This window comes from Hyperoodon ampullatus (genome assembly GCF_949752795.1).
Source record: "Hyperoodon ampullatus genome assembly, chromosome: X".
NCBI classification, from domain to species: Eukaryota; Metazoa; Chordata; class Mammalia; order Artiodactyla; family Ziphiidae; genus Hyperoodon; species Hyperoodon ampullatus.
The window spans coordinates 40,262,122-40,406,300 of NC_136913.1; the positions used below are offsets into that span (position 1 = coordinate 40,262,122).

Sequence of the window (144,179 nt, forward strand, 5' to 3'; positions counted from 1 at the left end):
TTCAAGAGGAAGCAGATAGGAGGGAGATGAATGTTGGCAGAGGTAAGACATCTCTGTTAAATACACTCAGTTTCCAGAGAAAAACTAGAGGAAGTGAAGAAGTAGGGGAGATCAGGCCACTGGGGTTCAGCCAAGTCTTCTGATGTCCTGGAACATCGGTCATTGCTGTTGAGATGCATCGATAGGTCAAGTGACACAGCAGCCACTCTACTGTCACTCCCTCAGGATCGGCCATCATTACCCCATTCCTGTGCCTTAGTCTGCCCCCTCCTTGTGTCCACTTCATCTTCACCACTGCCACAGAAAGACTTTGGGCCAGGCCAATCCATGGGCCACTGGCTACTCACAGAGTTCTGTCTTTGACTCAGGAAATCAACCCTAGTCCAATCGGTTGCGGCCAGAGTAGTAGGATCACACAAGCAGGTGCCTGGTGTGCAAAGGTCCACTTCTGACCACTTTTTTTTAAAATTAATTAATTTATTTTTGCTGTGTTGGGTCTTCGCTTCTGTGCGAGGGTTTTCTCTAGTTGTGGCAAGTGGGGGCCACTCTTCATCGCGGTGCGTGGGCCTCTCACTATCGCGGCCTCTCTTGTTGTGGAGCACAGGCTCCAGATGTGTAGGCTCAGTAGTTGTGGCTCACGGGCCTAGTTGCTCCGCGGCATGTGGGATCCTCCCAGACCAGGGCTCGAACCTGTGTCCCCCTGCATTAGCAGGCAGATTCTCAACCACTGCGCCACCAGGGAAGCCCCTGACCACATTTTTAAAAGGAGACCACAGGCATGGAAAACAGTGTTTCGTCGATCTCTTTCTTGCCTGGGACCTGATCAGTAGATGGTCGTGCAGCCTTGAAGATCTCAAATTGGGATGTATTCTTTTAAAACTAAAATATCCATAAGAGTGTCACATAAACAGATGTTTTTTCCCCCCAAGATTCAGAATCTCTCCCTTGGACAAAACCAAAACAAACAAACAAACAAAAACATATTGTGCTTCTTTTAACTTGTCTTTTAAGTTGTATACTGGGCCCTATATATAGGACATCTCCTGGGCATCTCAACATCCCAGCCTATTTTTTCACTCCAGCCATTGCTGCAGCAGCCAGCAACCAGATGTGCAAGTTACTGATAGCACGTTCTTCACTGGCCATTCTGATACATGGACAAAACTGGAAGGGAGTTAACAGTTCAAGGAAAACTTAAGCCAGTGGGAGATAAATACACCCTTCTTTGGTCCCCTCAGGTGATCTCTTCTAAGGTACATTCTGCATAGCTCCTCAGAGGGTCCCTGGCCGCACTGAGCCCCAGTAGCCCACAGCAGTGACCAATTCAATAACTCACCCTTGGACTGGCTTTCCCACCTGCCCGGTTTCACTCTCTTCCTAATCCCACTTCTGCTCCCTGAAATCACTTCCAAAAGTGAACTATCTGCATAAAAGCCCTTGTTTGAGGTTCTACTTTTTGGGGAGGACCCAGCCTAAGACAACCATGCCTTCCAATCAAGATAGCCTTTCTCTGGTCAAGCAGTTTTTGTTTTTTGGTTTTGGCCATGCCACGCGGCTTGTGGGATCTTAGGATCTTAGTTCCCCGACCAGGGATCGAACCCGTGTCCTCAGCAGTGAAAGCTTGGAGTCCTAACCACTGGACCGCCAGGGAATTCCCAGTCAAGCAGTTCTTATGATCCAGGGAACATGTCTCACTCTTTAACATGTCGAATTAATGCTTAACTTTCATAGAGGAACACTGTTTCCTTTTTTTTATTATTTATTTATTTGCTTGTGCTGGGTCTTAGTTGCGGCAGGCAGGCTCCTTAGTTGCGGCAGACGGGCTCCAGGTTGCGGCTTGAGGGCTCCTTAGTTGTGGCATGTGAACTCTTAGTTGCAGCACGCATGTGGGATCTAGTTCTCTGAGCAGGGATCGAACCTGGGCCACCTGCATTGGGAGCACGGAGTCTTAACCATTGCGCCACCAGGGAAGTCCCACTGTTTCCTTTTATTCCAAGTATATTATAAGCATCTTCTTTTCACATTGATGTAACAGAGGACGGAGACAGAGCAGCAGGCCTCTGAGAAAAGCTCAACTCCATATGCCCAAGCCCTATTGTACCTCTGAACTTGTGATTCTTAGCCCTTGGCTAAGACCTTCACAGAGAAGATCTATGAAGACACTTGTCTTCTTCCCAACCTGCTAAATTAAACTCTCCATGTAAAGCTTAGACATGTGGGTCTTTCCAAAGCACCCCAGTAATTCTGATGTGTACCCTCAGCTGAGAATCACTGCTTGAGACTCATCACCTACCCAAGAGAAAACCAGATCCAACCAGTTATTAGAGCTACCTCAACTAAAATACAGTCAAAAAGGCGGTTGAAACTTTGAAAATGAGTATGAAGAAAAATGAAAATTAGCTCTCTGCAAAAGACGGCACAGATACATTGTTTTTAAAAAGAGTAGGTAATGTAGAATTGTCTGGTTAGTCAATTTTGATCTCCATTCAGCTTCTGTTTTCTGGCAGTCTTAGTAGCATTCCCTCACTCTCAAGTCAGAAGCATCTTGAACAGAAGCCAAGGCTTTAGATTCCTCTGGGGTGTCTCAAGCTCTCGAAGGGGTCCCCTTGAAGCCCCTCTCATAAGACTTTGGATGAGAAGGTAAAACCCTGGCCCTCCCTTTTGGGGTGGGTTGGACTCAAAGCATGGCAGCTCTCTCTAAAGAGACTTCTTCACGAGTCATCCCTTCAAAACCCCCTCCCTGTGTTATACAGTAAGTCCTTATTGGTTATCTACTTTATATATACTAGTGTGTATATTTTAATTCCAAACTCCTAATTTATCCCTCCCCTCTTTCCCCTTTAGTAACCATAAGTTTGTGTTCTACGTCTGTGAGTCTATTTCCGTTTTGTAAAATAGTTCATTTGTATCATTTTTTAGATTTGACATACACTCAATATCTTGTAATAACCTATAATGGAAGAGAATGTAAAAAAAGGATATATATATGTGTGTATAACTGAATCACTTTGCTGTATGTCTGAAACTAACACAACACTGTAAATCAACTATATTTAAATAAAAATTTTTTTAAAACCCTCTCCACTCTTTTCATCCACTCAAAACTGGTGAGGGGTTTCATCAGACAAGAAACTGGTTTTTCGGTCTTTCATTTAAAGTTTCCCATTTTTGGGCTTCCCTGGTGGCGCAGTGGTTGAGAGTCCGCCTGCCGATGCAGGGGACACGGGTTCGTGCCCCAGTCTGGGAAGATCCCACATACCTCGGAGCGGCTGGGCCTGTAAGCCATGGCCGCTGAGCTTGTGCGTCCGGAGCCTGTGCTCCGCAACAGGAGAGGCCACAACAGTGAGAGGCCCACATACTGCAAAAAATAAAAAATAAAAAAAATAAAGTTTCCCATTTTTGTCTATCTCAGGATTTACCTTGGTAACTAATATTGAATGTAACTTGGCACCTCAAATCACGTAATTTAACAAGATGGCGCAACTGCAATATCATAGGGTAAGTGCAGGACAAGAGGTCTAGGCATGTAACACTGGGAGAACACTGAGCATTCTCCACTGGCCCAGCTGGAGGATGAGTGGTCCAGGAGATTCCTGGAGAAGGTAATTCCTTATCTGACTCTTTCTTAATGTATGTGCTGGAGTTAGTAGTATGACGACTCTCAGGGTGGGCGGGACTGTTTCCGAGGGGAGCATGCTCAAGAAGACACTCCTAGGCCAAATACATTATATTTCTAGACAGATCCCCAAACCAAAATGGTTACAGAAGTCTTAGTGGGTTCTTTAATCTCATTTAGTCTCTAAAGTTTCTACAAATTCATGAATCTAAATGTCACTGTAAAAATTGGAAACTATACTATTATTGATTAATCCTGGGAGATTTCTTAAATTTCACTTATGCTAAGAAAAACAACCTTCATTTTCTAAAGCAGCATGTGAGAATGGTCATTTATGGATTTAAAATATATCCTGATAAAGAAGATGTGGCACATGTATACAATGGAATATTACTCAGCCATAAAAAGAAACGAAACTGAGTTATTTGTAGCGAGGTGGATGGACCTAGAGACTGTCATATAGACTGAAGTAAGTCAGAAAGAGAAAAACAAATACCGTATGCTAACACATAGTTGTGGAATCTAAAAAAAAAAAAAAGGTTCTGAAGAACCTAAGGTCAGGACAGGAATAAAGACGCAGACATAGAGAATGGGCTTGAGGACACAGGGAGGGGGAAGGGTAAGCTGGGACGAAGTGAGAGAGTGGCATGGACATATATACACTACCAAATGTAAAATAGATAGCTAGTGGGAAGCAGCCACATAGCACAGGGAGATCAGCTCGGTGCTTTGTGACCACCTAGAGGGGTGGGATAGGGAGGGTGGGAGGGAGACGCAAGAGGGAGGAGATATGGGGATATATGTATACATATAGCTGATTCACTTTGTTATAAAGCAGAAACTAACACAACAATGTAAAGCAATTATACTCCAATAAAGATGTTAAAAAATATATATATATCCTGATAAAAACTCATCTTGGGAGTTGACAGGTATGAATACTTTGAAATGATGATCTCATTTAAAAAGTAGTTCAAATAGGATTTAATGGACTATGGAACTATGGTTTTAAATCAATGAGTGTACCTAGTAAAAAGCTTTGCACTGATAAGGAATATGAAAGGTCAACTGAAATATTATAATTGTCTTAATAGTTAAAGCATCTTACTTATTAATATGTCAATTATTTTGACAGCCTTTTTTGGGGGGCAGAGGGGGTGAAAGCAAGGAGCTGTGTCTTTTAGCATCCTTATGATATCATTATAAATCATTTACCAAGTGCTCACATAGACACCACCCATGATGGATCACACAATCCAATTGCACGCATCATCTGAGCTTCAAGAAAATTTTGACTCAATGCTTTTAAGCCACAATTATATACCTAATACTGGATCTTGATTTGATTTGTCAAAACCCTTGAAAGTCATTACCCAAAAAGAAAAGGCAACAGACATCTGGTCAATCAACTTTATTTTTAATTACCCAAACGTGTACTAACCTTCGTATCCAGATACAAGGGAGGATACAAGAGGAAGAAAAGACAAGACTTCTACCCTCAAAAAAATTTAAATGAGCTGAAGACACACTGCAGAAGACAGTAAGACTTAAGGAAATATACTGAGTAGCACAAAACAACTTAGTACAGAGTAAACCCACACAAGGGGCAACATGATTAGCGACCATGGCAGGGAGTAGAGAGGGTGATTGGGAAATTCACCCTGGGAAATGGGATAAAGCAATGCACCTGTGTTCTACTCAACAAACTATCAGTGGCTTACTGTGGGCCTTGGGCAATTAAGTCCCACCTCTCTTGACTTCAGTTTGCTCAACTCTAAAATAGCAAGTAAGGACAAGGTGGTGTCTAAGTTCTTCCAGCTGTAACAATACAGGATTCTAAGGACAAATGCAGACATTGTGGAAGATGTGGACCTTACAGCTAAGAGGAAGGACAAGCACAAAGCCACAGAGGTAGGAAAAAGCTAGTTTTTTGTGCCTGGGCAATGTATACGGTAGGATAGCAAGGACCTTTAACAAGCCTGTTTAACTACTATAAAGATTCTGAGACCAGTGAACTTGGAAATGGGTGAAACAGAGTGCTAAGCTAGGTACTAGACAATACACAGAGATCAAAATGGAGAAAGAGATATTGTGTTTTCCTGTGGTCGAAGTCTGACTTATCGTCATGCTCCCCACTTCACTCTACATTCTTTGTGTCTTCATGGAACTTTGTTACAACTCCTTCCCCAAACCCACACACCAAACAGAAAGCAGAAGAGGGTGTGGTTACAGATGCCCTCTCTTTAGACCCGCACAAGTAGCCCCCTTTTGTGGGCCAGGTAGCCAAGAGCAGTTGCTGACAAGATGGTGGTCAATCCAATCAGCCTCAGCAGGCCGGGCACGGAGGGCAAATGTCTCTCCAAGAAGGTGGTGGTAATGGGCTTCGCAGGGACATCCTGGGTTCAGAGAATATTTGGTGTCAGTACAGAAAGTCTGTATTTCTTCCAGTTCTCCGAACGTGACTCACACTTGCCAACCTCTAGGCCATGAAACGTCACATTCCCTTTGCTCAGAACATTCATTCCCCGTTCCCCACTGGGCCCTTTACTTAACTAATTCTGACCACTAACTTCAAGTCTCAGTTTATATCTCACTTCCTTCAGAGCCTTTCCAGTGTCCCCAAACTAAGATGACCCCCTCTTTTTACATTCTCAGCGTGTCATCTTCATGGTAGGTGGGCTTTTTTGTTCTCATCTGTTCTCCCCACCACATGTTGAGCTCTGAAAGCACTGCTGTATCATTATCCCAGCAGCTGATGCAAAGCAGGTGCACAATAAATATTTGCTGAGTGGATGCATCTGTGGTCCACTCAGTCCTCAATCCCATCTCTGACAGAAGCACTAAGACAATGACTTTGGAGTGGCCAGGCTACTGTTTTTAACCTTACACTTGACAGATGAATAACTTTGACCTTTTAGACCCTTGTCCTCTATGATGTGTATACTTCCTTCCAGTCAGGAAAATTTCCTGGGGTTTTATTACAAAATGATAGGTATATTGAAAATGCATTTTTAACCTAAATCTGCTCCATTTCATTCCACTCCTTTGTCCCCAGACAGGGGATACTGACATATCTTCATTTCCTCCCCCCTATCACCAGGTTAGAGATTTATTCAACAGACATTTATTGAGTTCTTAATAAGTCTAGAACTCTCCGAGTAATGTCTCATCTGACCAAAAAATAATTTATTTTTTCCTAATAATCTGCAAGGCATGTGGCAGCTGCAAATTTATCAAAGTTCTTCTAAATCCCTCACCTCTGCCCTAACCCGTGGCATCTCTTTAAACATTCATGGGTTGAATCACTTAGGGGAAGGTCTGTGAATATATACAAGTGTGTTCTATTCACAAGTAATTGTTTTTAGAGGAAAGAGATTTAAATTCATGACATAAAATATAACCTACCACAGACTCTGGTTCGGGCTGCCAGATTTCATCCTCTGGGATCTTTCCCATGGCATGCAGGATCTGAAAAGAAAGCACATCTTGGTGAATAACAAAAATGACACCATCTTTCTCCTAATCTGCTCTTTAAATAAAGGACTAACAATGTCTTTTGGGATATCCATCAAAGACACCAGGGTAAAAGCCAGTGTAGTCCACTGAACCTTTGAAAAGATCCAAAAGGTCTTCCATCTATAACGTAAGAAGGTCCAACCATTAGACTCACCATAAATTTTAATAGCCGTGAACATGCCTTAATAGGGATGAGATCAGAGGAACTGTGGGAAAATATATAAATGAATCCTGAATCCTAGTGTAAACATGTTTGGTTCTATAATATTAGACCTAGGTTATCTCTCAAGTATAGCCATGGTGATCTTTTGCCCCATGGACTCTTTTTACCTTGGACTCATTGTTACTTTTGGGTTAAGGTGTTCATTTCACCTGTGACTACTGTTAAAAAGGTGTTTCACTGTCCTTCAGATGAGGGTTCATGGGGAATTGGCTTCCAGGATCTCAGACATATTTAACCTGGTTGTCAGGCCCATGAGTTGCATCCTTCCCCACAGCCCATGACCCCAGGCCTTACCTCTCGGGCTGCTCTCTCCCCGGCCTCCACAGCCCCCTCCATGTAGCCACTCCAGTGTGTAGCAGTCTCCGTGCCTGCGAAGTAAATCCTGCCCACTGGCTGGCGTAGAACCCTTGAAAGCAAAGCAAAGAGATAAAAGTGGTCAGTCTCAGAGAGCCAGAGGAGAGCCTTCCCACAAAGACCAAGGCTGATCCGTTTCCTCAGACTCTAAATGTCAGGAAGTCCATTGGCAATTTTGGAATAATGTTCATGAGTTCCCCAGTTCTTACATGATCTTTGTCACAGACAAAATGGAATAAAAGCCAAAGTTCACTCCTGCACCAAGAGCTTACAGGTAAAGGGACGGACATCAATGGAGGTAAAGTAAGTATTTGCTTCACATAGGTAAAGTGAGGGACTGTATAGGCCCAGACATGGATAGCTGGTTCACCAACTTTGAGCGAGGGGACACGTGCCCCCAGTTTCCCGCCTGGTCATTCCACCAATGAACTTGGCAAATCACTTCCTCTCACTGAGCTCTGGCTTCCCCATCTCCTAAGGGGCATGATCCAATAATTTTTAAAACCTTTTCTATTAGTAACATTTAACAAATCTGTGAGTATGACTATGGCTCCAAGACCACCATTCCTTGAGCACTTAGCTCTACCAGTGTGAAGAGTTTTACTGCATTAAATTATAACAGTTAACATTTTGGGGGGCGCCAAACACTCTTCTAAGTGCAGTAACCTTTACCACAACCATATGAGGTCAGTACGATTATAATCCCCATTTTGCAGGTGAGAATATGTAGGTACAGAGGCTGCGGTGGACACTGTGGTGCCCTGCCTAGCCCTCCCTTCAAAAATGAAGGACCTTGCTGTTCTTCCCTGCTCTTGGCCCATTCCAGGCCCCCCTCCCCGGTCAACCACTGATCTGCTTTCTGTCTCTATAGATTAGTCTGCATTTTCTAGTATTTTATATAAGTGGAATCATATAGTAAAAACAAAAACACATGAAGGACTTATTCTCAGGTGCTGGAAGTGCTGCAGGAAGATGGCCTTCTGATGTCAGCCCTCTTTGGCAATTGCCTCCACTAAAGAAAATTGCCTGGTTCAAGGTCATGCCTCCTTCCAGCAGCAATTGCATCCAGTGACTGAGCATCACAGGGCTATAAAAACCTGACCCCTCGCCCCAACTCTGGACATTTCTGAAGGGTCACCTTAGTCCTAGAGCTCCCTGAAGGGTCAGCTGAGGTCTTCACTGGAACTTCACTGGGAGAAACCCAACTTCTCTCTCTGCCCACTCCTGCTTCCTTCCTCTCCCTTCCACAGACGTTGATGCCTAGGCTCTCCCTAGTACATATCCTATATGCTCATCTTTGCTTCAGAGTCTGCTTTGCTGGGGAATCTAACCAGCAACAAAGACAAAGTAATTTACACTAGGTCATAGCTAGTAAGTAGCAGAACCGGTATTTGAATCCAGGTCATCTGACTCCAGAGCCCACAGTCTTAACCACTTGGTTATACATCCTCCCTCTATTGAATTATTTTTTAAATCTTTTTAAAGAACTTCATGGCATAGCTACAATTATCCCATTTTACACATGAGGAAACTGAGGCTTAGAGAAATGTGTGCTGACTTGCCAAGACCCACTTGCTAGAAAATTGCAGAGCTAGGATTTGAACTAGGTCGACCAGATGTCAAAGTCTCTGTCTTTATGTTATATACTTTTCCTAGTGTATCATCATCATCACTAGTTAACAAAGAGTGCCCATATGCTACACAAAAGGACAGAGTGTCACAGCACTTAGTTTCTACAAGGGGCAGTTTGTTGTTACCCTGACAAAAATACCATAAGGGAAGCGCCATCAACATGTCAATTACTTCATCCTATTCCAGGTTTCCATTATATTACAGATAATGGATGTGGATGTCCAGAGCTAACATCCAGGCTCTGTCTTAGTCAGCACTGTATACCACTGGGCCTTTTACAGAAAACCAAATGAGTTGGCTTGAATTGGTGGGTTTTCCTTCACCTACCCTTATTGTCGCCATCAAGCAAAAAAAGGGAAGGAGAATAGAAGATACTATAGAATACTAGAATGCCGATAATAATACATAGCATAATCTGGAATTATTCATAGGCAGCATGGGCTGGAGAGCCTAAGCGTATTCAGGAAGGGTTCTCGGCAAGAGAAGGTAATTTTGCTTTTCCATGTTCATTAAACAGTGCTGCTTTCACCACATGAATCACTGTTTTCAAACAGATGGAACCCAAATTGGAAACCTCTGGGAGGCCTGGCCAAATCCTAGAATTAAATATTAGAAGAGAGAATAAAGGCTTAGAGAATTAATCATGCTGACTACTGGAATGTAAAAATGTAAAAACCAAGAATTTATTTCAAACAGGCGAAGATTATCTTCCCTCCACTTGTCATGTGGAAATCTTCTTTCTTTGGGGAAAAAGAAAGCCCCAAAACTGGGGAAGAAAAATCCCTGCCGTTTCTCGTGCAGGTGAGGGAATAGACACTATAGGCTATTTCCATGTATACTTCTTGTGGCTGGGTGGAGTAAAATATTTCCTTATGTGTTTTACCACTACTTAATCACTCAAGTGTTGGGTTGGCCAAAAAGTTCATTCGGGTTTTCATAACCTCTTACAGAAAAACCCAACCCAATATTTCAGTCTAAGAAATAAACACACATTTCTTAAAGTAAAAAACCTTAAGAAATGTGAGTTTATTTTTTTTTTTACCAGAGTTGTACTGTCAATACTGTCCTCTGTCTTCCATTTGGAAGCAGAACATTTACTGTGTAATGTCTAAGCCATGAAGATAAAATTCCTTGCAGTATCCCAAATGTCATGGACCTGAAAGGTCAAGGGAATCCCTGCGGGCCAGTTGTCCTTGCTTGGATGGAGAGGTATGTCACTAAGATATGCTCTGCTTCAGTTTCTATCCTACAAATTGAAGCTAGTCACATGAAGCCTGAAACATGGCCCTGAGAAGGAATAAAGATGAAGGAGGGTGCTGCCATGTCACCACAAATGCCTGATATGACGGGGTTTATCTTGCTTCTTTCATGTGGTCAGGGTCAGGCTAGTGCAGGTGAGTGTCCTTCCCTCCCCCGCCCCGCCCCCACTGACTCCATCACTCCAAAGGCATTTTCCTGACACTCCTTATGGGATTGAGCATGAAACTAGCTACCCCGTGGTCAGAAATCTAATCACATCACAAAACTGATGGTCTTTCTCTGTTGAGAGGTTCAGTTTTGTATTCCTAAATGTGTTTTATGAAGCAAAGGATCCTATCTGCCTTTCTTACTCTCTATTCTATCCTTAAAATAACCCATAGGGCCCAGCCGTGTAACTTTTCCCCAGACATTCCATGAACTTGTTAGATTCCTGTAGGAAGCGTTTGCTCATATGGTTCTGTCTGCCTAGAATACATTTCCCAATAGCCTTTCTCTGCCTTCTACAATTCTCAGGTGGTATGTGTATTATGAAGCCTTCTCAGCTTTCTCTAGGTAAGGCTAGCCCATCCCTCCCTGGGCCCCCATGGCATTTTTATGCCCCTCTATTCTTAGAGTACTTACCATAGTATGTTTGAGTCAATGTTTGATATTCTCTCCTCTCCCCATCCCTACCCTAGCTCCTAACACCGTCAGCTCCTTTACAGCAGGGAGGGCTTATCTTGGTACAGGCAAACTTTGTTTTGTTGTGCTTTGCTTTATTGCGCTTCGCAAATATTGCATTTTTTCCCACGAATTGAAGGTTTGTGGCAACCCTGCATTGTCAGATGATGCCTAGCATTTCTTAGCAACAAAGTATTTTTTAATTAAGATATGTACATTGTTTTAGACATAATGCTCTTGCACACTCAACAGACTACAGTATAATGTAAACATAACTTTTATACGCACTGGGCAACCAAAAAGAAAATAATTTTGTGTGACTCGCTTTATTGCAGTAGTCTGGAACCGAACTCACAATATTTTCAAGGTCTGCCTATATATTGAAGTTTTCAGCAGAGTGCTTGGCAAAGAGTTGGCACTTAGCCAATAAGTGCTGAATGAAACAATTACTATTGACATATTCTACAATCAGCATATCCAAAAATTAACTTAATGACCAGTAGCTAATCAGGTGGCCCCCCCTGAATGATCTCATAGATGATATTTTGCCATCTTCAGGAAGATGGGGAAAGCGCTCACCAAAGCCATTATGTATCCTCTCACAAGCAGGTTTTAATCCTTCTTTGACTGGTTTTCACTAACAGATTGATTAGCCATTTACATTTACTAACACCCTTTTTTTGTTGCATACTCAGCCTTTTACTCATTACTCTACATTTCCTATTTTGTTTAGATTGAGCTCTTGGCATTAAATGATTGCTTCGTTTAGTATTACTTTGATGGTCATAATAATTACTACTATATTATTAATTCATACCTTGTTGTTGTCATCAAATACAATGAACTAAACACCAATGAGTCATACTTGGCTGCACAACACTGTAAATGCTAAAAGCCATTGAATTATACACTTCGAATGGGTGAACTCTATGGTATGTGAATTATATCTCAATGAAGATGTGAAAACTAACTTATGCTCCTATTAACATACTGATTCTTGTCTACTGTATGCCATCTTGTGCTTTCTCATCCACCTGCTAAGGAAAGTAAGGTCCAGAGAGAAGTGACCTGTCCAGGATGACAAAGTTGGTTATTGGTAGGATCAGGGGTTTGAACCCAAGTCCCTTTACCCCCAGTCTAGAACACAATTTGCTTTTATAATGCTGTACCCGTGTTGGCACTTATACAGTGCCCACTGAGGAAGTTCCACTGAGCCCTAAACTCAGTATAAAGACACTTCTTCTGACAATGTAAGTGAACCCTCTATCTAAATTCCTATTCTTATGCTGCCACCTTCTTTGGTTCTATTGATTGGGATTGCTCCTTCAGAGGGCTTAAGAGTCAAGGGCACCACCATGATGCAGAATTATAATGACTTCATTAGTGAGATTCACAAGATCCAAAGGAAATTGGGGATTTGGGGATTTTTTTTTCAGCATATACAAGGAACAGGGGAGAAGAGCTCCACGAACCTTCTTACAGTTACGGGCTCAGATTCAGGGAGTTTCAGTTAGAACTGAGCCCACTTTTACTCTACCTTCCATATTGAGTCATGATCCCCGGGGGGAAGTAGGTCGTGTAGCAGCCCCCGGAGTACTGCTCCTCACACCAGTTCTTCTCTTCATAGTGCACCGGCTGCAAGGCAGAGGGACAAAAACTCAAAGGAGACTCAAAGGAAGCAATCTAGTCTCGAATAAATCAAACACAGTCCAGTAGGCTTCCTATTGGACAATCAGTATCTGTCTGAAATAGAGCCTTATTATCCTGATGTTTTTAGAGATAGGACTTTGGGCAGGTAAATGTCCTTGGTGATAGACTTCTAAGAAATTCTGACTTAGAAAATTTTCTCACTTGGTTCATTCATGTCCCAGGTACTGTTCATAAGCTGCAATTGTCTGGCTCTATGTTTAAATTGGCCTTATGTATTAAGAAGTTTTTAGTGCCTAATGGTTTCAAGACAAGATTTAAAAGGGATTTATGCTTACTGGAGTAAGGAGGATGAGAAAAGTAGAAAAGCGTGCCTGTTAAGGAAAAAGAATGACCAGATTCATGTTTTTCACGCAAGTCAACTTCGTTAAGAGAAGCTAGAACAGACGGATTAATGTTTTCATGGGATGTAGGCACTTCTGTTGATGGCGATGCCGGAAGCTATCGGTCTGAAAAGTATGTTTTTGCCATGAACAGGCAAAACATTAGCTGAGATTTTGCAAAGTTCAAGCTCTTTATTACAATAACTAAACATAAGTGTTATCATTAGGTATTATTTTGAAAAGATAAAATCAACATGGCAAGTCTTAAGAGAAAAATGTGAGCATAAAAATAGACTTGGAAAAGATGTTTTGTTTTAAAAATTTGCAGTCACACATGGGACTTCGGATAGTCATTTGTAACGAATCCTATTTACAAAAGCACGAGGCCCTGTCTGAGGGGTGTAAGTTGCTCTGATGCCTCAGACCCGGCCCTCTTCCATCTCGTGAGCATCCTTCTCTGGCTGTCTCCAGCCAGCCGATCGGAAGAAAGGTTGGACTTCATCTTTCACCTTTCCTTGCTCCCAGGACACACACCAAACAACAGCACGACCAACTCGTTTTTTTTTTTCTTGGCCACGCCTTGTGGCTTGTGGGATCTTAGTTCCCCTACCAGGGATCGAAGCCGGTCCCTCAGCAGTGAGAGCTCAGAGTCCTAACCACTGGACGGCCAGGAATTCCCAGGACCAACTCATTTTTATCACCAGCAATTAATCATCCACATTCTTCTTAGGAAAAGAGACTTTCCCATATTAAAAATGATCAACTTTTGGGGAACTTGAGCACAACTGCTTTCCCCTCCCACTGGGGTTTTCCCTGAACAACCATCTCACAGGTTGTCGGAGAATCCTCAGTTCTGCACTGCCTCAGCCTGAGGGTGTCTCAGAACATAACTTCAAAAAAGCTTGAGAATCTACCAGGGAGAAGTATCTTGAACCGAATATTTAAACAGAAAGACCAGTCAATTTTAGCAGCTGTGGTAGGATTAATTTTTAATGTGTATCTACTTTGGGTCTTGCTACCTCACTCATATTACACTTGTGCCCAGAGGCTATGCTTATATTTAAACTTGTTAAATGGTATATGAAAGCAAAGAATGAAACAAAACACATTCTTCATTATTATTATGTTTCTCTCCAAACCAATCAATTCATCATTCTTGTTCATTTACTGAGGAGGAATCCCCCAAACCTTCAAGAGCATGTGTTTCACCTATAACAAGTAACTCTTGCTTTAAAAGGATGAACAAAAATGACAAATTCAAAAGCCACAACAACTTGACTAGGAGGAAGCAAGCCACTGCAAAGTTGAGCAAAATAAGTGTTTGAGGGATAAGATGAAGCCATGTAGCTGTTCAACTAGGTCATGGCGTGCCCTGCAGAGATTTGGATTTAAGAGGCTTAACAAGTTAAACATTCTTAGCCCCTTTATTAGATTTGTCTCATGCTTTAACTGCTCATTTGTACATCCTTTTCCATTGTCTTCAAGTGCTGCACGGATAACTGGATTTAATAATAGCTTTCAAAAGGTGATGTAATCCGTGTCAAAACATTAAAAACCCAGCAGTTGTGAATGGAACGAGAATGTCGGTTCATTGTTTTAAATACTGATGAAGAAGGTCGTTATGGCTACTGGTTATGGGCCCTTTGGGCCCTTTGACTATCACCAAATGCCCCTACCGCACTGCCTCCCTACCCATCCCATCCCACCTTTAACCACCCAGTGGGGAGGGGAACGACTTTGAATTTGAACATCACAGCTTCCTCAGGCTACCTGCCAAGATGTCTAGGAAACTCAGCTGACAGGGATCACCTTGAACTCAGGGACAAGGGTAGCACCACCTAAAACACATCAGTGTTGCAGGGTGCCTAAGCTGCCACTAGCACAGCCAGGGCCCATACTCTCTGGGACAACTCATAAGTTTACCAACTCTGGTGCAGACTCCTCCGAGAATAGATCAGGGAAAACTTGAGCTCTAGAGCTCTTCTTGCACAAGCCCATCCCTGCTAGCCCCCTGACAACAAAGCAAGATCTCTCTCCCTTAGGGAAGGGTTGGGAAGCCTTACGTGCAAAGCTTCTTGTGAGCCCAGAACTTTTGCATAGAGGTCACAAAGTTTCTTCAACCTATGGGAAGAGAGGGGGAAAAATAAGTGAAAATGAAAAAGGAAGAGAAAGTCAAAGAGGTACCTATGATTCCCATCATTCAAAAAGATTCTGAGCTATTGCTTCCACTTGACATTTCATTTTAATTTTTCAAAACAAGGCACCTTGGTCTAGTTCCAATATCTTAAATCTGTCAGGTCACAAATAGTTTTTTGTTTGTTTGTTTTTTGCGGTATGCGGGCCTCTCACTGTTGTGGCCTCTCCCTCTGCGGAGCACAGGCTCCGGACGCACAGGCCCAGCGGCCATGGCTCACGGGCCCAGCCGCTCCGAGGCACGTGGGATCCTCCCAGACCGGGGCACGAACCCATGTCCCCTGCATCAGCAGGTGGACTCGCAACCACTGCGCCACCAGGGAAGCCCCCACAAATAGTTTTAAAGAAAAGAAAGTGATGCATTGCCTGCATCACGGGGGGCACACAGCAATTTGTTCATTCATTCAAGAAAACACTGTGTACCTGCTGTCAATTTCCTAAACACTGGAGATTCTGGGAGGACTGAGACATGATTCCTGCTCACCTTCCTTTCTCTCGCCATCCCACGAAGAGGAAATGGGCAAAGCGGAGCAGGAAAAGCTTCGAATTCTGTTTCTGCCTCTTCCATGCTATGAGGTCTTGAGCAGGTTACTTAAACTCTCTGACCTTTAGTTTTATCAACAAACTCACCTGATTTTTTTCACTAATGGTGGTAAAACAATGTGGTCTCAGGATCAGCAACAGCGGCTGCATCACCCAGAAACTTGTTAGAAATGCAGATTCTCAGACCTCATCCCAGACCTTCTAACTCAGAAACAGCAGTGGCAGCAACTGTGTTTTCATAAACCTTCCAGGTGATTATGTTTGAGAACCACTGATACAGAGCATATAAAGTTTCCAGCTCAATAACTGGTACATACGTAATAAATGCTCAATAAATGGTAGCTCTTAAATTTAGTCTTATGGGGGAATTGGATGTAAGCCATAAGTTATAATTAGTCAGTTACGGTATGAGATTAGACTTATTTCCATTCTGATTTTTATAGAATAGTATTGTTAAAGGGGATCTTACAGGTGATTTAGAGTTAGGCCAATGATTTCAAAAGTATTATTATTATTATTATTTTATTTTTAATTTTTTTAAGTGTATTTTTTAATTATTTATTTACTTTTGGCTGCATTGGGTCTTTGTTGCTGTGCGCGGGCTTTCTCTAGTTGCGTTGAGCGGGGGCTACACTTTGTTGCTGTGTGCAGGCTTCTCATTGCGTTGGCTTCTCTTGTTGCGGAGCATGAGCTCTAGGCGCGCGGGCTTCAGTAGTTGCGGCGCGCGGGCTTCAGTAGTTGTGGCTCACGGGCTTAGTCGCTCCGCGGCATGTAGGATCTTCCCGGACCAGGGCTCAAACCCGTGTCCCCTGCTTTGGCAGGCGGATTCTTAACCACTGCACCACCAGGGGAATCCCTATTATTATTTTAAACCCAGGAGCTCTTTCTACAAACAAAAGTATATGAAAATGCCTTATTTCCCCACCCTTCTTCCCTCTCTTCCATCCCTCCTTCCTTCCTTCTTTCTCCCCCTCCACCATCTCTCTCTCTCTCTCTCATTTTTTTCCTTCCTTGTTTCTTTCTAATTTGTTTTTACATAAATGGACTACTTTGGCACAAGCAGAGGAACAGTCAGACAGAGTAAAGAAAATTAAATTCAGGAGTAGAATCAAATACATAAGGGAATTTAGAATCATAAAGGTGGGTATTCTAAACCCATGACAAAAAGACAGATTATTCAATAAAATGGCACTGGGACAAATGGTTACCCATGAAAGAAATAAAGTTGGACTCCTATGCGACTTCTTACACCAAAATATATTTCAGAAGGATCAAAGCTTTACACATAATAGAGGAAACCAGAAAAGTAATGGAAAATGGGTAATTTAAAACATAACCTTGGAATGGGAAAGTCTTTTCTATGCATGATAGACCATTTGGAAGCAATGATTTTAAAAACTGATCAACCTAATTTTATAAAAAGTTAAACTTTTATTATAGTATAAAATGGATAAGCCATAAATATGATCAAAAGACAAATTGGGAAAAGATCTGTCCCAGGCACTGTTCTAGGCACTGGAGATCCAGCAGTGAACCCACCAGACAAAACTTCCTACCTTCGTGGATGTTAATATTCTAGTGGGGACCTTTTTTTTTTTTCAGCTTCTGGGCTATATCCATTTTTGTATCCTCCATAGCTCCTTGCATGGTATCTTACGTACGATAAACTCAATAAATATTATTTCGAATGCTTGGTTCTTCAGTTATCAGCATTGTGCCTTTATACAAGACCCTCATAATGAACATAACAGACATGTTGTGTTGGGAATACACATAGTATTAAGCAGTCTTTAAGTTTAAAAGTTAAGCAAAGTTGAAAGTGGGTAGAAAGAAGAAAAGAAGTAGGAAGGAAAGGGAGATGGAGTACAGAGGTGGGCAGGAAGGAAGAGAGGCGCAGAGGAAATAACGGAGGAGTGAGGGAGGGAGAGAAAGAGGGAGGGAAGAAACAGGAGGTACTTTTTCCCCTACCTTTCCTCTTTGGTAAGACGGGTCAGTTTTCTGGCTTTGTGAGCAAGAATAAATCTAAAACATACAAACAAGAAAAAGGAGGGGAAATCAATGGCTGCTTTCATCCTGGCCTCATTTCTATAGCTACACATATGCCTAGTGTACAAGTTAAAAGTGAACCAGAAGAAACAAATCATACACTATATAATTTTATGTTCCATGTTTTACTATTTCCTGGTTACATTCCTGACACTAAAAGGCACCTTCTAGTTTTAGGGATTCAAGGGACTCAGAACAGATGACTGGCCATAATTTTTGCCTGGGATAATACCATGACTGACCCATCTCCCACTGCATGGCTGGTGCTCAACAGGAATATGCCCTGGGTCTCAAATATCTATCTTAGATGTGTCTGAGACTTTCCATTTTCATCCAGCCCTTTCTCTTTGGTTCTATCTTCAAGATGGTATCTCCCTAGTGCCCAGCCTTTTAGAATCCACCTCCATGTCTAGCCCTACGATTGCCTTCAACTTACCAACTAGCTTTGATCTCCCTGTTTTGACCCTTGGCTCTGTGAAATAAACTCATACAGATCCTGAGACCCATCTCAATTTTGGCTGCTCCAGGTAACCAACGCCCATGACATCCCCATCTGTGCTGCTCTTCCCTGCCAAGCTGAGAACTGGGCTGGTCTTCGCCCCGCTCTAGTGGGACCTGGAAAATCTCAGCATCCCATGTAAATACCATGGATGCCTCCACAGCCTCCACAAGAAGCCCTCTTAGTGAAACACCCTAAGTCAAATCTTCATATCATGTTTTCACAAAAGATAGCTTACCAGAATATATCAACCCCCAGTATTAAACATGAAGCAGAAAACTAGTATAACAAACTTTCAAACGTTATTGGTATTCTAATTCCTTTCTAAATATTAATTTGTTTGAAGACATTGTTTTTTTAAAAAGCAATAAGATTTTTCCTACTGCTGAATTTGGAGAAGAGTGACGTTGGGTAAAAAATTATTGAACAAAGTTTGGGGCACATTTATTAACAGTATAGGAATACGTTGTCAACATGGAAGATCATCACACCACCATAAGCATGCCTTACCCTATTATGGCGGCATAGGTGCCATCAGGTTTGGTATCATCCAACGTGTAGGCAACTGGAGCTTCCTCTCCTTCGATAATCATGCTTCCACAGTAATCTTGGAGAAGAGTAAAATGGAAAAAAGCATCATCACCCTATCAAGCTACCCTTAGCAGTTACAATGAAGCACACATTTTTCAACTTGAGAAGCCCAAAGGCTGAAAATAAGATATTATACCCTAAATATACAAAGTCAAACCAAGCTGATGTCAAAAGTAAGGCTGGGCTTCCCGGGTGGCGCAGTGGTTGAGAGTCCGCCTGCCGATGCAGGAGACACGGGTTCGTGCCCCGGTCTGGGAGGATCCCACATGCCGCAGAGCAGCTGGGCCCTTGAGCCATGGCCGCTGAGCCTGCGCGTCCGGAGCCTGTGCTCCGCAACGCAAGAGGCCACAACGGTGAGAGGCCCGCGTATCGCCAAAAAAAAAAAAAAAGGAAGGCTTTTCATTTGGTGAAAAACTCAAACGGTAAGCCCCTCTCTGCAAAGCAGCAATGTGATATTATGAATTAATCCAGGCCAACATTTAATGAAATCTTGTTTTCCTTGCTGTTAATATGTGTGCCTCTCTTTCCTCTTTCACAGGAAATCAGATAAAACCAAAGATGTGTTCAAGAAACGCTACTCTATTACTGTAAAATAGAAGGGACTGAACATTCACCTTTTATGAGGAACCACTTATTCGATGCTAACTAGTTCGTGATTATCTAGAGACAGGGCAGAGAGGACACAGATGACTAAAATGCACAGGGTCCCTCCACTTTTCCACCCTCCTCCTTAAAAGGGAGGGGATATATGTATACACATAGCTGATTCACTTTGTTGTACAGCAGAAACTAACACACCATTGTAAAGCAACTATACTCCATGCCTCTCTCTCGCTTTGTCACAGCTTACCCTTCCCCCTCCCCATATCCTCAAGTCCATTCTCAAGTAGGTCTGTGTCTTTATTCCTGTTTTTACCCCTAGGTTCCTCATGACATTTTTTTTCTTAAATTCCATATATATGTGTTAGCATACGGTATTTGTCTTTCTGACTTACTTCACTCTGTATGACAGACTCTAGGTCTATCCACCTCATTACAAATAGCTCAATTTCATTTCTTTTTATGGCTGAGTAATATTCCATTGTATATATGTGCCACATCTTCTTTATCCATTCATCCGATGATGGACACTTATATATACACTACCAAGCGTAAGGTAGATAGCTAGTGGGGAGCAGCCGTATAGCACAGGGAGATCAGCTCAGTGCTTTGTGACCGCCTGGAGGGGTGGGATAGGGAGGGTGGGAGGGAGGGAGACGCAAGAGGGAAGGGATATGGGAACAGATGTATATGTATAACTGATTCACTTTGTTATAAAGCAGAAACTACTAGTAAAAAAAAAAGCAACTATACTCCAATAAAAATAAATAAATAAAAAGAAAAAAGATATCTTTGCTGGATATAGAAAAAATAATAATAAAATAAAATGCACAGAGTCCCAAACCCTCATTTCAAACAGGACCTCCAGAACACCTTGGAAAACAATTTCAGCTCATTCTGCACAAAAGAGCTTCTCTCGTTCCCCTCCTGAACAAAATATATGTAATTTCAACAAAAGAATACAACAGAGCAATGGTGAAAATGTCAGGGCAGAATCTGAAATGTTATAATAAGATCCGACTACAGTGTACCACTCCTCCTGCTTCATCATTTACTTGCAAATTGAGGTTGTTCGAACAAAATTATGGTGGAAGACCTGGGAACTAATGTTGTATAGAAAATCCAATGAGTGGGTTTCAAAATGAGGAAGAAAGAGCAGAGAAATAACTTGGAGAGTAGGCACTGTCCCGACCTGTGTGAGAGCAGACACACCTGTAGGCCTTTTTACCTGCACTTGCTTCTCTCTCTCCCCCACCACGACTCTCCCCACTTTGCATCCATGAGAATCAATGTCCTAGTCAGTCACTGGATTGAGGGGTACTTGCATGCCCCTCAGGTGTACTGGGGCTAAGAAAAACATTGCGAAAAACTGAAATAGGGGAAGGAGAAATGCTTAAAGTTTGCTGAAGAATTTAAGAAGATTTAAGAATACAACAGAAATAGTTAAGGAATCACCTTGCTATAAGAAGACAAGAAAGAGGACAGGATGTGATAAGAGAAAAGAGCAAGGGCACACGGGTCACTTGGGGTTCTGCTGGACCGGACAGAGGGATCATGCAGGACACCAGGCTGGCTGGGGTGGAGGCCCTGCTTTCTGGGTGGAGGGGCTCCTTGGACACGTCCTTCACAGCACAAAGTTGGCCTCTGCACCATGCATGTGCACTGGGCAGAAGTGAAGGAACAAGGGGCAGACGGAAGAGTCCTGTTCATGCCAGAACAAACCATGTGGCATCAGCAGCAGTTCTATCATTTGTAGGTAGAAAGCTCAGGAGCTCTGCTCATGCACATGGGACTTCCAGTTAGCTTGGTTCAGCCTCACTCTTTTTTTTTTTTTTTTTTTTTGCGGTACACGGGCCTCTCACTGTTGTGGCCTCTCCCATTGCGGAGCACAGGCTCCGGACGCGCAGGCCCAGCGGCCATGGCTCACGGGCCCAGCCGCTCCGCGGCATGTGGGATCTTCCCGGACCGGGGCACGAACCGGTGTCCCCTGCATAGGCAGGCGGATTATTAACCACTGTGCCACCAGGGAAGCCCCAGCCTCACTCTTAAAAAGGAAGGGCCATTCAAGGACATCTAGACATTGAACAAAATTCTTTAACAAAAGAAGCAAAGACAAAAGCAGAAACAAACTAACAAACAAAAAGGAACTCTCAGGAAAAAAAGACAAAGAGTAGAAGAAATTTCCCCCAAAGTGGCAAGTAACATTCTCAAGGAGAAAAAAGAAGATGTACCTATGGGAGGTAACAAAGAGGACTATTCAGAATAAAATAATTCAGAAGCTTTTTGAGTGTGAAGTGTGGAAGGAGGAGTTCTGAAAAGACGATCACATTCATCTGGAAGAATAACTGACATTTACCAAGGACAAAATTACAGGAAAAATAATGAAGAGAGAATGTCCTACCAGATATCAAAATTATTATAAAGCTACAGGGATTAAAATAGTACAGTGCTGCCAAAGGATTAGAGAATATAAATCTGTGTTCTCCAAAGCGGGGTGTGCACACCTAGATTGTACATCTGGATAGTGGAGAAAGATATTAGAAATTCTTATTTTTCAATTCCAGCTTTTCAAAAATGACTACTCTTGTATATTTTATAAGAAAAACAATACACTTTTTTCCAGTGGTCCATGTACATAATTTAGGAATAAATATATTCAGTGGTAGTTGATGTTTAATTTTTTATATATAGGGCTATAAAAAATATTTGGAGTCCAGTGACAAAAATCAGTGGAAAAGAATTGTTGGTCCAGAAAAGCCGAATGTAGACATATTTCACAGGAGAATGAAACCATCATAAAAAAATTTTTAAAAACTGGTACACTGGGAGAAAATATTTGCAACACATACAGAAAAAAATTAATAAGCACAGGATAAATAGATAATTTACAAAATGATTTCACACAGCCCTGAAGTCTTATTAATGATGAAACTTACAAATTATAGATAAATGGGACATTTTCCCCTACTGATTGGCAGAAAGTTAAAAAAATTATTAGCTGGTCTACCCAAGTCAATTGACTTCGTAATTGCACTTTTACAAATTTATCAAAAGGAAATGCTCCTATTCAAATCTTCAGAGCAATATGAAGGAAGCTGTTTATTGTAGCATAGTGTATAATAGCAAAAACTTGGAAACAATTGAAATGCCTATCATCAGCATACCGATCGGGTACATTTTGATAGAGCCATACCGTGAGATACTGTTTATTCAGTTGTTGAAATGAGGTAGATTTAAATGCACTGATGTGGAGAAATGTCTGTGGCATACCATTAATAGGAAAGAGCAAATTTCAGTATAATGTGTATTATGATTTTTTTAAAAAATGGTTTGGGGAAAGTATATGACATTTATTTAAAATTGTATTTGCATATAAATGTTATGCATATTCTTTAATATACATTTAAAGTATATATACATTTCAATATATATGTACAATATATTGAAAATATTACCTGTGCCTACAATAAATCTCTAAGGATAAACAACTTACATTTTGAACAGTGGTTCCCTAAGGGGAGGGGCAATTGGAGAGGGACATTTTTCATACACTTTTTTTTTTTTTTTTTTTTTGCGGTATGCGGGCCTCTCACTGTTGTGGCCTTTCCCATTGCGGAGCACAGGCTCCGGACGCGCAGGCTCAGCGGCCATGGCTCACGGGCCTAGCCGCTCCGCGGCATGTGGGATCTTCCCAGACCGGGGCACGAACCCGCATCCCCTGCATCGGCAGGCGGACTCTCAACCACTGCGCCACCAGGGAAGCCCTTCATACACTTTTATTTTTTGAAAGTTTTATAGTGAATAAGTTCACTTCTGTAATTTTTTTTTAAAAGCAGGTACTGGGCTTCCCTGGTGGCACAGTGGTTGGGAGTCCGCCTGCCGATGCAGGGGACTCGGGTTCGTGCCCCGGTCCGGGAGGATCCCACATGCCGCAGAGTGGCTGGGCCTGTGAGCCATGGCCGCTGAGCCTGCACGTCCGGAGCCTGTGCTCCGTAACAGGGGAGGCCACGGCAGTGAGAGGCTGGCGTACCGCAAAAAAAAGAAAAAAAAATGCAGGTACTGCTTCTGTTATTTTATTTTATTTTTTTTTTGCGGTACGTGGGCCTCTCACTGTTGTGGCCTCTCCCGTTGCGGAGCACAGGCTCCGGACACGCAGGCTCAGTGGCCACGGCTCACGGGCCCAGCCGCTCCGCGGCATGTGGGATCTTCCCGGACCGGGGCACGAACCCATGTCCCCTGCATCGGCAGGCGGACTCTCAACCACTGCACCACCAGGGAAGCCCTGCTTCTGTTATTTTAAACTTCAGTTGAAATCATTTAGATTTAAGGGAAAATAGAAATGGTGTAGATGAGCAAAAGCGAGGGATACTGCAAGATATAAGGCTTCGGCAAGAGCCTGCTCTCTCCAGGTAAGTGGGGATGGGAGGCAAAGCTAAGGTGGCTGTGATGCACCCCCTGCCCCTGCAGGGACCCCGGGAGGGCAGGGTGTTGATGGTGAGGGTGGCTGAGCTTAGGATGATTTAGTGGGAGACCAGCAAAGAAGAGGGGGCCCCTCCTTGTAAACTCACAAAGATATTACACACTTAAGAAACTGGAAAGCATTTCCTGGGACAATCATTCTACAAGGCAGCAAGAACTGGCTAGGGCTACCTGTATCAAAAGGCAAAAAGTTACCTTCTCTTTAACCAAACCACGCTGCATTTATAAAACAAACAAACAGTAATCTTGACTGATTGATTGCTGAGTGCCTCATATGTGCCAGTCACTGTGCTAGGCTGTTTGGGGCTGCAAAAATCACCCCCTTTGAATCTGGTTGACTCATATTCCCTGTGCTTTTGTATTACTCATTAATCATAGTGCCTTTAGGGATGGCGCTGAAAGTCTGACGCAAAGCAAAGACCTTCTTACAAGAGTTAACTTCCTCAGATTTCATTCCCTTATAGAATCCTTCAAAATATTGTTATTGAATTGCTTATCGATGTAACAGGAATGATATTGGATGCGAGTCTTGGAGCCCTCCCCTGTGTTTCTATAATAGCCTAGGTAACACCAACAGTGTACTCAATACATTGTAATGCAATTATCAGTTTACAAGACTGGCTTCCTCCCAAGTCTGGATTTTTCTGGGCAAGGAAACATGCCTTTGAATTCCCAATGCCTAGCACAGCGCCTGTCATACAGTAGGTGCTCAGTAGAGGTTGGCTGAGGAAACACATTCAATTTCTCAAAAGAAATTGAAAATGCTTTGAAGAGGCTCTCATGTCTACAATCATTTTTTAAAGTGTAACTCAAGGCTCATTACCAATAAGGACCGAGTCAGACCCAGCCTCTTCTTGAGGATGAAGAACTTGGGTTTTGTTTTTTTTAAAATTTATTTTATTGAAGTGTAGTTGATTTACAATGGGTTAATTTCTGCCATACAGCACAGTGATTCAGTTATACATATATATCTATTCTTTTTCATATTCTTTCCCATTATGGTTTGTCACAGAATACTGAATATAGTTCCCTGTGCTATACAGTAGGACCTTGTTGTTTATCCATCCTATATATAATAGTCTGCATCTTGGGTTTTCTTTTTGATACTAGTACCTAACAATGAACTTGCCTGGCACACTGCAGACCTAAGATAAAGGTCTGCGGACATGAATGGAAAGCTAGAGATTCTCTCCATAAATAAAGGCATTCTGAGTCATGAAGAGAAAAAAAAAATCTCCATTCCACGGTCCTAAACCTTATCCACTTGCCAGCAACCAGCTGTCTAAAACGGGTGGCCTGGATCACGAGAGGAAGCAGCTTAGCAGCAGCGAGCTCTCCATGGTGGGTCACTGCACCGTCCTTTGTGAAAGATAGATTACTTGTTCAACTGATGCACCAATCCAATAACAGTCCTAAACAGAATTTCCTGCAAAGGGGGAGAATCAGGAGGCTGCAATGTGGTGGAAAGGGGTAGATACAGGAAGAACCGCCCTAAGGTAAGAATATGAAACTTTCCCCCTTTGCCTCCAGCACATCCTTCCTCTCCCTTCTGCAATCTAGCTCCTCATTTCAGTCCATCCTTCCCTTTGCCCTCAGTCCCAGGTACTGACGGTTCTTACGTGGACTCCTCTTGGAAGAAAAGGAGCTGTGATGAGAGTCAATGTGATAAGCCTCTAGCATTGTGCCGTCCAATATAGTAGCCATGCGTGGCATTTTTACATTGGAATTTAAAGCTATTAAAATGAAATAGCCATGCGTGGCTTTTTATATTTGACTTTAAAGCAATTAAAATGAAATAAAATTGAAAAATTCAGGTCCTCAGTCTCACTAGCTACATTTCAAGTGTTTGATACCCACACACGTGGCTAGTGGCTGCTGTCCTGGACAGAGCCACTCTGGAACATTTCCATCGTTGCAGAATCTAGTACTTTAGTGGGCATCCCTGTAATGTTCTATCCAGTAGAGCCACACACTTATTGAATATATATGAATGCATAAATGAATTTAATTTCATATAGTAGAATCTTGACACTAGTGAGAAATTGCCTGGAAATTTTCAGAATCCCCACCTTTGTGAACGGCTCTATAAACTCATACTTTAAAAACCTGTATCAGAAAATGTTAATAACCTATTTTCACAAGATTTTGTGAAAGGATTAGTAAACTTTATACTGAATTATGAAAAGAGTTGATCATATTCTAAGGGAACTTAATTGCATGAGTGTGTGCCAATGTACTTTACTCGATGGAACTGACCTTAGAACCTGGATGAATGTTTTACGTCCAAATTCTAAGAAAAACAGTTACACGCAAATGTGTGACTTTGCACCAAGTTTCTTGGACCTTTTAAGCAAAGAAAAGTACTCACTCTTATTCCTCCAGAAGGGCTCTTTATAATAAACTATGCACTTGATGACTGAACCCAAAGGCACACGAGTGATCAGCTGGTTTCTCATCATTGGCAGAGGGGGATTGAAATGAATCTTCATGCCCAGAACAGGAGGAATAGCGCTAACCACATACTTAGCCTGGAAGAAAAACGGCGTGGTTAAACATTGCTGGTGGGCTGTTTTTGCTCTTTTTCTAATGTTTCTCCCCCATTTACCCTCATCCCCCACTCAATCTCTTCTTAAAAGAGAAACTAGAAGAATCAAACTTGTTAGAATCAAAATGAACTCTTGTTGCTCCCTAGCTCAAAACCTCCAATGACTTCCCATCGCACTTGGAGTCAAAGCTAAGTTCCCTACAGTCACTTTCAAGGTCATACATGAAAGGAGCCCCTGTCACATCTCTGATCTCATCTTCTGTTACTCTTCCCCTCAATCCTCTTAATTCCATCATTTTGACTACCTTGCTGTTACTTCAACATGCCAGGCTTGCTCTTACCTCAGGGCCTTTGCACTGGCTGTTTCAGTCTACCTGAAAAACTATTCCCCAGAGAGCCACCTGGCTCAATCCCTCATCTCCTTGGGTTCTGTGCTCAAACATCACCTTCTGAGTGAGGCCTTCCTTGATGACCTATTTAAAATTGCATGACCAGTCGTCCCACCTCACCTTCTGGCACACCCTCTCTGCCTTCCCTGCTTGGTTTTTTCCACAGTACTCATTACTATTTGGCATAGTCTATATTTTATATATCTGATTATAACTTTTCTCCTTTACTAGAATGTAAGCCACATGAAGGCAGACAATTTTATCTGTTTTGTTCACTGCTATGTTCCCAACTCCTACAATAATGCCTGGCACATAGGAGGCACTTGATATTTATCAAATAAATATTTTCTTTGATTTTCTAATTATGTAGGAGCCCAATACAGAGGGTTGATAATATGTGTTTTGTAAATCTACCCCCTCACCCCCAAATATTATGGTTCTGTTTTCCTTTCTTTCAGATAGAGGTAGCTTTTTTGCTTTGGGCAAAGGCATTGTCTACGAAGTCTAGAATATTCTTCGCTTTATTTAAGCTCTGATTATCTATGGGACTCTTTGTCTCTTCTCCCTGGTTTAAGGCTCTTGGTTACCTCGTACATCTCGTGGTTTAGGGTCTCCACAAGGACATTTTCTCCTGTCTGGTCAATGTGGATCACAGGTCTCTCCAGCTTCACTCGGTCCCCAAGGAGGTCCATTATCCGCTCACTCACTTGACCAGATCCACCCACAAATTTCCTCTCCTGGAAAGAAAAAAGGACCCAAGAGGTGGGTAGGAAATATAGGAATGGATATAAATCGCTAAGTTGCTAGTTTTCCTCACATATCTTTACTGTGTGAGATATACAATTTCATGCTGCCGTTGTGGGTGGTGTCTTTCACCATTGTTTTCTAACCAATGATTGCTGGCTTTCAACAAACTTACACGTTTTCGAGCCTTCCGGGCTCTGTTCTGATGGACTCCCAGACTCCAAACTCAGCTGGACATCCTCAGCCTGACTCTCATGTCCCACCTGCCTGGCCGAGACCCCTGCTCTGTGTCCTACCTGCATCCTTTGGTTGAGTTGCTAGGCTACCACTTGCCTGAGCACACCTAGGCCTGTTTCCTGTTTCCTTGTTACTCAGTCTCAGAATCTTGCTGACCCACCCATCCCCAGGCCAGCTTACTCCCTGTTACAGTCTGTCTCACCCTGGGTCAGGTACCTGCTGTTTCTGTGGCCACCGAGGCCATTTCACCTCACCGCATCCACCTGCAAAAGCTTCCAAATGTTCTGCGTGATCATGCCCACAGTTGAGCTGACTGTCTTCTCCTAAATTTCCAGTTCAGTTAATTTTTAAAAAGACTATTTCAAATAGGTCTAGGAAGAAGGTCACGGAGAAGGGGAAAGAGAAGGGAAGGGGAGAAGGAGAAGAAAGAGGGTGATGAGGTGGAGGAGGGGGCAAGAAGAGGAAGGGAAGGAAAGGAAAATGACTGTCGAGGAGATTAGCTAAGAACTCGAATCCATTTCCTACTGTGCCCAGCACAGCGCATTATACAAGGCTGGGGTTCAGGAAATAGGCACTGAATGAATGAATGAATGAATGAATTCCATGTGGTGCTTGTGTTTTAAACTGAAAACACGTTTCTGACGTTTTTTGTTCAGCTTTCCAAGAAGTACTCAAGTTATGTTCATCAGCTGGTCTCTTACAAACTTACCAAATAATCATCGGATGTATATCCAAATTGAAAGTTGCAAAGTACATAAAAAAAGGAGACAAGCCTAATTTTAAAATGACATTGGCCACTGGGTTGTCACACTGGGTACTTAACAACAGACTGTCCCTTTCAAAAGTCACTTTGAGCTGCTATGATTAAGCTCTAAAAGCCACAAGCCTGCCTCCTGTTCCATCCTTTCATGACTGAAGGATGATGCCAATCTTTTTTAGGCAGTGGTGGTTTTCTGTTTCAACGGTCGGGGTATGAATGGGTACCTGCCCTCCATTGGTTGTTGAGATGATCCTGGCACTGCCCCCACACTGCTTCACATACCACAGGAACCAGAGAGCGGAGACCTCATGGGTCTCTGCGGTGACACACAGGTTCACAAAGAGAGTAGCAAGCTGCTTCGAAGATCTGCTCAGGAAGAAACAAGAGCAAAGCTGGCAAATGCAAGGGAGCATCTTCTTCATTCTCTGGAAATTATTCAAGCAGTAAACTTAACTTGGCTAAGTGGAGAACAATTTAGCAAGTTGCAGAAAATTGTCACTAGAATCTATTATAAAACATGACATCAGAGACTTGGGGAATAGGAGACATATTTTCCCCTTAGTCAAAAGACCTAGCTCAGAATCAGCATGTATTCCATATGCTATGCTGTCATGATTGCTCTCCACACACTAGCTACTCTCCTAGGCATCCCCATCTCAGTAAAAGGCATCACCATTCACCCACTTGCTAAGGCCAACACTCCAGAAATCAACCTTAATTTCTCTCTTTCCATCACTCTCCCACCATCCAATCCATCAGGAAGTCCTGTTGTCTCTCACCACATCACTCCACCTTCATTACCACCAAACTGGCATCACCTCTTGCCAGGATGATTAGAATTATTTCCTCCAGACTGGTCTCTCTCGTTCCACTTGTCCTCACTGAATATCTATTTACTACACTTGAAGCCAAAAGCTTTTTATTGCCCTCCCCTCCGTGGTGCTCTTTCTATAGTGTAAATCAAGTCATGTCATTCCCTCACTTAAAACTTTCCAGTGGCATCCTATCAAAACCAGAATAAGATTCAGATCTTTTACCATGGCCTCCAAAGTCCTAAGTGATCTAGCCCATGCCTACCTTTCCTATCTCATCCTGTACCTTCTCTACTTATTCTAACGTCCTCTCAGAAAGATGAACTCTTATATGTCTATAAAAATGAGCACCAGCTTCTATATTCCCAGCACCCTGGCATTCTCTATCATTGTACCATAGTGTGGTAGCTTTAAAACTATTTTCACTGTCTTATCTTAATTATTGGTTTATTATTTTTTATTGCTGTCTCCCCCACTAGAATATCAATCAGTGAGACAGGGATCTTAACTTTCTTGCTCACCATAGTATCCTCTTTACTAAAATAGTGACTGGCACATAGTAAGCACTTAATAAATTACTTGTTAGATGACTGAATGAGTACATGGTTGATGAGAAATATCAATTAAACATTACTTTTCTTTTCTTTCTTTATTTATTTTGGCCATGCCACACACCTTGCGGGATCTCAGTTCCCCAAGTGGATTAAACCCAGGCCACGGCAGTGAAAGCCTGGAATCCTAACCACTAGGCCACCAGGAAACTCCCTAAACATTATTTTTAAATGATCCATAATGCTCAAAGGATATGCTAGGTGCTGTACCAAGTACAGAATTAGTCACAGTTATCTATTCAGTTATTTTACTGTCTAATGGAAGACCAGCTCAAAGAATGGATGAGGGGAAAAAGTGATTAATAGAGTATAGATAGACGAACTTTTGCTTGAGGTTGGCAGGTAAATGAGAGGTTATGTCCTATCTGAAGCCACACCAGAAAGTGAATGATCTCACGCAATTCCGACAGCCCAGTGAAATCTAACAGATCCTAAAATTCACCAGTAGTAATGTGTACTCTGGGATATCTTTAATTAGGACCAATCCCGCTTTTGACTTTGACATAAAGTTTGCATGTTGTTAATCTGGTTATACCTGAAGCAGAATTTTCCACCTGGTAGTGCTGACAATGGATGGAATAAATAATACTGTCTTCCATTTATTGAACTCTTTCACACTCCATGGTTTTTAAAACCCATTGTCTTATCGATTTGTCACAAAAATGACAGTCATTATTTTTCCCCAGTTCACAAACCCAAACACTGAGTCTCAGGGAAGTTAATAATATGTAGTGCACAGCTCACTAAATGGTACAACTGCAAACCACATCATACCTGATTCAAACTTCATGCTTTTAATACCTCAAAATGCTTTAAAATCAGTTAAGTTGACAACCTTGAAGGGACAAATATTAACCAAGGGACACCCCTCTACCCTAGTGTACCTTGACTCTGGAAGTTTGTAGAATCACACCTAACACACATACCAGTTACTTGTAGCACTTTTGTGACGGTCCCCGTCATTAAGCCTGCAAATAGTGTACCATATATGTTGAAGTGACTTCAAGTTAGTTTTGCAAGATTCCTCATGATAACTGAAGGGATGGAAATTGCTGACTCATGCTTTCTTTGCAGAGGCAATTTTTGGTTTCTATCTAAAACAAATATCCAAAGATTGGTTTAAAATATTACTTCAAAGTGAAAACATCCTTTGCTGCTTCCTGATGTCCCGTTTTCTTTGTTCTTTATTGTATAGGTGAATTCGGATGGTATAAGGGAGTCATAAATAACTAAAACCTAATGTTGCCCTAGCTAGATAACCAATATTAAATATAAAAATAGAGTTGTGATTCTAGTTGTTACTGTTGCCAATTTAGTGAGAAAGAAATAACCCTGGTTTGAAATCAAGGGAGATCTAAAAGTAATTTGTCTCTGGAGGGCCAGGCCATTCCTAATCCTTTATTTGATTTATTCTAGGAGCTTTACTGAGAAAAGAAATGAGAAAAAAAATATCTGAGGGATGGAAGGCCAAGGAAGCTAGTGCAATAATATTTTCGTGTTCCTTGCCCTGTTGACTCTTTAAAAGATAAACGTTATTATGTTTTCTACATGAAAAATATACACATATTATATAAAATTTGGAAAATTCATAAAATAAAAAGATGAGAGAATGAGTATCTTCCACATTTCTGCCTCCCAAAAGATAATCCCTAGACTCATTTTGGTGCATTTCTTTTTCTAGTTATAGGTTTTAAAAAGTGTATTTACACAGCTGTGACTACATCATAAATTTAGTCTGTTTCTGAAAACCACTTTATAAAAGATAACAGAAAGAACGATCAACATTAGTCTTTGAATGTATGATTGTGCTTTAGTTTGAACCACGGTAGGTTGGATATTCTGGGGATTACTTCCTTTAAAACCAGGAAATGATATCATGCTTATCTTGCTTATGAAAAATTTAAAAATTACTGTGTTCATATATTCCTAACGTCTCAGAATGCTTTATTTTGTCAGCCAACAGCCTAGAATATTCACTAAGGGGAGGATTAGGCCAAGGACTATGGCAGAAAAACTCAGATCTCTGTGAGACCAAAGAAATATAATTAGTCCTATCTTCAATGAGCTTCAAAGCTCTCTGGAGAGAGAAGACCTAATGAACTTATTAAAAGCTTTTTATAACAGGAGTTATAAAACAAATGCAGGTAAAAAATACTCACTATATTTTGAAAATCTCATATATAAAATTGAAAAGTAAATACTGCAATTTTATTACAAACAAAATAAGTTGTATTACAAACTACATTCTAAAACAGAGTGGTAAATAGTATCAGATAAGTGTTAAAAAGGATGTAATTAATAATAGGCATTGATTTCGTGACAATAAAAGGGTTTTACTCTTTCAAAATTGGTTGCTTTCAAAGGCTGAAGACATAGGAGAGGCACATGTTCATCATAGAGTATTATATAATAATAACGGTAATGATTAAAAACTCGAAGTAACTAAAACGTCAAATGATAATAAATAAACACATTATGGTATTCACTTCCCATGGAATAGTCTGCAACCATGAATATGATGTTTGATGAAGAATTTTAATGACGTGGATAACTGTTTGCATTGTAATATTAGATGTTAAAAAACATTCTGATGGATCTCGGTTGCTTGCAGTGAATGTACAGTTTTCTTTTTAGAAGTGAGATGATATATCACACTGTACATACTTGATGACAGCCTGCTTTTCTATCTGTTTAATAGTATGATTTTTTTCAAGCCATTAAATATTCTTCTTCAACACGATTTTTAAAGATTTTAGAGTATTCCAGTTTTTGGGCAAACCATAATTAATTTAACCAGTCTTCTATTATGTGACATTTAGATTTTCCTTTTAAAAATAATGCTTTGAATCTCCCTCTCTCCCTTTCTCTCTCCCTTTCTCCCTCTCTTCTTTCCTCTCTCCTTCTTTAAGCTAAATTCTAAGAAGTTGAATTTATGTATGAAGAAAAGAAGTATGGACATTTTACGTCTTTTGGTTATTTCTATATCTTAGATTCAGATATCCTTAACAACTTTTTACTTTTAGTTGCCAGTGCTCCAACTTCCCCCCCACCCCCAACAATGCCTAGAGAATGAAGACATCAACCCCAGAGCCACATTCCCAACTAATGCTGTTTGGCATGGGCAAACAGTCTCATAGCAATGCCATTTTCTTACTTTGCTTACCACAAATTCACCATGTGCTTGAGATGGAACCCTTACCATCCTTTCCTTTTTCCCTGCTGTCCAAGAGCAGGGAGGCCTTTCCACGCTGTCTGTCTATACAGCTTCCACAGCTCATGCATAGTTCCCACCTCTGCCAACCATAATTTAATACTTGACTCATGAACACTTTCTTTCAATGCTACACATTTCTACCTAATGGGGGAGCAGTCAGTCCAGTCATCCATGTTTCCTGGACAGTTGTGAATTACCCAGAGAGCTTCTCTACAAGTTCCTCTTCAAAGCCTTGAAGAATTCCACTCCATCCCATAGGTGTTTGAAATGCATGTGCTGATGCACTCTTTCCATACTTGACCACCAGTGAGGAGTATTACAAGTATCCCTACATCGACAGCTTGATAAGTGAGATCTTTAAACTGTTCTAAATAAGGGAAGTGGCACAATGTGGTCTGTCCTAAGGACTTTAGGGGGTAATATGACCTTTGTGATGCAAAACTATTCCAAAGAAGTAGGTTTGATGTACAGACATCTTTAGGGCAGGACATGGTTCCAATATTTTTCAGCACTCCACCTGGCCCAGTGGTGTGGTTATGGACACAAAGCAGCTACTTGTTTCATAGCTGCTGAACGGAATTGCTAAATAAACCTGAAAGAGAGTCACAGTCAATGCCTGTGCCTAATGGCGAGTCTTACTCCGTCCAGCAGATCTTGTCCAGCAGCTCCTTCATCGTCATGTGGTCCCACTGTTCTGCAAGGGGCGCCTTCCATGGGGCATCACTGGGAATCTACATTCAGATGACAATTCAGAGAAGAAAAGCAAATGTAATTTTCCATTTTAAATAACTATTTCAATAGTATTCAAAACTCTAACTTAAAGAAGGAAAATGCAAGTTTTCCAAATTCCCCCAGTAGTGGTTTTTTACTGCGCAATCCATGTTGTCTGTGTAGATTTCCTATTCACTCTATCCATATTTATTTATTTTTTTTTTTGTGGTATGTGGGCCTCTCACTGCTGTGGCCTCTCCCGTTGCGGAGCACAGGCTCCGGACGCGCAGGCTCAGCGGCCATGGCTCACGGGCCCAGCCGCTCCGCGGCATGTGGGATCTTCCCGGACCGGGGCACGAACCCGTGTCCCCTGCATCGACAGGTGGACTCTCAACCACTGCGCGACCAGGGAAGCCCCATATTTAATTTTTGATAACCTTTCCTGTGCTATAAATGGAGGCTATGTTGTAATCAGGCTGCTTCCAAATGTCAACTACTAAGTTACTATTATAATTTAGAAAGAACAATTCAGAAATTCAACTCCTTGGGACTTCCCTGGTGGTCCAGTGGCTAAGACTCCACACTCCCACTGCAGGGGGCCCGGGTTCGATCTCTGCTCAGGGAACTAGATCCCACACGCCGCAACTAAGAGTTCGCATGCCGCAACTAAAGATTTCTCATGCTGCGACTAAAAGATCCCAAATGCCACAACTGAAGATCCCACACGTGGCAACGTAGATCCCTCGTGCCACGGCTAACACCTGGCACAGCCAAAAATAAATAAATAATAATTTTAAAAAATCAACTCATTAACAAAGATCAGACAGATGTACCAGATCGTGTCTAAACTGGAGTTTCAGGTCAAGCTCTGTGTGTGTTTACTCAAGAGCTGCAGGTTTGGGCATGGTGGTGACTCAAAGACCCAGAAGTCTTACTTGCTATGTCCTGAGGCTATTCTAAATTAGAAACATCCAGGAAAGCTGAATGATAGAAGATCTTCTCCCCCCTCATCAGTAGCATGCAAATTGCAGCCTGTTGGACATGTCATTCTTTTAGAGGTTAGAAACAAGTTCACTTATTCATCTCACAAATCTCTACTGCAAGTTACTGTGCTACACAATGTGCTAGGCACTGTTGACATGCTTCACCTTCTTTCTTTTAAGTACTAAACTTATTATGAAGAATACAGATGTCATCAAAGAAGCTTTAGGAAGCTTTACCTCTCGTCCCATGTCATCCATCGTCCTCCAAAGGTTGTTATGATCTAGGTAGGCAATTGGATTCCACACAGGTGGGAATGCGCCCCTGAAGGGGTAGGATTTGCCCTGTGAGATACAAGATAATTTTAAAAGGGAACATTTACTACAATGGAAAAGTAGTTAAATATGCCACGTTGTTAAATACCTGTAAGCAAAATCATGTTATCAATATGTGACATACACTCAAGTGTTTTAGTTCCTTCGTGTCCTCAGAACCCAACTTAACTTTTTAGCATTAAGATTTCCAGCAAAATTCCCTGTTACCTAAAGAAATTTGGTGCCACACCAAACACAATAGAAAGGTTTCTCTGTGAAATTGGAACTCTTATCATGTAAAATGTAAATGCCAGTACAGAAGTGGGGTTACCTAATCTCATTTGCCAATGATACTTGCAAATATCTCAGAGCCAGGAGACTCTGCATGGTGGAGGGTCAGAAAATGACAACTATAAATATTACACAAGTTAGAAGGGGATGAAAAACCGATTGCAGGAATGCAAGTATCTGTAGGAAGAGCCACAAAACAGGGCCGAGCAAGCTTCTCCAAAGAATCAGATACGCTAGGTCAACACAGGAGTTCCCAGAGATCAAGGTCAAAGCAGAAAGAAGAGACAACTTAGGGAGTTCCCTGGTGGTCCAGTGGTTAGGACTCGGCGCTTTCACTGCCGTGGCCGGGGTTTGATCTCTGGTCAGGGACTAAGATCCCGCCAGCCAAGCAGTGCAGCAAAAAAAAAAAAAAGGGACACAATTTCAAGGTTCTCTTTGTGACATGTTTACACTGCCTGGTTCTCCCAGAAGAGCAGGGACGCCTCGACACAGAGACAAAGGGCATATATTTCTCCAAGGATTACTAACATGGCAGCTTGTATGTCATCTCTGGGAGGCTTATCTTAATGGCAGTTCAGGTACAGCCACAAAAAACCACTTTAGGTTCATTTGAAAACCTAAGTCAGAAGTCAGGCCATGCATTCTGACATCATCTTGCAACCAAATAGGAGTAACTCAAGGTCCACAGTCAACCAAGATCTCACAATAACTCTCAGTCATTTGGCAAAGATTCATCTCACACTGATTTTGTAGTTACAGAAACTATTTTAATAGTTAATTCTATGGTCATATTGTTCTTTGTTCCCCAACAAGGCCCTAAGATTCTCAGGGAAGAGTTATCATACAGGCTTACTTTTCTTCTTGTATTAGTCAGGGTTCTCCAGAGAAACAGAACCAATAGGATGTATGTGTGTGTCGGGAGCGGGACAAGGGGGCAGTGAGAGAGAGATTAATTTAGGGAATTGGCTCAGGCAATTGTAGAGGCTTGGCAACTCCAAAATCTACAGGGCAGGCTGGCTGGCTGGAAACCCAGGGAAGAGTCACAGTTCAAGTCCAAAGGCCATCTGCTAGCAGAATTCCGTCTTCCTTGGGGACCTCAGTGTTTTTCTATTAAGGCCTTTAACTGATTGGATGAGGTCTACTCACATTATGGAGGGCAATCTGCTCTACTCACATTATGGAGGGCAATCTGCTTTATTCAAAGTCTAATTTACATGTTAAACTCATCTAAAAAAAATACCTCTACAGAAGCATCTAGAATAGTGTTTGATCAAATATCTGGGTATTGTGGCCTAGCCAAGTAGACACATAAAATTAACTATCACACTTCTTAGCCAACTTTACTGAGGTATAATTTACACCAAAGAAACTATTTTAAATGCACGATTTGAGAAGTTTTTGTTTGTTTGTTTCTTTGCAGTACGCGGGCCTCTCACTGCTGTGGCCTCTCCCGTTGCGGAGCACAGGCTCCGGACGCGCAGGCTCAGCAGCCATGGCTCACGGGCCCAGCCGCTCCGCAGCATGTGGGATCTTCCCGGACCGGGGCACGAACCCGTGTCCCCTGCATCGGCAGGCAGACTCTCAACCGCTGCGCCACCAGGGAAGCCCCCCATGCCCACATTTTTGATTAATCTCCTTTGGGTAAATTCCTAGAATCAGACACCCTGGCATGAAGATTTGTGTTTGACTTTTTAAAGCAGACTCGCTGAAAACCAGCAACCAACTCGATTATCACAAGGCCTTATTTTGTAGCCTAAGAGCTTCGGCAGGCTCAGTAAAAACATCTGAAATCTGCCTTCTCAATTCTCCCCCTAACTAGTGGGCCAGGGCTCTCAGAGACGGGCTGGCTTGGAGGCAAGCACATCACTAATGTCAACTTTGATGCTCCAGATGTCTTGCTCTTCTCCTGACCCTTGTTCTCTGAGGCAAAGACCGCACACCCTGAAGTCTGTCGCATCTGGGAAGCCCTTTTGCCATCTTATTTCCCCACATTGACCCCGGTCTCTGGAGTAAGAACAGGTGGCCTGGCCTTTCTTCGATCCTGCTTCTCGACAGTGACCTTTCCCTCTCCGTGTCTCCTCTGCTGTTCATGGGAATGTCGCCTTCCTCACTGTGCAGCAGGCCATCCGGCCTCTCTAGAACTCAATGACTTTTACAGCTCTTGGAAAGGACTATCCTTGGGCCACAAACAAAACAGGAGGACCAAGCTTAACTTTTGATCTATATTTCCCGTTTGGAAGAAAAGAAATTTAATCTACCCTATGGGGGAGGAAGGAAGGAAGCTCTACTTAGGCAAATGGTTTTCTTCCTCTGTTTATCTGTTCTCATGTCTAAGCACTTGGAACCTGTGGTCAACAGGGGTTCTTTCTTTTTTTTAAATATATTTATTTATTTATTTGTTTTATTTTCGGCTGCATTGGGTCTTTGTTGCTGCGCACAGGCTTTCTCTAGTTGCGGTGAGCGGGGGCTACTCTTCGTTGCGGTGCGCGGGCTTCTCATTGCGGTGGCTTCTCTTGTTGCAGAGCACGAGCTCTAGGCGCGTGGGGTCTAGGCGCACAGGCTTCAGTAGTTGTGGTGCACGGGCTCACTAGTTGTGGCGCACAGGCTTAGTTGCTCCAAGGCATGTGGGATCTTCCTGGACCAGGGCTCGAACCCATGTCCCCTGCATTGGCAGGCAGATTCTTAACCACTGCATCACCAGGGAAGCCCCAGCACGGGGTTCTGAGTGCATCATCACATGGGTGAAGCTGGAGGAAAGGGCAGACAACAGTGACAACGTTTTTGGAACAGGCCAGCAGCACTTAGCACAGAAAAGGCCTGGAGTTGTTTAGGGAACCGTTGACTGAAACCACCCGCCTTGGCCAGACCCCGATTGCCTGAGCTGTCTCACAACAGAAGGTCCTGATAAGGAACATGGTGCTGTCACTGAAAACTAACTAGGTGAATTCGGGAGGGGCCAAAAGAGGGAGGAGAGGACCAACTTCCCAGAGTCCTCTTGCTGGAATCCATCTTGGCTGAGAGATTTGCACGCCACCAGGCAGGACCCTGAGTCAGACTAGGGCCCAAGCAAGATGATTGGCCAGAAATAACCTGGAAACTAACCCCATCACCATAAAACCCGAGACTGCAAGCCACATGGCAGAGCAGTTCTCCTGGGTTCCCTTACCCTCCCGCTCTCCACCCAGCACCCATTCCTAAAAAAGTCTCTTGCTTTGTCAGCACGTGTGTCTCCTTGGACAACTCATTTCCGAGTGTTAGACAAGAGCTCACGCTCGGGCCCTGGAAGGGGTCCCCCTTCCTGCAACAGAATCATCCATGTAGGGAGAAACAGGGAAGATGGGGATGGTACTGGCTGAGAAATTAGGCAAAGCCTTGCAGGAATAATAATAATAACAAACAATAATGACAACAGCTGACAGAGACTGTTTACCCCGTTCAGGCCTCGCTCTGTACACTTTACATGTATTGATTCATTCATTAATCTTCACAGCCACCCTTTCAGACGGATGAGCTGAGACATAGAGAGGTGAAATAATTATCGTCTGCTCAAGGTCTCACAACTGCTAAGTGGCAGCAGGATTGCAATTCAGACATTCAAAGGCCAATACTCTTGATCATGAAAGTTCCCAGCCTCTTAATTATTGAACACCATTTGTCAGACACTAGGCTGATGGTTTTAATTAAATAATTTAATTTAATTCTCACAACAACTCAGTCAGTAAATTGCTAATTGTATGTTTCATTTTACAGATGAGTTCTGAAGCACAGAGAGGTTGAGAAGCTTGTTCAAAGGTCACACAGCTTGCACGCCAGGGGAAACAGAATTTAACCTTGGGTTTGTGCATTCAGAGCTCAAGCTCTTACTTAGATCTCTGCTCCATGAGCCACTGCTCAGTTGGTGTAAAGAAGGTCTCTGGAAGACATTTTGACCCAGTAACCACTTGAGATTCTTACAAACCAGGTAGAAGCTGATGATGGGTTCAATGACCAGCCAGATCTTTTTCGTGGCTCTCCCTCCTGATCCCAGGCAAGGACCAGTCCAGCCCATACTCAAATGACTTCCATGCCAGTTCATTCACTCATTTATTCAACAAATTATTTCTTTACACACAGTGTAAAACACACTGGAATTTGAAAACTTGGTATGAAAAAATGTTAAATACCTCATTAACAATTTCATATACGTAAAAATGACTATCTTTGATAAATTGGGTTAAACAAAATATACTATTAAACATATATAATTACAAAGGGGCACAAAGACCTTTGATTGTGGGGATGGTTTCACAGGTGTATACATATGTCAAATCTTAAACTCTATACCTTAAATATGTGCAGTTATTATGTCAATAATGCTGTAGCTCCCCCATTGCTACCCGAGAGGATTAACAAGAACTAATTTCACCTGTTTATTCATTTATTTTTTCGATGCAGCTATTAGAAATTTTTAAATCACATAGGTCAACAAATACTTCTTGAGCACCTCCTATGTATCTGTCACCGTTCCAGGCTCCGGGGGCACAGCAGTGAGTGACAACAGACAAAAGTCTCTGCTCTCCTGAGAGCTTACATTCTAATAGGTGTAACCAAAATAAACAAACAAAACAGACACTAAAGAAAATAAAGAAGAAAATCATGTCATATATTAGACAGTGATAAGTGCTATGAAGAAAAAGAGAGTAGGAAAGCCAAAGAGGGGGTGTTGTGGTTTGGGGTTGATTATAATTTTAAATAAGGTGGACAGGGAAGGCCTCACTGAGAAGGTACCATTTGAGGGAAAAGATGAGAGGAGAGGGGGAAACCATGTGCTCAGCAGGGTTGGGGGCAGAGCATTTCAGGCAGAGGCCCCAGCAAGCATCCTGAGATGGACTGCACAAGCGAGGATACAGTGAGCAGACAGCATCACCAAATCTGCCAGCAACCTTGATCTTGGACTTCCCAGCCTCCAGAACTATGAGAAATAAATTTCTATTGTTTATAAGCCACCCAGTCTATGGTACTTTGTTATAGCAGCCTAAATTGACTAAGGCAAATAGTCTTAAAATAAGAAGAGGACTTCTTCAGGATCTGAGACAGAAGACTGACTGAATGTTTTCTAAATACAATGGAAGTTAGTATCTTCTGAAAAAAATTAAAATGTTTCAACTAGGAAGCTGAAAATTGTAATTCTTCCCCCCCAAAACCTGATCAATATCTTTGTCCTCTTTACTTTCATAATCTGCTGTAAATACACATGCTGATGGAGACAGAGGCCTCCACAGGGGAGAGTTTCCAAAATCAGCCCATACATTTACATCAAAGAATAACAGTGTGTTGAGAAGGATGCAGGATTTCGTGCCCCTAATCCTCTGCTGCTTGTATTAGCCATTTCCAGCTGTATCACATGGCAAACCATCAGGACACACCATTGATGTTAAGAGGTTGTTTCCAAAGCAGAGTAACGCCTACAGCTAAAATCTATTTTCCTGTTCCAATTTTTTCACTCTTTCAATTTGTAGACACGTAAGTGTTTATTAGATCAAATTAGCACAGGCATCTAGAATATCCCAATAAATGTAATCTCTTTTTCTTAGGGCGTGTAATTTTGAACATTGCCAACACATTACCCAACATGCATCAGCACTAGCAAAATGCCAGAGTGCTCAGGCCTTCCATAATGTGCTTCTCAAAAATAAAGACAGCTACCCAGCAGTTTTAGCTTTCCCAAGAGAAATCTTGGCTCAAATAAACACTGTGTGTACCATTATAAGAAAGCCAAACACCTGAAGCAGTGGTCCTTGCTCTTCTCTGGGAGATGGGTCCCTCTGAAACTCTGTAGAAAACCATGTAATCTCTCCAGTAAAGTGCACACATACAAACAATTCTGTATATAAAACCGGGGAGTGTAACTGAAACTTATCTTGGGCTCTTCCCCAAGAGGCACAGACTTGAGGTTGACAAATTTGATTACAATACCAAGTGTTGGTGCAATTAAGAAGCAACCAGTGGGCTTCCCTGGTGGGGCAGTGGTTGAGAGTCTGCCTGCCAATGCGGGGGACACGGGTTCGAGCCCTGGTCTGGGAGGATCCCACATGCCGCGGGGCAACTAAGCTCATGAGCCACAACTACTGAGCCTGCGCGTCTGGAGCCTGTGCTCCGCAACAAGAGAGGCCGCGATAGTGAGAGGGCCGCGCACCGCGATGAAGAGTGGCCCCCACTTGCCGCAACTAGAGAAAGCCCTCGCACAGAAACGAACACCCAACACAGCCATAAATAAATAAATAAATAAATAATAAAATTTTTTTTAAAAGAAGCAACCAGAACTGTCATGTCCTGCTAATGGGAATGTGACATAGTATAACCACTTTGGAAAACTCTTTGTCAGTACCTACTAAGGATGCTTATGCATACAGCTTGCGACCCACTTCTAGATGCCCAAGAAAATGTTCTCCAAACACATACACAAGAATGTGAAATGTCCATTAACTGTATTATGGACCAACAAATTGAGTTCTATTCCCACAATGGAATACCCTACAGCAATGACAATGAATGATCTACAACTACCCATAAATAAAAATCTAGGGACTTCCCTGGCAGTCCAGTGGTTAAGACTCTGTGCTCCCAGTGCAGGGGGCACAGGTCTGATCCCTGGTCGGGGAACTAAGATCCTGCACGCCGCAAGGCACAGCCAAAAAAAAAAAAAAAATCTAATGCTGTGTTCATCTGAAACCATGTTTAGAGGCCAGAGGAGATTCAAAACAAATAGTAGCAATGCCAAGAGGGCAGTTATGCTTTAATCACATATTTGGAAGGGGTTCATGATGAGTTCATCTGTGAAGTCAGGTCACTGTCCCATGGTGATTAACTGAAATACCACTGTGTCTGTCCTGACAACACTTACCATTGACCACAGGATGGCTCGGGCTGGTGGGAGGGCAGTGACCAATGTCAAACATATGCCTTCTGTTAAAATGGGTCAATGTACAGTGGAGAAGCACTCTGTTTTTCCTCTGGGAAAGGACAGCTCTCACCCAATTGTACACACACACACACACACACACACACACACACATATATGGATTATTATTAGAGAAGATTCCTGTACCCATCTCAAGGCCAGAGAAAGAGCTGCACACCTCCGTCCTTAAGCACCACTGCCTTTTAGAGTTATGTGGTCTTTTGCATAAAACAAATGCTTATTTTCTAGGTCATGCTTAGTAACAACTACCTTTGGTGCTTGTGCATGGTACTTCTCATAGATCATCTTTTCAAGTTAAAAAAAATTTTTTATTGAAGTATAGCTGATTTACAATATCATGTAAGTTTCAGGTGTACAGCATAGCAATTCAGTTATATATATATATATATTCTTTTTCAGATTCTTTGCCTTTATAGGTTATCACATAATATTGAGTATAGTTCCCTGTGCTATACAATAGGTCCTTGTTGGTTAATCTATTTTATACTTAGTAGTATGTATCATATATCATTTTTTGTAATTGGAGTACAGTTGCTTTACTCTGCTGTGTCAGTTCCTGCTGTACAGCAAAGTGAATCATCCATACGTATACATATAGTCCCTCTTTTTTGGATTTCCTTCCCATTTAGGTCACCACAGAGTAACCTTATTTTTTTTTTTTTTTTTTTTTGTGGTACGCGGGCCTCTCACTGTTGTGGCCTCTCCCGTTGCGGAGCACAGGCTCCGGATGCGCAGGCTCAGCAGCCATGGCTCACGGGCCCAGCCGCTCCGCGGCATATGGGATCCTCCCAGACCGGGGCACGAACCCGTATCCCCTGCATCGGCAGGCGGACTCTCAACCACTGCGCCACCAGGGAGGCCCCTTATTTTTTATTAACAGCTTTATTGAGATATAATTCACATCCATAAAATTAACAATTTATCATTTTAACCATTTTTAAGTATACAATTTAGTGCCGTAAGTACATTCACAATGTTGTACAGCCATCACTACTATCCCTTTTCAGAACTTTTTCATCATCTCAAATAGAAACTTCATATCCGTTAAACACTAACACCTCATTTTCCCCTCCCACTAACCCCCTCATTCTACTTTCGGTCTCTATGAATTTGCCTATTCTAGGTACCACATGCATATAAATGGATTTTGCATCTTATTTATTTCACTTAGCATAATGTTTTCCAGATTCATTGATGTAGTAACATGTTTCAGAATTTCATTTCTTTTTAAGGCTGAATGATATTCCACCGTATGGAGAGACTACATTTTATTTATCCATTCATCTGTTGATGGACATTTGGGTTGTTTTTGCTTTTTGGCTATTAGAATAATGCTGCATGAACATTTGTATATTGATCCATTTTACAGATTGAGGAGAGTGAGTCAGGATAAACAACTTCACCAGGATCACTCAGCTAATGAGAGGGGTTCAAATTCAGCCATGCTTAAAGTCAAGCCTGTTCCCCAGCTCATACCACCTCTCATGCAGCAGGAGATCCAAGATCTGGATGGTCACCGGGGCACAGGAAACAGCAGGCACCAATAAGGCCCACCTCATCGCCATTCCACTCTGTCTTGCTTAAATGTGTTTGTGACTTTAAAAGCCCTAAGCAAAATCCTAACCAAAATGTAACTATTAAATTAGAACTAACACTATATTTAGCTAAATGATGAAGAGAATTAAAATTGTTTTACTGATAAGCTTGTAAAGGCCCAGGAAAAATCTCTAGGCATCATCCTTTTAAGTGCTATGAACACTTGGACAATTTCTTTCATTCTGTAAAAACATACTGACCACAGATATGAGACAGGTACCACGTGACACTCTGAAGACACAGAAATTAAGTAAGATACAATCCCAGGCTCAAGGAGCTCCAAAGTCTAGTTGGAAAGGCAGGTCCATAGAGAGAATTATAGCACCATAATTATAACATGGCACATGGCTGGCTTCACGGTGTCACCTGGCTACATGGCTGTATATTGCAAAGCCCCTTGATGGAACTCCCAGTTTTTGGGTAAAGGGAGCTATTTCATGGAGAGTACAGTCAGCAGGATTCATGACTGCATCTATCTTACCCCAAACGCCCCTATGCTTCTCCATCCACAGCCATTCTGTTAGCCAGGTGTCAAGGTCTACAAAAGCCCCAATAAGTAAAGATTTGTCTGGAACTACTAAAGAGAAGAGTGGTCTACCCAAGTGGTCAGTATGGTGGACACTGTGATAAGTTTGCCCATCTCCCCATTCAGAAGTAAGGGTCTTGGGCTTCCCTGGTGGCGCAGTGGTTGAGAGTCCGCCTGCCAATGCAGGGGACACGGGTTCGTGCCCCGGTCTGGGAGGGTCCCACATGCCGCGGAGCGGCTGGGCCCGTGAGCCATGGCCGCTGAGCCTGCGCGTCCGGAGCCTGTGCTCCGCAACGGGAGAGGCCACAGCAGTGAGAGGCCCGCGTACCGCAAAAAAAAAAAAAAAAAAAAAAAAAAAAAAAAAAAGAAGTAAGGGTCTTATTTCTTCACCTGCTAGGAGTGTTCCTGGCAGGCAGCCCTTGGTTCTTAGCCCCCTTCAGAGATGACCCCAGCTGCAGAAAAACCACTTTGCCCAAGGTCATGCTGCCTTCTCTGGGAAGCCCACTTCCAATGACTGACTGATGTGAGGGTAGAAAGGTCTTGTCCTCCTGCCCCACTCAGGACAGTTCTGAAGTGTCATCCATCTTCAGAATCCCTTGCAGAGTTAGCGGAGGCTTCCATTGAAAATATATAACAGTTTTGAGACAGGAAGGGGGCAGGGGACAACCTTTAAAAGAATGACAGCCATTGAGGACACGGCATAAACTGGTTAGGACCAACTAGATAGATCCAAGATGGTGGACGAGTTGACTTCCACTAGACCTTGAGCCTCATTATACTCTCATTGTAATGTGCTAGCATATGCTAAATGACACACCCACAGGCACCATGAAAGGCCAAGGCAGACCATAAAAGGCCAAAAAGTGGGTGGTTACCCAATTCCTGGAAATCCCCGCCCCTTCCCCCAAATAGTTGGAATAATCCTCCCACTTATTAGCCTATGAAATTACCCAGCCCATTAAAATGAGCCACCCCATATTTGGGGGCCTCTCGCCTTCTGAGATGGCCCACACTTGGTCTGTGAAGTGTGTTTCTCCCAGGCTGCTCTCACTTTCTGAGGTGGACTGCATTCTGCCTATGGAATGTGTATCTCTCTAAATAAAACCTGCTTTCACTTTACTGCGGCTCACTCCTGAATTCTTTCCTGCTCGAAGCCAAGGACCCACTCTTGGCAGCCCGTCCCAGGGACTCATCCGAGACCTGGGACGTGACCCTCCTCTTGTACCCCGCCTTTTCCTTCCTGCAACAGTCTGACTTCTCCCTCTGCCAACTCCTGCCTCTCTCCCCTCTTATCTACAGCTGTCGATGCCCAGAGCACCTCTTAATAACCCTCCTGCATGCTCATCTCCATCTCGGAGTTGGCTTCCTGGGTAACTCCACCACAGCAGCCATTCAATGGAATGGGCACAACAGACTATAGCAATGTCTAAAGACTCGCAATCCCTGGGCTCTAGGGGGGGCCCAAACCTCATGGAAAACATGTAGAACCAGGCACAACGGGACCTCCTTTGAGAATAGGGGTGTTTTCTTTGGAGAGGATTAGTGGGGAGGTCCCAATCCTCTCTGTGATCCTCACCGGAGACTTGCTGAAGGAAATGAGAAATATTACCAGAGCTGCTACAAACATATTCACATAGTTTAACAGACTGACAGGGGGAAATTGAGAGGAGAAAGTCTGTAATCAAATCTAAGTGAAACTGATGAGCAGGACACTGTGGGGCTCCCGGGTACAAATCCTTTCTGTGTCTCCCTTTCCTAGTTTGTAGGAAATGGGCTTCATTCAGCCTCCTTGACCTTGCCTGAGTTCCAAAGGGCAGATTCAAACAATTGCTAATCAGCGAAGGAAGGGGGATGTAGAAACAAGGGAGGAGCAGTCAAGAAACAATAGCACAGCCTTGGGGCAGGGTCCTGGTGCTCCCTCAAAGGATATACATAGCAATACCTTTGAGTTCTGCAGGAACTAACGCCCCCATCCAGGTGGAGGTTGGAATGATGATGTTGACCCTCCTGACTTCAATCAACTAAAGCTGGTACTCTGAAGACCTTTGCCCCAATTCTATGCTGAATTCTCCTCTGCTCAAGCCCCCTCATGACTATGCATATACCTGTAGCTTAAAACTTCCCCAGTTTTGCTGTTGGGGAGACACTGCTTTGGGAAAGATCCCCAGTGTTCTCCTTGCTTGCTGCAAGTAATAATAAATCCTTCCCTCTCCCTCGCTTTGGCTTGGTTGTGTCTATTGGCTCAACCACCAAGAGGGTATCTACCGACAGCCACCAAGGGGCAAACCCAGTTTTTGGGCAACAGAAGGCCTACAAAGCAAAGCTCACTTTTAATCACAGGTCATAATTTTAAAATCCCATTAATGTTCACATGGAGGTTTGTGCCAGCAGCAAGAGTGAATTTGCCATCGTAAAAATGTTTTTTCCAAGGACCTTACAAAAATAATTACTATTGTATGTTTTGAGTTATTTAGGAAAGGACCTGGAAGTTAAAATCCACATGATCCCCAAATTCCAATAAATTTTAAACAAATCTAAATATTGAAATCTTCCCTTCTATGCATTTTTACATGTTCTGCTAGCTGCATTAACTTGTATGTAATCTTAAATTAGAGAAAAGATCATTTTAGTCTCACTAAAAGACTTCATAAAATCCTCCATAAATAATTTACACGAAAGATAGTTTCCCCAGCTCTACTATTACAGTTTAACTAATAAATCCAATGTGGTTTTTCATAGGAAAAAACCTGATAAAATGCTTGTTAAAATAACCATTATTAAAGAGTTGTAAAATTGCATGCTCGTATAGATAATGTTATGGTTTGGAAAATTTTACTTCTGATAAATGGAATATTTATAAATGGGACGGCATATTTATAAATGGAATATTTCCTGCCATATCAATAAACAAAGGGTGTCACAGTCACCAATGATTTGCAGCCCTCCAACGTGAGCTGGTGAGCCCTGAGGAAACTCAGGGCTGAAAAGAATACGTGCCATCTAGCAGCCAGACTGCAGCCACTCCCTGAGGTGAGCCCTGAGGAAACTCAGCAAGTGAAAATACAGGCCCCAGATAGCTGAGGTGCATATCAAAGGAATGATTTCAGTGAGCCCCGACTCCTGCATCTTCCCATACATAGAAAAGCGCCAAATTCCTTAACTTGAGATATCTGGTTTTCTTTAATTAACAATAATCTTTTGACTACCTGCCCTTTGTTGCAAAACTCCTCTATATCCTGGCTGCCCTGCTCACCTCCTCGGAGCAGTTTCTCAGGGCTATCTGGAACGTTGTCTCCTGGGCTGCAGTCCTCATTTTGCCCCAAATCAAACTTAACTCGCAACTCTCACGTTATGCATTTTTTTAGGTCAACACTTCTTCAATAGTGTGACATTGTGATGATATATATTTGATCTTTGTCTCTAGTTCCTGGCGAGCTTCTAAAACCTTTGGAAATTCCTGAGTGATAGGGATGAGAGGAGTGTCTTTGTTATTCGTAACAAACCCTTTGCAAGCAAACCTGCGTTTATGCTAATGAGGGTGACTCTTAATGGGCCTTTAGATAGCTTCAGGATCGGGGCTGGTTGCCAAGGGGACCAACCACGTGATTAGTGGTTGGTTCCCTTGGCAACCAACCACTAATAACTCCCTGGACCTCCAGGGAGGAAGGGGGACGCTGGAACTTGATGTAATCACCAGTGCCCAATGATTTAATCAATCACGCCTACAAAATGAAACCTCCATAAATACCCCTAAGCAAGGGAGTTCAGAGAGCCTCCGGGTCAGTGAACTAGAGCTCATCCACATGCCTGGAGGGTGGTACACCCCAACTCCATGGAGACAGGAGCTCCTGCACTCAGGACCCTTCCAGACCTCACGCTATGTACATCCTCATTTGGCTGTTCATCTGTGTCCTTTATAATAAACCAGTAATAGTAAGTAAACTGTTTTCTCTGAGTTCTGTGAGCTGTTCTAGCAAAGTTTCAAACCTGAAGAGTATGTCATGGGAAACCTTTGATTTCTAGCTTGTCAGTCAGAAGGAGGCGAGGCCTGGACATTTCTACTGGCATCTGAAGTGAGGGCAGTTTTGTGGGACTGAGCTCTTAATTTGTGGAGCCTACGGTAACTTCAGGTAGTGTCAGAGTTGAATTTAACTGTAGGTTACCCAGCTGATGTCCAGAGAGCTAAAGAATTGGTTGGCGTGGGAAAAACCCCACACATTTAGCGTCAGAGGGGTGGTGAGTAAAAAATAGATCACCAGGTGACTGAACTGTAGGATATTAAAGAAATAAAACCTAACACAATTAGTCTTAGCAAAAAAGGGACACTGGCTTCATCATAATCATGGCCAACCCTTATTTTAGAATACTCAGACATCAGAAGTCACTTGAAAAGGATCCCTTTTTGCACCCACATACATGCGATTAGAGGCGAGAGCACAGCTTGTGATGTTCAACACAGCACTAGGTGACCTCTGTATAACGTGGCTGTTAATAGAATCAATGTCATGGGGTCACTGCCGGCAAGCAGTGAGATGATGCATATACGTCTCTTAACAGAGCGCCTCGCCCATGGCAAATGTGTAAATACAGACTAATATCATCACTACTGTTCCTACACGTTTCTTTCCACAAAAGGTATGGCCAACTCTCATTAATTTTTTTAAACTAAAGTATAGTTCATTTACAATGTTATGTTAATTTCTGCTGTGCAGCAAAGTGATTCAGTTATACATACACATACTTTTTTTATATATTCTTTTCATGATGGTTTGTCATAAGATATTGAATATGGTTCCCTGTGCTACACGGTAGGACCTTGTCGTTTCCATTCCATGTGTAACAGCTCACATCTGCTAACCCCAACCTCCCATTCCACCCTTCACCCAACCCCCTCCTTCTTGGCAACCACAAGTCTGTTCTCTATGTCTGTGAGTCTGCTTCTGTTTCGTAGATAGGTTCATTTGTGTCGTATTTTAGATTCCACATATAAGTGATATCGTATGGCATTTGTCTTTCTCCTTCTGACTTACTTCACTTAGTATGATAATCTCTAGTTGCATCCATGTTACTGCAAATGGCATCATTTCATTCTTTTTTATTCACCAACTGTCTTTTAGAGGTTCAGAGCGTTGGCTCTAGAAACAGACTGATTCTGTGACCTTAGAGGTAAGTTACTTTACATCGCCGACACTTTCATCACTTATAAAATGTGGATAATAATACCTACCTCCAGGGCTGAAGCAAGGATTAAATGAGATACTATATGTAAAGTGCTTAGAAGGATGCTATTGTTATAATTTTAATAAATACAATGTCTCTTTCCAAACACATCTCCCCAGGGTCCTCTAGGGGAATTCCACTGTGTGAGCCCATGGATGATTTTGTAGCAGAAGACACAAAGCTTCCTGCCCTTACAACATCACTCAGCATGCTGGGATTTACCAGCAGAAACAATCAATCCCAACTGTTCACCCCAGTACACCCTTGTGAGGGAAGGTGCTCATCTAGTCACCTTCTCTGTCAAGTACTCTCTGAACCTCCAGACCTGGACCCTGAACTCCAGCCTCAGAGAGCAGCTCAACTAATCCCAAACAACTGCACCCCTTTCCTAGTCCAACTGTAGCCTCACTGGGGTCACAGGTGCCAGACGACAGGTGCGTCCCTAGTCTTTCAAAGATATTATCCGAATGCTTTTGATGTCCCCAAACTATACAGAGTAATGAGAAGATGAAAAGGCTCTTTGTAACTCAGGCACAGACAACATCAAAGGGGAGAGAGAGAGAAAGAGAGAGAGATTAAGACTTCTAAAAGAAACGATTTTTCTCACAATGCATTTTTCCTCGGATGTCAGTAATTATCCTCTTTGGGTTAGCAGACTATCATTTTGAAATCTGAGGAAATGTGATGATCTAGGTCTAGAAAAATTGTGTCTAAAAAGCAAGTTTAAATAAATAAACAAATAAATAAATAAATAAGCAAGTTATCAAAAAAAATTTCCCTCCTGAAGGGTTTCTCTACCACATAAGATTTTTTAGAATCGTAAAAGTACCTGATATTTATAAAGTCATTTTATATATTATCATATTTAATTTTCATGACAACACTGGGAGGTAGAAGCTAATAGTCCCTCTTTACAGACTAGAACTTGAGAGTTCTAAGAAGCAGTAAATGACAAAGGACCCCGGGGTCCATAGCGAATTTACTGAAAGCCCAGGACTTGAACAAAGGGCTGTGACTCCAGAGTCAGTCTGCCTTTCTCTACGGAGAGGTCCTCACAAGATGGAAATTCATATCCTTGAACGTTTCCAACACAACACGTATTCTACTTTCCACTGAATAACTCACCCAGTTCCAAAGTCGGCCACTGATTAATGCCGGTAAAGATACCAACTTTTCACTCCATAAATAGTGTGAGGGAAAATGCTTACTATCTCTAACGGTACAGACCAAAATGATGATTCACTTAGATGAGTCAGAAGATTCCCAGATTTCAAATTCAATGCTTTGAAATACGAACTCCACTTTGGAATAAATCAAAAGAGACTTTATGCATAAATAGAAAGGTTGCCTTGGCCCCCAAATGAGCTTTGCTGCTATGAACATTAATCCCTGGTGGCGGAATAGTGTTGATTTGAGGGAGTCATTTGTTGAGGCAGTAAGAAGGATGCTGAGCAGATCCTAATTAGAAAAACATTCTGGAGTCTAGCAGAGAAGAGACCTGGCAGGAGAAACCTGGAGTGAGATTCAGATGAAGAAAGAGGCAAGTCTGGCAAAGAGGCAACTTGTGAATTTCACATACACTCTGAAGACACTTGAAGGAAATTCAAACTTTACCAGCTGGACTGAGATGAAAGGAATATCCCAGAGGCATCTGCTTATTTGAAACAATTCAGTTCAGGAAGAGAGAGTTTTCAAAGAAATTCACTTGAGGGGTACTTTTGATCAACACCCATATGCTTAAAAAAAAAACCACCACTGCAAAGGAGAAGTCATGAGCCAGAAGAAGGTGGCTAAGAGAAATAAGGATTGTGATAGACAAACATCATAATTACCATGATCCCCATCACCACCACCACCATCATCATCATCATCATGGCTAGCACTTTCGGTACGTTTGCTGTGTACCAGGGATTCTTTCAAGGAATTTACATATTTAATTCATTTCTCTCTTTCTCAACAACCCTACGAGGAAGGTGTTATCATTATCTTCATTTTTTAGATTAGGAAATAGAGGCTCAGAGAGGTTAAGAAACTTGCCTCAAGTCACACAGCTAATAAGTAGTGAGTCCGAAATTCAAATCCAGGTCCTCTGGGTTCTAAACCTATGTGATCCCAATCTTTATATTATTACAGATGGGCTGGTTGTTTTATCTTTGACTTTCCCCCAAAAAAATATATTTTCAAGGCTATGAGGAACTTTAATATAATAATGCCAACACGTCTTCAAGTTGGTGGAAGATATTAGCAAGAGACCACTGAAACAAAGGCTGTTTCTCTCATAGCTAGGAGAGACACTCTTTAAGATGTATTGTATTTAAGATATATTCATGTCTTCTGTGAAATTTATAAGCATTTACTTCTTTCTTCTTCTGGACATTATTTTCAGCCATCTCACTTTTTCCATCTTCAAGCCTATGTATTTATGCTCAGGAAGCCTGTCACCATACAAGTATTTTCTCTTCCTTTGATCTGTATCATTTAGACTCACTCGAAATTAATCTATTAACTTAGAAGGTTCCTAAAATACCTCTAACACCATTCTTATGCATAGCTTCAATTGTAAAATTCCATTCAGGGATATTGTCTCATATGATTGCTTTAAATTCCAAAGCAGCCCACAGGGTGCTAGCTAATTTACAGTGACTGAAAGTAAATTTAAACGTGACCATAGAAATGAGAAATGCAGACTGGCCAAAGTATAGTTTCAAAATGTTCCCCTTCAAAGTTATTGAATGTCTGCTGACAACCCTTATGTTTCCTAAATGTACATAAATCCATTTGGATAGAATGCTATGAGCCTCAGAGTTGGAGGACAGAGCAGAATCCTAAGAATACTTTCATCACCAATTAATGAAATGAAGTAATATAACTAATTGGGACTACAACTTAAGGCTTCACAATGTGTGCCTGATTTCACTTTTATGAGAAGCTCTAAGGGTGAATAAGCAACATATTCTTAAAAGCCATGATAATGTATGGCATTTTTATTTCAGCAGGCTATTAGTTAAATGCCTCAATGAAGAAAGAGGATCAGGCCTTCGCAGGAAAGGATGTGAATTCTTCTTTTGTATCTACCCAAAAGCAAGAGCCGAGTGGTGGCTGGGGAACTAACATCTGTGAAGAAGAAATATACATATAACCATGTGCTCATGTGCATATATGTACATGTGTGGCTACACATTACATACACACAAACACACAGAGTATCCATTTGCTCATGAGTGAACTTCTGTAGAATATAACTTTTAAAACAAAAGTCAGATCACGTTACTTCTCTATTTAAAATCTTCCAGTGGATTCCCATATGACCAGAGTAAAAGCCAGTGTTCTTATAACTGCCTATAGGTCCTCTGACCTTCCAGTGTGGCACTGGGGCTTGTGAATGCTGACTCAGGAGAACTGATTGTGCTCCTCTCTTCCCAACTCTGTATTAATTAATGGTAAGACCTGAGCCACAGTGAAGTATTTACATCATGCAAACCCTACAGATGAGAGTTAGGTTTTGTTAGAATGTCACCTCCTCAGGGAGGCCCTACCTGACTATTCTATTTGATATTGGATCCCACTCTCTCACATCCCCACACCTCCCATTCTTTGTAGCACTTGGGACTTTCCAATAACATATATATTATGTGTGTGTATATACATATATATATATTTTTTAAACATGGCTGAGCAGATGTTTTATTACACATCGCTTTAATGTATATGGGAGATTTAGCAGATCTGGTTAAAAAGTTTAAAGCCTTTGTAGAAATTATTAAATCTTGACGTGGGAAAAGTAACAGATTTTAAAAGCCAAAGCTTTTTGCATAATTCCACAACTTGGTGGTTAACCAATTTTTAACTCTAAAATATATTTGAAAACCAACTCATATACCCATTAGAGCTGAGAGTGTTAAATTTAAAATGAGCATTTTTTTAAAGTTTCATACAAAAGAATATATGAATTTTTGGTACATCTAAATTAACTTCACTTTTAAGAAAATCCATATTTTATACCTTTATTTTGCACTTTATCATATTTCTTGATTGTGTCAGTTACTGCAAGTTAAAAGCAATATAAAATCAAACATGGCTAATTCCAATTTTATTTTAGGTATATAAATTGGGTTTTCTATATTTTGAAAATATAGAAATATATCTCTATTTTTTTTGTTTACTCCTGGTCCTACACAGCTAACATGTAAGCTCCATCAGGGCAAGGATTTGTTTTGTTTACCTCTGTATTTGTAAGTTTATTTGTAACTTAATTGTGGACAAAGAAAGTAGTCTTCAGTTGTGGAATTCTGGTGGAAGCTGGTGGTGTACGTGTTGAGATGGGGGCGGGGGTCTCCTGGTTTCTTGATATTAGATGAGGTAGGCATTTGTTATATGTAAGACTAGATTACTTGTGACTAAAATATTTCACTTTTGCCCCTAAGGACGATACCAAATCAAAGTCCGCCCAATTGTACTCTAAAAGGAACAGGCTCACATAGGGGCAAAGACCCATTCTTTCAGTCATTCAGGCAAAAAACATTTACCTAAAGCCTGCTATGCACCAGGTCCTCATCCAAGTGTTGGCGGTACCTCAGAGGACAAAACAGAAACAAACTTCTGCCTTCACGGAGCTTACATTCTACCAGAAGGCATACGAAAAATGAATACATATATGATATTATGTTAAGCATGTGTAAGTGCATTGAAAAAACAATAAGGCAGGGAAGGGATAAATTAAGGATAGAGAATATTAGGTGGGGTGGAAGAGGCTACTCCTTAAGGTGGGGTTATCAGGGAAGGTGCCTCTGAGGAGGGGATACTTGAGTTGAGACATGAGAAAGAGCATTCCAAATGGAAGAAATAGCAAGTATGTTTTGATTATCTATTGATGCATAAAGAAACAGTCCATGTCTTAAAACATTAGCCTATTATTCTCTCTTATAGTTCTATGGCTTGACTGGGCTCAGCTGGGCAGTTCTTGCTTGAGGTTACTAGTGTGGCTGTATCAGAGAGAGGCTGGAGCTGGAGTCATCTGAAGGCTCGACTGTGCTGGACGTCCAAGACAACTTCATTGCCAAGTCTAGTGCCTTGATAGGTAAGGCTGGAAGGCTGGATTCAGCTGGGACAGGAGACCAGAGTAAGTATATGTGGCTTCTCCAGTATGGTGGTCTCAGGGTATTTGGACTTCATACATGATGTAACTCAAAGCTCCAAGAGAGAAGTGGATTTGCCAGTTTCTTAAGGCCTGGGCCCCAACACTGGAACAGCATCACTTCCATCATATTCTACTGGTCATGTCAGCTACAGAGCCCTCCCAGTAGGAGGGAGCATAGAATCCCCCTCTCCCTTCCCATAGGAGGGGTGTCAGAGAACATCTAGCCATCTTTGTTTTTAACTTTTTAAAAATTGAAGTATAGTTAATTTACAACGTTGTGTTAGTTTCAGGCGTATAGCAAAGTGATTCAGATATATATATATATTTTTCAGATTCTTTCCCATTATAGGTTATTACAAGATATTGAGTAGAGTTCCCTGTGCTATACAGTAGGACCTTGTTGTTTACCTACTTTATATATAGTAGTGTGTATGTTAATCCCAACCTCCTAATTTATCTCTCCCCCCACATTTCCCCTTTGGTAACCAGAAATTTGTTTTTGAAGTCTGTGAGTCTGTTTCTGTTTTATAAGTAAGTTCAATTGTATCATTGTTTTAGATTCTGTATGTGGCCATTTTTAATGTTTCAAAGTGAAAAAGCCCTGGAATAGGAATAAACTTGACACACTAGAAGCCAGAGTGCCTGGACTAGAGTGGGCTGGGTCAGGAGGTTGGAAGGGGCTATTATGTAGGTACTTGTAGGCCATAATAAAAATTTAGTTTCATTCATTCTTCTAATTTATTTTTTATTGCTTTTTTTTCTCCCAGGGTTCTACAGTCAAGAAACCAGCCTGGATATATAGACAAGATGTCAAGAATGATCTGGGAGAAATGCCTAGAGGTAACAATGGAGAAATATGAGGTCCCTAAAATAGCAGCAGCACAACTACACTGGCCTTAGAAAGAGAGGTAGCAGCTTAAAATAACATGTTGTTTTTAGATAGACTCTCATCCTTTCTAATCCAAAGGATCAATGTCATTAGGTATCATAATGCCCCCCTTCAACTGCCAAAACATCTACTCTACATAGCTCACCCTTAAATATATTGTTTCATCTTCTCTTTTCTGCCTAAGCATGAAGTTGTACATAAAGCAATGCTTCTTCTAACTATATTATGTTTACAGTTTGCAGTGGGAAAATGAAATGAATGTGAGATACGTGTATGGCTGCCTACTCTCACATTTATCTGATATAACAGAGTTCCAGCAGTCTTACCAGAATGAGCAGCTTTAATACTTTTAAAAATTCCTGGATTAAGAATGAAATGAGATGGTTCAATGTCTCTCAATAGCCCTTTATTTAACCAGATGGAAAGTTCATGTCAGTGGCCTCCGTGGGCTCCTAATGCCACTAGGAGATCAGGTGGGTCTCAGGAGGTCAAATGGGGATAAAAAAAATTAGAAATGAGGCATAAGACAGAAGAAAGGTAGTATTAGGGGGCAAGAACCTGAGCAGAAAGAAGAGGGTTGAGTCCACAGTTCAGTTCTCAGCACCCTTACCCTTTTCCTTGTTTTTCTTGAGACTTCCCCCAACTCTTTTTTTTTTTTTTTTTCTGGCCTCTCACTGTTGTGGCCTCTCCCGTGGCGGAGCGCAGACTCCGGACACGCAGGCTCAGCGGCCATGGCTCACAGGCCCAGCCGCTTCGCGGCACGTGGGATCCTCCCGGACTGGGGCACGAACCCGCGTCCCCTGCATCGGCAGGCGGACTCTCAACCACTGCGCCACCAGGGAAGCCCCCCCCAACTCTTATATACGATTTCTGTGTTGGTCAGTAGCTCAGCTGAGGAACCAAGTACACAAACTCTGAAGTGAGGTGGATCAGAGTTGGAGTCCTCACTCCATCACTTACCAACTGAGGGATCTTGAGCAAATCACCCAAATACCTTGTGCTTCAGTGCCCTCATTTGTAAATAAGAGATAATAATGGCCATCAAGCTTTTCTGAGGATTGAGATAATGCATATCAAATGCTTAGACTGGTGCTTTGCACATATTCAAATCTCAAACGGTGTTGGCTATTGTTGCTATTAAATTCAATTTTGAACTGAGTTTTCAGGAACCACAATGCACGTGTGTTTGGTTCAATGTGAGAGCCTGAACTATAGGTGATTATGAATTGTGATTTTTTTTTCTTGGTTTGCACATGACTAGATGCTGTCTGTAGCAGCTGCCCTTAACATTTGCCAACTTAAAAAAGAGGAAACAGTAAATGTCAGAAGTAAAAGGCTCCAGGTCACTTTGCAGTCCTTTTGCTCAGAGTTTTGCATGAAGCATGTGTGCTAACAGATGAAATGAATAAATAAACATCTTCCACTGAACTATAGCCTTATCTTCTCTACAACTCATTACTTGTGGGAATCTTCCTTAACTATATTTTAAGCCAATAATCTTTTGTAACACTTTGGGCCAGTTCTGTGGTTTCTCCAGTGTCAGTCATAGTCAGGGACAATTTAAAAACTTTATTAAAATAATATTAAGGTAATGCCATCATACAAAAAGTATTTATTCTCTCCATGAAGTTAGTCCGTTAAATTTATTTAGCAATGTCCTTCAAGGTTTTGAGAAGTGTCCAAAGCACTCTCTGGCAGTATCTCTGACCACCTCGACCTCGTTTAGTTCCAACTTGTTCGCTGCCTTATGCATGAAAATCTCAGGGACATGGCATTTTCCTGGGCACCTAGGAGTTTTTAAAAAGGGATTCTAAGCTGGTTTGCCCTTAGGAAGCAACAGGCACATAAGGAATTTCACTCTTTGTTTACTTCCAAGTTCTTTGTGATGCCATATATTTGGAGTTGCTAGAATAAGTAAAATTAATCTATGCCATAATGTAGGGTTTATGTTATAAGACCTAGACATATGTTTTAGACAGGTTGTTAAAAAAACTGAAGGTGGATTAGAAACATTTGCAAAAATCCATAGCATTTGCTAACTTTCTAGGCCTCTGCTGTCCCATACAGTAGCCACTAGCCATTATGTAGCTATAAAGTGCTTAGTATGGGGCGAGTCAAAATTAAGATGTGCTATAAGTATAAAATACATACCAAATTTCAAAAGCTTAATACAAAACAAGAATGTAAAATATCTTATTAAATAATGTTTTATATGACTACAAGTTCAGATAATATTTCGGATATCCTGGACTAAATAAAATATATTCTTAAAATTAATTTCACCTCTTTCTTTTTACTTTTCAATATGGTTACTAGAAAACTTTAAATGGCATATGTGGCACATCTTATATTTCTAATAGAGAGTGCTGCTTTAAGCTATTTTAATGAGTAGTCCAGATTTCACGTATTTGTCAAAAGGGGGAAAATTAATGTATTTTGATTCTCTGAACTTAGGTTATTTAGGGATTAGTAAACTCTGGCATGCCCACTGTCTCCTGACAGCTCTACAAGACCATCAGCACTTAGTAACCCAAAGGAAAGGGTCTCAGTTGGGCCAAATAATAACCATGGTCCCATATGCCAGGATCTGAAGAGTGGAGCGGAAGGAAACTTAGAAGGTAACACAACTAAAAAAGGGGATTTTAATTTCTCTTTTTTATTATCTGTTTACTCCGTCTGGGCATGTGAGTCTAGATGCAGCCAAATGCTGATGTCCTAGCCTATTAGTAATATGCGAACTAAATAAAGAAGAGAAGACTGGATTTTAAAGTGAGAGAAGTTATATTTCAGTGTGTAAGGAGCCCACAAAAATATTTGCAGGATGAGTTTATTGGCCTGGTTCTCTTTTGAAAAGAATTTGTAAAGCTTTATCCTATCTGGTGTCTCACCATTTAAATTTTTACTTGGTAGTAAGGCTCCTCAGAGCCTATTAGAAAAGTTTGTTTTCAAAAGGAAAGGAAACAAGCTCTATCAAAACATCCTTAGTATCTTCAGTGTATCACAGAAGGCTTCTTGGTGAAAATAATGGTAATCAGTGTCTTCTGTTCTCTTTCTCTTTAAAATCTCAAAGCACTCAGCAGGACAGGTACAAATGTCCATCTTTTGCAAATGGAGAAATCAAGGTACAAAAGCATAAATAACATGGCCAAGGTCACCAAAAAAGTCAGTGATGAAGTGTGTGTGTGTGTCTGTAGCAGACACTGCGAAAATTCTGTGGCCCAGTAATACCAGGATAAGAGTCTTTGAGGGTTTGCATTCAAACAGCTGCTTTGGGATCTAGACTGTCTACACTCAAAGGGTCAAAGCTCAGTCACTAAGCCTGGCTGGAAGCAGTTTGGTTATTGTTAATAGATATGTCACCCAGGAGACTGCTGCCTAGGCAGGTGAGAATCACAGATATCTGCTGGAAACACTGGGCCTAACCTCTTCTCATAGACCATAAACTATCAAAAGTAGAGTCTGTGCATAGAAAACAAACTTATCATTACCTAAGGGGAAAGGGGTGGAGAGGGATAAATCAGGAGTTTGGGATTAGCAAATACACATTACTAGATACAAAATGGATAACCAACAAGGTCCTACTGTATAGCACAGGAAACTATATTCAATATCTTGTTATAAACTATAATGGAAAAGAATATGAAAAAAATTAGAGTCTTTTTTTCTAATTGCATTTTTTAAAATAAAAATGAGGAGCTCTTCATAAAAAGTTCAAGCAGTACTCAAAAATACAATGAAGAAGGCAACAAATTACCTCAAATCGTACCATTCAGGTTAAAAAAATAGCTATAACATTACATTCCAGACTTCTGTGTAAGCGTCTACAATATAGAAAGATGGCTGGCTGGCTGGCTGGATGGCTGGCTGGATGGATGGATGGTTGATATGGATGGACAAGCGAACGAATGGATGACTGAGAGAAAGAGGAAGGAAACAAAAAAGGAAGAAAGGAAGGAGGAAAGAAAGGGCAAAGAAAGAAATACGAGCATCTGAGAATCAAATCATATTTGTTGTTTTCACTGACATAAATGTACTTAAATTTAATGGAAGAAACATAAACTGAAGGAACTGAAGGAAGAGCTAAACTTCAAATAAATGTTGCATAACCCAAGAGAAAGAGCCCTGTAGCATAAAGTCAAAAGATCATAAAAATCATTAAGAGATTTGAACCTTTGTTTTTTTATTAGCTACAAGTATAATTTTGGTATATACTGATTTCATGCTATGAAGGAAGATTTCAGTAGCCCTCACCTTTCTTATACCTCTTCCCTTCTCACCTTCTCCACATTCTGATTTTATAGATTATATAATTTTTTACCATATAAAGGCTTTTTTTAAAAAAGGTCTGTAGTACATTCTTTACTAGCGTCGTAATTCTTCCAATTCTTTGTTTAAATCTTTATTTAAACGTATTTAATGTTTAGCGCCAATTTCATCCAAGCTGATCCATTATTCCTGAGTTCTTTATTTGGAATCATCATTTAATGATACCTTGAAGTGGAGTGATGCTACGACAAAATTTTAAATTGTGTGCCATTAGCTTAGTGGGCAGGGTGCAGGTGCCCAGAAAAGAAATGGCACAGGATTGAAAGGTAGAGAAAGTGGTAAAGCACTGGCAAAACTGTCGCCTGGATGATTGGGAAAGGCAGACTTACCAACCTTGAAGCTCTAAGAGAAACTGTTGGAGTTGTGGGTTTTTTTTTTTTTTTTTTTTGCAGTACGCGGGCCTCTCACTGTTATGGCCTCTCCCGTTGCGGAGCACAGGCTCCGGACGCACAGGCTCAGCGGCCATGGCTCACGGTCCCAGCCGCTCCGCGGCATGTGGGATGTTCCTGGACCGGGGCACGAACCTGTGTCCCCTGCATCGGCAGGTGGACTCTCAACCACTGCGCCACCAGGGAAGCCCTGTTAGTGATTTTTTACTTTGTAACATGTTTGCTTTCAGCAATGGTGTAGCTCTGGGATTGAAGAGCCAGGATTGGAAACCCTTTCTTGTCATGAATTCTCAAATTTTATGATCTATGGCTGCTGTCTTTTCCTGGTTTAATTGTGCCATGGGATTTTTTTTTTTGCTTTATTTTATTTAGTCACTTTTCCTTTTTTTGTTATTTCTTTTCATATTAAAAGAAAAATCTTTGATCCCACAAATCCCACACCGACTTCACCCCAAATTGTCTCAAATTCAATAACTTAGCCCTGTGCCCTGCACAGTAGTCACCTATATTAGATGTGCATTACATGTTAGACAATTTGAATAGAGTGTAGAAGCTTAACAGTAACCGACTGGCAAAATATCCACCATATTACAGAATGTCCTTGTGACAGAATATTAAAATCGTATCTACAGAGAACTTTTAATGACATTAGAAAATACTTGTGAAATATTTATAAGTGAAAAGGCAAACCTAAAAACCTTCTTTATGTGAAAGTATAAAAAAAAAGAATCCAAGAAAGTCAAATATAAATGAAATAAGTTGTGTGTGTGTGTGGTGCATAATCTTAAAGTACAAATAACTGTAAATTACAAAATGTGATCAAGAAAGTGAGGAGGAGACAGGACTTGGGAAGGAGTCAGTGGAATCACTGGAGTCAATTGCAGAACATTTTAAGGAAAGGTGGATCTTTAACAGGGTTTTTCCAAGAAGTGAGAGGGTAAGTTTGGCAGGAAGGAAGCGGGGCAAGCTAGGTGCTGGGGCTCGGAAGGAAATGACAGAAACCCTCCCATCCAGGGGACAGCGAGCTCTTCAATGTGTATTCTTGGCGCCTCAGTTCATGCTCTGACTCCATCGCTTCCTGCCATATGCGATTAATCTCTTTAGCCTTTACATTCTTACCTGTTAAATGGGAACAAAACTTCTAGTTCACAGCCAAATAATTTCCAGTTATTTGGGACTCACGTTTGTGAGGTCCAAATAAGACATAAGTGTGAAAGCACTTGGAAGGTTCTAGATGTCCATACCAGAGTAACGTTACCATTGTTATTATTTACTGGTTGCAGCAGAGGCCAAAAGAAAGGCGTGGGCTCTGTGAGGGTGTGGCGAGTTAGGCTAACACATTTTAGGTCATCTTGTACTTCCTGTCAATCCCTACAGGCTGCTGAAGCTTTCACCTGTTACATGATCACATTTATTAGTCACCATCCTCTGATGAGCTGGGCCCATGTTGTTGCATCTCCTTTGGACTACTTGGCCATACCCCTTGATGACATCGTATAGATGTCATATAAAATTTCACACAGGATTTAAGCTACAGGCTTGTTTCCTTTCATGAATTTCACCATCATAACTGAACTCTATACATGCTCTACCCTCCACCTCCAGTATAATTTAAAACTAACTCTGTTACCCACAACTCTAGTTTTTGTTAAGTTTATCCAGATGTGTGTGCGTGTGTATTTGTACACAGAGAATATGTTTACTGATTTTATCATATTTTAAATTCTAAAAGGAAACCTTGAAGGCTTAGAATAAGTTCATCTCATATCCCCTAATATTGCTCCACATCCAGTCACTGAAAGCATCATTTTCAGCAAATTATTACATGCCGAAAATCTGTCTTTATTTTCTAAAGAACACAAATGAGTACTTTGGTTTCCAGAATAACTAACACAAGCTTCAGAATGATCACTAAACAAATGGGTTTCACTTGCTGAAGAGAAAATGACTATTCTACACATCTGGGGGAAAAGTTTCCCATGATGATAAGACATATATGTTTCCAACAAATAAATGAAATGGAATGGGGGTGGGTGTGGAAGAGAAAGTTCAGGAAGCCCATCTCAGCTCGGGCAGACTCTCGGAACCAGTGAGCTCTGTGTGGCATGTGTGACATTCATGTGAAAGGGGCAGCTGTTCCTGGATGAAATACAAGATTTTGTCTAACCTGTTTCTGGATTCTTCTGTCATTGTGAGAGAAGCAAGTACACCCTGGACTTTGATCCAGGCTTCTCTGGATTAACAGGATTGGAGGGAGAGGCATGCAGAAGGGGATACTAAGAGTCTGAAGAGGACTGGGCACTCCCGGTCTGCTGATTTCTGGGAGATGCTGAGGTCCCACACCATAGGACAGTTTACATTCGCCAAATGTAATTAAAATTTGAATATTTTCTTTTTCAACATTTCGCCTCTAGTTTTGTTGCTGTTCCCCAACACTGAGTGACAGTGATCTCTTCCAAGCAGATCACTCAACTGGTCTTATCATTAGAGATCTAGTTTCCACTGTACGCTTTTCTTTTCTTTTCTTTTCTTTTTTTTTTTTTTGCGGTATGCGGGCCTCTCACTGTTGTGGCCTCTCCCGTTGCGGAGCACAGGCTCCGGACGCGAAGGCTCAGCGGCCATGGCTCACGGGCCCAGTCGCTCCGCGGCATGTGGGATCTTCCCGGACCGGAGCACAAACCCGTGTCCCCTGCATCGGCAGGCGGACTCTCAACCACTGCACCACCAGGGAAGCCCAAGAGGTTTATATTTTTTATCTTTTCTTTTTAATTATGAGATAGTCCCTAAAATGGAACATTTTTCACAAGTCACTTTCAAGGCATGTAAACAGCTGCCTTCTAAACTATCCTAGCAGAAATTAGCATGACGATTTGTGAAACAGATTAAAAACTTCTGCAGATGTTTCACGATAATTGTTAAGCACGAAGGACTGCATCACTGATTTGAGAGGTGCAGAAAACACCTTCTAAATTATATAGATTTGAGGTGAAGCGATCACTTTTCCCACTGATAATTAAATCCCAATATAGCTCGGTATCACATCTTTGAATCACAAACAAGGTTTTGGAAAACCACATTTTAGTGACATAAGACAGATCTACTGTAGTACTAAAAATGAATGCCACTCAGTAGAAACATTTCTGGCAGATCAGAGGCAGACAGCAAAACGCCCTGCACATCACAGCACACCAGGGGTTGATGCATGCTTGTTATGGGCCCAGCATGAGCACATCCCATCTGTCAACAGACCATTTCTTCCAGAACTATCAGAGAACTGGTGATACTGGGAGTCCGTTTCTTGGGAAACACACCCTTCCTTTGGATAGCTATCCTATCATGGGCTGCTGTAGCACCCCCCTGCCCCATTTTGTGAGTAGCTCCAGTTCACCAGTTTCAATTCCAACCATCATATCCAAATTCCCTAGCTTAATGTTATTAAGGCTGCATGTAAAACTCTGTCTTCTTTTAACGACCACGTAAGAAATTGAAAAAAAACAGAGTCCTTGAGCAGGCTGATTTGGATTGCAGGATCTGACAATATGAGAAGTAACACACTTGATACTCTTGATATTCTCAGGCTTTGGGTTGAGAAATACATGCAGGTCCGCTGAAGAAACAAGGCAGAAATATACTAGATATTTGCATGAACCACTTGGGAACAGTATTTGCACTTGGGAAGAGTAGTTATTGAAATAGGTAATAGAGAGTAATGTCCAAATGGCCAAAGTACTGCCTACCATGACAGAGAAGACAACTTTCTGAACTACATTCTTTGGCATGTAGTAGCAGATCAGCTATCAGAGTTCTGCTCAGTAATCCCAGAAACGGATGGAGTCATCTGAGATGCTTTTTACAGGTTCAAAATCAGAAAAATGACATATGAGCAAAGACATGGAGGTGATGATGGTGGAGAACAAATATTTAGACTTCTTAGCTCTAAGGTCTTTACTATTATTTATTATCGTGTAGCGCTTCATTGGATACAGCCACAAGGAGGTCAAATTAGCACCATTATCAAGACTGAAAAAAACCTTTGTTTCATAAATTCATTATTGTTTCAATCGTGTCAGGATGAGAATTAATTAGAGTAAGTAAGTATATCAAACATGTACAGAAGTCAGAAAATAGCAATATAGGAACATGAAAATCTAGGTACCAAAAGAATATTTTAGAGTGATTTTCTCTAGATAGGATTATTGGAGGGGTTTTTTTTTTTTTTTTTTTTTTTGCGGTATGTGGGCCTCTCATTGTTGTGGCCTCTCCCGTTGCGAAGCACAGGCTCTGGACGCGCAGGCTCAGCAGCCATGGCTCACGGGCCCAGCCGCTCCGCGGCATGTGGGATCTTCCCAGACCGGGGCACAAACCCGTGTCCCCTGCATCGGCAGGCGGACTCTCAACCACTGCGCCACCAGGGAAGCCCTGGAGGGGTTTTTTAATTGTTTTTCTCTACCACATTTTCCTATTATATTTTTACAATAAACATGCTTTCCTTTTGTAATAATTCAAAAGCAATAACATTTATTTTGAATTTCATGCAAAGCAATGTTGGCATATATATTTATTCTGTATCAAGTCAGAGATACTGCTTAATTCTATTTTCTTAGCTGCACGTGGATTATATGAAATACCTTAAGAAAGCAGCATTAGTCGGTCATCACTCTGAAAAATTCAAGTATTACATCGTTTCCACAGTTGATAACTATAAGCAATCTCTTTCAAACAAGGAACATAATGTCGGCCGTAAGATTTCCAGATAAACAAAGCGTCCTGACTGCCAAGAAACCCTGCCCACACACAGACAGAAAAGTGAATATAATTTCTAGTCATCTCCTTTGTCGGGAGAAACCTAAAAGAGATCCTAGTGTTCTGGGAATTCAGTCTCTGCAAGTCTTAAATGTTAGGACAAGAAAGACAGAAGAAATCAGTCAAGATGAGCTACGTATAAAAAGCGAGGAACACAATGAAGAATGTTTACTAAGTGTTGCTGATGGATGTTCAACAAATCACACTCTATCACCACGCTACATTTTCATTTCTAATTCATATGTCTCTTTTTCCACTAGACAAATAGGGAAGCAGGTGAAAAGGCTCATAAAACAAAATCTGAACATCAACCAAAACATTTATGTATAAATGTTACCCGCATTATACCAAATCAGATAGATGTTTATTTCCTGTTTTATTAAATGATTCACAATGTACAGTCTATTATTTGTCTTTCTTGATATTATGACCCACAAATAATATCCAGGTGTCAACACTGTTATGTATATCAAAACTGACTGTTGCGAGTTCTTCTGTCTCCTAAGGGGATGATTTCTTCTGGTGAGGAACTTGGCTCTATACTGCTCGCTTCCACTTACAGAGGCAAGTGAGGAAGAGAGAGGAAAGACTGAAATTCAAAACCTCTGCCAGTCCTTCCGTGGGACTTCAGAGTGGGGTCCAGGGTAGGTGACTCTGCTTGTCAGAGAACATCAGTGACATTGTGGACCAAGAAAATGATGCTGGGAAAACAAGGATCAGGGAGATGCCAGAAGAGTCTAAAGGCAGAAACATGGTGGGAGACTGGAATCCACAGAGAAATGTGGCCAGTGAGAAATCCCCAGGGCACACTGTTTGAAGAGCTTATTACAATTAGAACGTCCAGTATTCAATTCTAAGTTGTTTATGTTTTTGCAATTGAACCCCTTACCCACACTGTTCAAAACTTCAATTTTGCTGTACAAAAATGCTTGGGGTGGTCCGAAGAAAATCAACAGAAAGAGATGAATTTGAACCCAGGTTGACATAGAACAAAGGAAAGAAGAGAGTCACCAGCCATGAATGTGAATGAGCATAAGTATCATGGAAGCAAGAACCCTGAGCCACAAATGTTCATGGGAATTGAAACCCAGTAAACTCACAGGAATTTGGGGGGATCAATGGAGCTTCCCCATGAAAGATGGAATTTGAGACTTGACTTACTTTTATGTAAATCTCTAAGAGAGTGAGTTTAGCCTATATATAGGACATAATGACCAAATTTCAAAATATTACATTAGACATATTGCAAATACTCTATAATGTGAAGTCTAGGGCAGCATTAGTAAAACTATACACAGGTTTTTGTATCACATGAAAGAGCCCCAGTTATTTTAATAGAGGTATTTAATAAATCAATCACAAGTGTTTTTTTCTCTATTGGTTTTGTTAAACTTTTTACCAAATGGGCAATACCACTTCAACAATAACCTTCCCAAATGGGTTTAGAATTCTCCTTTAGATAACAGTAAAAAAAAAAATTCTCAGAATGGTTGAAATATACTTATAAAATACATATGCATCATTCAAGGATGAAGGAGATTGTCTGAGGGGAGGATCTGGAATTCATATATGGAAAACACCCATAGAGAAATCTTCAAATCCTTCAAAGGCTGGTCCAGGCTTACCTTTACATAGTGAATCAGACGCTCTACTTCATTCACTTTGTAGGTCTCCAATCCTAGCTCCTTGGATAATCTTAAGATACGATTCTGAGTTGGGCCAACATAAGATCCTCCAAGGTCCACATATTTAACTTTTTGGTTCTGTTTTCCCATGGAAAAAAAATAAATATATGTGAAAATGTTATTCGTAAGATTAAAAAAAAGACAGCCCTGAAATAAGCAAATTGGCATTTCATAGGTTCTAGACACACGTTGCGGTGTATCCATAGTAAACTGGATTCTGTTAGCAACTCTACTTCAGTCATGCAACTTAACAGTTATTGAATCATTCCTTAATGTAAAGCAAAATTGATTGACCTTGAAATAGGCAAGAGACTTCTGAACCCCATCATTCTCAATACATACCACAACATGCTTTGGGTTTTAGTGGCTTAGATTTGTAAGCTGTGAATTATTGATGAATTTCTCTTTACTTAGTATCTCAGGCTAATTCTGAGGCACCTAATACTAGAGAGGAAAAGTGAGAAAGGAAATGACCACTTCTTTTCTTTTTTTTTTCATTGAAGTATAGTTGATTTACAATGTTTCAGGTGTGTAGCAAAGTGATTCAATTTTTTATATATGTATATATGTGTATATATACATATATATTCTTTTTCAGATTCTTTTCCATTATAGGTTATTACAAAATGTTTAATATAGTTCCCTGTGCTATACAGTAGGTCCTTGTTGGTTATCTATGTTATATATGGTAGTGTGTATCTGTTAATCCCAAACTCCTAATTTATCCCTCCCCCCTCTATCTCCTTTGGTAACCATAAATTTGTCTTCTACGTTTGTGAGTCTATTTCTGTTCTGTAAGTTCATTTGTATCATTGTTTTAAGATTCTGCATATAAGTGATATCATATGATATTTGTCTTTCTTTGTGTGACTTTCTTCACCTAGTATGATAAACTCTAAGTCCATCCAGGAGATGACCACTTCCTTTGTGGTTTGCTCATCCAGACATTTGAAAGATAGCATTAGGGAATATTTGGTCCTAATTCAAACCTTTGAAACTGCTCTTATGTTCAGTAGAAAGTTTTCTATATGGTTATGAATTAGCTTCACTTGAAACAACTAAGGACCAACCTTTGAAAAAGAGTGACTAGAAAAACTCCCTATGTTTGAACATGTCCAAACATAACTGGATTCCTAATAGTCAGGGACACCAGAGCAGGTCCTCCTTTTCTGTTTTTGTTTGTTTGTTGACTATATAGTTCTCCGACTAAAAAAAAAGGGAACATACATTTCACAAGGGCAGTGGTCTTTGTTTTATTCACTAATGTATTTCAAACACCTAATTACTGGTGCAATCATTTATTGAGCAAGTGCCAAGTATCATGAGGTGAGAAAAAGGACAGAAGAAAAGGATTGAAAAGGAAGCAAATTGAGAGGCTGTGGAGAGTAATTTTCACTCTCTTAAAAAGAGTCAAATGAAGTTCAAGACTTTCAGAAAGAAACAAGAAACTCAGCTTCAGTGTCACGTTTCTCCAGCCCATCATTATTGTCTTACCCTGATGGTGTAAGTCCTGCCTCCCACACGGTCCCGGGCTTCCAGAACAATCACATTCAGGCCAGAGTCATGCAGGAGTTTGGCTGCTGCCATACCTAGGAGAAAATACAAGAAAAAATCAGAATCAAACACTACAGGGACTCCAGATCAGCTCCTCATGTTAACAGCCAATGAGAAAAGTCCATGTTAGCTCATACACATGGCTTATCATCATGCTCAAGTTATTCAACTTACAGGTGGCTAGGGTTTCTCAATAGAGACCCAGAGTCCAAGCCTGGGAAACCCACTGCTATTTCTAGAAAGAATAAAAGGGATTTCATTTTTGGTAAAGGTCTCAAATCTTAGAAACTTCTTTGGTCACTATATCAAAATGTCTATCTTTAAAGACTAAATTACATGATTATGTGTCTGAAAACATGAAAGAAAACACAAGGCCACACAAAAGAGAAATGTATAAGCCCCAGCAGACACAGGACAAAATGGAGCCACTGACTCCATTCTCAAGGCAAATCTGGAAATCTGGTAAATTGGGGAGTGGGGGGGTAGAGTCGGCCTTCAAAACATGTGAAAGGACCTGTGAAAGGACCTAAGCTTTACTATTAAAACCGAACTTTTAGAAGTTGATGTAAAGTTTCAAAACCAAGGACATAAGATTCAACCCACTTAATTGTCCTAATTCCCCATATGATCCATCACTGAAGAATGAAATGACTCCATTCATTCATTCATTCATTTAATTATTCATGTAGTCAAAAATATTTATTGTATGCCTACTACATTCCCACCATCATGAGTTCAACTTAAAAAAGAAAAAAGTTTTATTGAGGTACATTTACATACAATAAACCTTACCCAATGAGTTCAGTGAGTTTTGATAAAGTATAAAGCTTAGCGTAGAGTTCGAATATGTAGTTTTTGGTATAAGTACATCCTGAATGTAGTTTTTGACCTCACAAATCTTAAAATTCTGTATCTTTAACTTACAGAGTTTTGTAAGAGTTTTCTCAGACAAGAGAACTCCGGTGCTCTTACCACAATGAACTGAATTTGCTCAGTTCCAAACACCTTACTCGTTTGCTTTATGAGACCAAACAAAATCAAGGAAATGACTAGATGCTGTGCCTTACAGATAAATGAAACAGTTTCTATCCCATCTTTTAAAAATAATAGTTCTGGGACTTTTAGATCACACTATTGTGAAAAAAAATGATTCCCATAAAAATAGCTAATATTCATATAGTGCTCACAACATTTGAGATGCTAGTCTAAGTGTTTTAATGTATATTTTTAATGCTGTGAGAATTCAGTGAATTCAGTGAAAGGTACTATTGATATTCCCATTTTATGGCTGGGCAAACTGAAGCACAAAGTGTCCAAAGTCACATAACGAGTCAGCAGCAGAGCCGGGCAGTTTCGTTCCAGTGTCCGTTTCTATAACCATTACGAGTATTGCTTTTCACGGGGCCTCAGAGCCATCCTTTTCATAGATCGCATCTCTCAATTTTTGCTTCAGGGAGAGATTACATTTCAAAAGATACTTTTCACTTTGTTTGGACCAATGTGTTTTTTTTTTGTTGTTGTTGTTGTTTTTTGCGGTACGCGGGCCTCTCACTGTTGTGGCCTCTCCCGTTGCGGAGCACAGGCTCCGGACGCGCAGGCTCAACGGCCATGGCTCACGGGGCCCAGCCGCTCCGCGGCACGTGAGATCCTCCCAGACCGGGGCACGAACCCGTGTCCCCTGCATCGGCGGGCGGACTCTCAACCACTGCGCCACCAGGGAAGCCCCCAATGTGTTTTTAAAACACATTTGTAGGGACCTCCCTGGTGGTCCAGTGGGTAAGACTCTGCGCTCCCAATGCAGGGGGCCCGGGTTCCATCCCTGATTGGGGAACTAGATACCACATGCATGCCGCAACTAAGAAGTCCGCATGCCACAGCAACGATACCACGTGTCACAACTAAGACCCAGAGCAGCCAAAATAAATAAATAAATACATACACATTAAATAAGTAGAATATTCTAAAAAAAAACACACACACTTGTATCTTGTGGTTTGATAAGAATCCATGGAACATAAGATATGAGCCTACTATAAAAGCCACAATGAAAAGCCGAGGCTTCATTCGCCCTCTCTGAACTGCCCTAAAAGAAGAAACCTTTTCTTTTTTTTTTAAAGAGGCTGATGTGGGGCTTCCCTGGTGGCACGGTGGTTGAGAATCCACCTGCCAATGCAGGGGACATGGATTCGAGCCCTGGTCCGGGAAGATCCCACATGCCGTGTAGCAACTAAGCCCATGCACCACAACTACTGAGCCTGCACTCTAGAGCCCGTGAGCCACAACTACTGAGCCCACACACCACAACTACTGAGCCTGCACTCTAGAGCCCATGCTCCGCAACAAGAGAAGCCACCGCCATGAGAGCTCGCGCACCGAAACGAAGAGCAGCCCCCACTCGCCACAACTAGAGAAAGCCTGTGCGCAGCAACAAAGACCCAACGCAGCCAAAAATAAATAAAATAAATTAATTAAAAAATAAATAAAGAGGCTGATGTGAAATTTCATTATTTGAGTTAATCCATCTTCCGATCCCTGTCCTTGGGTGCAAGGCCGGGACTTCCAGTTGGTGGTGGGGTGATGGGTGCCGCAGTCCACAGCCCCGCGAGCAATGTGCACAAGCACTGCAGAACCCTAATTTAGAAATACAGGGATTGGATTTTTAACTCGTTTCCTAATTTTACCTTTATAAGGAAAAAACAAAGAGAGAGAGAAAACCTTTCTGTTTAGAGTCAAAATTGCAGACAATTCAATGCCGTTTCTCTTATCAAGCATCAGTTCAACAAATGAAATATGAAATAACATTCAGCCTTAGTAACAGGTGCTATCATGGAATTCAGATACCCTTGCTGAGCATGTTGAGGCTTAAACAAAAGGGCTCAGAACGAAACACAACATCACTCATATACACTAGCGTTTTATATTCCATAAAAGGTACTACTGGGTAAGTGCAGTTACCCAATAGTATCTGATGCTAAACAGAAACATTTACTAAAACAAGCCAGGGTCTTATCAAATCATTGAATAGAGTTCTTTATGCTCATGTGCCTTAAAAAGGCATAAACAGAAATTACAAAAATATCTTTAAATAGGGCAATACGAGAATATGTTGTTAGAAATACCTCACAACTTGTCTCACGCATGCTTGTTGGATATCAACTGACAAAAACTGATTTGAAAAATAATGGACGCAAATACCAATGGCTTAAGAAAGTCCCTGCAAGTTTAGAAGGAGGGAATTTTAGGAAACTGAAGAAGAAACTGAGGAGTTGGAGTCTGGCCCGGAGCTGATTAAGATTGTTAAGATGTATAAACAAGGTCCTACTGTATAGCACAGAGAACTATATTCAATATCCTATGATAAACCATAATGGAAAAGAATATTTAAAAAAGAATGTATATATATGTATAACGGAATCACTTTGGTGGACAGCAGAAATTAACACAACATTCCAAATCAACACAACATTCTAAATCGACTATACTTCAATAAAACTTTTTTATAAATAAAATAAAAAAAGATTGTTAAGATCTCAAGGGATTCCTTAGTGATGACTGGCAAAAGGACTAATGGTTTGATTGATCAAAGAGTAAGCAAATAACTAAGAATCCAGAAATGCTCCAGCTTACAACAGGGTTGTTTCCCAAGAGTTCATGTTTATGTCAGTCATTTGGAACTCTTTTTTAAAATAAATTTATCTATTTGTTTATTTTTGGCTGAGTTGGGTCTTTGTTGCTGGGCAAGGGCTTTCTCTAGTTGTGGCGAGCGGGGGCCACTCTCCCTTGCGGTGCGTGGGCTTCTCGTTGCGGTGGCTTCTCTTGTTGCAGAGCACGGGCTCTAGGCGTGCGGGCTTCAGTAGTTGTGGCACGTGGGCTCAGTACTTGTGGCTTGCGGGCTCCAGAGCGCAGGCTGAGTAGTTGTGGCACATGGGCTTAGCTGCTCCTCGGCATGTGGGATCTTCCCGGACCAGGGCTCAAACCCGTGTCCCCTGCATTGGCAGGGGGATTCCTAACCACTGCGCCACCAGGGGAGCCCCATTTGGAACTTTTAACACATTTTGCCATAGAACAAAAATATGAGAGATGGTACATTCTCTGGGAAGTCTGGGAATTTTAAAATGCAATACTATTGTGAAAAAAAAATCATAAAGTAGCAGAATTACATTTGCCCTAAGAACACTAGACAATGTAATTGGCACAGTTGAAACAGGCAATCATTTCCTGACACAATGGAATAAAGGCTAAAAAAAAAAAAAAACCCACAGTAATAGCAGCCACCATCATAAAGCATTGAGGATTGCTTTGCTGTGTGAAGAAATAACATTTCATACATAACGCTATCGGATTTTCACCACAGTGCTGAGAGTTATTATCATCCTCATTTTAAAAAGAAAAAAATGGAGGTTTGCAGACATTCACTGACTTGCCATAGATTATACAATTAGTAAGTGGCAGGGTCAGGGTTCAGCCCCAAACCTGAACTCTTAGCCACCACCCATGGACCAAAAAGGAAATGTTAAAAATGCAGTAATCTATACACTGATTGATGCAAAGTGTCTTAAAACATTCTGCTCTCCACCTAAATAGAAGAATCTTAAAATATCAAGTTTTCTCTTAAACAGATATTTAATTTTTGCAACTAATTTAGAAACAAGCTTATAATGACTTCGTACTTTTAAAAAGCTAATTAAACTTGAGTTTAACATGCAGGATCAGTTACTATTTCACCAATGATCATTTGGCAACTTCAGAGGCAGCCCCTATGTGTCCCTGACAGGCCCTTGATAAGATCATCTCATTTGTTACCTCTAAATGGTGTAGGATCCGTAGTATTTTGGCTCAGGGAGTCTCCTTTGGATGAATAAGCATAGCATGGTGCACCTTACTAATGGTAGACTAAAGCCTAATGCCATGAAATGATCAAAATATTTCATCTCCCTTCCCAGGTAATTCACTTGGAAAATGTTTCATCAAAGTGATGACTATTTCAATTAAATTATTTGGATACTTCAATTTGGATTAGAAACTCAAATTATTTACAATACCTAAACATCAGTGGTTTGCAGCTTTATTAACATTCTATGCTTCCAGTTTTGTGCCACGGAAAAGGGCCGAAGAGTAACATACTGTAGGAGACTGAAAAGTACACAGTGCAGGTAACAAAGGGGTCTCTTCTTGCTTTGTCGATATGTCTCATGTCCTTCCTATCAAAACCTGATATTTAACAGAATTTGTCAGCATTTTCAAATGCAAAGTTAATTGTTTTGAAAACATTATGAATCATCAGTACTTCAATATTACATAAGGACTTTTTCTCAGTTTTAAGTTACCCAAAAAAAGTATCATGTTAACCGAAACTGAGAAAAAAAATTCACTGTACCTCAAAGCATCTCTACCCTTATAACACTGGTAAACCATATAAGCACTCCCTCAGGAAGGATAAAAGCCAAAAGTATGCAAATAGCCCTCATCACCTGTCACTTCTGACAAAGCCAATTGGTTTTATGAGAAAATTCTAGAAACAACCAAGTGACCTTCTGATCAAAGAACTGGAATTCTTTGATGTCTCTACAGAGAATGCCTTTTCAGTTACTTAACACAAACACGCACACACAAACAAAAGGGTCTGGGGTAAAAAGAAAAATATCACCAATGTGAGATTAAATTCATTAAAGAAAAGCAGCATTTGTAGGTAGAATTCAGACGCTGATTGTTGAACTCTTCAACACAGAGTAGAGGCAGGTAAAGATATCACTGAAAGCAGGAACATTTTGAGCACTGACTGCATGCCAGTTTCTATTCCAAGTGTTTTACATATAAGAATTTATTTATCCTCCTAACAACTCTATGAAGTGGGCAGATGTAAAAAGAGAAGCACAGAGAGGTCAAGTAATATACCCAAGGTCACACAGCTGGCCAATGGCAGAGCCAGTATTCAAATCCAGGCAATCTGACTCCAGATAACAAACAGGGCCCAGCAGCCTTTACTAAACGGTGAAACACTGAAAGCCTTCCATAGAACATCATGAACCACATAATCATCAGGGTCACTGCTAGCACATTCCATACCTTTGTGTAAATGACAAGAAGGTGTTACAGGGAAGAACAAAATCTGACTACATGCTGGATGTTTCTTTTACTTTAACCTTTGCTTCCCATTGCTTTTGTTCACTAAAAGGATACTGTCTATACATAATGGCCTGCGCCTCAGGGAACCCTGCCCCCTCTCCGTGAATGTTAAACCGAAGTGCCTTTGTTCAGGGAAACATCCTGACCCCACCCACGTGTGAATGCCTGCAAGAAAGAAATTAACACATCCCCTCCCTGAGGCTGCCCATTCCAGGTGATATTTGCAAATGGCCTTTTACCTTACTTCCTCACCTCCTCCCCCTCTTTGTTCTATAAAAGAAACTGGCATCCAGACCCCGTAAGATGGTTCTTTTGAGACACTAGTTGGCCATCTTCTTGGTTTGCTGGCTTTCTGAATAAAATCGCTATTCCCTGCCTCAACACCTTGTCTCCCGATTTATTGGCCAGTTGAGCGGTGAGCAGAGCGAGCTTGGACTCGGTAACAAAGGCACACACTCATGGCAGGTGAATTTCAAAAAGGCATCCTTTCTCTGGGTGAATGCAGCTCACATCGGTGCTTGGCTAGCAGAGTGTGGGCTGGACTACAACCCCCTCTTTCACGGCATCAGCCTGAACAGCTTATGCCGTGGCCTTGAAACTCAGAAAACGTATTTCCTGAATGATAAGAATTTAATTATCTAGTCTTTGTGTCCTCGATGCTAGTACACAGTTGGCACTTACATGTTTGTTGAGTGTATTCATTTAATACCCTGCAGCAAAGATGACAATTACTTAGTCAAGAAATAAACAAATGGCTGAAATGGTGTCTATATAAACATAATATATTTAATATAGTATAGGAAACTAAAATATTGACACACGTTGAAACTGATTTCTTCTCTTCACACCGGAAATGGTAAAGGGATACCCTTGACTTTTTCAAAGAAAAGAGCTGGAAAGAAAGCCGGCTAACCAATTATAATAACCGCCTTATATTTGTACAGCACTACAGTTTCCAATATTCACACACATTAAGTTCTTAACAATAAGCCTTTGAGGCTCTCATTGCTATTCCTATTTTTCAGATTAGAAAATGGAGTCTGGGAGAGATTCAAGAGCTTGCTCAGCGTTACTGTGTGTTCTTCATTAGTCACATTACTTCCTGTAACATACAAAGGCCAATGTTGTTAAAAAACAATTCTCAAAGCATGCTGAGTTTTAAAAATAGAATGTTTAATTAACTTCTTGGAAAGACTATGTTGATAAAAACCACCTGGAGTCTGTCAGTGCCCAAAACCCTGGGACCAAGACATTTACAGGGAGATGTGAAGACATTTAGAGTCTCGCAGTGCCCTCTAGGATACCGCCATTGAACTACTCATTAAGAGGTGCTTTGGCCAAACAGTTCCTCCTCATTCCAGGCTAACTCCTCTTTCCTGAGAATGCACCGATCACAACTTTCTTGAAAACTGAAACAACACATGATATAAACCAAACATATCAATGTGTATGTACCATCACTTTGATCACTGAGAAGCAAAGTCTAGAATTACGTTATTCACATCTTGCCCCCAGATAGGAAAAAGACTCCAAGCCCTCTTGGAAGCCCTTTGCTCTGTTTTCTCTTAGACAGTCAAAATATACAACACAAGAACAAATGGCAATAGCTTCTAAAATAAAGGAGACCTTTACTGAAGCCTCAGGCCGTGGGATGATTTATGCTCTTGAAAAGGAGAAAAAAACATCAAGCTTTCATGAGTTGCCATAGAAACCTTTCTCCAGATGCGGCTGCTTCTGAGATACTACAATGACATTGCCTTCCAAGGCCTTTCAGAATACATTTAAGACCATAAAAATTGTTTCATCACGCTTTACATGTAAATTACTGCATTTCCCTAAAATGTCAGCAATCATAATGAGCCTCGTTTCATAGCCAAGCTCGTCTTATTAGTCGTGTGAAAGGAGTGGGTTCTCTTTCGTGTATTATAATCATGGTACACAAAACTTGTTTCTGCTTGACCTCAATATGGTCTCCCATGAAAAAAGGAGGCAAACCCAGAAATTACAGCCTTGTCTTTCCCAAATTTGTGTGTTATAGTCTTCATTTTTAAAATTGTTACATAAAACTAATCGTTTAATTCACCTTTTGGAAATTCAATGGACTATATATAAATAAACACACACTCCTTTAAGAATACTGTTTTTTAAGTATCGAAAATAATCATATGATGCCACGATAGTTTCCTTGACTGTGATTTAAGGGTGAAATATCTCATTGCCCTCCTATGTATTACCAACATGATTTTTATTTATTTTACCAACATGATTTTTAGAATCACAAACATCTTTAAGGTAGAATATAAAATAGGAGAGATACCATTCCCCCTTTGGCTCACCCATTCCCTAGATCTTAGTCTCTGAAAGAGCTGGGTGTTACAAATGCCCAGAAGAGGGTCACAGGCCTGCTGTAGAATACTTTGAACACTTCTTCATTTCAACATCTCCTTTCACCAAAAATGAGATGATTAATTTGGAATTCTAGAAGAACAGAATGAAATGTGGACATTGCCAAGGAAAAGAAATCTGGATGAGATGTGACAAGTAACTGGAAGAAATGAAGTTACAAAGCAGTCATTTGGGAGCCTAGCTTGGAGCCTGGCCCAGGAGTTTTACTTTGCCGCTGAAACACCCTTGTGAGCCAAAGACCAAGGCAGTCAGCGGTGTGCAAGGACCAGAGTAAAAGGAAAACATAGCCTCATTCAAGGACAAGGCAGAACATTGTCATTCTGTAGAAAAGCTCTAGGCCAAATAGGTCTACTGGGCTGTATGACCTTGAACAAGAGTCCCCACCTTTCTGGGCCTCACTTTCCCCATCTGTAAAATGAATGATTAACCCCCTTTCCATTCTGTGATTAATCTACATGAGACAGGACAACAATTTTAAATAACCTGGAATTTCATTACATAGGTGGTGTCTTCATAACCCCAAAGCATTAGCCCAAAGTCTGCCCTGTGGAGCATGCAATTTGAGTGACATCAATAGGTGTTAATAAAAAACATGTGAATTTTGTTATAATAAAAGCATTGTGATAAAAACAAAACAAAAAAAACGTGATTTTTGTGCTTGTTGTACGACAAGAAAATGCAGATGCAAACAAAGCTGGTTAAGGACAGGCGTGCTAAGGTAATTAGAGGTAGAAGGTCCCAATGTCTGTGGCTTCCTTTGAAATGCATCAAAAAAAAGAGGGATTGATAGATAAAGAGAGGGATGGATAGATGGATAATACCGAACAAAGCAAATATAGCGAAAATGTTAACTGTACAATCTAGTTGCAAGGTATATGAGTGTATAATTCCTTGAAAATTCTCACAATAAAAAATTCTGGAAAAAAAAGTTAAATCGGGTGGTCAAAAGGTACAAACTTCCAGTTATAAAATACATAAGTCATGGGGATGTGATGTACAACATGGTGACTATAGTTAATCAGACTGTATTGTATATTTGAAAGTTGCTAAGAGAGTAGACCTTAAAAATTCTCATCCAAAGAAAAAAAATTTTTTTAACTATGTGTGGTGATGTATGTTAACTACACATATTGTGGTGATCATTTCACAGTATATACAAATATTGAATCTTTATGTTGTACACCTAAAGCTAATATATGTCAATTATATATCAATTTTTTTTAATGGCTTGGGGATTTAGATGCAAATTCTGCCTCAGCCTACCTTCTCCTGACCCACCATGGTCTCCTCATTCTTTTATGGGAGCTCTATAATTTTAAACTTTTCACTCAAATTATTTTTGGAAAGAGGCTTTTCCTGTTATTTCATACCAACTGTTTGGAGATAGGTTGAAAGCTCTCCATGTCTGGCCAAAACCCACCTTGTGGTTTGATAAAAGGCTTCCGGAAAGCCAAAACAAGCTGTCAATGTTTGTGAAGACAGGACCTCAAATGGAACTCAGATGAAGTTACTTGTATGTTCATAGGTTCAATTCTTTTTAGGGAAAATTATACTCTCAGAAAAAGTAAAAAAGGATCACTCTAAATCTCAGTGAGAGGTCCTGGACTCAGTTGTTAGGTTAGTATCAGAAGAGAACCTTCCACACAAAAATGAACACTAGCGCCAAAATGTAGAGAAAAACAAAATATCTGTTGCTGTCTGGGTAAATTATTTCAGGGGTATCTGTAGCTGGGATCCAGTTTCCTCATTCACTTTAGGACATCTACTCAGTTACCCCAAATCAAAAACAAATTGAGGTGCTTTTAGTCAGAATATCTAGATTTCATTCTGAGCAGTGGGCCCCAACCCTTACCAATCCAATTGTCTTAATTAATTCCTTGTGTGAAATTGGCTTTGTATCACTTCAAAAAGGAAATATTCATCTTTCTGAAAAATTAGACATCTCTCATATTCAGGGTCTACCATTGGTTAGGTGATTAAATTTATCCCCTCCTTTAAACCTCAAGTTCCTGACCTGTAAAAGAGTGGAAGTATTTACTCCCTACCTTATCAAGTAGTTGTGAAAACAAATTGAGGCAAAATATATAAGGCTCTTAGAACATTGCCTGTTGCATGGTATATACTCAACAAATATCTGTTCAATGAATGGATCCAACATCTTAGGAAGTATTTGGCTTTGAAATTGGAAGAATGGGGTTCTGACCCCACTTTGCCTCTTAGGCACTGTGGAATCTTGGGCAAATAACTTCTGAACTCCTCCTAATTCCAGTCTGTAAAACAGGGATGTACCTTGCAGGCAGAGTTGAAACAAAGATTATGTGTGCAAAATTACTTGCATGTATTGGGCCTGCTGTTGTCATATAGTGATAGGCAGGCTGGGCCTGCCAGGGAATTAATCATGCCTCTGCTTCCTTAAGTTCCACCTCCCCACAAATACTTATTGGCAACGTCTCATCAACCTTTGATTCAGTATAGACGATTTATCTATAGACCCACGTCTTACAATATTGGCATAACATCCCAGGTTTTATTATTTCTTCAAACTGTGCATCACACAAAAAATGACTGGGTCTTAAACCACCTTCTTTTTAACCTATAACAAAACAAATGGATAAATTCTATCATAGATTGGACAAATGCCCACTGACCATAGCAGCGAAGACGTAAAGCAATTTTTTCTCTGTTGATAACATTTTTATCATGGACTTGGAGCAATCCAAGCAGTATCTTTTGATTAATCATCCTCGGGAAGAATATTTTAATATCTCTTCTCTAAAGTTAAGACTATTACATTTGACAGATACCTTCATGCAATTAAATGAATAATGTTTTTGAACCTTAGTATGTAATTTCCCACTGTCCAAAATGGCTATTTCATGCCTTTTCTTCTTAAACTTCCATGACACCACCTCCCCTGCCCCCAGCCCTCTTTGACTGATGACTCTGCTACATTTTTTATTGAGAAAATAAAAATATCATCTTTCCATAATAAATCCAGCTATATACCTTCACCTGTGCCTGCATGTGCTGCTTTCTTTACCTCTTATGACTTAAGTGAAGTGGCTTCTTTAAGGAAGTCAACCCTTGCCACTCTCTTTGGATCCTATTCCCCCCAGGGCTTTGATCCTCTCATCATATACTTTCTTTCCTGAATCATCGATTTCTCCCTCTCTCCTGGATCACTGTCATCGACACACAAACCTGCTCTGGTATCTCTCATCTTCAAAAAACCTAACTGGCCCAATATCTCCTTTTAGCTACAACCCCTTCCCTCTGCATCTCTTCATAACACTTCTTCAGAGAGTTATCTTCACCCATTGCCTCTATTTCTCCACTTCACTTCAGTCAGGCTTTCATCCCTACCATTCCACCTAGACTACTCTTGTCAAGGATGTCAGTGATTTTCATATTGCAAACCCAGTGGTCCAGTCTGGGTCCTTAAGTTAATTGTTCTCTTAGCAGCTTCTCGTCTTATCCTCCTTCTTATTTTCTCTCTCTCTCTCTCTCTCTCTCTCTCTCTCTTTATAATGTCTGTAGGATCTGCCTTAATGTCTCTTTTTTTGGCTGCGCCACGCAGCTTGTGGGATCTCAGTTCCCCAACCAGGGATCGAATCTGGGCCAAGGCAGTGAAAGCCCAGAATCCTAACCACTAGGCCACTGGGGAACTCCCTTGTCCTCCTTCTTGACCCACTGTCTCCACTTGTTTCTGGGCCACACATTTCCTTGGGTTTCTTCCTCTCTAACTCTGCTTCTTCTCAGACTCCTTTGCTGGATTTTCTCCTTTTCCCAGCTTCTAAATGTTGGAGAGCCCCAAGACTCAGTTCTTGGATCTCTCTCTCTCTTTTTTAAATCATTCTTGGGTGATCTCACTCAATCCTATAGACTTGAAACTTCAAGCTTGATATAGAAATTGCCTACTTAATTGTGCCTTCAGCTATTTAATAATCATCTCAAACTTAACATATCTCAAACAGAGGTCTTGAGTCCCCTCCACCAAACCAGTTCTTCTGCAGTCTTTTCCACCTCAGTAATGGTACCACACTTCACCCAGTTGTTCAGGCCCAAATCCAGGAATTATCCTTGTTCTTTTTTCCTCCTGGCCACTCCACCCTCCAATCAATACATCAGTAAGTCAACTCTACCTGAATACAACCATTTCTTAGAACCCATACTGCTACTACCTTGGTCTAAGATGAAAGCATCTCTCCTTTGGACTATTGCAATAGCCTTGCAACTGCAACTGCTTCCACTCTTAACTTCTCTGTTTTCAACTTACATAGGGTAGAATATCCTTTAAAGCAAAATCAAATTCAAGACATTTCCCTGCTTCAAATCTTCCAATGACTTACATTGCAAAGAGGTAATCCCACCTCATTACTTATTACAGGGCCACATATGAATTCACTCTTGCCTGTGTATCTTGCCTTAGTACCCACTTCATCCCACTCCAGCCATGTTGATTTTCCTTCTGTTCCTTGAACACTTCAAAGTTGTTCCCACCATATGGGCTTTGCATCAATTGTTCCCATCTCCTGTAATACTCTTTTCCCTGATATTTACATGTTCAACATCTCTGATCTCAGCTTATACCTCACCTCTAAGGAAGAGGTATTCCCTGACTCTGCTCCATCACACCATCTATTTTATTTTTCATGGATTACTTGCCACTGGTAGTACTTTGTATGTATGTAGGTAGGTAGGTATTTATTTGGTTGATTTTTTGGTTATTTACTGTGTGATCCTCCTCACTAGATTATAAGCTCTGTGAGGGCAGGGTCTTAGTTGTTTTGTTTCCTACTTTATTCCCAGAACCTGGGAGAATATCTGACATGTAGACATCCTCAATAAATATTTGTTGCTGGCATGAAACAACTCAGACAAGTCAACTAGTTCAGCTGCAAAGGATGAACAGGGGCTCATTATGCAAAGAACTTACTCTAGTGGGTTCATCAGAATGCATTTCTACTCAAAATCTGATGTATCACAAAACTTATTTTAATGTCAGGGTGACCATTTGATCACAAGTGCCCTTTAAAATTTTCAACCCCAAATTTTCTGTTCCAAATATCTTTTTAAAATTTTATTTATTTATTTATTTTTTTGCGGTGTGCGGGCCTCTCACTGTTGTGGCCTCTCCCGTTGCGGAGCACAGGCTCCGGATGCGCAGGCTCAGCAGCCATGGCTCACGGGCCTAGCCGCTCCGCGGCATGTGGGATCTTCCCAGACCGGGGCACAAACCCGTGTCCCCTGCATCAGCAGGCGGACTCTCAACCACTGCACCACCAGGGAAGCCCCCAAATATCTTTTTAATTACAAACTTATTCCAAAAAATTTGCAAGGAAAAAAGTGTCAACATAGAAATGGAGTCTTCCACCTGGAGAAGGATTCATACAGGTCTCCAAATATTAACAGTACAATGTCAGCTCCACAACCTGCCTGCCTCACATCTAAAGGCTACAGAGTTTCCTTTAATCAATAACATAGTCTGGGCACCCATCAGAAAACTAAACTATTTCCTCAGCAGAAGATCACTTGAGCATCTGATATTTTAAAAAAGGTATTTTAAAGGCTTTGTTAATTATGAATTCCTCTAGGGCATTTAAATCTTAAGCCTGCACCATTAGGTTGTGGAACAGAAAGGTACCTGGTCTATGTTGTACCAGCTACTGACATAAGTTTCTTATACATTAAATGTGTTTTAATATTATGCTCTAGCTGAAATTGTGTGTGTGTGTGTGTGTGTGTGTTTAAGTACCTTAAACACACTCTGTACTCCCAAGCTTTGGGCATAGCACCAAATTGTAATACCAATCTGCATTCCAAGTTGAAAGGTGAAACCACCTCTCATTAGAGGTGGCTTCCGTCTTGTTGAAAGGAGGTGTAATCCAGACCTGGGGGTCCTCTGATCCTTGACAAATTCCTCCTAGACAAAAGGAGCAAATGGAACTGAAAATGCCAATGTCAACACTTACACCCACAATTGCAAAAATACATTTAACAGCCTTTAGTAACAAAATTCTAAATCTAGAAAGTTGTGCTGTGATGTTCTGTTCTTCTGTGCCCCCTTGTCCAGCTGAATTTCTGTTTGATTCATTGAGTCTATTTCTGGGGCTCCTCTACTCTGTGTATATCCTTGTGTGGGTCTCCATGTACGTTCTTAGCTTAGTCTTACTATGTCCATCTGTATCTCATACTTCCCCAGTTCCTTTTGTCTCTCATAACTGACCCAACTACAAAGCCAATAGTTATCTATTTTCCCATCTGTTGACTTTGGCTGGAAATACATAGTGATTTGGGAGTCATCTTAGCACAGGTGAAGTCTGAAACTGCTACGTTCCCCTGGGGGTTTGTAAAAGTAGTAGAATCACAATACAAATTTTGCATAGAATAATACCACAAGGAAAACATGTTCAAGGAAGTCTACTTATTGGACTAAACCATTTTAATTGCAGTATCAGAATCATCCCGTGGCTTTTGGCCATACACCTGGGTGTGAAATCGGTACATTGGAAGGGGTCGAGAAGCTCACAGAAGACTACCTGCATTAGAAGGGCATAATCATTCTCAAAGAGTATTTAAACATGTTGGTTAAAGTTTTTAACTGTAACCAAGAAACATATACGTAAATACTGGTTTATTCAAAAAGAAGAATAGATTCCACCCCAGATTCTAACCACAAATGAAGAAAAAAAAGAAATAAAAATAGCCCTCCCAGAAAATGTAATTGACTAATAGACACAAGAAAAATGTTCAACTTTCTAGTAATTAAAAACAACCATTTTCACCTCTCAATTTGAGAAAATGAGAAATACCATTTTCACTTGCAATCTGAGAAAGATTGTAAAAAAAGGATGATATTAAAGGCTGCCAACAATGTGATGAAACAAAGCTGGCTGGAATAGTAATTGGTAAAACATTTGAGAGAAGCAATTTGGCAGTATCTGTCAAAAACTTTAAAGTATCCACATCTTTAAATTGGAAATTATTACTTTATGATTCAATTCCAAGAAATAATATCAAATGTGGAAAAAATATTATTCCTAAAGATCTTTAGTGCAGTGTCGTTTATAATAACAGTGCACACACATAATACATAATGTCCAATAATCTGGTATTAGTTAAGTAAGCTATGGTAAGCTTATTTGATATTAAATTGTGTTCATAAAGACTGTAATAATGTGGAAAATGCTTATGTTTTAATATCAGGTGAAAAGATATAAAATTGTGTCTGTTCTATGACTATAAATATAAATGTGTGACACACACACAGAGAAAACAAACAAATGCATGAAAAAAGGCTGAAATAAAATATACCCAAATGTTAAGAGTGGTTGTCTTTGGATGATAAGACTTAAAAATGAACTTATGAAAATAATTCATCCAGAATTAGTAAAAAAAATTTATTAGTTGTGATGAGTAGTTTCGTTTACTGGGCTATTTCCAGGATTCATTGTATAAATGATTGATTTTTTATTATAAATTTATACTTTTTAGAGACCTAAAATTAAGCACTTAGAGTCACATAATTGCAAAACTTCTCTGTAAATCAGTCTACCTGCCTTTATATTGTCACTAACTTTCCCTATTTCAGAAAAAAATTGTATGCAAGTAAATTGACAAAAGTGCTTTCCCAAAGCTATATATCAAATCTAATAAAAATAAACTCAACTACTTGAAATTTTATGAAATTTACTTCAGTTACAACCTAATGATGACAGTAGGGAAAAGAGCGAAGGATGTACATTATTTTTTTAAGGCTCAGGAGCTGTTTCCCTTAATTGCTTTTTCTTTGAACACCACCAATACATCTTTATTAGATTACCCTGTAAATTTTGGAACTTAATGACATTGTTTATATTGTGCTTTCTAAACTGACGAATACAATGCAATTATCGCTCACCTATTAAGGAATTGAATTTGGCATCAAGATCTGTATTCCAGGCTCACAGGCCAACTAAAATGCCCCAACGTTCATGGGAAAATTGTTACTAAGGAAAATACTTATTACATGTTAAATACTATACTTAAATATACACATAACTATATTCATGTAAATATACACATTTTATATATAAGCATATACTTAAATACACCAGTAAGTATTTTCTTTGGTCAGGGTTTTCCTGTGAATGTTGGGGCATTTTGCCCCAAGGATCTATCTCTTCCAGTCCCAACCATCTGGGAAAAGCATACGGGAGAAGCAGGCAGCTTAGCTGGTCAAGCCCCTCCTGTCTCCTTCCAGTTTCCTGGACTAATACAGTCAACTTCTCTTTCCAGAAGGCAACACAAAATACCATTTTCTAGGTGCATCCACACTACGTGGTATCCAGAAAATCACTGAAGATGACATTTTAAAATCTTAGGTATAGAGAACAGACTTGTGATTGCCAAGGGGGGTAGGGGAGGGAAGGACTGGGAGTTTGGGATTAGCAGAGGCAAACTATTATATATAGGATGGATAAACAACAAGGTGCTACTGTATATACAGCACAGAGAAATATATTCAATATCCTGTGATAAACCATAATGGAAAAGAATATGAAAAAGAATATATAACTGAATCACTTTGCTGTACAGAAGTTAACACATTATATATATATATATATGTTATATATATTTTATGTATATGTTAAATTATATACATTATAAATTATATATATAAATTTTTAAAAAATCTTAGGAAGATGATTCTCAAAAGGTTAAGCATAGAGTTACCATATGACCCAGCGATTCCACTCCTAGGTATCTACCCAAGAGAAATGAAAACATATGTCTACACAGAAATTTGTACATGAATGTTCGTAGCAGCACTATCACTATCCACGATAGCCCCAAAGTGGGAACGACCCAAATGTCCATCAACTAATGAAGAGATAAACAAAATGTGGTCTATCCATACAATGAAATATTATTCAGCCATAAAAAGGAATGAAGTATTCATACATGCTACAATGTGGATGAGCCTTGAAAACATTATGCTGAGTGAAAGAAGCCAGACATAAAAGTCATTTATGGTATGATTCCATCTATATGAAATGTTCAGAACAAGCAAATATCTAGATAGAAAGTAGATTAGTGGTTGCCAGGGGCTAAGGGTAGGCGGGTAGTGATGGTGGTGGTGGTGATGGGGAATGGAGAATGACTGCAAATGGGTGCAGGGTTTCTTTTGTGGGGCCAAAAAAATTCAAAAGTCACATTGGGGTCATGATTACACAACCCTGTGAATATATTAAAAACCATTACACTGTACACTGGAAGTGAGTGAATTGTATGGTATGTGAATTGTATATATCAACGAAGTGGTCATTTAAAAACTTTGAGAAGATGAAATTTTAGAACTTGATAAGGTTTACAATTATTATCATACCTTTTTTTTTTAATTTTTTTTTAAATTTTATTTATTTATTTATTTATTTATTTATTTATTTATTTATGGCTGTGTTGGCTCTTCGTTTCTGTGCGAGGGCTTTCTCTAGTTGTGGCAAGTGGGGACCACTCCTCATCGCGGTGCGCAGGCCTCTCACTATCGCGGCCTCTCTTGTTGCACAGAGCACAGGCTCCAGACGCGCAGGCTCAGTAGTTGTGGCTCACGGGGCTAGTTGCTCCGCGGCATGTGGGATCTTCCCAGACCAGGGCTCGAACCCATGTCCCCAGGCAGATTCTCAACCACTGCGCCACCAGGGAAGCCCTATCATACCTTTTGAAAGTTATGTTGAGGTTTTAATGAAAGATGTTTAACAGGTGTTGTCCATGCCCCACCCCCCCCCCACATCCCCTCCTCATTCGTTTCTACTTAAGCCCCTGACGGACTCTGCCTCACAGCTCAGTGGGGATAAATGAGGAGTATCCTCCACTGTCTCCCCCGGGGTCCCCAGCAGGATTGAGCTCCAGTCACCCACAGTGGAAACAGGCTTGAAAATTCATCCTTTTTGACTTCCTTACCTCCTCTAGGTTTCCAAACCCCTCTGGGGTTTGCTGGGATCACTTCCCAAATAAATGACTTGCACTCACATTCCGTCTTAGGATCAGCTTCTAGGGGAACCCAAGCCAAGATACATGCTACTCTTTCTTCCTTTCTCAAATAATAGCCATATTTTGCCCCACTAGAAAGATCTAGAATGATGATAATTGGTCAAGTTATTAAAAGAAAAAACACAGACACAGAGAGATAGATTTAGAATTAGATTTTGTTAACTCGGTTTTACAAATAATGCCGAGTTTCCTTCAACTGCCATAATAACTACAGCCCATCTTTATATACCAGGCTGCATGGGAAATGTGGTGGCCTTTGGAGCAGGGGTCTCTGGAGCCAATGTCTTCCCTGGGGGTTCCAACCAGAGGATTCTGAGACCTCAGCCTACAGGTGTAGAAGGAGCACCTCCCCAGTGCCGTGCTGTGGATGGGGCGACTGCAGCGTGTCTAGTCCATGGAAACAGCAGCAAGGGCTTCAGGGGATCAGAGCAGGGACACTAGAGCTGGCAGAGACTAGCAGATGGAAGGTTCCAGAGTCAGCCAAGTTTTGGTGAGTAGAGAACCCTACTGTCCTCTGGGGTTCAGTTAGCATGATGGCCCTACTCAGAGGGACAGAACAGCAGACGCCATGGAAGCACTGCCACCAAAGTACTGAAAGCTTAAAATTGGAAACTTTGTTGGTACTCCTACATGTTGAATTCTTGCTGAAAAGTTTGGTGGGAATAGTCAGGTCTTTTCTGAGAACGATGAACTGTGTTCCTTAGCAAAAACCCACCAACTAACAAACTAAAACCTCATGATGAACAGAATAAACTTATGACTGTTTCATTTTGGTATTATATTTTCCAAAGTATGCCATCCTCCTAGTTTATATATATATATATTTTTTAATTAATTAATTAATTAATTATTTTTGGCTGCATTGGGTCTTCATTGCTGCGTGCGGGCTTTCTCTAGTTGCGGCGAGCGGGGGCTACTCTTCGTTACTATGCACAGGCTTTTCATTGCGGTGGCTTCTCTTGTTGCGGAGCACGGGCTCTAGGTGCGTGGGAGGGCTTCAGTAGTTGTGGCACACGGGCTCAGTAGTTGTGGCACACAGGCACAGTAGTTGTGGCATGCGGGCTCTAGAGCCCCGGCTCAGTAGTTGTGGCGCACGGGCTTAGCTGCTCCACGACATGTGAGATCTTCCCAGACCAGGGTTCAAACCCATGTCCCCTGCATTGGCAGGCGGATTCTTAACCACTGCACCACCAGGGAAGCTCCCTAGTTTAAATTTTTAAAGATGGGCCTGATCTGAAACTCTGGGAACCAAATGCATTTCAGAACTTCGAATTTTTCAGATTTTAGAGTGACAAAACAGTACATAGGTGTATATTATGTAATAGTCCTAATGACAACTGGGACAACCACTCTGAGATCACCTGCAATATTATGTCTGCAGTAAAACATATGACTAATAGCAAACCAGACACATCAGTTCTGGTCAGCTCTTACTGAAAGCTCCTGAAAATACTTTCAATTTTCAGAGCTCTGGATGTTTGGGAAGTGCAGATAAGGGACTGTGGCCTGTATTATGGTAGATTAGAGTCATAGCTGTCATCAAATAAGTGCTGAGGACATGGGTGTTGAAAATCGGACAAGAAGACTCAGGGAAAACGAGGACATTCCCTTCATTAAAAATATAATTTTGCCAGCCAACTAGGTGGTTTAATAGTTACTAACCAATCATCAGAAGAGCTAAACAGACATTTCTCCAAAGAAGACATACAGATGACCAAGAGGCACATGAAAAGATGCTCAACATCGGTAACTATTAGAGAAATGCAAATCAGAACTACAATGAGGTATCACCTCACACAAGTCAGAATGGCCATCATCAAAATATCTACAAACAATAAATGCTGGAGAGGGTGTGGAGAAAAGGGAACACTCTTGCACTGCTGGTGGGAATGTACATTGGTACAGCCACTATGGAGAACAGTATGGAGGTTCCTTAAAAAACTACAAATAGAACTACCATATGTTCCAGCAATCCCACTCCTGGGCATATATACAGAGAAAACCACGGTTTGAAAGGATACATGCACCGTGATGTTCATTGCAGCACTGTTTAGCCAAGACATGGAAGCAACCTAAATGTCCATCGACAGATAAATGGATAAAGAAGATGTGGTACATGTATAGAATGGAATATTATTCAGCCATTAAAAAGAATGAAATAATGCCATTTGCAGCAACATGGATGGACCTGGAGATTATCGTACTAAGTGAAGTAAAGACAGTAAAAAAAAAAAGTAAAGAAGTAAAAAAAGACAGAGAAAGACAAACATCATATGATAGCGCTTATGTGAGGAATCTAAAAAAATGATACAAATGAATTTGTCTATAAAACAGAAACAGACTCACAGACTTAGAGAACGAACTTACGGTTACAGGGGGAAGGATGGGGTGAGGGATAGATTGGGAGTTTGGGACTGACACGTACAAACTGCTGTATTTCAAATAGAGAACCAACAAGGACCTACTATCTAGCACAGGGAACTCTGCTCAATATTCTGTAATAACCTAAATGGGAAAAGAACTTGAAAAAGAACAGATTACACATGTATGTATAACTGAAAAAAAATGAACCCTGTTATTTGGGGAAAAAATAGTTACTAACCCATCATAATAAGTACATTAAAGTAACTCAGAAAAGAGGGATAACACAGAGGGGTCCAAATGAAATTTAAAACCCAAAGTTCTAAATTGGGTTCTCAAAGAAAGGCTTAATTAGCCAATCAATATTTACTGTGAACTTATTAGGTGCAAGCACTGCGCTAGGTGGTGAAAAAGACAGAGTATCTGCACTCCTGGAGTTTATCCCAGGGAGGGCAGGAAAGGTATAAAACAAGGTGCCATAGGAAGGAAGAACGGGGGGTACAGTGTAGTTTGCGGGAAAAGCTATCAGATAAGGAGACCCTCCCCCTAAAAAGTAAGTTTTAAAATAAACTCTGAAAGATGCTCAAGAGTTACCAAAGTCGTAGGTAGGAAGGAGCAAAACGGAGCAGGACCCCATGGTCCTTGTCCCCCATGTCCTCAACCTGCCTTTTGTCTGTGGAAAAACTTAAGCCAAAGAATAAGTTTAATCAGAGAAGTGAGAAAATGCAGAAACAAAGGAAAACAGTCCAACAAGACTAACTAATAATAGTTCAGTCATTAAAAATAGTCAAGGACCTTTAAGTTCCTCCTCAAGGGCTATAGATAATATTCAGAGCCATATTTTTTGAGCTGTCTTATAGATACCAAACCCCCAACAGGTGGAAGAAGTTAACTACATGGTGACCAGACTGGAGCCATGACATAAGCTGCCACAATTCTGAGAGCTGGCCTCAAAGATATATGAACAAACCGACCTTGGAACTAAAGACTAACTGTACTTAAAACAATCAAGACCACACTGGTCAGACCACCGCATGACCAATTTCAAGATGACTGTCAGAGCTGACTGTGCTGTTTCTGTATGTAGCCCCCTCCCTCGGCTTATAAAAGTTCTTGCCCCCTGATTGTCAGTGGGGGGGGAGTCGGCCTTTGGACAGGACTCTGCCCTTCCCTCCCCCCCCCGCTTGCCGGCCTCCAACATAAAGCAAACTTTCCTTTCCACCAACCTTACCTCTTTATTGGCTTTCGAGAGGTGAGCAGCCAGACCCCACTTTCAGTAACAGGAGGAGAGCTAGGAAGAGATCCACATGAAGAGCAAGTGCAAAGGCCAGAGACCATAAAGAACATGGTAGATTATTTGAGAAGTTGAAAATGGGCCAGTGTGGCTACACAGTGAACAGAAGAAGTCATGGGAGATTGGGCTTCCACTGTAGGGAGCTCTCAGGTCTGCAGTGTGTCTGGGCCACAGTCATCATTTCGGACTTGATCTTGGAAGGTTGCTGAAGGGTCTGAAGCACACGAGTAACCTCATGAGATTTATATTTTAGAAAGATTATCCTTCCAGGAGAAAAGTCTGGAAGGATATATGCCAGGCTGTCAACACACGTCACCTCAGAAGGGTTGGGATGGGATAAAGGCCGATGGGTAGTTAGCTTTTGTCTTTGAACAACTTTGTTTACATCACTTCTGACAATAAATATTTTTTTGTAACTTAGAAACATCAAATTTGTGCTTTCCCCACTAAAAACAAATTATTCTTCCTTTAATGTAAGAAAGGACTGGATGGATGAACCTTGAGGACATTATGCCAAGTGAAAGAAGCCAGACACAAAAGGACAAATAGTGTATGATTCCGCTTATGTGAAGTTCCCGAGTAGTCAAATTCATAGAGGCAGGAAGTAGTATGGAGGTTACCAGGGGTTGAGGGGAGAGAGGAATGGGGACAGAGTTTCAATTTAGGTTGATGACAAAATTCTGGAGATGGATGGTGGTGATGGCTGCACAACAATATAGATGTACTTCCTGCTACTGAATTGTACACTTAAAATGGTAAATTTTACGTTATATACATATTTTATCACAGTAAAAAAGGAAAAAGAAAAAGAGTGGACTGCAGAAGGGCTGGACCAAATGATGGGACTTAAACGAGCAGACTCACAACTGTAGCGGTCCCACGTGTGGAACCCCAGGTCTGCAGGGACACGGAGACGGTGAGGTGGACAGATCCAAGCTATTATTTTGCAACTAGGACTTTAGGAATAAGACAAGAAGAAAGTATCTAATATCCAAAAGCAGACCCTAAAACAAGGAGTTGGATGCCACTAGTTTATTTGGGAGGTGACCTCAGGAAGCCCCGGTAGGACTCTGGGGAGATGAAACAAGGAAGGGAAGGTAGGCAGTAAAGACACAGCATCTAGCAGGCTGTTACTGTGGGCAACTGGGGCTTGATCCCACTCGAGACCTCTGGGAGACTGTGCAGAACATGCCTTAGTGATTCCAACTAAGAGGGGATTGATTGATCATGTCAGTCTTAGGAAGATGGCTGTTCCTGGGGGCATTAACCCCACCCCACTGCTGGCCTGTCCTGAGTGGAAGCCCTTATGGGTTCCAGTGGCCAGAGAAAGCCCTCAGGCATAGACTTGCAGCACTCAGTAGCCGTAGGTCCCTGTATATGGGAATGGGTGCCGAGGGGAGATGGTGGGACCCCTCCAATGTCTGCTACCAGTGTCAAGGGTCTTGACTTGAAAACTGGTCTGAAGGTGATTCTATTTCCCAAAACAGGGAACACTGGAGGTGAAGCGTGTAGGTGCTGGCACAGGAGGCTGAAGGAGCAGCTAGAGAAGGAGGGAAGCATGAAACGGTGGGATCATGGGAGTGATGAGAAGTGATGGTTTAAAATGCCTGGTTAACACATAGCACGAGAAGCTGAAAAATCTTAGTGGGAACTCTTCTAGAAAACAGTATTAGTTAAATAACAGGTTATAGGACCCAAACACCCTTATACTGTGCTGGACCACAAGGCTCAGATGCCAAAGACAGAGGAAACGATATTCAACCAGACAAGTAACAGTGTGAGAGAAATAAAAGCTTTCAATGTGTTTCCACACTCCATCTCTTTCTGACTTTCCGCTTCATGTAAAATTGTACAAATCAATATACTGCACATACCACCTTATAGGAAGGATATATTTGTGGAGGAAAAGAAACCCTAATATTGCCTTTCTTATATGTACGGAATTATATGCAACCAAGGTCCTTTAGAAATACCAGGCAGATACTGTATTTTTGTTACTATATTTTGCACGTGTTCTTCACACATAGCTGCAAAGGTTTTAGCAGCAAGACTGAATAAGCTCTCAGTTTACAAATTACTTGTAACTTGAAAAATGCAGGCATCATTTTTCATTGTCATTGAGGGCTTCATCCATTGTACTTAAAAAATATTGAAAAATAATGCCAAGAATTTATATATAGAATGCATGATTTGAAGAGTGGCTTAAATTCTAACTGCTCATACTTTTAAAAACCCCTATTTTTCTATGAAAAAGTATTCAAATATCTTAACACACACATATATTCATTGGAAATTTACAATTCACTATGCTTTGAATTTTAAGGACTGGTATTAAACTTGCTCTCATGCAATCTTTAAACCTATAAATTCCTTTCAAAGGAATTCATCTATGGGAAAGGAAGCCATATTTAAAAAATATCTGTTTACTGAAATATACCTTTTAAAAGAACACAGTAGGAGAAAAAAAAATGCTCTCTCATTTCCATCAGCTTCTCATAGTATTCTGTTCACAAATAAAATCCAGAAATAAAGCAAGCATAAGCCCCAGATGATTTTTCTTTTGCACATAAAATGTTTTTGCCTCGCCTACCTTGCAGTCAGCTCAACCTCTTTGTACTTTTCCCCATTTCTCAGACCTGTCCACTGGAAACGCAATATTGTGGACCAGCAGACTGATTCATCTACAGAAAACTCATTTCCCTCTGGACATATTCTTCACGAAATCAGAGAGAAAGGAACAAGGGGAGAAAAGCAGATCACAGGCAGTGTATTTTGGATGTTCTGCCTTTTATCGACTAGGGTGACCCATGTGATTTCCTTTCAGATTGTGGCCGTTCCCGCATGCAACCTGATTTCTCATGACAGAAAAGGCATTTGTGATGTTCTCCGTACCCCTCCTAAGGCCAGAAGTATCACACGATCTATGAGTAAGACTAAAAAAGGTAACAGAGGCCACAACACCTGGAAACCCAAACCAAAGTTATCTTAGCATCTATTCTAACTTGGTCCAAGGGTGATCTCTTGAAAGGTACACAGAGGTTTCTTTCATTGAAAAAGGACATTTTTGTGCATGCATCAACAATAACTAGGCACAGGAAATGTAATTTAACATGATTCCTTGTGTGTGCGCGCCTGTGTTAAACTGGAACTGTTTCCTGATTGTTCATTCCTAGCACCTGGCACATATATAGTCCTTGCCTTTTTCCATGCTTTTCCAATCATCTTCAAAAAAGTAAGCGGGTAGGGAAAGTCTTTCTTTGTCTCCCTGTTGCTCTGCACTGCCAGACCTTGAGCACCTTGCTTTGGGTCCCCTCCCTACTCTTCGTCCATCAGTCACACACAAGTCAGCATTTGAGGGGTTATCCTTTCAGTGATGTGCGTGCAATTTGAACAAAGACCTCTGCTTAGAATCTTCAGGATCCAAAGCACAGGATTCCTGCCTTTCTCAATCCAGCAGATGGGCCTTCCCTAAATTTAGACTTAAGTCATCCCTAAACTTGGACTTAATGAATAGTTGTGTCCTCTGCCCAATTGTAAAACCAAGAGCAGATTACTATTTTTTTAAAAAGGCATTCATTTTTCTGGCCTTTAAATTGTTTGTTGAATCACACAGAGAATACTATCTCTGGACATGCTGATTCAAAATGTTGCAACTCATTTAAATGCTATTAATGGTCATTAAGAAGTACAGTCAAAGGTTACCTGTCCAAACTCTACAGCACCCTCCCTTGCAATCACGATCTTCTATCTTTCTAGTTCAGTTGTTCAAATCCATCTCATATCAATGTCCTTTAACCCAAGACCCTCGATCTATGAACCTTTCCACTCAAATCCTACCAACAGCTCCCTCACAGCCTCACTTTCTCTCTTCTCCTTCTGGGATTCCATCATCCATTTCTAGAATCACTTTCACTATCTCCAATTCCCTATAAGAAATCCTACAGGAAGCTGCATGAAATGGTTGTAGTATTAGGGGAAGAACAGAGGTTGACACCAACAGCACCATTTTGCCAATAACCCAGAATCTGAGCTGGATCCAAAATGGTAGCCTGGGAGAGATGGATGGCTCCTGGCCTGAATCGTCTTCACAGATTAGGGGTGTCTGTTTCATAATTTATGCCTTGGCTGCACTGCCACAAATTTCTCCAATAAAGAAAGACATCCACATCTGTAGCAAGTCCAGAGCAGAGCCTATGAATCTCACCTCTAAATCAGCACACAGAGTGATGAGAGAATGGAATTCCCCAGAGCTTGTATGGGCCACTGTAGTGGTCAGCCTCCACCATCCACCCCTGTTCCAGGGACCCTCAGGACACCTAAGAGAGATTATCCAGAACTGATGAGGCTTACCACCCTCCCCGGCCCTGTTGGCATCTTGAATCCTGGAAAGGGCCAAGTCCTTTAATGGCCTCCACCTCCAACTGACTGAAGCTTCGTGGTTAGAACATCTTGTGATGTGCAGAACAAAAATGCTGTTCAATTATTGTCTGTCTAAATTAGGGTCCGTGGCAAGAAGCTTCTGAACCTGATTTGCATATAGGAGCTTATCAGGGTTCAACACGAAGAAAAATGTAAGTGAAGCAGGATTGGACAGAGGAAGAAGTTGAACTGAAATGCAGTCACAACCCATAGGCCTCAGTCAATCCTACAGGGGGCTCCACAGCTCAGATGGCCCTTCAGAGTTGTCTTGCATTGAGGCAAGGGGGCCAGGCCTCTATATCCCCACATCTGTTGCAGGAAGTCAGCTCCCCCCAGTCAAGGGCAATTTCCAGAGAGGGACTCAGCTGTGAACAAGCAGCAGCCAACACTCTCAGCAGATGGGGGAATAACTGTCCTAAAGGGGGCTTGGGCAGCCCACTACAGCATCCACTACACTGCCATTTTAAGGCCAACAGCAAGAAGAACAAACCTGAAATTTCAATGTCATGCGTATATTAGAATGTAGATTTAAATTTCAACCACTTAACGCTATATTTTATGGAAGAATATTTGAATTGGCTAATTATCTCTCTAATAAATCCTATCACCAAGTCTTCCTTTGGGTCCTCTGAGGCCCTGAGGTGAAACTGCCATCCTCTTCTCCTCTGTGTCATCAGAACCAGATGAACTTATCTCTCTCAGCACACACCACCCCTCAGAGAATTCACCTGTATGTGGCTGCATGCACCTCCCTCTGCTTGGTGTACCCTTCAAAGATGGAAACATGGATTACCCATCTGGATAGTCCCACGCCTAGCCCAATGCTTGGTAAATAAGGCACTTGATAAGGGTTTATTGAATGAATCAATCAATCAACGAATGGGCAAACCTGACTTCTTTTTCTCCCCTGCAGAAACAACAAAATGAGAAAACATGTTTGATCAAATGAGGATAACTCATTTGAGTGTATGCCTTTATGTGTGCTTATCATCAGTACTTAACAAGGACTGTTTCACTTTAACTGGCATAGCATAAAAGGGGTATTCTGAAAACAATCAACTGTATCTTATAGGACTCCTAAATAAACCAAAATCTATCATAGGATTTGAATGCAAACTAGAGAGGAAATTAAAATGTAAAACATGAAACAGCTGGTTGATCAGCTTTTACAATAGACTGTGGACCAAGGCTATATTCATGTCTTATCTAGACGGGTAAAAATAATCATAGAAAATGGTTTGCTACAGGACTATCCTTTTTTCTTTTCTGCACTGAAACGCAACAGAATTATCTAATTAATGATCTCAAACTTCTAGAAGCACAGGATAATGGTATTCAAAAAATGTTAAAGCACTATAAAAATATATAAATACCTAGTAAATCATGGTAGGCATAGAGCATTAATTGCAAAAGTGGTTTGCCTGCATGTCGTAGAGAGCAAGAATTACTTGCCACCGCTGAAATTTTACAAGACTAAGGATCATTTACAAAACCTAGCACCTACAATTTCATTAAATTACAACACTGAGCTGGTGAAGAACCATGGTTTTCTCTGTGTTGTGTCAGAGAGGGAAAAATACTGGTTTCCTAGTGAAGTAACTAAGAAGCCCATTATTAAAATTCCACCTTAAACTGATGAAACTTTCTTGGAGTGAAAATTTTGTAATCATTACTAAATGCCTTAAAAGGATTCCCAACACTTATTTCTAGGAATTTCCTAAAGAAATAATCAGTTATGCACAAAGGTTTGGGTATAAGGATATTCATAATAGCTTTGTTTAAAATAGCAGAAATTTGGAAACAACACAAATGTTCAGCAATAGAAGATTGGTAAATAAATATAATCAGATGAAATAATATAAAGTTATCAAGATCGTATAGAAGAAGAGCATTTAAGACATGGTTAAACATTCATAATATGTTATTTATTTAAAAAGAACTACCAGCGAGTGCAGTAAATACAGTAGGTGGTTTGCAAAAAGAAAATATAGGTGACAATAGTAACAGTGGCTGTTTTGAGTGTGTGTGTGTGGGGAATCAATTATAGATGATTTTCATTTTCTTTCTGTCTCTTTCTGTAACTTACAGATTTTCACAATAAATATAATTTCTGCAATTCACCTTATTAAAACAATGTTCCCGCATCTCCAAAAAAATTCCTTAAGCTGTAAATAACCAAGAAGGAATGTGATTTCATATTTCATTTACGTCAGTGGCCTTTCTTCCTAAAAATTTTCGAGGGAACTTTGGTTATTAATTCTTCACTTTACCCTAAGTTATCTGAAAGGGAGCCGTGTTGGATAACAAAACTTTTCCAAAGAGCGTGTTGCTTTAACTGGAAAATAACCCAAAGAAGGGAGATAGAATTAAACATAATTATAAAGACACAATTTAAGACAGAAACACAACTGGGATCACAGGAATAAAAAGTAGCTCCAATTCCAAAAGATGAGGTCAGGATTCCAAATTCACTATAAAAGAATCATTGCAAATATCTGCAAGGTAAACGAAAAGGGGGGATTATTTAGGCTGGAAGGAGAGCAAATAAAACTAAGGACCTAGAAGGACACCTTCACCATTGTGGAATTCTGATAAATGTTGATGATGATGATGAGTCCAGAGTGAAAAATGGCCCAGGTAAGGGATGAGATGACATGAGATCAAGAGTGTAAACTTCTGACATGAAGTTGAAATTAACTAGAACATGACATTTAAGATGCCATTAAATGGAGACTACCGTAACATAACTAACATTTGAAAGGCCAAACCTACCTGAACTTGCTTTCTGATTTTGCCCTCTCTCTCACAAAACAGCAAGTTTCAATGACAACTTTTATGTTACAAAACAGGATGAACTACTCACTTTGTGTTTGAGATTGCCCAAGATGTGTGTTCCTCATTTAGTAAGCTGGGTCACAACCCTTAGGAAGAAAATCTCTTTGATCTTATTTTTTTTAAAAAGGAAACTTAAAAATACAGTCAAGTCCTTCCATTTCAATTTTAAAACTTCAGGGGGGAAATACTATTTTTTGTGATACTTCTTTTCTGGGTATGTTCTCAGCAAAATAGAAAAAAGGAGCGTGTACCATTGCAGTACTTCTTTCCATTCTTGCCTCCCCTCCCTTTCTCCTGCGACCTGCCTTGAGCTTCAGGATAACTCAATTCATGATACACAGCTGATCACCTCTCAACCTATTCCTGAATTACTACCCATCTTTTGGCTGCCCTGGCTCTAGGGTTGCCCTCTTTCACCTATCAGGCACACAACTGCCCATCTTATCTTTATAGTAAAAATTGTCAATGCTTCCTTCTTTCCAACCACAGAAAAACGTAACCAACTCACTTTGCTTTTCCTTGCTTGATCCTGCCCTCCTCCTTCTAACTTTATTACCCATTATCTCCCCATCCTACTAGTCTAGACTTGCTGTACTTTCTACCTTCCTATAAACAGAAATATCACCTGTCAACTGGAGCCTATGGCCTTATATTATTCCTCCCATCTTTTATTTTTTTATTTTTTTTTCTTTTGCGGTACACGGGTCTCTCACTGCTGTGGCCTCTCCCATTGCGGAGCACAGGCTCCGGACGCGCAGGCTCAGCGGCCATGGCTCACAGGCCCAGCCGCTCCACGACATGCGGGATCTTCCCGGACCGGGGCACGAACCTGTGTCTCCTGCATCGGCAGGCGGACTCCCAACCACTGCGCCACCAGGGAAGCCCTTAACCATTTTTTAATGGAAGTATAGTTAATATACAATGTTGTGTTAGTTTCAGGTGTACAGCAAAGTGATTCATATATATATATATATATATATATATATATATATATATATACACACATATATATATTCTTTTTCAGGTTCTTTTCCATTATAGGTTATTATAAGATATTGAATATAGTTCCCTGTGCTATACAGCAGGTCTTTGTTGGTTATCTATTTTATATATAATATATATTTTATATATATTATATATATAATCCCAAACTACTAATTTATCTCTCCCCCACCGCTAACCCCTTTGGTCAGTTTGTTTTCTATGTCCGTGAGTCTATTTCTGTTTTGTAAATAAGTTCATTTGTATCATTTTTTAGATTCCACATATAATTGCTATCATATGATATTTGACTTTGTCTGACTTCACTTAGTATGATAATCTCTAGGTCCATCCATATTGCTGCAAATGGCATTTTCATTCTTTTTTATGGCTGAATAAGATAGATAGATAGATAGATAGATATATCTCGCACCTTTATCCATTCATCTGTTAATGGACATTTAGGTTGCTTCCGTGTCTTGGCTATTGTAAATAGTGCTGCTATGAACATTGGGGTGCATGTATCTTTTCGAATTAGCGTTTTCTCTGGATATACGCCCAGGAGTGGGATTGCTGGATCATATGGTAACTCTGTTTTTAGTTTTTTAAGGAACCTCCATACTGTTCTCCATAGTGGCTGTACCAATTTACATTCCTATCAACAGTGTAAGAGGGTCCTCTTTTCTCCACACACTCTCCAGCATTAATTGTCTGTAGACTTTTTAATGATGGACATTCTAACTGGTGTGAGGTCAACTACTCATTGTAGTTTTGATTTGCATTTCTCTAATAATCGGTGGTACTGAGCATCTTTTCATGTGCCTGTTGGCCATCTGTATGTCTTCTTTGGAGAAATGTCTATTTAGGTCTTCTGCCCATTTTTGGATTGGGTTGTTGGTTTTTTTAATATTAAGCTGTAAACCAGCTGATTTTCAAACTTTGATGACATACATATCAGTTGTATTACTCAGTGTGTATGTCTTTTCCATTGTTCCAGTGTGAACAAATTGTATCAAAACAAATTCTAAGTTATTGTTACAGAGGAAATGGTTGGTCTGATGATGGGCAAAGGTTAAGAGGCTGGTACCGCTCCTGCAGTGACATTTTCTCTGGGAGCAGAAGAAATCAGCATTGGTAGAGCATAGAGGTTAAGAGCATGGCGTTAATTGTGGTTTCACCACTAACCAGCTGTGCCACCTTAAGCAAAGTTGGTAACCTTTCCAAGCCTTAGTTTTCTCATCTAGAAAGTAGGGATAGTACTTCAAAAAGCGGTTTAAAGGGTTAAAAGAGAAAATGTATGTTAAGTGCTTGGAATGGGGCTTGGCATCTGGCAAGCACACAGCAGACCTTGGCTATTATTGTTAATCAGGCTGACAAAATGGCCACTAACCCCTAATGGATCTGAAATGGCAGTGTGCCAGTCGACTCCACTGTCAAACCTTGGGTTGAGGGGGTGGCTAGTGGCTGTGAATGTACACACCCTAACACACACACACACACACACACACACACACTCATGGAATATTATCTTGTAACAGGGATGCTGCTTTGCAGCCCTACTTTCTTGGCTTGTATGTGATTTACTAACTCAGATGATATACGAAAGTCAGCAGCTAAACTGAAAGAAAAATCTTCAACTCCAATTATTTTTAATATATATTTAAGAGATAAACATGTCAGAAATTCTAAACACAGAACAGACTTCTACACGAAGATTTTGAATTCATTTGGTGCTCGGCAGATGTTAATACTAGGATCACCTCACTCAATTTAGCATATAGACAACACTCAAAATGCTGGCTCTTTTATTATTATTAAATAATTAATATTATTAAAGACATAAATAATAGTCCCATTTATTATTTCTTATAATTAAGATAGGAGTCAGGTGGCTGAAAATGAGGACCAGGTCAGAATCGGAATAACAGCTAGGCTGGGGCAGTGATGAGATACAGATCTAGTGCTTTTTTTTTTTTGCGGTACGCGGGCCTCTCACTGTTGTGGCCTCTTCCATTGCGGAGCACAGGCTCCGGACGCACAGGCTCAGCAGCCATGGCTCACGGGCCCAGCCGCTCCGCGGCATGTGGGATCTTCCCGGACCAGGGCACGAACCCGTGTCCCCTGCATTGGCAGGCGGACTCTGAACCACTGCGCCACCAGGGAAGCCCCCAGATCTAGTGCTTTTAAAATGTCTTCTGAAGAGGAACACAGTGGGTTTAGTGGCTCTGAAGCCCAAGGTAAGCCTGAGCTCTTCAGGCTCCTCATCAGAGGGAATGAAGGGATGGGGGTGGACAGGATGAGGCCGGAACCATGCCTGCGTATATACCTTGCATCCTGTTGCCACCTTATAAATGCCTCACAGCAAGAAAAATGACTGGTTACTAAAGAGGGAGATGTGATTACACAGAGGTGCCTGCCTCTGCTCCCACAGATTAAAAAACCCTAGAAGCTAAAAAAGATGTCTTTTTCAAAAGGTACAAGCTGAGGGCTTCCCTGGTGGCGCAGTGGTTGAGTCCGCCTGCCGATGCAGGGGACACGAGTTCGTGCCCCGGTCTGGGAAGATCCCACATGCCGCGGAGCGGCTAGGCCCGTGAGCCATGGCCGCTGAGCCTGCGCATCCGGAGCCTGTGCTCTGCAACGGGAGAGGCCACGGCAGTGAGAGGACCGTGTACTGCAAAAAAAAAAAAAAAAAAAAAAAAAAAAGGTACAAGTTGACACCATAATGACCACTGTGTACAGTCCTTCATGTGCATTCTTTCTAATCCTAGCAACAACCTCTCCACCAATAAAGGCATTAGGAGTCTCATTTTAAAGATAAGGCAGCTGGGGGCTTCCCTCATGGCGTAGTGGTTAAGAATCCACTTGCCAATGCAGGGGACACAGGTTCGAGCCCTGGTCCAGGAAGATCCCACATGCTGTGGAGCATCTAAGCCCGTGCGCCACAACTACTGAGCCTGTGCTCTAGAGCCCACGAGCCACAACTACTGAGCCCGTGTGCCACAACTACTGAAGCCTGTGCACCTAGAGCCCATGCTCCGAAACAAGAGAAGCCACCGCGATGAGAAGCGCACGCACCACAACAAAGAGTAGCCCCCGCTCGCCGCAACTAGAGAAAGCCTGCCCGCAACAACAAAGACCCAACGCAGCCAAAAATAAATAAATAAATAAAATTTAAAAAAATAAAGATAAGGCAGCTGAAGAGCAGAGAGGTGAGGGAAATTTTAAGGTGACACAATAGGTAAGTGTAGGAAATGGGATTCATAACAAGTCTGTTTGATGTTTGATGTATGCTGCTTAAACATTGCCATACTGCTTCTCTATATCCTGTCCTTGACCGGGATATACAAATTTCCAAGCACTTCTATCCGATTACTATTTTTTAGAACATTGAAGTGGGTTACAGGAGTCCAGGGAAGTTCTCCATCTTTCTTCATCAAAGGTGAGGTGGGGCTTTTGCCACTAACATACAGGCCACGTCTGTCTATTGCGTCCCTCAACTCATGATCCCTCGTGGGCCCTCTCTGACGCCCCTGCCCAGGCCACTCCTGCCAACCAGCAGCAAACTGGCCCTCCTGGCCGCACAGATCACCTCCCAGGTGTTGGTTACCACTTGGAAAGCTGGCTCTGATTCCGCCAGACTCTTAGCCAAGTGCCTGCCACCCTCACATGGCCAGATCTCCTCTCTCAAGCCTGGGGGGGGAAAAGTTCTCCTTTCTGCTTCAAGTTTCCCTTTTTAGCTTTTATTTTGAGGCTTGAGCAAGAGCCATTCCAGAATTGCAAAAGATAGTTTCCATGGTTCTACCAAACCAAACTTTAAAACCAAGACTCGGAACAGAAACCATATGCTGCTGTCCAGCTCCATGTGGGAAATGCCATTTACACTGCCAAGTCTCCAGAGATGAGCTGCTCCTGGGGCGAAAGAGATTTCAGGAGGTGTGCATTTATATACCACACACATTTCCAAAAACAAAAAGCTGTTCTATAGTTGCCTTGGAATTTTTCAAACACTAAAAAAAAAAAGTTACATATTAACCAGCTGTACCCCCAGTACATCTGTTTATCCCAAAGGGAGTGATTAAAATTTGCTGACAGCTTTGCAAACTATCAGAGAATTAACCAGAATGACCAGAATGTCCCAAGTTTAATAATTAACAAAGTTAAAAAAACAGAGTCTAATTCAGACTCTCATTTTTTTTTTTTTTTGCGGTACGCGGGCCTCTCACTGTTGTGGCCTCTCCCGTTGAGGAGCACAGGCTCTGGACGCACAGGCTCAGTGGCCGTGGCTCACGGGCCCAGCCTCTCCACGGCATGTGGGATCTTCCCAGACCGGGGCACGAACCCGTGTCCCCTGCATCGGCAGGCAGACTCTCAACCACTGTGCCACCAGGGAAGCCCCGAATTCAGACTCTTTTAAACCACTGTGTCAGTCACCGACTAATCCCCAAATTCTGATTTTACCACTTTTCCCATTCGCAATATGATTTGGCAGGACATGCAAAAAGATTGGTAGTGAATGGATATGAATATCAGATCCAATCAACTGCTGCTTTGTTGGTGTAAAGTTAAAGTTCATTAATTCAACTCATTTTGAGTGCTAACTGGGCCAGGCAGAGCTCTGGAGCTGGGGTTAGGGGTTCTCAGGGAGAAAAAGAAACACCTCCCCGGGCTCCAGAGGCTTACAGCCTAGTGGAGGAGAAAGATATTGAACAAGAAATGACATTAATATATGAACAATTAAAAACTCATGGAAAGGAACAAGATGGCAGAGAAAAATTAAACAAAGGCATCTAATCCCATTTAGAGGGATTTGGGAAGGCTGCTCCGGGGAAATGACATCTGAGCTAAGATCTGAGGTTAACTAATTGTTTTTCAGTTTCTCCGTTTCCTCATATCTTTCATCAAACTCTAAAGAATGACTGTAGGGCTTCCCTGGTGGCTCAGTGGTTAAGAATCCACCTGCCAATGCAGGGGACACGGGTTCGATCCCTGGTCCAAGGAGATCCCACATGCTGCGGAGTAACTAAGCCTGTGCACCACGACTACTGAGGCCGCGTGCCACAACTACTGAAGCCCGTGTGCCTAGAGCCCGTGCTCCACAACAAGAGAAGCCACCACAATGAGAAGCCCACGCACAGCAACAAAGAGTAGCCCCAGCTCGCCGCAACTAGGGAAAGCCTGCGCGCAGCAATGAAGACCCAACGCAGCCAAAAATAAATAAATAAATAAATTAATTAATTAAAAGAAAGATGATTATTAAAAAAGAAAGAAGAATGACTGTAATATCTTCCTCCCAGTGGAGGAGGTAAGCACGCCCTTGTCCAGTTCTGTCCCAGGCATCCTCTCTTCTCTTTCTGCTCTTGGTTTGGGTCATTTCATGGACTTCAGTGGCTTCAGATAAAATGTCTCTGTCATGGGCCTCCCTGGTGGCGCAGTGGTTGAGAGTCCGCCTGCCGATGCAGGGGATACGGGTTCGTGCCCCGGTCTGGGAGGATCCCATATGCCGCGGAGCGGCTGGGCCCGTGAGCCATGGCTGCTGAGCCTGCGCATCCGGAGCCTGTGCTCCGCAACGGGAGAGGCCACAACAGTGAGAGGCCCGCGTACCACAAAAAAAAAAAAAAAAAAAATGTCTCTGTCACACAAATCTGTCCGCCCAACTTGTTCCTTGCACTTCCAGCTGCTAGACATCTCTCCCTGGGAGTTCATCCAGCACCTCCAACTCTAGATGTCCCATCTTTCCCCCAAGCCTGCTCTTCTTCTTCTGCACGTCCCTCTTTTTGCATCACCATATTTCTGTCACTTGACACATGCCACTCTGTGAATGAAAAATCATCAGTGGCTGTTCACTGACCTCAGAAGGAACTAAATCTTTGTGGGATGACATACAAGGCTCCCCACGATTCATCCCAACCCACCTTCGTAGCTTGGTCTCTCCCAAGTCCCCCCAACACTCCACACTGAAGTTCTTATGTTTCCTAAGCATGAGAACATCTCACATATTTGTGATTTTATATAAGCTGCTCTTTAGCTTCAAATACTTTCTTCATCTAGTCTCCTGGTGAATTCATATCCATTCCTTAAGATCGACTTCAAGTGTCACCTCCTCTGTGAAGTCTGCCCAGATATTCTCAGGCAGAGTTGGACACGCACTTTGCCTAGAACTTCCTGCTACTAAGGCATCTATCATAGATCATTAGTTTTACTTGTTCATGACTCTGCCTTCTGCCTCAGCGTGTGACTACCCCAGGGGCAATGGCTCTGCCTAATTCATCTTTCATTCCCTTTCGGGTAAGATGTGGGACGGGAAGCAAATGTTCCTTGAATGAATGGATAATGAATTAATGAGTGGACCCCTCTTGTGACACCTACCGCTTTCTACCTTGTACTGCCTTCGTGTGGATACCTCACCTCCCTTCCTGAATGGACAAATCTTCCAGGACAAGAACAATGTGACCCATTTTTGCATCCTCTACCGCAGCTGGCCCTAATGCCTACTGCTTGAATAAATGAGCAAAACTCTTGTAAGACCTTATGTCATACATATGTCAGACTTTGCAAAGCCATTTTCACACACAGTGCTTCACTTACCTTTCACAAGGCCCTTGTAACCTAGCTGACTAGTTGGTGTTCTCTTCATGTAGAACAATGCCTATTCTATGTACGGTTCTTGAGAAAAGGCAGATCTACTCACCAGTCCCTTGTCTGGAGAGTTTGGGGGTCAGAGTAGAGATTCACCACTGTTGGAAAAATAGCTAAAACCTTAGCTATCCTTCCCATACGAGTCTAACATGAATTTGAGTGAGCTTGAAGGTTTGGAGTATGAATCAGAAAGGCCAAAGTAAGAGGGAAAACAGAAGAATCTGAACCTGTTAGACATAGTTTGGGCAAGAAAAAGACTTTGGGGGCCCAGAAAGAGAGCCTTCAGCTTCCCTAAGATGGGGTGCTGTGCAAGGCAGCATGGAGGCGCATCTAGCGATATTTTCTAAAACACCTAGGTAGATATGATTCTGAGTCCAAGTTCTTCTAGGGGAGAAGATGTCAAAAATACTGAAAGACAATGGCATCTATATAGCCTTAGCCTACCGCAGCATGCTGTTGTGCTTATGTACCTGTGTACCTGCAGCACCGGCCACAGAGCCTGGCATGGGTGAGCTCAGGAGGAAGTGGGCAGACAGAAGTGGTAACCCCTGAGGTCTGACTCAAAGGTGAGGAAGGCTGGAGTGGAAGAGCAGCACCCAACATCCAACACCTTGGTTTCTTCACCTGGCACAAGGGAGTCAGAGCACCTCTGCCCTGCCCACCCCACAGAGAACAAGGTGGAGCCCTGCTCTTTTGATCTGGTTAGGGCATATTTTAGCCAACACATTCATGGCTTGTGGAGGTGTCCTAATTACTGCTCAAGCACCAGGAGGTCCTGGGGGTTCAGCCAAAGCATCGCCAGGGGTCTGTTAGCCAGGCTGTTTTGGAAGCATTGCTTACTTCCACTGACTCCATCCCATAGGATCCGCCTGACCCTCCTGAGAGGGTGGGTTCCCCCACTGACCCCATCCCTCTTCTGGCTTCTGTTTTCTGGGGGGCCCTGCTGTGTGCACGGTCCCTCTCCCCCCTTCTCCCCCCGTGTCTAAGAGGGTAGTTTCTGTCCCCATTCCTGTTGGGCTTCTTGGCCACCGCCACTGAGTGGGGGGAGGAGGGAATGAGAGAAGAGGCGTTTGACAAGAAGGCCCTGCAGCCCCAGGCAGACACATGGCAATCATGGAACCACAAAGAATCAGGGTCAGGAGGGTCGTTGGTAATCGACTGCCCCAGGGTCCAATCCTTTCTGAACTGGGAGCTGTTCAAGGTCGTTTTCCTGGTACCAGAATAACAACACGCAGTGGTGCACGCCGGCTCCAAGTAAGGATGTAGAGTGTTCAGGTCAGGCTGCAACAAAGTGACTGACCTTTATGCCACCCCCTAGCAAGACTCTGTCCCCTGCCCATTTTCTTCCCCCGCGATTTGAAAATTCCAGCAAGCTCAGGCTTGGCAACTGTCCGGGGAAAAGTTCAAAGTCCAGCCCCAGACCTTCAACAGATTTCCAGCCCCCGGCTTCTGTCCAGGGGCGCACCAAATCCTTCCCCCAAGGGAGGATTCCGTGTGCACGCTCGGGACCCTCTAGATCCCCTCGGGCGCACGGAGGGTCTAGGGGCTCCTGGGGGCACCCCGCCCCACTGCCGCCTCGCGTGCCTCCCTGGGCGGCCACTTGTCGGAGCCCGGGAGGAGGAAGGAGGGCGCGCAGCCGCCACTGACCTGAGATGCCGCCCCCCACCACGACCACGTCGCATTTGCTGCTCATGTTGCTCGTCCCTCTCCGGGCCACCTCGGTGGCAGCTGCTCCGGTGTCTGGCTCGCGGCCCCCGCCCGCTGCGCTGCCCCCACGCACCAGCGCCTCAGCCGAGCGGCTATATTGCCGGCCGAGGGCGTCGGGTCGCGGAGCCCCGCCCGCCCGCCTACGCGCCGTCCTGGTTGGAGCGCACCGCCCCCGACCCCGCCCGGAGCTCCGCCGCTCAAACCTGGGGAGGGCGGACTCCGGAGCAGAGAGGTCGTCACCTAGGGCCTCCAAGAGTCCATGCCTGGAACCACCACCCTTTGGCCTTCTGCACTGCACGGTATTTTCCCATCAGCTTCCCTGGTGCGCTGTTCAGCTTGGGGGCTGGGAGGATGGCAGATTGGGTGTCTTCCTCCAGCACCCCAGTGACTCCCTGGAAAGGAGCAGTAGAGAGAATAGCAAACAGTAAATGAGGGCTTTTCTGGTACCAGGCACCGTAGTAAGCATTTTACATACATAATTCCCAGTTAAACCTTACAACAGCCCATTTTACAGATGAGGAAAGTGAGATAAAGTAGTTAGCGAGGGGCAAAGGCAAGATAAAAAGGCAGAAATAATGCTTTTCTAAAAAGCCAGGGAGATTCCAAGACCCACCTTGATCTACCACACAGTATTGCCATTACCTTGGCATATACTTGAGTGGGATTGCCAACCCCTCTCACCTGCTTCTGAATACCCACTTCTTTCCCCACTCTCCCTGCCCTTATGTCCACGGTGAACTCAAGCAGGTTCTTCCCTAGTATTGCAAATGCAACACCTAAAGGTTATCCTAAAAAGTCTCATGTTTCCAAGTGATCAAAACAGCCAGCTGCTCCTTGAGCAACCCAGTGTGTCCCTTGTGGGAGCTGCTGAGGCAGGAACCCAGGAAACTGGTGGTGTCAGGGTGAGGCCTTGGATGGTCAGGGTAGAATTCAGAGGTCTCCCTGAATCAGCAAGGGGAGTTAGTTATGGCCCTGGGACATGGGCCTGGGCTTTGCCAAATGTAGGATGATTCAACGAGATGACAGATGTTTAAGCTGAGGCAGCTCTAAGTAATACAGAGGTGTACTTCTTCATACCACCCGGAAAGCCACCTCTGAGAACCAAAAGCAGGAAGAAGCAGTGTACTGTGGCTTTTTCAAGAAATAACTGGGAAGTGCTTCTGTTCAGAATAGGGAAGCTGTGGGCCTGGTGGGGGCCTGGCTCCAGGTCTGGTGAATTGGTGAAGCCTGAAGTACACCTCTATCTCATCCCACCCCAGTCCGTGTGTCCACTTGGCTGCCAAAGAATTCTGAGCTCTTGCTGCCCTCAGGTTAGAAGAGGGTTTGGGCATGTCTGTGACTAAGAAGTCACTGGTGGCAGAGAAAGTCTTGGTCCAGCTCTAAGCTGAATTCTGGAAACTTCCATCTCTCACGCTTTGGTGTAAAACAGCTCTTGTGTTTGAATGTTGAGCCCACATCCCCACTGCCTCACCCAGCAGGCAGCCTGTGCTGGCCTCCTTGTCAAGTCTTACTCATCCACAGGTCCCTGAAGTTGTGGGCTCCTTAGCTGTGGACACTCTGTCCCCTTACCTAGCCTGCAAGAGAATCACACATTCAGGAGGGTGGGACGGGTTGGGTGGAAAGGATGCTTGTGAGATCTGCTTGGAATGTCTTTTGCTTGGTTCCAGCAATGCAAAGTCAGCCAGAGGCCTGGGCATATAAAACTTTGAGTCCAGTGAAGGTTGACTATCCTTTCTCGATATCCAACGGGCAGCAAGGCCAAGAGAGGAACTGCAGTTCCATGGTGTTTACGGAGAAAACTCACTGGCAAACAGCATTTTCCCCAGACAAAAGTAATCAGTTACATTGTGCTCTATGAGGCCAAAAATGGCTTGAACTCAAGCCTTGGTTGTGGAGGGAACAGGAGCCTTTAGAGACACATCCGGGCAGTTGTCCAGGCCTGTTCAGGGTCCTCAGCCTCCCAGGTGGGGTAACTGCCAAGGTCCATCTTCTCCCTTGGTATCATGCGGCAAAATGAAGCCTCTAAAAGCAGTGTTTCTTAAACTTGGATGTGGGTACAAATCACCCAGGTCTGGGGTGGGGCCTGAGAAGCTGCATTTCTAACAAGCCCCAGGTGAAGCCAGTGCTGCTGTCTGTGGACCACACACCTTGAACACATTCCACTCTTCTCCAAGCCTCTGCTCCCCATCAGTTTCAGAACCAGCTCCACGGTCCAGAGCCCCTGACCTATCTCAAGTTGATCTTAATGATAAGATGTGTGTTCATTATACAAGCATTTATGGAACATCAACTATGCTGAGCCTTGAAGGGTGAACAGGAGTTAGGCAACTGCTGAGGAGGATGAGCACTCCAGGCAGAGTTGGGAAGCAAGCTTGAGGCTGGAGAGTTGGAAAAATTGGACACAGTCCAGGGTACAAAGAACATTTCTGACCACCTTTCGGACTTATTACAAACACTACAAAACTAATAATGAAAAATAAGATAACAGTGAAATATTAACAATGAAGAAAATGATAGGAAGCATCGCGTGTGTTTGTGTGTGTGTGTGTGTTTCTCTTCCCAAGTAGATAATAAATTCCTGCAGGAAGAGATCTTGCATTATCTTTTATTCATCCATTCCAGAATGATTTATTGAACACCAGCTCTGTGTCAGGCACTGTGCTCATCATTGGAAATATTCCCTTATCGATCAGAAATGATGCTAATCCTAGGAAAACCAAATATGAAAACAGACAATTACCATGAACCTAATTCATGTTCCAGTAGAGCAATGCTCAGCATCTTTAAACAAGAAGCACAGAGGAATGCTGTTTGCCCTGAGCAGTGTTTATCTGCCTTTTCCAACTTGATGAAATCCGTGTTTCTTTCATCAATTAAAATGAACTTACTTTCCTTTCATTTTTTTTATTAGAAGACTGCCAAAGAGATAAAATGTCCTTATTACTTCTTTCTTGCTGTCCAGCTTTTCATTAACAGATATCTAGGTGAGTCTCTTTTGATGCCACAGGAGGTTTCAATAAAGAGGCAGTCTGTGCAGAGCAGAGTTCACCAGATATTATCTAAGTTGTACATTTCACTTGTTTTTGAAGGCTGGAAGCCTGACAGGAAATAGGAAATCTTGTTTTAAAATTAGATTCTTTAGAGTTTACCAGTTTCTTTTCCCCAACTTCTCTGTTAATCTTTTTTGAAATATACATGGAAGTGTCAAATGATGAAAGGGTCTCAGCCATCGCTGCTTTTTAACAATGTTAAATACGAATTTTAACAACTTAACAATGGTTAAATATTATAGGGCCTCTGGTTCAGCCCAGTGAAAAATCCATCATCAGCTTGGATCCTAATCTAAGAGTGTCTAATTCCCCTCCCTGGGGACAACAAAAAGGCAGTAGGGGATTTTTCGATGGGCCAAGACCTTACCTTTGGCCTCAAGGACTCGCTTAGTGGGGAATCACATCCTCAAGCAGCCAGAGAGTTGGGGGAGCCTAGCTTCATTCAAAGTCAAAGCCCTTCACGGGACTTTGGGCTAGAAGCTTGAGATTCAACTCAAAAGTGCACAGGCTGGTTTGAGATGCCAAAGGAAAGACCTGCCCCAGGGACAAGGGACTGGTCAGGAACTGGATCAAAGCAGAGTTGGCAGAGAACAAGGCAGAGGACAGGTCGGTCTTCACGACTGCCCTTAACAGGCCGGCAGTGAGATGGATGCTCTGAGCTGGCTCATAGACACAGGGTTGAGAGGGAAGAGAAATGACTCTTCCTGCCCAAGGAGCCAGAGGATGCCTCTTTCCTCTATGACCTCATTGCTACAACAGGGCAGGACTGGGACAAAGCGGCACAACACAGAGGGGTGGGCCCCAGAACATATGGCCTCAGGCCAAAACACCAAGCTCCAAGGCTTCAGAAAGACAGAGGTCATATACCTAGACATGTTGCAGAGCCTGATGAAGAAAAACAAATCTTATTTGCAACATAAGTGCTAAACCAACTGGACCCAAAGTGTTGTTGTTTTTTTTACGACTGTATGTCGAGACTAAGAATATTTCTACGAATCACAATAAAGTTTCCTAAACAAGGGGTGACGTATCAGATGACATGACAAGGATTGTAGGGGACACACAGGGGAAGAGCAAACTGCAGACTATTCAGCTCAGGAAGAAGAGAAGCTCAGAACATTTCCCAAGGACACCGTGTTAAGGGTTTTCACCAATTCTTTGGGGAAGAAGAAATTAGAAATGAGTATTAGAGCCCCACCATATACTAACTACTCGTTGTTGAATAAATTAATTATTCTTATTTATATGATTCTCATTTCATAGTGTGAGGTCACGGATGCAGAATCAATCCTTTGGTTATCTTTATGTAGTCCTGTGTTGAATAATCTCCCCTCATAGACGGCTATCACAGCAAGACATATTCCTGGTGGAGAGGGTTACACATTACAAAATGATGCTAATAGCTAGAGCTTGAGCTACTTGAACTCTTCTAAGTAATAGACATTCACTTTATACGAAATGATTGAAATCAAGGTGTTAAAGAAGGAAAAAAGTATTCTTCACTATGGATGTTGTGACCATTAGGGGCTTCAACTATGAACAACTGTAAAAATAAGTGAAGCGGGAATTGGGCAATCTACTACAAAAACCTGAAATGTATTACAGAAGGTAGAAAACCTGAGCATACCTCTGAAATATATAGTAATAGACTGAATATAATCATAGAACTATATATTACATATACATATATTAATGTAGTCCATATTAATTAATTATATATTATAACTATTCACATAAAATAATATATCTTAAGTAGATATATTACATAATGAATATGAGTGTTTGGCAGTGCACACAGAGATCCATTTGTCTGTGGCAGTGCAGCCAGGATTGTGGACCAGCAGCCGAGGCTGGTGGGGGGCTCTTCAGAAGTTATATAGCATCATCATGTTTTTCAAGTCAGACACCCACATCTACAAGGGAAGGAAAAATATTCTATGAGAGGGGGCAACCTAGAGACACTGCAGGAATTTACCATTCCCCAGGAACTTAAGTGGTATCGTAATGAGTTTGAGAGAATTTTCTTCAGGGGTAGAGAGCAGCCTTGTGCCCAAAGCATGAAGAATGGAGGATTCTGTCCTCACAGATCAAGCCAAATCCAACAGCCTCGGTCACAGTCTAGATTACTCAGGAAACAGACTCTGAAATAGAGGTGTTCAAAGATAAACTGAGGCACATGAAAATTTTCAGGAGTTTATTTGAGCAAAAATCTATTCGAATGGAGTAGTGCCAAACTGAAAGTGATTGGGGGGCACTTGGATGGCAGGAGCTAGGGGCAAGGCTTCTACACATCAGAGAAGGAAGCAAAGCAAGGGAATTATTTGATTGGCTAGAGCTTAAGCAGCTGCCTATCTGGGAAAGCCTAGCTGGCTGTTTGTGATTGGTTGTTCTTGAATTTCCATTCCTTGGATACAACTGCCTGAACTCGGTTAGGTATTAGTTTGCTCACATAAGCTATCAAGGCATCAGGGTGTTTAATCACTTTAACAGAGGTTAGTGAACAGGAGATTTATTAGGGAGTGCTCTCAGGATCCAGGACTGCAGACGGGAAAGGAAGGAAGCACGAAGTTAGAGAAGTTGACCTGTAATTCAGTCCCAGTGGAAGGTTCAGCCAACTGTGCAGGGAATTCTGGGACTGGAATGGTCCTGCAGACTTGTTCCCCCTTGGAGCAGGGGCCAGGCCTTTGTACTCCTGCCTCATCCTCCATTGGTAGTGGGCTGCCTGGGGATGGTGACACGGCTTTCAACAGCTGAGGCAACCCCTAAAGGGGGTTGACAGATTTTACTGGAATCTGTTAAATTTATAAAATTAACTTGGGAAGAGCATACATTTTTATGATGTTGACTCCTTTTATCCAAGCACATGATATATTTTTCTAGTCAATCAAGTAGAATTCTTTATACTTCCAAACTGTTTTGTAATTTTCCTCATATAGGTTTTGGATGTGTCTTGTTAATTTTATGCCTAGGTATTTTTTTTCTATTGTGAATGAGATCTTTTGTTTCATTATATATTTGAATATAATGTTGTTTTCTTTAGTGGAGGACTTTCATTTTTGTATATTTATTCTATAACCTATTACTTTATTAAAATCTCTTGTCTACAATGATATATCGTACAGCACAGGGAATATAGCCAATATTTTATAATATTGGCCCAATTCATGAACCATTGAATAAAGCCGATTAGATCTTTAAATTTACTCAGTTGAATTTTGTTTTTTAACAGTAGAAACGGTTCTATGATTAAAACAGAGTGGCAGTAATTCATGAACTATATAATCCACAGCTCAATGGAATGGAATTGCATAAATTGATTCAATTGCATATGGAAATTTACCATGTGATAAAAGGTGAATCTCAAATCAGGAAAAGGTGGAGGTGGTTTTTTCTCTGTAACTGTGTTGTTTTACACAGTCTCAAACTTACAGAAAAGTTACAAGTACGTACAAAGAACCTTTTATTCCTTGAAGCATTTGAGAATAAATTGTGGGCACGATGTCCCATCACCACGACCCCCAAATACTTTAGTGTGTCTTTCTTAGGAACAATGTCATTCTCCTACAAAACCACAATACAGCCCCCCAAATGAGAAAATTAATGTTGTCTCACAACTGTGATCTAATCCTCAGACTCCATTCAAATTTTGCCAGTTGTCCCAATAATGTCCTTTCTACCAAAATGACCCAGTCCTGAATCATATGTTGCATTTAGTTGTGCTGTCTCTTTAGACTCCTTTAATTTGGAACAGTTCTCAGTCTTGCCTTGCCTTTCATGATCTTGACATTTTAGAAGACCCTAGTCAAGGAAGTTTGTAGAATGTCCCTCAGCATGGGTTTGTCTGTTGTTTCCTTGTGATTAGATTCATTTTATGCATCTTTGGTAGGGATCTCACAGAAGTCTGTGTTCTCCTAATTGCATCCTATCAGGTACAATTTCAATTGGTCCCGTTACTAGTGATGTTAATTTTGATATCTTGGTTAAGGTGGTATCTTCCAGGCTTCTTCTATAAAGTTACCTTTTTCGTTTGTAGTTAATAACTATTTCGTGGAGAGGTACTTTGAGACTATGTAAATATCTTATTCCTCATCAAATCTTCAGTGTATTTTGCTTATTATTTACAGCAGGATGGACTCATGGATCCTTATTTTATTCAGTAGGTTATAATCCACTACTATCTTTATTTATTTTGATCAAATTGTCTGTGAGTTGGGGTGCTCCTTCAAGCTGACTTCTTTGTCTTTCTGACATGTCCCCCCAAAGACAGAGTTATTAATAAATGGTACTGAAATAACTAGATAACCATAAAGCAAAAGATAAAATTGAATCCATGTCTCACAATATATACCAGGATACATTCCAAACAGATCAGGAATTTAAATGTGAAAGATTAAACTATACAAGTGCTCAGAGAAATCCTTTATAAACTAGGAGTAGGTAAAACTTTCCTAACAATGACTCGAATGCAGAAATATTAAGCGAAAAGATGGGAAAATATGATCAACCTTGCCCCCGTGGTGTTCACATGACGTCTAAGACCCTTTACCTGGCTTCATGGCATCCCTTGAGCTGACCTTGGTCCCCCTGCTTTTAACGGCCCTCCCCATAATTCCCCATGCATATCCTTTTGAGCAAGCGTCCTCACCACCACCCAGGCTCATTCCAGCCCCTGCGTCTTTGCTTTTTACCCATTCCCTGTCTTTACCAACCCATCACCAGACTGCTCTGTCTTCCCGCTGCCTACCCAAGCCCCTTGCCTCTCCTGTAATGTCTAGGTCAGTCTCTCTGCTCACATTAACCTTCCGGGGTCCTCAGGCCCCCTTCGTCTCCACCTACACTGAATCCGTAAAACACCAATTTTTAATTTTTAATTTTATTTTTTTGATTTTTTGGCTGCTTGGCTGATCTTAGTTCCCCGACCAGGGATTGAACCCGTGCCCACAGCAGTGAAAGCGTGAAGTCCTAACCACTGGACCGCCAGGGAATTCCCTATCACTCGGTTTAAACTCTGTTGATTGCATATGTCTACCTTGAGGACAGGAAACATGCTATCACATCCTCAAAGGTCCTGCTATAGCCAGGCTGGCAGGTGCACAGTAACCATTGCACACCTGTGGTCACTTTATTTCCATGAGGACTAAATAGTTCACTTATTCATGTATGGATTGAATGCCCATCACAGGGCAGATGCACTGTTAAGTGTTAAAGACAGCAATGATGTAGAGACCCAGACCCTACCCTTAGAGAGCTTTCAGTCTAGTTTTCAGCACTTTGCTAAGTCCAGCTGTTTAACAGCTTTATCTGCACCCAAAACTAGTTGGAAAATCCAAACGGTTGCCTGCCTTGCTTGAGCCTTGCTTTCCTATACTGTATATGTCAGCATCATGCTTCTTACATTATCACCTTCATTTTTTCCTGCTCCATCCAAGGCGTATATAGGTTGCACTTCCTATACAGGGGTAGGAAAACTGTTCAATATACTTTCTGTCTTTGCATTTCCCAAGAGAACAGTGGCACTCTTGTCTTCAGACAATTGGCACGACCCTGCCCTTCATTCCTTTCCATTCCCTTGGTTCCCATGTGCTACGTGTCCCCCCAAAAGTCATATGTTGAAGCCCTTTCTTCGGTGTGATGATAGTTAGAGGTAGGGCCTTTGGGAGGTGATTAGGTTTAGATGAGTTTCCTCGGGGCCCCAATGATAGGATTCGTGCCCTTATTAGAAAGAGACACCAAAGCCCTCTAGCTCTCTCTCTCTCCTTTTCTCTCTCTCTCTCTCTCCTGCTCTCTCTCCCTCTGCCATGTGAAGATACAGCGAGAAGGTGGCCACGTACAAGCCAGGAAGCCTCACCACACCCTGACCATGTTGGCACGCTGATCTCAGATTTCCAAGCCTCCAAAACTGAGAAATAAATTTCTGTTGTTTTAAGCCACCCAGTGTGTGACAGTTTGTTATGGCAGATTAATGCACAGTATCAGGATTTTTTTCTCCTCTTATCTTAGCCCTCTTCAGGTACCTTTTTCTGAGTCACTTTGCTGAAACCTCATGTATTGGGTTGGCCAAAAAGTTCGTTCAGTTCTAAGTAAAAATAAGACATTTTTCATTTTCACCAAGAACTGTATTAAACAATGTATTCACGAACCGAACGAACTTTTTGACCAACCCAATAACCTTCTGTGTTACCGCTGCTTGATTTTTTTTTTCCCTCTTGGTCCCCTGTCATGTGGTTTCCCCAATTTCCTGAGCCTAGCTAGCTGCTTTGGTGAAGCCTCTCATCCTATTGGAAACGGTGTATTTTCTCTCTCAGTAAATCAAAATGACGCATTAGCTCTTTCTTGACATACCTTACACCCATAAAATTCTTGCAGTAGAAATGTCTTCAAATTTTACTGTGATTTCTCTAATAGATAGTCTTGACTTTAGGTAGTGTTTTGGAGGTGTTTGTTTTAAACTGGAAAATGCTAGCTAAAGCATTTGTACAACAAAGGCAACAAAGCTCAACTAAGTCTTTTACACATTTTTCTGAAAGAAGCTATGTGACAAAGGCCATGGTCTCACTTTGGTTCTTTGTGTATCACTTGGAAGAAGCTCTCTATCCCAAAGCTCTAAACCACAGTCTGATGTTCTGTATACTATAATCACTTACAGACATCTGGCCATGTGCAGTGTAATTATTATTATGCTAAGGATCCCAAGAGTCTCTGAAATCCTGGAATGTTTTCTAAATTGTCCAATAAAAACAGATTAAATTGTGCTCACTAGAAAAGAAACTTGAAAGGCTCAACCAAATGCAATGTGTAGACTTGTTTGGATCTTGATTAGAGTACACCAATTATATTTTGGGGACAGATGGAGAAATTTGACTATGGATTGGTTACTAGATGATATTAAGCAATTATTGTTCATTTTGACATAAGTGCTAAGGGCATGGTGGTTATATAAAAATATCCTTAACAGTTAGAGATGCATACTAAATATTTGAGTGTAAAACAACATAGTGTTTGAGATTTGCTTTAAAATACACTAAGAGGACATAGTGATTGCTGTAAATAAAGCAAGACTAGCAGAATGGTGATAGGTATTGAAGCTGGGTGATAAGTGATAGGTGCATGAGGAATACATTATTTTGTTATTTTTTTATTGAAGTATAGTTGATTTACAATGTTTCAGTCATACTACAAAGTGATTCAGTTATATATATATATATATACATACACACATATATATTCTTTTTCAGATTCTTTTCCCATATAGGTTACTACAAAATATTGAGTAAAGTTCCCTGTGATCTACAGTAGGCCCTTGTTGTTTATCTATTTTATATACAGTAGTGTGTATACATTACTCCCAAATTCCTAGTTTTCCTCCCCCCACCTTTCCCTTTGGGTAACCATAAGTTTGTTTTCTATGTCTGTGAGTCTATTTCTGTTTTGTAAATAAGTTCATTTGTATCATTTTTTTTAGATTCCACATATAAGTGATATCATATGATATTTGTCTTTCTCTGTCTGACTTACTTCACTTATATACTATTCTTTCTACTTGTGTCATTTATGAAATTTTTCAGAATAAGATATTTTAAAAAATCTGTTTACTGTAATTTTATTAAGCATATTTGATTATGTTCAAAAGATTTGAAAACTGGTCATTGGCTGATAAATTTGTGTTAATCTGAAAAATACTGTCCAATTATGTTGGATAAGAGAGGATTTACTGTATTCCGAAGAAAACAAAGTTTCCCCATCTTCCTTACTTCCTACTCTAGTAAATTATTCAGTTTCTTGGTTCTCCACCTGGAATAACCTAGAACAAATTCAAATAAACTTTCCATCTCCTCAAGACAGATGAAAAGTTAATACCTTCCCATCTTAAGAGGAATGATGATGTGGGCCACAGAGCTGGAAAAGACCTTTGGAGCTATTTGGTCTACATCTCCAGTCACGTCCGTATAGCAGTCCACCTAAAGCCTTGGGACCAAGGAGCAATGTCAGCGTCAGGCAGGCCCTAATAGTGAGACAGTGGGACAGACAGAAGGCTCTAAATAGGAACAAGAAGTAATTTCATCTCTGATACTCCTTCCTCCTGCAAAAAACAGCACCCTTTTATACAGCCAAAATGCAGGACTCCTGGCAATGAAAAACAAGAATGAAAAAGCTCACGTGTCGTGAAGTTGTCATGGCATTTTGTGTGACAGTAGTTCCTGTTTATATAATACTTGGACTATATGTGTGTGACATTTACCGACCAATTCCACATAGCAGGGCATTTTCAGGCTCCAAAAAGCAATACTTGTAGTTGAGGTTGCAAATAGAAACTCTGACCTGCTGGGCTCAAAATGGATGCTATTTGGCAATGGCTGTTTATGCTTTCTGGGCATTTAAGTCAAGTCATTTCATCACTGTTGAGATTTCAGGAACAGCTCCGGGTATTTTCAGTTACAATGTTGACCACAGAAATAGCATAGTGTTCATTGATAGCAAAGTGCTAGATGGAAAAAAAATACTATTTGTGGTTAAATTTCCGTGATTAATTATCCAGATAATTGAGACTGAAACAAGTTGTTTCCCTGCATTATCAGTATACATGCCCTATGTGAAACTCACCTTGGAATGGATGGGACTAAAAGACAGACTGTCATCCATCCTATCCTCCTGGAGGGAAGAAAAAAATCCCTAGGGCATGGATTCTCTTCTCTCCTAATTTGATATTTTAGAAGTTACATCCTAAACTCCACCATTTCCTGGAAACCTGCTCCTGCTTCAGATCACAACTGATTTAGCTATGGTGTCACTATCAACCAGAACAAATTACTCACTGTTCCTACCTTTGGAGGACGAATATTTTAACTTTCTGTGTTCCTCAAAGGAATGAGACAGCTGCTTATTTCAGTGCTTGTTTGAGTCCTGACTGCACATCCAGGCCTCTCTCATATGTCCTTGGAGATGTAGGGAAAACACTAGAGAACGCTTGCTGTGCTATACAGTAGGACTTTGTTGTTTGAATAATCTTTTAAAATATAAATGTGTTGCATACAACATTTGCAACACACTCATACTGAAAACATTAGATGTTTATCTGAAATTCAAATTTAACTGGATGGCCCATACTTTATCTAGCAACCCTAGCCTGAAAAGATATTTTGTTCTAGTTCAGGAGGAGAAATCAACGCCAAAAAAAATCAATTTGAGAGTAATAAGTAGCAGGATATAATTAAGTATTAAATTGTGGGGTGCAGGGAAAGGGAAGTATTAACAGAGGTCAGAATTCCTCCAACAATGAGCTACTCAAGGAACTCTGTCTTTGGGGGGTTTTCCAATGTCCCTAGCCCTTAGCATAGTGGTAGTGGTGTTTAGTAAATTCTCAATGCGTGTAATGAATGAACAAATAAATGAATGCATCCATGAGTGTGAAGGGTCTTGAGGTAGGTCTTGAAGGAAGACCAAGATCTATAGGAAAAGAGTAGCAGAGAGAAAGAATGGACCATCTCAGCAGGAGGCTGATCGGGAGGAGCTGTTGAAAAGAAAAGTTTTCATAGCAGTGGTTCTCAATCGTTTTTTGACTGAGAATGACTTCGGCAGAGAAAGATTCCATAGCTGTTGATGCTACTCATTGCACTTTCCAGTAGAAAAAGAACTAGTACCACAAAATTCAGTAAAAGTCTATGGAATTGCATGTGATCAGAAACACTGATGCAATGTAAAAATTTACATTTTTAGGTCTGTTTACAGCTCTCCAGGGGAACCCTTGTCACCTATTAGTGTTTTAAGGATTGTATTTTGGGAAATATCCAACCAGAATATAGGTGTTAAGTTTCTTGAGCTGGAACACTGAAAAGTGAGAGACTATTTTTCTTGTTGAGTCTGGCTAATGGTTTATCAATTTTGTTTATCTTCTCAAAGAACCAGCTTTTAGTTTTATTGATCTTTGCTATTGTTTCCTTCATTTCTTTTTCATTTATTTCTGATCTGATTTTTATGATTTCTTTCCTTCTGCTAACTTTGGGGTTTTTTTGTTCTTCTTTCCCTAATTGCTTTAGGTATAACATTAGGATGTTTATTTGAGATGTTTCTTGTTTCTTGAGGTAGGACTGTATTGCTATAAACTTCCCTCTTAGAACTGCTTTTGCTGCATCCCATAGGTTTTGGGTCATCGTGTTTTCATTGTCATTTGTTTATAGGTATTTTTTGATTTCCTCTTTGATTTCTTCAGTGATCTCTTGGTTATTAAGTAGTGTATTGTTTAGCCTCCATGTGTTTGTATTTTTTACAGATTTTTTCCTGTAATTGATATCTAGTCTCACAGCATTGTGGTCAGAAAAGGTACTTGATATGATTTCAATTTTCTTAAATTTACCAAGGCTTGGTTTGTGACCCAAGATATAATCTATCCTGGAGAATGTTCCGTGAACACTTGAGAAGAAAGTGTGTTCTGTTGTTTTTGGATGCAGTGTCCTATAAATATCAATTAAGTCCATCTTATTTAATGTATCATTTAAAGCTCGTGTTTCCTTACTTATTTTCATTTTGGATGATCTGTCCATTGGTGAAAGTGGGGTGTTAAAGTCCCCTACTATGATTGTGTTACTGTTGATTTCCCCTTTTATGGCTGTTAGCATTTGCCTTATGTATTGAGGTGCTCCTATGTTGGGTGCATACATATTTACAATTGTTATATCTTCTTCTTGGATTGATCCCTTGATCATTATGTAGTATCCTTCTTTGCCTCTTGTAATAGTCTTTATTTTAAAGTCTATTTTGTCTGATATGAGAATTGCTACTCCAGCTTTCTTTTGATTTCCATTTGCATGGAATATCTTTTTCCATCCCCTCACTTTCAGTGTGTATGTGTCCCTAGGTCTGAAGTGGGTCTCCTGGAGACAGCATATATATGGGTCTTGTTTTTGGATCCATTCAGCCAGTCTATGTCTTTTGGTTGGCGCATTTAATCCATTTACATGGATTATTATCGATATGTATGTTCTATTACCATTTTCTTAATTGTTTTGGGTTTGTTATTGTAGGTGTTTTCTTTCTCTTGTGTTTCCTGCCTAGAGAAGTTCCCTTAGCATTTGTTGTAAAGCTGGTTTGATGGTGCTGAATTCTCTTAGCTTTTGCTTGTCTGTAAAGGTTTTAATTTCTCTGTCAAATCTTAATGAGATCCTTGCTGGGTAGAGTAATCTTGGTTGTAGGTTTTTCCCTTTCATCACTTTAAATATGTCCTGCCACTCCCTTCTGTCTTGCAGAGTTTCTGCTGAAAGATCAGCTGTTAACCTTATGGGGATTCCCTTGAGTGTTATTTGTTGTTTTTCCCTTGCTGCTTTTAATTGTTTTTCTTTGTATTTAATTTTTGATAGTTTGATTAATATGTGTCTTGGAGTGTTTCTCCTTGGATTTATCCTGTATGGGACTCTCTGCCCTTCCTGGACTTGATTAACTACTTCCTTTCCCATATTAGGGAAGTTTTCAACTATAATCTCTTCAAATATTTTCTCAGTCCTTTCTTTTTCTCTTCTTCTTCTGGGACCCCTATAATTCCAATGTTGGTGCATTTAATGTTGTCTCAGAGGTCTCTGAGACTGTCCTCAATTCTTTTCATTCTTTTTTCTTTATTCTGCTCTGCAGTAGTTATTTCCACTATTTTACCTTCCAGGTCACTTATCCATTCTTCTGCCTCAGTTATTCTGCTATTGATTCCTTCTAGAGAATTTTAAATTTCATTTATTGTGTTTGTTCATCATTGTTTGTTTGCTCTTTAGTTCTTCTAGGTCCTTGTTAAACATTTCTTGTATTTTCTCCATTCTATTCCCAAGATTTTGGATCATCATTTACTATCATTGCTCTGAATTCTTTTTCAGGTAGACTGCCTGTTTCCTCATAAAGAAGATGTGGCACATATATACAATGGAATATTACTCAGCCATAAAAAGAAATGAAATTGAGTTATTTGTAGTGAGCTGGATGGACCTAGAGTCTGTCATACAGAGTGAAGTAAGTCAGAAAGAGAAAAAAAAATACTGTATGCTAACACATATATATGGAATCTAAAAAAAAAAAAGAAAAAAAAGGGTTCTGAAGAACCTAGGGGCAGGACGGGAATAAAGATGCAGATGTAGAGAATGGACTTGAGGACACGGGGAGGGGGAAGGGTAAGCTGGGACGAAGTGAGAGAGTGGCATGGACTTATATATACTACCAGATGTAAAATAGCTAGCTAGTGGGAAGCAGCCACATAGCACAGGGAGATCAGCTCGGTGTTTTGTGACCACCTAGAGGGGTGGGATAGGGAGGGTGGGAGGGAGACGCAAGAGGGAGAAGGTATGGGGATATACGTATATGTATAGCTGATTCACTTTGTTATAAAGCAGAAACTAACACACCATTGTAAAGCAGTTATACTCCAATAAAGATGTTTTTTAAAAAAGTGAGAGACTAAATCTTAGATCGCTAACATTTTGTTATGAAAGTGTTAGTAGAACAGCATTTTCTCTGGCCTGGCAGACTTCAAATGCATTTTTAAAAGTCTTTAAAAATCACCTGAGGGAATTCCCTAGTGGTCCAGTGGTTAAGAATCCGCCTTCCAATGCATGGGATGCGGGATCAATCCCTGGTAGGGGAACTAAGATCCCACATGCCGTGGGGCAACTAAGCCTGAATACTGCAATGAAAGATCCCACATGCCACAACTAAGACCCAACGCAGCCAAAAATAAATAGATAGATAGATAGATAGATAGATAAATAAATAATTTTAAAAAATCATCTGAGACCAAGAAGGAACATGATTTAAATTCTGAAATTGCTTCAGGCTAGATCAGGGTTTCTCAACCTCTGCACAGCTGACACTTTGGACAGGAAGATTCTTTGTTATGGGGGCTGTCCTGAGCATTGTAGGATGCTTAGCAGCACTCCTGGTATCATGGTCAATTTTATGTGTCAATTTGACTGGCCACAGAGTGCCCAGATTAAACATTATTTCTGGGTGTGTCAATGAGAACGTTTACAGATGAGATTAGCATGTGAATCTTTGGACTTAGTAAAGCAGATTGCCCTCTCCAGTGTAGGTGGGCATCACGCAATCCATTGAGGGCCTAACTAGAGCAAAAGGTGAAGGAAAGAAGAATTTGCCCTTCTTGCTGCCTGCCTGCCTGCTTGACTTGAAAGATCTCATCTGATCTCCAGCCTTCAGGCTGCAATTTAAACCACTGGTTCTTCTGGTTCTCAGGCTTTCTGATTTGGACTGAGTTACACCATTGGTTTTCCTGGATCGCCATCTTGCAAATGGCAGATCATGGGACTTCTCAGCCTTCAGAGTTGGGTGAGCCAGTTCCTCATCATCTATATATGTACATCTCACTGGTTCTGTTTCTCCGGAGAACCCTAAATGATATACCAGGCTTCTACCCACTGGATACCAGTAGCATCACCACTGCTCTCCCCTCCCCCGCCATTTGTTTATGACAAACAAAAATGTCTCCAGACATAGCAAAATGTCCCCTGGGGGGGGGAAAACACCCCCTGTTGAGAACCATTGGTCTAGATGAAAGCACCCTATACTGGTTGAATTAGATGTCTAAGAAGTCTCTAATGTAATTCTTTTCCTATCCACCTGAGACAAATAAGGGACAATTTGAGCAAATAAGGCCTATGCATTTGAGAAGCTCATCTCTAAGATGAATAAAGGTGCTGCGAGACATGAATACTGGGTGATGAAAAGGCAAATGATGAACTACATCCATTAAGATCACACACATTCACTTCAAAGATCCTGTCTTCAGTGGTCCTGTGTTGACCTCATCAGATTTGCTCATTAAAATAAGTGCATCTGAAAATGAAAGCCAGATTATTACTGGCTAATTACAGAGATGATTACCTTTAATAAACGTTTCTTCATCTACAATTTGGGAGAGAAGAAAAATTGCCCATTATAAAGGAAAAGGAGAAAGATCCTTGAAAATCTGGAGAACCTCCCAAGAGGCAAATCTCTTCAGCTGATAAACACTGTTCTATCAGTTCAAAACCGCACGAAAATCTTGCACATTCAAAATTATTCTATCAGGGCTTCCCTGGTGGCGCAGTGGTTGAGAATCCGCCTGCCAATGCAGAGGACACGGGTTCGAGCCCTGGTCCGGGAGGATCCCACATGCCGCGGAGCAGCTGAGCCCGAGTGCCACAACTGCTGAGCCTGCGTGCCTGGAGCCCATGCTCCGCGGCAGGAGGGGCCGCCACCATGAGGAGCTCGCGCAACGCAGCGAGGAGTGGCCCCCGCTCCCTGCAACTAGAGAAAGGCCACGTGCAGTGATGAGGACCCAACGCAGCCAAAAATAAAATAAAACAAAAAATAAATTAATTAAACAAAAAAAAAACAGAAAAAAAAATTATTCTATCAAAAGAGGTAGGTGCCATACTGTTTGCCTCTGGCTATACTATCCTAGAGCCTCTATTTCCTCACTTTGAGAAACAATTGCTACTTCTAACTAGTATTTGGAAGCTCATTAAGAATTGATCCCTATGGGAGAGATAAGCAAGGAGATGTATTCACAACACATTGTTTCCTGATTCAAGAATTTTTTTCCCTATAGTGAAGTTAGAAAAAATTCACTTTTTCTAGTAATTTATTAAGTGCAATTTAGTGTATTCAAAATATGGATAAAATGAATGTATACTTTGAATGCCTACTGTTTTAGGGAATTATTGACCAAATATTAGAGGAAACTCTCTTTTTCTTGCTTTAAAAAAAAAGTAAAACATTGAGTGAAAGTTTCTGAACTCCAACAGATAAATATCAGTGAAAAGGATTTTCAGTAACGTCCCTTAATTTCCTACTCACGATAATAATCAGATATAGGACTTCTATTTCCAGCAACATGATGTATATACTAGATGTCCTGAAAATTCTCCCAACCCAAAACAGCTAAAAACACTAGATAAAATATAACAGACAGCACATTATGCTAAATAAAAGAAGCCAGACACAAAAGGTCACATATTATACGATACCATTTATATGAGATATCCGGAGTAGGTAAATCCATAAACACAAAAAGCAGCATAGTGGTTGCCAGGGGCTGGGGTGGGGAAATGGGGGATTAACTGCTCGATGGGTTCAGGGTTTCCCTTTGGGATGATAAAAATGTTGTGGAAATAGACAGAGGTGGTGGTTACACAACATGGTGAATGTACTAAATATCACTGAATTGTACACTTCTAAATGGTTAATTTCATGTTATGTGAAATTTATCTCAATACAAAACATAGAGAGACATAACAAACATCTTTTTAAATGTACGGCCTGGGAATTCCCTGGTGGCACAGTGGTTAAGAATCCGCCTGCCAATGCAGGGGACACAGGTTTGATCCTTGGTCCAGGAAGATCCTACATGCTGTGGAGCAACTAAGCCCGTGCACCACAACTACTGAGCCTGTGCGCCACAATACTGAATGAAGCCCACGTGCCTAGAGCCCGTGCTCCGCAAGAGAAGCCACTGCAATGAGAAGCGCATGCACCGCAACGAAGAGTAGCCCCCGCTCGCTGCAACTAGAGAAAGCCCATGGCAGCAACGAAGACCCAACACAGCCAAAAATAAATAAATAAATAAATTTATATAAATAAATAAATAAATAAATGTATGGTCAGGTTAATAAGAAAGTGATAGAAATCACAAGGGGTTAAAATTTGGGAGGCAGATGGAAATGAAAGTGGTCATATGAAACTATAGCTCTAGTGCGGCTTTGATGATTTTCCTAACCAAGGGAACTGGCTTTTAAGGGCAGCACAGGATAGGAGGCAGTGCTTTGGACTCATGCTGCATGAGATGTTGAAGCTGAGACCACTGGATGAAGCCCAAACACTAAGAAGAATGGGTCAGTGAAAGGGCTCATTGGACACAAGCCACCTGCCTGAAAGGCAGAAGAAAAAGAACATATCTCAGCTTGGGATCTGGATGTGAAAAAAAAACCAAACAGTTTCTTCCTGAAAAACTGTAACAGCAGGTTACAATTACAGTGAATTGTAGAAATGATGGGGAAAATGATGGGGAAAGGTAGCAGTTAAAAACTTATAGTAAAAAGGGATATTTAGCGTATTAAACATTTGAATAAAATTAAACAAAATGGTGAAAATGTAAGGAGTTGAAATCAAAAGAGTTTGTTAGTATCTTGGAAGTAAAAAAAGAATGAAAATACTATAAAGGTGATTTGAAAAATAAAAGGTCATAGAAAATGAAGAGATAATCAAAGGGAAGAATTTTTTAAAGTATACATCTTAGAGGGTCAAAGAATAGAAAAGAAAATAGAGTAGTAATTCATAGAAAAATTATTTAAAATAGGCTAAACAGAGTAAGAGTGTACAAAACCAGAAATGCCAAGCTACAAATAACTCTAAAATAAAGTAAGTGTATACCCAATCACTGTGAGGAAAAATAACAGCCACACAAGCAATAGCAGAGCGACTGAGAATTCCTAACTGGGCAAAGGTCACCAAAGTCAGAGGGGCAAGGGTAGCAGAGTCCAAATTCCAGAGGTCACAGCCTTACCTTTGGCTATTTACAAGATGACTTGAAACCCAAGTCACCTCCTCAGTAAAAACACACACAGAAGGACACTATGACTACCAGGCATGGGGGCTTTCCTTATATCACACAACTGGTAAATGACAGAACGATGAGCATATACCTGAGCAAAACGGGCTGCTACTTCAAGAGTGGGGGTCCTAGCAGGATATGAGGCAATGCACCTGAAGGGTCTGATACAATGCTTTTGTCAAGTAGAAGAATCCAGAAGCAATTGCCTCATGATAAGAAGCAAGGTTTCAAGTGAATCTTCAGTTGGATGTAATTCTCTCCCCATTAGCCTATAGCGCTTCTGGCCTCATCCCAGTGACAGCTTGGGAGGGCAGGCAGATGTTTTTCTTCTTCTTTTTTTTAACTTACTTTATTGATTTACTTTTTTTTTTTTTTTTTTTTTTTTTGGTACGCGGGCCTCTCCCATTGCGGAGCACAGGCTCCGGACGCGCAGGCTCAGCGGCCATGGCTCACGGGCCTAGCCGCTCCGCGGCATGTGGGATCTTCCTGGACCGGGGCACGAACCCGTGTCCCCTGCATCGGCAGGCGGACTCTCAACCACTGCGCCACCAGGGAAGCCCTGATTTACTTATTTTTTAAAATTAATTTATTTTATTTATTTTTGGCTGCGTTGCTGCATGTGGGCTTTCTCTAGTTGCGGTGAGTGGGGGCTACTCTTCATTGCAGTGTGCGGGCTTCTTGTTGCAGTGGCTTCTCTTGTTGCTGAGCACGGGCTCTGGGCACACAGGCTTCAGTAGTTGTGGCTCGCGGGCTCTAGAGCACAGGCTCAGCGGCCACGGCTCACGGGCTTAGTTGCTCCGCAGCATGTGGGATCTTCCCGGACCAGGGCTCAAACCCGCGTCCCCTGCATTGGCAGGTGGATTCCTAACCACTGTGCCACCAGGGAAGTGCAACTTATCTTATTTTATTTTTTTTATTGAAGTATAGTTGATTTACAATGCTCTGTTAGTTCCTGCTGTATAGCAAAGCAATACAGTTATACATATATACATTATTTTTTTAATATTCTTTTGCATTATAGTTTATCCTAGGATATTGAATATAGTTCTCTGTGCTATACGGTAGGACCTTGTTATTTATCCATTCTGTATAGAAAAAGCTTACATCCAGGCAGATGTTCTTCTAACATGCCATGTACCCAAACCCAGATGAAACTCAAGCTGATGTCTTAGGGTTTGGTTTCTTACTTCCCAAGGTTCCTACTTTCCTCCCATATTTACACAGTGGTTGCAGTGATCTGCTCTTTGCATAAAGACTTAATAATTCAGTCTCAAGTGTTACTGCAATGGGACTCCTTCAATTCTCCATGGCCTAGACTGGTTCAGTCCCAGCCTGGGTGAGGAATAAGCTGTCACATGTGTACAACCTTGCTAAAGTTACAGAGCAATTTCACATGACATTTCTTATGTGACCTTCACATCAACCCTGGAGGAATAGATAAATGGTAAAAGTGACAGCTGCATTCCAGAGGTAGCATAGCTACCGAGCCATAAAATGTTAGGATTTCTGACAATGTTCTTTCCTCCTGGATATTCTACTTCTTGTTCATAACAATTTGGGAAAACAGCTCTTAGGCACAAATAACTTTCTTCTTACAAATTAAAGGTAGGACATTGCAATGACCATCTTCTGTCACAGTTGTCACTATATCCCTAGTGGGCCACTTTATATTCTTGAGTAAACAACTGAGATCAATTCTATCTATCTTACGAAACAAAGATTTGTTGGAAAGATATAGGTTGGCTAACAGAATCAGTGGGAAGACTAAAGAACTAGGCTAATAAATAAACAGGAACCAAAGTTACAGGGTTGCCTAGGTTATGTTTAAGCAGCTTAAATCAATAAAGGCTTATTTCTTACTCAATCCACATATCCATTTTGGGTTGACAGAGGACCTCTGCTCAGCATAGTCACTCAGGGCCCCAGGCTGATAAGGCAACCACCATCTCAAACCTTGCCAGTGGTCATAACTGGTCATATGGCTCCACCCAACCACAAGGCAGCCAGGAAATGAAAGTTGTACCATGTTCCCAGAAGAAGGAAAAAAACTGGAGATAGATGACAAACAGCACTCAGGACTGTCACAGTCATGCAGAAGGAAAATTCCCTGGTTAGCATGTCACCCTTGGGCACTGCTGGCCACCACTAGCAATGGCAGAATAAAGCCTAAACTCCCCTTATCATTCATTCTGATTTCCAAACCCTGAATGCATTCTAAATTCAAAGTCCACATTAATTGACTGGGCTTGGGTCACATGACCATGCTCTAGTTGCCAGGACCTGTCTCCCACCATGTCATTGTGTGAATTCAATAGCAGATTCCCCAAATAAAAGAAAGGAGTTTAGATCCTGGGCAATCAAAAGGGAGAAAAATATCCACTACATGATAAATGTCCAATATACTCAACTTGCAGAAGAAAATAGAAAAAAATATATAAACGGTCTTATTCAAAGTGTCATTCCTATTTGTTCTCTGATTGATTTGGAAATCAGTGTTACATGAACCATTCACTCATATCTACATCCATATATTCATTTAGGCAACAAATGTTCACAGAGATCTCATCTACTTCCGGGCACTCTGAACATACCAAGATAAATAAGACATGGCCCTCCAGATGCTTATGTTCCAATAGTAAGATAGACACTAAATAAATAATTGTAATACACACCTGAAACTAACATAGCATTGTAAATCAACTATACTCCAATAAAAATTTTTTTAAAAAGAAGAAAATATTTTCTCCCATTCTGTACATTGTCTTTTCATTTTGTTTATTGTTACTGATGCTGTACAGCAGATTTTTAATTTGATTAAGTCTCTCATTTATTTTTGCTTTTATTGTTTGAACTTTTGGTGTCATATCTAAAAAATCATTGCCAAGACCCATGTCAAGGAGTTTTTCTCCTATATTTTCTTCTATGAGTTTTATGCCTACAATCCCAATTAAGCCCTTAATCTATTTCAGGTTTTCTAAAGTGGTATAAGGTTCCAATTTCATTCTTTTGCATGTGAATGTTCAGTTTTCCCAACACCATTGATTGAGGACTCAGTCTTTTCCCCACTGTGTATTTTTGGCTCTTTATAAAATATTATTGAATACATAAAAAATAATTGCAATACAGTATGATGTCTTTACATAGAGATTAATGTTAAAGAATGGGGTTGGCACATAGTAGAGAGTAATTAACTTTAATGGGGGTGGGGCCCCCATGGTCAGGGATGGCCATTCTGGGAAGATGCTATAGAAGGGATATACTGCCTTGGAGAGAGATGAGTAATGTAGTATGTCAGAGGCATAGAAGAGCAGATAGAGCTGAGGCTGGAATTCAGGTTGCCAGATTTAGCAAAAGAAAAAAAAATCAGAATGCCCAGTTAAATGTAAATTTCAAATGAACAATAAATAATTTTTTTAGAGTGAGTGTGTCCCATACAATATTTGAGACATATTTATACTAAAAATTATGCTAAAAAATTGTTTGTGTGAAATTCAGATTTCAGTGTGTGTCTGTATTGTATCTGGCCACCCTAACTAGAATGCTTTCTTACTCATTCTTTGGGATACATTTCAAATGTCCTGTCCTCCAGGAAGCCTTCCCTGAACCCCCTCAGTTGGCCTGAATACCTTCTTCTGGGCACATTTGGACTCACACATCTGCCTCCATCATAGCATATAGAAGTTATTCTTGGTACTGGGTGAATTGTTGTATAGAGCTCCAAGAAATCATATAGTACTCTTTGCAAAGCATCAAAGTTCAAACAACATAGAAGTTTGACCTTTCAGTGTAAATATATGTTTGATATGAATCTTTAGGAAAAAAAGGATATTTTGCATTTTTCTATTTCAGAGTGCTGATGAAATGATAAGAAAATGTGAAGGAATTAGTGCTTTAAGAGGAAAAGCATAAGAGGTCAGCCATTAGCTAGCCTAGCAAAGAAATCTATTCCATTTCCTTGACTTGAGATAGGAATCATCTCAGCAAAATGAGAATCTAGGTAAGAATTGAAAGTGTCCTTTATTAGTCGAAAGCTGTCATTTTACAGATAAAGAAATTAGAACCCAGAGAAACTAAGTAACTTGTCCAAGGTCATGGAACTAATTAGTGACTAAGGGTTAAAGGTCTTTTGATCCCCAGCCCAGCACTCTTGTAATTGTCTACAGAAGATTTGGTTGGAAGATTTCCAAGGTCATCGAGTAATTCATTTGAGTGTTTATTAGATACGTATTGTCAAAAAGCCCTTCTTTCGTTCCATCTTATCTAAGAGCTTCATTCTGTTAAAGTCTTGCTTTGGTTTTTCTTTCAATGAAATGGAAAAATAAACCTCACTCTCATCAACCTGTGCTTTGTATATTTAAAGCACTGTTAAGTTGACCCCTAGGTCATCTCATTCTCAGACAAAAATAATAACAGTTTTTTATGGAGTTTGTTCTCCTGGGCAAAGTGACTTTCCTTTGAACTATTAGGTCTCTAGATCTGTCCTACATTAGAGAGCATGGAATAGATATGGCATTTTAGCATGGTCCTGCCCAGTTTGAGAATAAAGAAGGAACTACTATCTGTGCATTTTCATGCATACCTATATATTTTATGATTACATTTCTTTTAAAGAAAAAAAAAGGTGGAGAAAAAGGCTTTTAATTGCTGGTTCATGATAATGTCACTGACTTCAAATCATGACATAATTTTACTACTATCCATAATAAGCCCACTGAGATCCCATGACCTCTGCCCTGTAACTAGGCATTAATATATCAGGTACCCTACACCTTAAAGGGCTTACTTTGCCAAAGTAAGCTTAAACTCATTCTCTTTGCCATTCTTAGGCTTTGCCTTAGATGCATTTTACTAAGAATACAAGACCACAAGCACGCAAGCCATAAATCTTACCTAGGGCAAAGTATATTAAATTTCAAGGAATTTAAACCTAGAGTTCCTTCTTGGCCAATTCTCACTGAATTTCCAATATCCATTTTACTTAATCTCGCTGTCAGCTCTTTAGTATGTATTGTCCTTATTTTTAATCTACAAAGTCTCTAATTGCCCTGTAATAACATGAGCTTATCTTCTTATGAAATTTCCTTATAAGTTTACTTAATAGTCTTTAAAGGTACATGATGCTATACTTTAACTTCAAGAGGGTAAGCACGAATGTCTACTCATAAACTGTAATACTGGGAACAGAATAAATACTAAAATCATTCAGTTCAGAATCTGGCATAAGTACCTTTTCTTCTAATACTTTCGTTGAAACCTTTCCTTCTTGCCTAAGAATGCCTGAGTCTCTTCCCCTATCTAAATCCTCTCCATTCTTAAAGGTTTAGCTTAAAATCTCTCTTCTCTATGATGATTTGCTGACCAAAACACGGTTCCCATACTTATTAAAAACACACACCCCTTTAACCTACCTCTAAATAGTATCTGTTACTTGAGAATTAAGTTTTAACTAGGAAGGCTTTCTGGAGGATGCTACAGACAAAAATTCATTTTGAAGAAGTCAGAATTTATAAGATGAATAGACTGTTTTTGAAAGACTCAGTATTGTGTGAGAAGGGTATAGTAGCTCTATGAATGCAGCACACCATCCAGGATGTCTATTTTTAAAAATTTTTATTGGAGTATAGTTGATTTACAATGTTGTGTTAGTTTCAGGTGTACAACAAAGTGAATCAGATATATATATATGTATCTCCACTTTTTTTCAGATTCTTTTCCCATATAGGTCATTACAGAGTATTGAGTAGAGTTCCCTGTGCTACACAGTAGGTCCTAATTAGTTATCTATTTTATATATAGTAGTGTGTATGTGTCAACCCCAATCTCCCAATATATCCCTCCCCTTCCTACCTTTCCCCCCTGGTAACCATAAGTTTGTTTTTTACCTCTGTAACTCTATTTCTGTTTTGTAGATAAGTTCATTTGTACCCTTTTTTTAGATTCCACATATAAGCAATATCATATGATATTTGTCTTACTCTGTCTGACTTACTTCACTCAGTAGGACAATCTCTAGGTCCATCCTTGTTGCTGCAAATGGCATTATTTTGTTCTTTTTTATGGCTGAGTAATATTCCATTGTATATATGTACCACATCTTCTTTATCCATTCCTCTGTTGATGGACATTTAAGTTGCTTCCATGTCTTGGCTATTGTAAATAGAGCTGCAATGAACATTGGGGTGCATGCATCTTTTTGAATTATGGTTTTCTCTGGATATATGCCCAGGAGTGGGATTGCTGGATCATATGGTAGCTCTATTTTGAGTTTTTTAAGGAACCTCCATACCGTCTCTATAGTGGCTGTACCAATTTACATTCCTATCAACAGTGTAGGAGGGTTCCCTTTTCTCCACACCCTCTCCAGCATTTATTGTTTGTACAAGATGTCTTAAAGTTCCCAAAAGGAAGGGAATCTGAAGGATGTGATAGAAGGTAAGGTGGAGAGATAAACAGGAGCATAATCACGTTGCTTGCATATCAAGGGTAAAGAATTTGAAGTGTATCCTAAAAATTAAGGGAAGCTGCTGAATAATTTTAAGCTGGAAAAGAATTTGAATTTCAGGCTGATCTTGCTGACTTCAGTAACCTAAGGGGATGTGGGGGACTCTATAGACTGTCAAGAGTATGGATTTCCATCATTCCGGAAAGGGGTGGAGGGATCTGAATCAAAGCAGATGCAATTACACCATTAGCTGCCTCAAAGGGGGAGTTTTAAATACCAATTTGTCCAACTAAAATTTACTTAATACCTACTATTTAGCATGGTCAAGAAAAAAAATTCAAAAGAATTAAAAACAAAAAGAATATAAGTTACTTGGAATGCCCAGAATTTGGGTATTTTGAGTGATGGTTCAAATCACTCAAGAGTTAGCTTTTAACTACATTTCCAGTTAAAAGTACTCTTTGGGGTCAGTTGCATCCATTTTCTTTCTGACCCTAAGTGCACTTGGTAGCATAGAGACAAACCAAAATGTCCCACAAGGAAGGCAGTGCATGTAGTTCCACAGTTCTTTTATGCACACAATCCAGACACATTAAAGCTTTGTCTTAGAGACTAATAAATTCACAAAATTAATATTTGAGCAGCGAAGTCCCACATGTTTAGATTCTGCAGGCAAGTTATCCACTGCAGTGTGATCAAAATTCAGGATGGAGAGACATAAAAAATTAAGCTTGAGGTTAACTTTCTATAAAACTATTAGATGCTGAGATTCAAATATATGTTAGTTTCAAACAGCAACAAGTCTCCAGGGCTGTTAGATTAAAAAAAAATTGTGCCTGAATTATATTTTTATCTTTCTTGGTCACAGTCTCCTGTCATTTCCATATAAAAACAATAGCCATAGTCCCTCCATTTTTTTAAACACCCCAGAGAATCTCACTTCCCCTAAAGAAGCCTTCTGGTTTTGTTTGTTTGTTTGTTTGTTCACTTAATTTTTAGGGATAAGGAGCAGCAGCTTGTACATTGTCCTGTGTGTTTCAGACTTAAATACTTCTTGTATTTTTCCTATGCTGTTAAGTCCATCTGTTGATTCAAGATACCACCTTTCATTCAGCTGGTGCCCTTTAAGTCATTCTGAATTACATTGGTGCCCAAGGTGCTTCATATCTCGGACCTCTTTATAGTAAAATAGCACATGACAGGGCTTGATCCAACTGTCCTGAGAAAAAGCAGGTGTTATTTAAATTCTAGGGGGAAAGCACAGCTTCTTTATTTGATTTTTCAAGGTAATTGCTCAGACCCAAACCATCCAAAGCAATGAAAAATTTTAGCTGGGATAAATTTTATATTATCCTCCAATTGCTTCAGAAACAACCATAAAATATCAAATTCTGATCATAACAACAAACATTTTAAAATAAGTTGGTCAGATGTATATGCCTGAGACAAAGCAATGGAGAGGGGGCGTGTGTATGTGGACATAAAACAAAGGATGTATTTCATAGATTGAGGTTCTGATATTTTCTTGGCAGTAAGATCAGAAGTTATGAACTACATGATCCTGAAATCCTTCCTAGAGGAAAACAATGCTTCCTTTATTTAGCTCAAGGCTCTCAAAACAAAAGACATCTGTAAGAGTCTGCTTCAAATTCCAAAGTTGTTTAAGTATGGATATGAAGCACACAAAGCATTGTTATTTATAACATTCTTTTTAAAATGCATTTTTAAAATTTTACGTGAATTCATACATGTGTTCATATACATATATTTCAATAATGTAAACTTTTTGTTTCCTTTTTCACTTTTGCTTGGCTCCTCCATCCACCCCCCCACTGTCACCGACAGCCAGTCCTCCTGCACACACACACACACACCCATGCACACACGCACTAGTGCACTCACACACACCATGTTGACTACTTAGCATGTATCCTTCCATAGTTCTTACCAAGCTTATATAATCATATATACACATACACACATTTGGGTGTTTGTTATAGCTTATTTGTACTACTAAGTGGATCATACTACACATCTATTTTTGCATCTTTTTTTTTTTCTTGCGGTACGTGGGCCTCTCACTGTTGTGGCCTCTCCCGCTGCGGAGCACAGGCTCCAGACGCGCAGGCTCAGTGGCCATGGCTCACGGGCCTAGCTGCTCTGTGGCGTGTGGGATCTTCCCGGACCGGGGCACTAACCTGTGTCCCCTGCATCGGCAGGCGGACTCTCAACCACTTATTTGTGCATCTTTTTTCCCCCTGAACATTCCTCTAAAAATCCCTCCAAATCAAGTGGTACCTTCTTTTTAATGATTGGATAATAGTCTACAGTTGATGGACATAATGTATTCAACCATTCCCTCTTTGATTCCATTTGTTTCTAGCATTCTACCTCTATGAACCACCTAACAATAAGCATTTTTGTACAAACATCATTATATACTGGTAATTTACTTGTAAGGAGGAGATTTTCAAGACTGAAATCATTCCGTCAAAGGGCATTCAATCAAACGGCATATGCCTTTTTTCCCATTTTTTATTGAAGTATAGTTGATTTACAGCAGTAGTTTCAGTTGTACAACATAGTCATTCAAAATTTTTATAGATTATACTCCATTTAAAGTTATTATAAAATATTGGCTACATTCCCTGTGCTGTACAATATATCCTTGTAGCTTATTTATATTATACATAGTAGTTTGTACCTCTTAATCTCCTACCCCTATCTTGCCCCTCTCCTCTTCTCTCTCCCCACTGGCAACCACTAATTTGTTCTCTATGTCTGTGGGTCTGTTTCTATTTTGTTATATTTATTCATTTGTTTTATTTTTTAGATTCCACATACAAGAGATAACATACAGTATTTGTCTTTCTCTGTCTGACTTATTTCACGAAGCATAATACCCTCCAGGTCCATCCATGTTGTTGCAAATGGCAAAATTTTATTCCAAACTGGAAAGGAAGAAGTAAAACTTTTACTGTTGCAGATGACATGACATAGAACACCCTAAAGACACCACCAAAAAACTACTAGAGCTCCTCAATGAATTTGGTAAAGTTGCAGGATACAAAATTAATATACAGAAATCTGTTGCATTTCTATACAGTAACAATGAAATATCAGAAAGAGAAGTTAAAGAAACAATCCCATTTAGAATCGCATCAAAAAGAATAAAATACCTAGGAGTAAATCTAACTAAGGAGGTAAAAGAGCTGTAATCAGAAAACTATGTCACTGATAAAAGAAATTGAAGACGACATAAACAAATGGAAATATATTCTGTGTTAGTGGATTAGAAGAATCAATATTGTTAAAATGACCATGCTACCCAAGGCAATCTACAGATTCAGTTCAATCCCTATCAACACACAAATGGCATTTTTCACAGAACTAGAACAAATAATATAAAAATTTGTATGGAAGCAAAAAAGACCCTGAATAGCCAAAAAAATCTTTTTTTTTTTTTTTTTTTGCGGTATGCGGGCCTCTCACTGTTGTGGCCTCTCCCGTTGCAGAGCACAGGCTCTGGACGCGCAGGCTCAGCGGCCATGGCTCACGGGCCCAGCTGCTCCGCAGCATGTGGGATCTTCCCAGACCAGGGCATGAACCTGCGTCCCCTGCATCGGCAGGCGGACTCTCAACCACTGTGCCACCAGGGAAGCCCCAAAACAATCTTGAGGAAGAAGAGCAGAGCTGGAGGTATCACATGCTCTGACTTCAAACTATACTACAAAACTACAGTAATCAAAACGATATGGTACTGGCACAAAAACAGACACAAAAATCAGTGGAACAGAATAAAGAGCCCAGAAATAAACACACACACACACTTATGGTCAATTAATCTATGACAAAGGAGGCAAGAATGTATAATGGGGAAAAGACAGTCTTTTCAATGAGTAGTGCTGGAAAAACTGGAGAGCTACATGTAAAAGAAAAAAATTAGAGTATTTTCTCACATCATAAAAAAAAACTGAAAATAGATTAAAGACTTAAATGTAAGGCTAGAAAACCATAAAACTCCTAGAAGAAAACAGGCAGAACACTCTTTGACATAAATTGTAGCAATATTTTTTGGACCTGTCTCCTAAGGCAAAGGAAACAAAAGCAAAAATAAACAAATGGGACCTAATTAAACTTCAAAGCTTTTGCACAGCAAAGGAAATCATTGACAAAACGAAAATAAAACCTACTGAATGGGAGAAAATATTTGCAAAAGATATGGTCGATAAAGGGTTAATATCCAAAATATATGAATAGGTCATACAACTCAACATCAAGAAAAAAAGCTGATTAAAAAAATGTGCAGATATGAATAGATGTTTTTCCAAAGAAGACATATAGATGGCCAGCAGACACATGAAAAGATGCTCAACATCACTAATCATCAGAGAAATGCAAATCAAAACCACAATGAGATATCACCTCACACCTGTCAGAATGGCTATCATCAAAAAGACCACAAATAACAAATATTGGCGAGGATGTGGAGAAAAGGGAACCCTCCTCACTGTTGGTGGGAATATAAACTGGTGCAGCCACTGTGGAAAGCAGTATGGAGGTTTCTTAAAAAACTAAAAATAGAACTAACATATGATCCAGCAATTCCACTCCTGGGTATATATCCAAAAAAGACAAAAACACTAATTCAAAAAGAAACATGCACCCCAATGTTCACTGAAGCATTATTTATAATTGCCAAGATATGGAAGCAACCTAAATGTCCAACAACAAATGAATGGATAAAGAAGGTGTGGTATATATATATGAAATAGAATACTACTCAGCCATGAAAAATGACATATGCATTTTTTTAGTATTATAAAATCACCAAATATTATTTCATTTGCCTTTAGTATATATAACCAACAGCACAAAGGACAACTATTCTAATTTTTTTTCCTTTTCTCCCACTCCCCCACCCCTTTACTACCTCCCTCCCCCTTACTGGTAACCACTAGTTTGTTCTCTATATCTGTGAGTCTGCTTTTTTGTTATATTCACTAGTTTGTTATATTTTTTAGATTCCACATATAAGTGAAATACTGTATTTGTCTTTCTCTGTCCAGCTTATTTCACTTAGCATAATGCCTTCCAAGTCTACCCATGTTGCTGTAAATGGCAAAATTTCATTCTTTTTTATGGCTGAGTAATATTCCATTGTATACATGTACCACATCTTCTTTATCCATTCATCTGTCGATGGACACTTAGGTTGCTTCCATGTCCTGGCTATTGTAAATAGAGCTGCAATGAACATTGTGGTACATGACTCTTTTTGAATTATGGTTTTCTCAGGGTATATGCCCAGTAGTGGGATTGTTGGGTCATAGGGTAGCTCTATTTTTAGTTTTTTTTTTTTTTTTTTTTTTTTTGCGGTACGTGGGTTTCTCACTGTTGTGGCCTCTCCCATTGCAGAGCACAGGCTCCGGACGCGCAGGCTCAGCGACCATGGCTCACAGGCCCAGCCGCTCCACGGCATGTGGGATCTTCCCGGACCGGGGCACGAACCCGTATCCCCTGCATCGGCAGGCGGACTCTCAACCACCGCGCCACCAGGGAAGCCCTATTTTTAAGTTTTTAAGGAAGCTTCATACTGTTTTCCACAGTGGCTGTATCAATTTACATTCCCACCAACAGTTCAAGAGTGTTCCCTTTTCACCACACCCTCTCCAGCATTTATTGTTTGTAGATTTTTTGATGATGGCCATTCTGACCGGTGTGAGATGATACCTCATTATGGTTTTGATTTGCATTTATCTAATAATTAGTGATGTTGAGCATTCTTTCATGTGCCTCTTGGCCATCTGTAAGTCTTCTTTGGAGAAATGTCTATTTAGGTCTTCTGCCCATTTTTGGATTGAGTTGTTTCTTTTTTGATATTGAGCTGCATGAGCTGCTTGTAAATTTTGGAGATTAATCCTTTGCCAGTTGTTTCATTTGCAAATATTTTCCCCCATTCTGAGGGCTGTCTTTTCGTCTTGTTTATGGTTTCCTTTGCTGTGCAAAAGCTTTCAAGTTTCATTAGGTCCCATTTGTTTATTTTTGTTTTTATTTCCACTTCTCTAGGAGGTGGGTCAAAAAGGATCTTGCTGTGATGTATGTCATAGAGTGTTCTGCCTATGTTTTCCTCTAAGAGTTTTATAGTGTCTGGCCTTACATTGAGGTCTTTAATCCATTTTGAGTTTATTTTTGTGTATGGTATTAGGGAGTGTTCTAATTTCATTCTTTTACATGTAGCTGTCCAATTTTCCCAGCACCACTTATTGAGGAGGCTGTCTTTCCTCCATAGTATATTCTTGCTTCCTTTGTCATAGCATGCCTGATAATTTTTGATTGGTTGTTAGACATTGTAAATTTTTCCTTGTTGGTAGTTAGATATTTTTGTGTTCCTAAAAAAAATTTCAAGCTTTGTTCTAGGATGTAATTAAGCTACTTGAAAACAGTTTGATTATTTTAGGGCTTTGTTTTAAGCTTTGTTAAGATGAGACCTGAGTAGCCTTTAGTGAAGGTCTAATTTTTATTTCATGATTCAGTCAATATCTATGTTATTACTGTCTCTGATGCCCTGTGAATTATGAGGTTTTACTGTCTAACTAGTAGGATCAAAAACTATTCTTGACTCTGTGAATTCTGGAGATTGTTCCTTCTCCTGTTTTTGGATTGTTCCATTCCCCAGCCTCTGGTAGTTCTCTTATGCACATGCATCGATCAGCTCTCATTTGAAAGGACCCTATGCAAGATCTGTGGAAAACTCTCTTTAGACACTCTCTTCTTCAGTATATGTCCTGAAAACTCAACTCAGGGAAACCACTAAGCTTCACTGGGGTTCTCCCTCCCTGCATTGCTGCCAGGAAATTCTTTTTGAGCAGCAGGCTCAACTTGCTCAACTCATTTGTTTATCCTCTCTCAGGGATCAGTGGCCTCCACTGCCTGATGTCCAATGTTTGAAAACTGTTGTTTTCATTCATTTTTTTCTATTAAAAATTGTTCTAAGTCCCTGTTATTCCATTTTGAATGGAAGCAGAAATTCAAAATAATAATATTTAACATGCATCATAAAGGTTCAATTATTAAAAGCTTTTTTTTAGATGATGCAAGAATTCCTTGACAGATCAATAAATCTGTATATCATTGACAGGTAGTCACGTAATGTGTAATAAAGGTGGCACCATAAATCGGTGGTCAAAAAGAGGAATTAATCAGTAAAATGAGCTGGAAAATTACTTAGCTATTTGGGAACAAAATCAATTATATCCTCACCACACAAAATACTTGAAATAAATTTCAGTTGGAGTAAAGAATTACTGTAAATCAAAACCAAGAAAATACGAACAATACAAGAAGTAAATACAAAAAATAGACATGAATATTTAATACTTCCATGTACAGAATTTCTAAGTTTAAATTTAAGATTGTGTTTGGAAACACAGATCTGATTGATAGAAAGAAAAAACTGAATGTCGAGAATTATTAAACACAAATGAGAAAAGTTGAGAACATTACTTTCAACAAACATTTATACACAACACGTTAATAAATTTTTGTAAATTAAAGAGAATGGAAATTAACACAAAAATACATATGATCTCAAATTATAAATGAGTCCATGTTATGAGTATATATTCCTCAAAATTCTAAATTCGATTACTAAGTAAGCTTGTGATAAACTACTGAAAATGGTAGTAATCAAATAACTGCAAACTAAAAGTAACTATTAGAATATGTTTTTACCTATCAAATTATAGAAGATTAAGAAAAGATGAAACCCAAAATTGGCAAGGAAGGGGAAATGAAATGCGTGTTTACTATATTGCCAGTGGAAATAAAAATAAGAATTATCTTTGTGAAAGCAATTTTGCAATGTTTATCAGCAGTTTTAAAAGTGTTCCTGTCTTCTGATTCTGCAATTCCACTTCTGGGAACCTATCCTTAGCAATAATAATTCTAAATGCAAACATTTATTTGTACATGAAAAAATTCAAATTATAAAATAATGGAAACAGTCTAATATTAATCAAATAAATGATATATCTAAATAATAAAATAGTATTGCATCATTAATAATGTTCACAAAGAATTTAGAGACAAAATATAGTTGCTAAGTTTAAAAAATAGGAAGAAAATCAAATATATAGTAAGTACTCAACCATGTTAAAATTTCATGGAACTAATGACCAGAATGACATTCACAAATATGTTATCATCACTGAAAATAGGAATATAGACTACTGTATTTTCTTCCTCATACTTCTCTGTATTTTCCAAATTTTCAATGATGGACATACATTATTTTTATAATCAGCAAAAAGTTAACACTAAAAAATGTCAGTCCTCAAGATGGATTTAAAACGTCTTACGGGGTCTGTTTTAAAATGATCTCATGCTTGGTGTCCTCTTACAGATAAAATTTGAAGATCTTCAAATTTCCTGATCTAGAAATCATCATTATTGTCAGTGTTGTCAGGGTTTTCATCATCTTCTGGACCTGCTGTTAAAACATCACTAGTGATAAAATGTTTGGGCAGTAATCGACTTCTAAGGAAGTAGAGTTCTTCCCTCATGTCCTCATCATGACCTACTTCATTTCTATTCTTTGAGCTCATTTACTAGTCTGCAAGGTCCCTGAGAGTAAGATCTTTGTCAGAATCAGTTCTGAAATTATGCGGCATTAGAAAGAGATGAAGTGCTATCAAGTAGACCATGATTTAAATTTACTAGCTATGTACAACTGGAAAAACTAATTAACTTTTGAGTCTCAAGATTTTTACCTGCAAAATGGAGATAGGGCTTCCCTGGTGGCACAGTGGTTGAGAGTCCGCCTGCCGATGCAGGGGACGCAGGTTCGTGCCCCCGTCCGGGAAGATCCCACATGCCGCGGAGCGGCTGGGCCCGTGAGCCATGGCCACTGAGCCTGCGCATCCAGAGCCTGTGCTCTGCAACGGGAGAGGCCACAACAGTGAGAGGTCCTACTACTGCAAAAAAAAAAATGGAGATAATAAAACCTACTTCCTAGAACTACGAAGTGTTAGAAATGGTAGATACAGAAACCAATCGCTTAGTAGGTATTCAATAAATTGGAGCTATTATAATTATTAGTAGTAATATGTCATAGAGTAAAGGCTAAATAGACGTTTCTTGCTGACTGATGGAAGGGATACACATTGAAATCAGGCAGTCAGTTACACTCTTTGGAAAAACAGCAGACCAATCTTGAGATACATTGTTGCACATTATTATTTACATACTTGCTCCTCCTAAAATTAATATTTTAGACAAGATGCTTAGAGGGGCAAGGTCTTCATCCAAAGAAGGCACTTTTTAAAAAATCACTTTATTGAGGCAAGATTAATATAGAAAAATCTGTAGATATTTAATGTATACAATTTAATGTGTTTGAGAAAAAGCACACACCTGTGAAGCCATCATCACTATTAATGCCATAAACTTATGCATCACCTCTGAAAGTTTCCTCCTGCACCCTTTGTTTTCTTCTTTCCTTTTGTCATAAGAGCACTTAATATAAGATCTACCTTTTTAGAAATTTTAAAAGTATATAACACATTATAGTTGATCATAGGTTCTATGTTGTAAAATCAATCTACAGAATTTATTTTGTGTAACTGAAACTTTGTACCATTTGATCAACACCTCCTCACTTCTCCCTCCATCCTGTCCCGGGCAACCACCATTCTATTCTCTGCTTCGACTAATTTAGGTGAGATGGTGCAGAATTTGTTTTTCTGTGTCTGGCTTGTTTCACTTGTCAAGAAGGAACTTCTAAGAGCACAATTTAATAGTGTAATAAGTGAGCTAGGGAGTGATTTCGGAGCAACAGGAATGGTCCTAGAATAAACTCCAATCTTCCTTACTTTGCCTATGGGTACAGTCATAAATATAATTATGAAACCGTGAAATTTCAGGCATAGACAAAATCTTGAATATCTTTTCCACCAACACTTCAGAGAGGGGAACCAAGACCCAATGAGCTGAAGGAATCTCCCCAAGGTACAATGTCAGAGGCAGGACTAGAAGCCAGATCAGGCTTTGTGGTTCCCAGTCTAACCTTCCCTGATACTGTATTTCAAGATAAGGAGGTGAGAGAGAGGGAAGATGGTTACCATGGTGATGGTGATGCTGCTAAAAAGAAGTCCTACATGCATAATGTCTTCTCTTCACCTTGTTCTGCAGAGAGACACTGATTTGCTGTAGCATGGTGTTATGGGCTGAATTATGTGTCCCCCAAATTCATATGTTGAAGTCCTAACCTTCAGAACCTGAGAATGTAACACTATTTGGTGACAAGTTCTTTAAAGAGGTAAATAAGTTAAAAATGGGATCATTACGGTAGGCCCTAATCTAATATGACTAGTATCC

General features: G+C 40.8%; 1 protein-coding gene across 1 annotated transcript; it reads right to left on the minus strand.

The window, feature by feature from the left end:
* Positions 1–5,859: 5,859 nt before the first annotated feature.
* Positions 5,860–107,944, minus strand: MAOB (monoamine oxidase B; the record flags this gene model as incomplete). The annotated part of the gene is made up of 15 exons (XM_079727917.1): positions 107,675–107,944; positions 68,878–68,972; positions 67,324–67,461; positions 35,486–35,590; positions 34,194–34,285; positions 29,142–29,283; positions 27,764–27,913; positions 26,611–26,770; positions 19,083–19,179; positions 17,996–18,049; positions 15,355–15,412; positions 12,799–12,896; positions 7,650–7,761; positions 7,022–7,084; positions 5,860–6,012 (listed from the first exon to the last, which is right to left on the minus strand). The coding sequence occupies exons 1-15, from the start codon at positions 107,718–107,720 to the stop codon at positions 5,860–5,862; spliced, it is 1,563 nt and encodes a 520-aa protein (XP_079584043.1). The 5' UTR covers positions 107,721–107,944.
* Between the last annotated feature and the right edge of the window lie 36,235 nt (positions 107,945–144,179).